Source organism: Mytilus trossulus, chromosome 5 (assembly GCF_036588685.1).
Source record: "Mytilus trossulus isolate FHL-02 chromosome 5, PNRI_Mtr1.1.1.hap1, whole genome shotgun sequence".
Taxonomy (NCBI): domain Eukaryota; kingdom Metazoa; phylum Mollusca; class Bivalvia; order Mytilida; family Mytilidae; genus Mytilus; species Mytilus trossulus.
The window spans coordinates 35612364-35756542 of record NC_086377.1 but is presented as its reverse complement, the minus strand read 5'-3'; the positions used below and the strand labels follow the sequence as shown (position 1 = coordinate 35756542).

At 32.1% G+C, this 144179-nt stretch overlaps 5 protein-coding genes and 1 long non-coding RNA gene across 8 annotated transcripts; 4 read left to right on the top strand and 2 right to left on the bottom strand.

Annotated features, from left to right (window-relative positions):
• The first annotated feature begins 2510 nt into the window (after positions 1–2510).
• LOC134718804 (very low-density lipoprotein receptor-like) lies at positions 2511–7683 on the top strand. Its single transcript, XM_063581534.1, has 5 exons — positions 2511–2554; positions 3491–3559; positions 5135–5245; positions 5983–6117; positions 6995–7683. The coding sequence occupies exons 2-5, from the start codon at positions 3514–3516 to the stop codon at positions 7177–7179; spliced, it is 477 nt and encodes a 158-aa protein (XP_063437604.1). The 5' UTR covers positions 2511–2554; positions 3491–3513; the 3' UTR covers positions 7180–7683.
• Positions 7684–19393: 11710 nt separating this feature from the next.
• LOC134718803 (LDL receptor repeat-containing protein egg-2-like) lies at positions 19394–25555 on the top strand. The gene is made up of 5 exons (XM_063581533.1): positions 19394–19420; positions 20645–20713; positions 22993–23103; positions 23840–23974; positions 24867–25555. Exons 2-5 carry the CDS (start codon positions 20668–20670, stop codon positions 25049–25051), a joined length of 477 nt encoding a protein of 158 aa, XP_063437603.1. The 5' UTR covers positions 19394–19420; positions 20645–20667; the 3' UTR covers positions 25052–25555.
• Positions 25556–37678: 12123 nt separating this feature from the next.
• Positions 37679–41018, top strand: LOC134717895 (uncharacterized). The gene has a single exon (XM_063580393.1). The coding sequence runs from the start codon at positions 37679–37681 to the stop codon at positions 38996–38998; it is 1320 nt and encodes a 439-aa protein (XP_063436463.1). The 3' UTR covers positions 38999–41018.
• Positions 41019–57268: 16250 nt separating this feature from the next.
• Positions 57269–87607, top strand: LOC134718801 (mucin-2-like). 3 transcript variants are annotated; one of them, XM_063581532.1, is made up of 10 exons: positions 57269–57651; positions 65120–65177; positions 68138–68278; positions 70852–71151; positions 71679–73526; positions 74424–74720; positions 77286–77363; positions 83343–83447; positions 84480–84570; positions 85798–87607. In XM_063581532.1, the coding sequence occupies exons 2-10, from the start codon at positions 65120–65122 to the stop codon at positions 86042–86044; spliced, it is 3165 nt and encodes a 1054-aa protein (XP_063437602.1). In that variant the 5' UTR covers positions 57269–57651; the 3' UTR covers positions 86045–87607. The 3 variants fall into 3 exon arrangements, with proteins under 3 accessions (XP_063437602.1, XP_063437601.1, XP_063437600.1); XM_063581531.1 differs by lacking the exons at positions 57269–57651; positions 65120–65177; positions 68138–68278; ... (2 more) ...; positions 74424–74720; positions 77286–77363 and adding an exon at positions 77981–81946 and having other exon boundaries at positions 85803–86062; XM_063581530.1 differs by lacking the exons at positions 57269–57651; positions 65120–65177; positions 68138–68278; ... (2 more) ...; positions 74424–74720; positions 77286–77363 and adding an exon at positions 77992–81946.
• Positions 87608–89287: 1680 nt separating this feature from the next.
• Positions 89288–102454, bottom strand: LOC134719613 (fibropellin-1-like). Its single transcript, XM_063582605.1, has 9 exons — positions 102174–102454; positions 101325–101585; positions 100655–101008; positions 99483–100244; positions 98029–98196; positions 97156–97465; positions 94655–94725; positions 91413–91489; positions 89288–89359 (listed from the first exon to the last, which is right to left on the bottom strand). Exons 1-8 carry the CDS (start codon positions 102361–102363, stop codon positions 91479–91481), a joined length of 2127 nt encoding a protein of 708 aa, XP_063438675.1. The 5' UTR covers positions 102364–102454; the 3' UTR covers positions 89288–89359; positions 91413–91478.
• Positions 102455–134672: 32218 nt separating this feature from the next.
• On the bottom strand, positions 134673–140376 carry LOC134718800 (uncharacterized). Its single transcript, XR_010107443.1, has 3 exons — positions 139690–140376; positions 138927–139024; positions 134673–138380 (listed from the first exon to the last, which is right to left on the bottom strand). It is a non-coding gene; the product is annotated as an uncharacterized LOC134718800 (long non-coding RNA).
• Between the last annotated feature and the right edge of the window lie 3803 nt (positions 140377–144179).

Here is a 144179-nt window from a genome sequence, read left to right as displayed (position 1 = left end):
TAAACTTTTTCGGTAAAGTACAAATAAGTACAGCATAAATACAAGGATAAACAAAAGGAAAACAGCATTTTTAAAACCTCATGCATCCTTATAAAATGAAATCACGCAATGTGTTTGTATAAAGATAAATATTCTATTGACTGCTTCACTTAAACTAGATCGGGTGATTGTATGGCGGTGAACTCTTCACTCGGACAGCATGGTTCAATATCTTCATCAATAATATCCTCGAATGTTTTGGAGCCTTGAATATTCTGCCTTTTTAAAACAAGACACAGAAGGTAATGTCAGACTCTGGCAGCTTAAAACCTTTTAAAATATAAAAATGTGTATTAAGCAAAAACCTGTGTAATAAGACCATTTATTTTAGATTTTTCTGTAGTGCATTTCATACAGATTGAACCTGTATTAAAAGACCACCTGTCTTATGAAACTACTTTTTTTTCCTCTCCCTTAAGTGAACTCTGAAAACAGGTTTCACTAAATTTGAATAAAAACCAAATTACTTCATCTAGTGTTACACCCACCCCTACTTTACCTGCCTTAATTCGTTTTTCTACCGATAGAATAAGAGAGAAATCAATATTTTATAATTATAGATGTGGATAAGAGTCTCTTATCTTGCCGGATACATTATCATAATTATGAACCAACTGTGCATATGTAAATTCCTTACCAATCTTAGCGAATTAAAAAAAAGGAGTTGAAATTGTGGTTTCTAATATTTGTTTTACAAGTGATATATGCATATTAAGGTGGTCTTACTGTGTCGATACACCGGTTCTGTCATGACAGTTTTATTTATTCCTATATGGGTTTTTTTCTGGAGTATTGACATTTAAATATGCAATAGTATGACTGTCTTGAGTAAGATACTGGTGACGTACAACATATCTGTCTTGACATTAACCCGTAAGCAATCAACGATCAATAAATTAGCATGGCTAGTTGTAAATCTTTTACTTTTAATCAAGAATAATAACGTTTTAATGTAACGATACATAAATCAGTGCATTTGTGCTGAGAGAAATATGCGATTTTGTTAATTAAAACAAAATACATATGCTTCAGATGAGGAATATTTAGACCTACATATTTTATATTATACATCTATGAGACATTTTAATTTCCACATAGTAATTAAACTGAAAGGAATATTCATGGTTTCTAATGTGAATATTAATGTACATGTATATAGTAAAATACAACTTTCTATTTCAAATACTGTTTTTCGAACACAAATAGAGAAGCAACTATGTATAGCTTTGAAATTAAACAACAAAGAAAAGTTAATAAAATTCCGTAGAAGGCTTTTCAGGTGATGTTGAGATCAACATGACTGTTAAAGACTAAACGTTAATTACTAGTGATATGTACGTCAAATATGATGCCTCATGTAGAGAGAATGCCATCGGTAGATCAGTAGTTGGCTTAATGCAATGCAAATTGTGTGTCCCTATACAACATGTACAATTTAACATTGATAGGCCAGTGGCAGTCCGACATTCTCGCAATCCATCCATGTCGTCTCACCTTGCGTAACATACATATTGTATGAATTGCTTATAGTTTCTTTTCTTGAATATAAAGGACTAACTACCATTTAGAAATAATTTGATAGTAGGTAATGCAATGCAGACATACCAGGACAAACGGCAGGATATTTTGACTGCCACTAGAAATGAGCTAGGATGACAAGCCAGAACATAAGTCTTGTATCAGGCCACCTACGGATACCTCAAAGGGGTATCGCAATGTTCTATAACATGTATAACGTGCATAGAACGTCATTACACGCTTAATTCCGACTGGACAACTACATTTCATATTTAACAAACTTGGTCAAAAAGTACAATCAAGATTACTTTCAATAGCCAACAAGATGGCTATAACAATTAATCTTAGTGACCAATATTTCTATGTAGGTGATACATTCATAAATCTATTCGAAACTTTACACCAAAAAACCTTATTAACTGTATAAACATTCTATTAAATCCCATCTTACACCTAGAATGACAATTTCCTAAACTGGTCTCTCCACGGAGAATGTAAAAGAGGATGACATCAATCATTATATAAGAGGTCTGATTCATGTAAGTTTTGAACAAAATTATTCTGAAAAAAACATGGATTTTTGTTTGCAATAATAGACTTCTCTACCAGGGATACAACTATTCACTCTTCTAATACTATTCATGATCAATCTCTTTTTGGTGATCCTGTATTGCTGAAAATGTGTCTGTTTAGTTCCGTATATTATATTTAGTCTGAAGATAGACAACATGAAATGTGCAAATAGGACAGGGTTAAATAATACACGTCCATTAACTTTAATTGACGTGTGTGCAATCCAGTTCATGTTTCTGAAAACAAATTTAATATAAAAAAAAAAGACAAATGTACATTCAGCAGTTTTTGGTTATTATTTAAATTTGTTAACTGCGACTTAAAAATGTGTCCAATCAAATTAAATCATAACCTGACTTTGGAACATTTAAAAGAAGAGGTTGCGTTAGTTGAGCAATAGTCTGGTTTACAAGGTGAAACAAATGTAAGTATTTGATTAAGATGATTTTGATTGTTGAAACAAACATTTTATTTGCAATGTTGTAATCGGTATTTAATTATATTAATATCTTCCGAAATCGTTCGTATAATTTAATTTCAATAAAGTTAAATATCATGTATGTATATATCATATAGATAATTCAGTGCTCACTGAACGTTCAAGAGACATATCAACAGTTAAAGATGGGCGCCCTCTAAGTATAGTCTAAGGACATTGTTAAATTTTAAATGTTGACTCCACAAATAATAGCTAATTACATCGGTAATTGACCATTGTTATACTGGGAAGTTTGGTTCTCCGGAAATTCTTGTTTTTACCTCAAACAAACTTTAACGAAATACACTTCGTGAGCTTGAACATGGACCGCACTTACACTGATTTTCCGTGAAAATGACATGAATTGTTTCACGTAAAATTCACGTGAATTCCAAAACATTTCGAAAAGCATCTTTATTTTCAAATTTAATTAAAACATGAACATTTTGGAGGATAATGTATAGATCTATCGATAAAAACTAATCACTCTTTACCATGTATGCATTGCTTGGCCATTCTCAAATTGATACACTATATAATAAGTCCTTATGAATTAAAATGTTAGTGGTCTCATATATCTTTTCAAAACTAAATCCTCTTTAAGATTTCTGCCAGTACTTCTTATAGCTAAATTACGTAGAGTATTACATGGTTGAAACCAAGTAAAACCCAGTTTTTCTCAGTATTTCCGAATGAGTATAACCCATTGCGTACATTTGAAAAGTATCTGTACAGGAATAAGTCAGGAATTCCACAGTCTCAAATTATTCCAAAAATTAATGTCTGAAGATATTTTATACTAACATTTACCAGTTGGACTTAATAAAGGTTTGTCCATTTAACTGTTAATCCTCATTTTAATATCATCAGTTCTCCCTTTAGTGTCCGGTATCGCAGAAACAACTATGAAGGTAGTACTAGCATTTGGACTGTTTTTGGGAACAGCTTTGTGTAAGTATATTAATTAATTCACATTTCTGTGTTATTCAAACTTTTTTTCATTTATTTTGCCTTAGTATTAGAATAGTTTATAATATTTATTTTGTCTATGTATCTTGTGTATTGTAGTTAGTTTAGTATCAACAGTTGAATTACTGTTGCTTAAACATTATTTTTATGTATAGTTATGAGTATTTAGTAATCACACGTTGAGTAACAGCTTGTATTATACTGTGAACAAAATGCTAACCTTATAAAAGTCTTTCAACCCAAAATTAGTTGTAGTCTATCATGGTCATGCATAAGCATTAAGGTACAGACCATTCATCTTTTATGAGAGATGGGAAAGTATTTTGAAGAAATATTTGTTTTGCATAGGCGTGATAAGGTCCCTGAGTTCTTGGATAAATATAGAAGTTAAACTATTAACATACTTTTCCTGCCACAACATGGATCTGAACTCACGTTTCGAGTGAACTAACACTATCATTGTACATATCTTAATTTATACATTTTCAATATCAAAATTGTTATCTTATAGAATCAACCAAAACAGATTTTTTTCCATGTTTAAAGAATTTCTAATAAACACATTTATTGAAGTACAGTACGTTGTATTTTATGTTTCATTTAGAATTAATATTTAAGTGTAATTTTACTGAACAATATTGTGATGGCTTCTAACTGAAGTCAAATCCACGACTTACATATTTCAGCCAGCTAAAACGTTAACTTAGAATGAGGCGCCATATTCAATATATGTGTCTCAAAAATATATAAAAACCCAACCTTCCATAAAAGCACTGTTTTATTACGAAATGCTATCTTAATTGTAAGCGTATATTAAAGTAACAAAATAACGCACAACGTAAAGTTTTGTTTTTTAAAAGTGGATACTATTGGAGAATAAGAGCAAACATCTATATTAACAAAGAAATGTTACTCCTTGAAATGTCGAGACGAATCAGCTGAACTAGATATTGAAAAGGTTGTTGGTTTGTTTCATTTTCAATTCAGAATTGCATGCGTATCACTATTAGATTTTCAAATATTAATCATGGCAAAGCGTTCTATGAGTTTTGGTAGTGTTCGTGCTAATCTTTAATTACCTGGCAATTTTCTTGTAGTCTGTTGTCTCTTAGCAATTTTGATTTAAGCCATGGTGTCTGTTTTTCTTCCACTTATGTTTTTTAATGGTACCTATTATCTTCTTTCCTTTTTTTAGTATGGGAATGTTTGACAATAATTCAAGTTTCATTAAATTAAATGCATATTCTGTGCATGTTGCAATAGAATATTACGAACATGAATTAGAATAAGAAATATAATAATTGTGATTATAAAGCTTACCGAATTATACATTTATATATTGTATATATTATTGAATTAACAGTATTTATCAGTCTCCCGAACATGTCACTAATTTGAAGAATGTGTATCATTAGATCAAAAGATTATAGTTTACTTAATATTTTTTTTAAAACGCACAATTTTGTAAAATACAGTCAATACTATTTTTTTATTTAATCAATAATGTTTTTATCTCTTTTTTTCAAGCAGTCATTAATCAATCAATTTTTTTTCCAGGCTGTACTGAAGATCAGTATGAATGTTTAGACGGACAATGTATTGACTCGAGTTATCAGTGTGATAGCTCGGTTGATTGCAGTAGAGGAGAAGACGACATGGGATGTTCTGGTAATAACAGCGAAACCTTTTCTATTTCAAAATTGCATGGTTTTTACTCTTAAAGATAGAATACAATTTTACTTTAGGTTTTTTACATCCATATATTCCAAAATGGTCTTTAAAAAGTAGATAAATATCAAAGGCACATTCGAATTCGGAAGTTCGAAAATGACAGAAACACAACCTACCATGAACAAAGTACAATTAATATCAAAATCATTTGCGCATGCCATAAGCTCTAAAATCGCCAAATAAGATTTACCTTAATCTAAAACCAAAAAATTGACCTGGTATTCTTAAAGGGTAAGTATATCTTGCGTAATTCATTAGGTTGCGATAGTTCACAATGAAAAACACACTTAATACGTTTCGTGGGTCCCTAGCGCTTTTCTTGATTTACCTTTAAAGAATTGGTTTTGTTACACTGTAGATAGAACATGTCGTATATGATTTAATACATAACATACCATCGGCTAGATTACAGATACATGTTAAAAGAATATATTAAATCATCTATACCATGTTCTTCTGATAAGGTTATGTGTAAAATGACTGAAGAAATTTTCTATCTGTAACAAATTGTGAACAACAGCCTTTCTATTGAATTGTAACTCATGTCAAAAGTAAGTTAAGTTATATATCCATTATTTATGTACTGTACATTTTCACATCTGGCATTTATGAAGCTGCAAAAGCGTCTTGAATTTTACAAATTTAGAAACTAAACATTTTGATAATATTTACAGGTTGTGAAAGTAATCAGTTTTCCTGCGCTAATGACAATTTCTGTATTTTATGGGATTGGGTATGCGATGGTATGGATGATTGTGGTGATGGCTCGGACGAACGTGGGTGCTACAATCTTTGTTGGAATATCTTTAGTAAGTAAAAGTATTTTCCTGATGGCAAATGGTTTTGAACTTTACATGTTCTTGTTAAAGCTGTCTGCCATTCGGGAAGATACATTTCACAATTGATTTCTTCTTAATAGGGCAAATGTATGGTTTAATTTATATTTTATAGCCTTGGACAAAACACATATCCTGGTTATTATTATACAATTGGAGAAAAACAACTTTTAATTTAGAGGCGACTTCATTAAGGATGCATAAGTTAATTTTAATGAAATTTATATGTCTGTACTTGCCATGCTTGTTGTATTAAACTTTGTGACTGAAAACGGAATGCACTTTACTGTGTTACGTGAAAGGGGGATACATATAACGTACAAATTTCCAGTAGTTGACTTCAAACATAGAAGACGATAACCGAAAACTAAAACAGAAAAATGTAGCAATTGTATACACTGAAAAAAAAGATTAGACATAACAGAGAGAAAATAGACCGATACAATCTACATTTAATTACATAGACATGCGTACAGCTGTCAATAAAATATAACGTCGTAGAAAAATTGGACAATTAAAATCAAGCGCTCCAGGAGAGTATATTCACATGTGTCGCATAAGTATGTTCATTTATTGGCCGTTTCCTAAAAGACCTTCTTTCTGAAAATAGTATTCCCTTATAGAACAATGAATTAAAGAAAAAAGGAACATAATCATATCCCTTCAATTATATACACTGCATGATATAAAAAATCGTATTATTGTAGCTAGTTTCACCTTTTTTTGGCCAGTAAACTGTTGAAGGGTTCGGCACCCCTCTCCCGCTTCCTATTCGATGCCATCATACCAAACAAGTTTTTCCTCTTTTTTTTTTACATTAACATAATATTGTATTTTTATTTCCATACAGACCAGAGCAGCAGACGCAATATTACAAGATCTTTTGCTGACAAAGTAGTATCCAGGGATCTCAACAAAGGAGGCAAAGTTAAAGCTACTGGAACAAATTTGTACAGAAAGAAAAACGAAGCAGACAAAAAAGCTTATAAACCTAAAAAGCTCAGGTTGCGCTGGAGGGAAATAACTGGAAAATAAAAATGGAAACGAACAGAAGACTATGCTCGCAAACAATTGGAATCGTCCATGGACTATGATATTAACGTGTTTTTTTTTAAACAATCATTATTAATATTCTTTAATGTTATATCATCATACATGTATCTCATTTAAACACTAAACTTTGTATTAATGTAGCATTTTAAGCTATAAATCATTTGATATTATCTTCCAAAGTTGTGGACATCAATTGATGACACTATATAAAAATAAGAAGCTGTGGTATGAATGCCAATTAGACAACTCTCCACAAGAGAATGTTCGTATTTTAGACTTTAAATCAAGATATAATATAAAAGGTAAAAATATGCTCTTTGTTCTTTGATATAACCAACATTGTATTAGAGATCCAAATATTAGGTTAGAGCCTTACTTGAAATACATGATAATCTGTAATATATAATCTGATGTTATTGCATTTAACATAAACATTGTTCATTTTAACCTCTATCTTTTCTGAATAAAATACTTCTTGCAAATGAATTATTCTTTTGAAATATAATTGATTACAACGTCGCAATTTAGAAGTTAACATTCAGCGGGTATTACATGAATAGCAATGTAGATAACATGATGATATCCGGACTCCGACTCTGAGCCGCATTTTCTTAATCCTTGCTCTTACAATAAGAGTTCAGAGAGAACACACTTCATCATGCATTATCGTACAATTGTCTCCTGGATAAACAATTTCAATTTTTTTCTTACAATATCTTCTAATAAATTGCGTGTCTAGCGCAAAAACAGTTAATGACAGTTTTTAACACACAACTTTAAAAAGCAACGACCCCCCGTATTTGGGATGATCATTTTTTGTACAACGAGAACACGAAGTTGACTCAAGTATATTTGAATAAGTATATATGAATTTGTGAGTTGATATAAGTATGATCATTTACATATATTTTTCTCGGTATCTTAAAACCAGAATATGTTTATACTACAAGATGTATCTAATTTTTTGAAACATACAATATACAAAAGCCATGGAAATTTAATAATTTTCAATTATATAGTCTCAAAATTTTTATGAGTCGAATATCTCTTAGCTATTCTAGCTTTCTAGATTTTGTCTGCGTTTAGAGTCTTATGATCCGTTGTCAACATCTTGCTCTTCAACGTTTGTATTATGTGGGTTATTTTTTCTCTTTTTTTTCTTTTTTAATTTGGCATCGAGCATAACTGACGAGACATTAATTGTCGAAATGAACACCAAGCGCAGTAAAGTTGGTACGTTATCACTATCAATGAATTGATGCCTCTGCTGTTGGACTAAATATACCAGGTTAATGATTTGGTATGCAAGACGCTCGTTTCGTCATCACCAGACTCATTAGAGATTGATGATACAAGCAAAATAGAAGGAGAAAAAAAGCAATTACATTGTTTAAGATCACTGCTGACTACCAAATATTCCAAAAAATAAACTGTGCCAAATCATTCTAAACCCACCTATGAATTGCGATAGAAAAATCTTCGTCCCGAATTATATCAAGATTAATGGACAGTCTACTTATTGAGAATGACAACAACTATGATATTTCATGTCAGTATAGAAGAGAGGGTTATTTTGCTAGTAATAATCTCCGGATGCAACGTTCAGTAGCAGTGGTCACGATACATTGTTTGTAAAAACTAATTAAAGAATTCGCGAAGGCACTGAAAGGACTGATACGAGTATACAGTTTAGTCTTGTGGAGGTTAATTAATTCATCGAGCATAGTGGCAGGAAAGAAGACAGCTTTGACATTAACATTCAATTATGTTGTTGTACTGTTAATCTACTAACTGCCTCTGGTGTTAAATGAACGCACCTTTAACCAGAAGATTAGATAATGCAAAAAGTCGTTTAAAAGTTGGAACTCTAACGTTGTCACTCCAAACGCGTGTTTTATCTACATACAACTCATCAATGAGATTTGAATCAAGCTATTTGAACAGGCAAATATTTAAAAGTTGAAGAGCAGTGAAAACAAAACATAAGCCCTCAAATTGTGAAAATGAAGGCCATCTCTGCATGTGGGTAGAAACACCTAAGTGTTTCTAATGATTTATTAAAGACCAAAAGTTTGATTACCTCACATATTTGTTAATGTTGTTACATTATTTTCTCTATTGAGTGATTAAGTTTGACGAATCTATCCCATCGAACTAAAAGATGCAACAAATACCGTTAAAAGTGCCTCATATCCCCACTTACATCTAGAAATTGACAATGAAGGTCGGTTGAGACCAAACTTTACGAAACAAGAGACGAGACAGCTTCCCAATTGCAAACTTTCCATTTCAATGTAGCAACTTTCAGCAGCGCCTGCATATTGATAATATGTTCCTGTGCTTGCATTACATATCATGATTTCCTTGCTAGAAGGTTACACCTTACACAGAAGCTATTGAACCAAGTATTCCAAGTGATGAAATTGAAATCATCCTTTCGAAAATGTTATGGACGCCCTCACGTGGTGGTTGACAATTACAGAATAATTGTTTCACAAATGACAACGGATATATTCTAGTTGTCGTAACCACCATCCCATCCTCTTTTCTTTTAATGTGATCTACATAATTAGACTTATCAACGGGATCAGCTGAGATCACCACCGTGTTTTAGCGGAAATTGTGTTGCATAGTGTTTAGTTTTGAATGTTGTGTTTTGTTAACTGTTGTTTGCCTTGATAATTTTTCATGTTTGGCCATGGCATTGTCAGTTTGTTTTCGACTTATAATTCTTATATCATTTGCATATCTATAAATACTTGAATTGGATTGGTCAATTAGAATTTTTCTCTTGGTTTACACTTCGATTAACCATATTTCCGAAACTACTTTCGTAATCTATTCATGTGCGATACACATTCTTGCAGGGATACTGGGATTTTTAGCAAGTTGAGATTATAAAACAATTGCATAACAGTTGTTTCTATTCTAATGCATATATAAAAAAAAAATAAAAAAATAAAAAAAATGCAATAAAGCTTCGAATAAGTATAAAAATTAAATTTAAATAAAATTCCGGGAAGTTTCACGTATGATTTGGCGAATTTACGTCATGGCAAAACACGTCGTCGTACGATTGAAAACTTTCAGACGGAAGATTATTTCGTTACTTGTACGCTTCAAATTCGGATAGCATCTAATAAAAATGAAGTTTTTGAGGTAGGTGGTATTTCATTTTAGATTCTGTTGCGTTTATCGGACATTTAAGTTTTTTAGAAAGTCAAGATGGCGGCGTACTCCCTAGTTACGACATGCCATTGTGTTTCTGATGGTACATATAGTAGCCATCAAAGTAAAAATGTAAATTAGTAATCGTGTATGTTTGGCTGAAGAATTATAAGGATTAAACACATTTTTTCTAGAGGTTATTGATGTCTTTCGGACTTTTATTCAGTGTGTGAGTTAATCACCCCGGTTTACACATCAATAACCTCTAGAAAAAATGGGGATCATCAGTAAAAATTCATCGGGTCAGCAACCTATCACAAAACTATAAATTTGAATAAAATGACTGATAACTGCGGCCAAAATATGAGTATCAGCATAATGTAGGACCGTAAATGCTTATATATAGAAATAGGAAGATGTAGTATGAGTGCCAGTGAGACAAATCTCCATCCAAGTCACAATGTGTAAAAAGTAAACAATTATAGGTCAAAATACGGCTTTCAACACGGTGCCTTGGCTTACACCAATAGCAACCTATAAAGGGCCCTAAAATGACGAGTGTAAAACAATTCAAACAGCAAAACCAACGGTATAATCTATATAAAAAACGAGAAACGAGAAACTATTATGAACTACATCTACAAATAACAACCACTGAACAACAGGTTCCTGACTTAGGACATGTGCAAACAAATGCAGCAGGTTTAAACGTTTTAACAGGCGCCAACATTTACCCTTACCTGAAACAGTAGTGTAATATTACAACATAGAAAGATGTATTACCTTTCGATACAACATACGGTGGTTAAATACTAGAAATTTTTCAATATCTTCATTTAAGACGACAGTCATTTATACAAACAAATGTAGTATTATTATAAGAGCGAACTACACAAAACAGAAAATTTTAGTTAGTTTCAAGCTTTGTTGATTTTACATTTTTTATGTCTATATGCCTAAGATTATAAAAAAAAGAGTTGTTTTTAAGTTCAACTTCAGATAAATGCAAAAAGTGGCATTTTGTTTTAAGATTTAACAGACACCATACACAAGTTATTATTTATTATTAATTAAATTTCTAAATTATCAGTAAGACTATTTCATCGTCGAATATACATATTGAAAGAAAGGTCATTCAGCGATTTTTCAAACAAACCACAAGACAAATTAAAGTACTAAAGTACTGTTTACTCGGATTACCATAAGCTTTGATGTCGACTAGAATGAACTTGCAATAGCTATCTCAAGTCGAGTGTCATATTTAAAACGATAACATACTACATGTAGTATTTAATATTTAGTCAATTAAACATGTATTGCGGGCAAAGGGTTCAAAGGGACAACTACAAACATTAAATGTGTATTACACTGTCCAAAGACTGGGTAATGCATTTAATGAATGTAAGCATCTCAATCAGACGTGATTGGGTATAAAACAAATTATCCTTCTCCAATACTAGACCGGAGAAGTTTGAGTGAATATAGGTCTATACTATTTGACCTTAACTCGTGTAAGACGAATCTGTTTGTTGTCTGTTTGCTCTAAACTTCAAAGCGGGCTTTTTTACCATTGTATTTTTTATTCTTTGAAAAAAATGTCAGCCACATATAACATTATAACATACTGCATGTTGTACTTAACATTTAATCAATATGCTAGGTATTGCGGCAAATTATGAGTATTTATTCAAAAATGTCCTTTACATATTATTTCGTTTTGTTCATTGACGTCCCTCTATGAATTTAAAAACACATTTAAAATTTATAATTTTATATCCAAATGACTTCCAAATAGAAAAACTTAACGCCGATTACAATAAGAAACATGTTAAAAAAATTGGAAAAAGTGTTCGATAATCATGATAATTAAATAGACACCCAAATCTTGACGCTATGAATGACAGAAAAAGAATCAGGATTACAGAGAAAGTGTGACATACCTCTTTCCTTATATCTCCTATTTAATTTTCAGAGAGTAATGCTAAAACATAACGTTTACGGACTTTGACGTAAATTAGCACCTCGATAGCAAAATGAATCGATAAAAAGCGTGAGATGGAGGAAAGTATGTAAGCGAGCGATCAACTATTTAACGCGGGATGTGGTGCAAAAGCACAACATAAAAACATACTGTAAAATTCAATTTAAATTGGCTTGACTCATCAGAACAACAATAAAAAACAAAACAAAAAATAATAATAGAAAGACAAAAGACACAAAGTACCGATACCAGCAAATTACAACTAATGAGTGAATCATGTTTTTCAGACTGTGTGTTGTGAATTCTTTTTCAAATTAAGATAATCAAGAAAATATTTTGGGCATTTTTGGCTAAAAAGGGCAAAACGGGAACATAGGTTGTTTTACAGTTTTCCCAATTAACGAACCTTAAACATACCGTAATGTAGCTTTTTAAAATAAACGTGCCGTGTTACAAATCGAATTTGAATGTAAAATACTGTTAGTCGTTGCTTTTTTAGTACAGACTAAACATTAAGTCTTTTCAACAAAAGCGTTTCATAGTTCAAAGTATGCAAGACTTTGATAAATCCCCATGTTATAGTAAATCATTATTTCCCCGTGGTTTGAAAAGATGCAGAGTTATATCTATGTCTGTATATACTACGATAATAGTTATAAAAGGTACCAGGTTTATAATTTGATACGCCAGACGCGCGTCTCGTCTACATAAGACTCATCAGTGACGCTCAGAAGTTAGAAAGCCAAGCAAGTATTAAGTTGAAGACCCAAATCTCCAAAAAGTTGTGCAAATGTATTTGTTTGACAAACTCTCAATAGTTATTTCAGTCTATTTTTAAAAATTTAGTTCCATAATCTAAATATTCCATTTCTTGTTAATCTGCATAATATTTGATACCCGGGAGCGTACATCTGCTGGAAGCCCAATCCCATCCCCAGTTCACAATCATTGTATGTTGGTTGTACTCCTTTTTCCAATCGATACCACCTTTGGGTTTTTTTTCTAAAGTCATCTTGAGACCAGACTTCTCAGTATATAGTTCTGAAATACAGAGGATACAACTAGACATTCTGGTAAACCATCTTAAATAAGATATTTGATGGTATTTGAGGAACTAGTAAAAGGCACTGAAAGATTAGTTGAAGAAACCTTGCAAGAGGCGGAGATGAAACGACATGTCGAATTTTCTGTAGAGAGCACAGACCTTAATGATCAGTATTTATAATTTAATTCTTAAGAACTTCTGTGTATTGTTTCCGTCATACCAACATCACATTATTGGTTTCTGTGTCGACTGGTACGACTACAATCTGCTTTAAAAGTAATTTAGCTGCGTTCCTTAATGTAGAAATAGGCCTGTTATATAACTTTTAAATACTTCTTAATCATTTTCAAAATGTGATATGCAAATATCAACAAAATTCAAACATTTATTTAAATGAAACACAAGATATTTTTTTTTTAGATATTCCTATTTACACCAAATTTGTACAATAGAATGAAAGATCGTCTATAATGACCAGACAGCAAGCATTCATTAATATTATAATGAACGTAAAAGGGACCAAACTATCGTCCACTATCTAATTTAGATGTATGACGATAATTTGGTCCAGTTCAAGTCCATTAAAATATCAATGAATTGATCATAAATGTTTTAGGAGTTACATTACATAAATTATATTGTAAATGAAACAGAGATACTGATAACACTACACATTAATGAACATTAATTGCATAGTAGAAATCAACCAAAACTTAACACTTGTAAATCAGAAACTGTTGTGGCAAGTGCATGCAATATTAATATTGTCTGAAAAAATTGAAAAAAAAACACAAGCACGACACACGTCTTCTTTAAGATATACATCATGGTTTCTAACATACTTATGTACTCTTATTATCGTATGTTTTTTTTCTTTTTTATTGTTCAGATTTCAAAAGAACTTGTATATCACCAGAATGAAATCATTGACTTATAAAATACGAATTTATGGCTTGTTAAAATTTACACGTTTCCGAAAAGCGACCATGAATTATATTCATTTTTGTTCACAATAAATCATTTCATACAAAATATTATGTAAGACATATACACGTTCGGCAAAGCGTGATATTGTAAATTTTGATGTCATTTAAAGTTAGATATATATCTAAATTGATTCATCATTCAATATTGAAAATCCTTGTTTTGTTATTTAACACGTAAAGACATGTTGACCTCATGCTACATCATGCATTGTATTACCAATCAAACATATGACGATACAGTTTAGAAAACCGGTGTGGAAAAATAAACAAAACGTGTAAAAACATATTTTCATTTTAAAAATATTAATGATATACAATCATAAACTTGTATATGCATCTGATACACATCAAGTATATTACAAAATATTTTTGAAAACAGGTGCGTTAACAACAAAGTTTGTCAATACATGTTTAACCATATCATCCTTGATCGACATTCTTAAAAGTAAAATATTTAAATTTAGATAAATTACCCCATATTCAGGATAGAACATGAATTCTGGATTTACATGCCAGACCAAGCCTACACGTGGAAAGATGGCGAACTTATGACTTATTACGCGATATGAAGGATGTTGTAAGACATTTTCAAGGACATCTTACTCTTTTTTTTACTTTTTATTAGCAATATCATTATTACTATTATTATTAGTAGTAGTAGTAGTAGTAGTAGTAGTAGTAGTAGTAGTAGTAGTAGTAGTAGTAGTAGTAATATTATGAATGTGATTATTTGTTTTTATTATTATTATTAAAGTATTGAATCTATAAATGTTACAGATCAATATTGGTTCAATTAAATTGTTAAACCCTGTAATAACTGTATAATACATTTGTGTTTGCTTTTAGTGTTTCCGTCTGAACAGTAATTATATAAGTTAACATCAAGAATTGGCCGATACATATATATACGTCAACCCACTAAGGATATGTCTTTGCTATCCTAGATCTTTAGATACCAGAGTAGTCGATTAATCTGTTATTTTAACGATTGTTTTATATTTCCGATTGTGCCATTTTGATGGGTTGTGGGTTCGCACGCGTTTGGTGCATGTATGGTAGACGACGCTTTTACTGCCATGCAACCGGTCTCGCGCCTTTTGGACTCCAAGCGATATCCCCATTTGAGTTTGTTACCTTGATTGATCTTTTTTATGAATTTTCACAAATGACAGCTATATCTATTATACCTTCTTTGTTATCCATTAATTTAAATCGGATCCATAAATGTCTTAATTTGAAACAGATAATTAACAAACGTAAGGAAATATCGATAAACAATTTCAATGGAATTTTGTCCAAATTGCTGACAACTAATGCATTTGACTTGTTTCATGGTTTACGTACCCATTTCCATTCTTTTTTCTAATAGTGTGAAAATACCTTTAGCTTACAATGTATTGTCGAATTCATAACGATTCGGACGCAGGAAAATTATTAAGTGTTGTTTTCATTTTTTATTCACTTAAATATGTTACGTCGGGAGATTTGATACTATGAATGTTGACATTGATTTAAAACCACATAAATAAAGAAACTATCCGTGCTTATTTAAATGTTGGTAAATTAATCCGAAAAAGTATAATTTACGGTGTAGACATAATAAAATAGGTTTATAAATTCTGATGACATGTACAAATCAGCCAGAAAAACTCACAAATGAGCAACACGAACTCTACCAACAACTGGGTTGGATCTCATGTGCTCCTGAAGGCTAAGTAGATACTACACTACCTATGGCACCCTCCATGGTGCTCATGTAAGTTCAAACTCAAAAAAACAGGAAATAGCACTTTCTATAAACTACAATATTTTCTGTATTCATAAATCCAAGATATGATTAGGTAGAAGGTGGTATATAACTTGATTGGGGCGTTAAATCGACAATGATGTTTATTTTAAATTGACAGTCATGTGGTGCAAAAGTTATTGTGACGTCAATGTCCCACTGGAAAAAAGTTTTTACAAAATACCGAACTCCAAGGTCAACTCAAAAAGGGGGAAGTCCATACAACATTACAAAATCGAATGTTAGACTATAAATATATGTTAACATTCGGACCAAATGGAATGTAACTGCATGCTGATTTGGTACAGGCATTTTCCAAGAAAATGGTGGTCTAAACTTGGTTGTATTGCTAACAACAAACCTTTTGTATGACAGTTGTCTAGTTTTGCGCTTTGTCGACTAATGTGAGTGAGCAAAAAAGACATAACAATAATTTTGATCCAGCAGCTAAAACCGAGTAAACAAATATAACAGACGTACAACACAATAGACAAAAAATTCAAACAAAAGACACCAATAAATCTGACAAAGGCCCCAAAAAACAAAAGTTTTTGTAGTTGATAGTACATACAGTATAAGAAATAAATCTCACAAAGACGCAAAAAAGGTGTTTTGGTTTTGGTAGTACAATAAAACATAATGCCATGCTAGTATAAACTTTTTCGGTAAAGTACAAATAAGTACAGCATAAATACAAGGATAAACAAAAGGAAAACAGCATTTTTAAAACCTCATGCATCCTTATAAAATGAAATCACGCAATGTGTTTGTATAAAGATAAATATTCTATTGACTGCTTCACTTAAACTAGATCGGGTGATTGTATGGCGGTGAACTCTTCACTCGGACAGCATGGTTCAATATCTTCATCAATAATATCCTCGAATGTTTTGGAGCCTTGAATATTCTGCCTTTTTAAAAACAAGACACAGAAGGTAATGTCAGACTCTGGCAGCTTAAAACCTTTTAAAATATAAAAATGTGTATTAAGCAAAAACCTGTGTAATAAGACCATTTATTTTAGATTTTTCTGTAGTGCATTTCATACAGATTGAACCTGTATTAAAAGACCACCTGTCTTATGAAACTACTTTTTTTTCCTCTCCCTTAAGTGAACTCTGAAAACAGGTTTCACTAAATTTGAATAAAAACCAAATTACTTCATCTAGTGTTACACCCACCCCTACTTTACCTGCCTTAATTCGTTTTTCTACCGATAGAATAAGAGAGAAATCAATATTTTATAATTATAGATGTGGATAAGAGTCTCTTTTCTTGCCGGATACATTATCATAATTATGAACCAACTGTGCGTATGTAAATTCCTTACCAATCTTAGTGAATTAAAAAAAAAGGAGTTGAAATTGTGGTTTCTAATATTTGTTTTACAAGTGATATATTCATATTAAGGTGGTCTTACTGTGTCGATACACCGGTTCTGTCATGACAGTTTTATTTATTCCTATATGGGTTTTTGTCTGGAGTATTGACATTTAAATATGCAATAGTATGACTGTCTTGAGTAAGATACTGGTCACGTACAACATATCTGTCTTGACATTAACCCGTAAGCAATCAACGATCAATAAATTATCATGGCTAGTTGTAAATCTTTTACTTTTAATCAAGAATAATAACGTTTTAATGTAACGATACATAAATCAGTGCATTTGTGCTGAGAGAAATATGCGATTTTGTTAATTAAAACAAAATACATATGCTTCAGATGAGGAATCTTTAGACCTACATATTTTATATTATACATCTATGAGACATTTTAATTTCCACATAGTAATTAAACTGAAAGGAATATTCATGGTTTCTAATGTGAATATTAATGTACATGTATATAGTAAAATACAACTTTCTATTTCAAATACTTTTTTCGCTTTTGATAACACAAATAGAGAAGCAACTATGTATAGCTTTGAATTTAAACAACAAAGAAAAGTTAATAAAATTCCGTAGAAGGCTTTTCAGGTGATGTTGCGATCAACATGACTGTTAAAGACTAAACGTTAATTACTAGTGATATGTACGTCAAATATGATGCCTCATGTAGATAGAATGCCATCGCTGTGCGCTGTGCACGTTAAAGGATCCTGAAAACAACTCTTCGGTAGATCAGTAGTTGGCTTAATGCAATGCAAATTGTGTGTCCCTATACAACATATACAATTTAACATTGATAGGCCAGTGGCAGTCCGACATTCTCGCAATCCATCCATGCGTAACATACATATTGTATGAATTGCTTATAGTTTCTTTTCTTGAATATAAAGGACTAACTACCATTTAGAAATAATTTGATAGTAGGTTATGCAATGCAGACATACCAGGACAAACGGCAGGATATTTTGACTGCCACTAGAAATGAGCTAGGATGACAAGGCAGAACATAAGTGTTGTATCAGGCCACCTACGGACACCTCAAAGGGCTATCGCAATGTTCTATAACATGTATAACGTGCATAGAACGTGGCACTGTCATTACACGCTTAATTCCGACTGGACAACTACATTTCATATTTAACAAACTTGGTCAAAAAGTACAATCAAGATTACTTTAAATAGCCAAACAAGATGGCTATAACAATTAATCTTAGTGACCAATATTTCTATGTAGGTGATACATTTATAAATCTATTCGAAACTTTACACCAAAAAACCTTATTAACTGTATAAACATTCTATTAAATCCCATCTTACACCTAGAATGACAATTTCCTAAACTGGTCTCTCCACGGAGAATGTAAAATAGGATGACATCAATCATTATATTAGAGGTCTGATTCCTGAAAGTTTTGAACAAAATTATTCTGAAAAAAACATGGATTTTTGTTTGCAATAATAGACTTCTCTACCAGGGATACAACTATTCACTCTTATAATACTATTCATGATCAATCTCTTTTTGGTGATCCGGTAGTGCTGAAAATGTGTCTGTTTAGTTCCGTATATTATATTTAGTCTGAAGATAGACAACATGAAATGTGCAAATAGGACAGGGTTAAATAATACACGTCCATTAACTTTAATTGACGTGTGTGCAATCCAGTTCATGTTTCTGAAAACAAATTTAATATAAAAAAAAAAGACAAATGTACATTCAGCAGTTTTTGGTTATTATTTAAATTTGTTAACTGCGACTTAAAAATGTGTCCAATCAAATTAAATCATAACCTGACTTTGGAACATTTAAAAGCAGAGGTTGCGTTAGTTGAGCAATAGTCTGGTTTACACTATAGACAACAAATGTAAGTATTTGATTAAATATGATTTTGATTGTTGAAACGAACATTTTATTTGCAATGTTGTAATCGGTATTTAATTATATTAATATCTTCCGAAATCGTTCGTATAATTTAATATCAATAAAGTTAAATATCATGTATGTATATATCATATAGATAATTCAGTGCTCACTAAACGTTCAAGAGACCTATCAACAGTTAAAGATGGGCGCCCTCTAAGTATAGTCTAAGGACATTGTTAAATTTTAAATGTTGACTCCACAAATAATAGCTAATTACATCGGTAATTGACCATTGTTATACTGGGAAGTTTGGTTCTCCGGAAATTCTTGTTTTTACCTCAAACAAACTTTAACGAAATACACTTCGTGAGCTTGAACGTGGACCGCACTTACACTGATTTTCCGTGAAAATCACATGAATTGTTTCACGCAAAATTCACGTGAATTTCAAAACATTTCGAAAAGCATCTTTATTTTCAAATTTAGTTAAAACATGAAAATTTTTGAGGATAATGTATAGATCTATCGACTAAAACTATTCACTCTTTACCATGTATGAATTACTTGACCATTCTCAAATTGATACACTATATAATAAGTCCTGATGAATTAATATGTTAGTGGTCTCACATATCTTTTTTAAAACTAAATCCTCTTAAAGATTTAGGCCAGTATTTCTTATTGTTAAATTACGCAGAGTATTACATGGTTGAAACCAAGTAAAACCCAGTATTTTCCAATTGAGTATAACCCATTGCGTACTTTTAAAAAGTATCTGTACAGGAATAATTCAGGAATTCCTCAGTCTCAAATTATACCAAAAATAAATGTCGGAATATTTTTTATACTAACATTTACCAGTTGGACTTAATAAAGGTTTGTCCATTTAACTGATAATCGGATATGTTTCTTATGTCGTAACTACAATACCCTTCCCTTTTCTTGAATGTGACTTACCGAATTAGACTATTTACCGGAGTTATAATTACATACGACGGGTGCCACATGTGGAGCAAGATCTGCTCACCCTTCCGGAGAACCTGAGGTCACCCCAAGTTTTTGGTGGGGTTCGTGTTGCTTAGTCTTTAGTTTTCTATGTTGTGTCTTTTTATTTTTAGCCATGGCGTTGTCAGTTTATTTTCAATCAATGAGTTTGACTATCCCTCTGGTATCTTTCGTCCCTCTTTTGTAATCCTCATTTTAATATCATCAGTTCTCTTTTTAGTGTCCTGTATCGCATAAACGACTATGAAGGTAGTACTAGCATTTGGACTGCTTTTGGGAACAGCTTTGTGTAAGTATATTAATTAAGAAAGCCTCTTTACAATTTTTTGGTAAAACAGTTGTCTTTTACAAACATACAACTCTATATTCATGGAGCGCGAAATACACCCTAGATATTGATATTTGTTTTTAATTTTCATAGACTGTTATCACGTCTCTTTGTTATTCAACATCTTTTCATTTATTTCGCCTTAGTATAAGAATAGTTTATAATATTTGTCTGTCTATGTATCTTGTGTATTGTAGTTAGATTAGTATCAATAGTTGTTTGATTCTCAAACAATTCAGTGTGTTGAATGCCTGTTGCTTAAACATTGTTTTTATGTGTATTTATGAGTAATTAGTAATCACACGTTGAGTTGTCAACGTATATTTGTTCCACCTAACAGAAGTTCCAGTGGAAACTTTATTATAAACAATGTCATAATACCTGTACCTGTTGGAACAAATATTCTATACTATTTATTCCGTTAGGAACATCTACTGTAATATTTATTCCTGTGGAAATAATATTCCAGAATAGTTTTTCCATTTCCAGCTTGCATTATACTGTGAACAAAATGCTTACCTTATAAAAGTCTTTCAACCCAAACTTAGTTGTAATCTATCATGGTCATGTTTAAGCATTTAGGTACAGACCATTCATCTTTTATGAGAGATGGGAAAGTATGTTGAAGAAATATTTGTTTTGCATAGGCGTGATAAGGTCCCTGAGTTGCTGGATAAATATAGAAGTTAAACTATCAATATCTTTTGGTTTGTTTGTTTTTTTGTGCCAGGACATGAATCTGAACTCACGTTTCGAGTGAACTAACACTATAATTGTATATATCTTAATTTATAAATGTTCAATGTCAAAATTGTATTCTTATAGAATCAACAAATACAGATTTTTTTCAATGTGACGTTTCGTCCCCGAGGGAATCACCAGCCCAGTAGTCAACACTTCGGTGTTGACATGAATATCAATAATGTGGTCATTTTTATAAATTTCCTGTAAAACAAAACTTTTAATTTTTTCCAAAAACTAAGGAATTTCTTATCCCAGGCATAGATTACCTTAGCCGTATTTGGCACAACTTTTTGGAATTTTGGATCTTCAATGCTCTTCAACTTTGTACTTGTTTGGCTTTATAAATATTTTGATATGAGCGTCACTGATGAGTCTTATGTAGACGAAACGCGCGTCTGGCGTACTAAATTATAATCCTGGTGCCTTTGATAACTATTAAAGAATTTCTAATAAACACATTTATTGATGTACAGTACGTTGTATTTTGTATTTCACTTAAAATTTGTATTTAAGTCTAATTTTTACTGAATAATATTGTGAGGGCTTCTAACTGAAGTCAAATCCACGACTTACATAATTCAGCCAGCTAAAGCGTAAGCTTAGAATGAGGCTTCATATTAAATATATGTGTCTCAAAAATATATAAAAAATAAAACCCAACCTTCCATAAAAGCATTGTTTTATTACGAAATGCTATCTAAATTTTAAGCGTATATTAAAGTAACAAAATAACGCACAACGTAAGTTCTGTTTTTGAAAAGTGGATACTATTGGAGATTTAGAGCAAAAAACTCTTATAACAAAGCAATGTTACTCCTTAAAATGTCGAGACGAATCAGCTGAACTAGATATTAAATATGTTTTTTGTTGGTTTCTTTTTTTATTCAGTATTGCATGTGTATCACTATTAAATTTTGAAACATTGATCATGTCAAAGCTTTCTATGAGTTTTGGTAGTGTTCGTGCTAATCTTTAATTAACTGGCAATTTTCTTGTAGACTGTTGTCTCTTAGCAATTTTGATTTAAGCCATGAGGTCTGTTTTTCTTCCACTTATGTTTTATTCTGGCACCTAGTCTCTTCTTTCCTTTTTTAGTATTGGGAATGTTTGACAATAGTTTAAGTTTCATTAAATTAAATGCATATTCTGTGCATGTTGCAATAAAATATTACTAACATGAATTAGAATAAGAAATATAATAATTGTGATTATTGAGCTTGCCGAATTTTACATTAATCATGTTAATATAGTATTGTATACATTATTGAATTAACAGTATTTATCAGTCTCCCTGTCATGACACTAATTTGTACAATGTATATCATTAGATCCAATGATTGCAGTTTACTTAATATTTTTTTTTAAAACGCACAATTTTGTAAAATACAGTGAAGTCTATTTTTTTATTTAATCAATAATGTTTTTATCACTTTCTTTCAAGCAGTGTTGTGCCCATGTTGTGTAAAGCAATCATCAATCAATCATTTTTTTTCCAGGCTGTTATGAAGATCAGTATGAATGTTTAGACGGACAATGTATTGACTCGAGTTATCAGTGTGATAGCTTGGTTGATTGCAGTAGAGGAGAAGACGACATGGGATGTTCTGGTAATAACAGCGAAACCTTTTCTATTTCAAAATTGCATGTTTTTTTTCTTTCTTTTAGATCGATTACAATTTTACTTTAGTTTTTTTACATCCATATATTCCAAAATGGTCTTTAAAAATAGATGAATATCAAAGGCACATTCAAATTCGGAAGTTCAAAAATGACGGAAACACAACCTACCATGAACAAAGTACAATTAATATCAAAATCATTTTCGCATGCCATACGCTCTAAAAAAAATCGCCAAATAAAAAATTTACCTTAATCTCAAACCAGAAAGTTGACCTGGTATTCTTAAAGGGTAAGTATATCTTGCGTAATTCATTAGGTTGTGATAGTTCACAATGAAAAACACACTTTATAAATTTCGTTGGTCCCTAGCGCTTTTCTTGATTTACCTGGTTTTATTACACTGTAGATAGAACATGTCGTATATGATTTAATACATAAAATACCATAGGCTAGATCAAAGACAACTGTTAAAAGAATATATTAAATCATCTATACAATGTTATTCTGATAAAGTTATGTATCAAATGACTGAAGAATTTTTTCTATATGTAACATATTGTGAACAATACCCTTTTTATTGAATTGTAACTCAGGTCAAAAGTAAGTTAAGTTATATATCCATTATTGATGTACTGTACATGTTCACATCTGGCATTATTGAAGCTGCAAAAGCGTTTTGAATTTTACAAATTTAGAAACTAAACATTTTGATAATATCTACAGGATGTGAAAGTAACCAGTTTGCCTGCGCTAATGATAATAACTGTATTTTCTGGTCTCGGGTATGCGATGGTACGGATGATTGTGGAGATGGCTCGGACGAACGTGGGTGCGACAATCTTTGTTGGAATATCTTTAGTAAGTAAAAGTATTTTCCTGATGGCAATCGGTTTTGAACTATACATGTTCTTGTTAAAGCTGTCTGCCATTCGGGAAGATACATTTCACAATTGATTTCTTCTTAATAGGGCAAATTAATGATTTAATTTATATTTTATAGCCTTTGACAAAACACATATCCTGGTTATTATTATACAATTTGAGAAAAACAGCTTTAAATTTAGAGACGACTTCATTAAGGATAAATAAGTAGTTTTAATGAAATTGTTATATGTCTGTACTTGCCATTAAAACTTTGTATTAAACTTTGTGACTGAAAACGGAATGCACTTTGCTGGGTTACGTGAAAGGGGAATACACTAAAAAAAATAGACTTAATAGAGAGAAAAAAGACCGATACAATTTACATTTAATTACACAGACATCCATACAGCTGCCAATAAATGACGTCCTAGAAAAATTGGACAATTAAAAGCAAGCGCTCCAGGAGAGTATATTCAAATGTGCCGCATAACTATGCTCATTTGTTGGCTGTTTCCTAAAGGACCTTCTTTATGGAAATGTTATTCGCTAATAGAACAATGAATTAAAGAAAAAAAGAACATAATCACATCCCTTCAATTATATACACTGCATAATAAAAAAAAAATGCGTTTTACTAATGCATCAAATCATAATTATATTGATGTTGAAACACTTCCTCTTGTCTTGAATGAAAATAAACCATTTTATGTTTGTGTTACCATTTTAATTCCTATTATTGTTGCTAGTTTCACCTTTTGTTTTTGGCCAGTAAACTGTTGAAGGGTTCGGCACCTTCTCTCCCGCTCCATATTCGATGAAATCATACAAAAAAAGTTGTTACTTTTTTTTTACATTAACATAATATTGTATTTTTATTTCCATACAGAACCAAGCAGCAGACGCAATATTACTAGATCTATTGCTGACAAAGTAGTATTCAGGGGTCTCAACAAAGGAGGCAAAGTTAAATCTGCTGGAACAAATCTGTACAGAAAGAAAAACGAGGCAGACAAAATAGCTAATAAACTTGAAAAGCTCAGGTTGCGCTTGAGGGGAAAAACTGGAAAATAAAAATGGAAACGAACAGAAGACTATGCTTGCAAACAATTGGAATCGTCCATGGACTTTGATATTAACGTGTTTTTTTTTCAACAATCATTATTAATATTCTTTAATGTTATATCATCATACATGTATCTCATTTAAACACTAAACTTTGTATTAATGTAGCATTTTAAGCTATAAATCATTTGATATTATCTTCCAAAGTTGTGGACATCAATTGATGACACTATATAAAAATAAGAAGCTGTGGTATGAATGCCAATTAGACAACTCTCCACAAGAGAATGTTCGTATTTTAGACTTTAAATCAAGATATAATATAAAAGGTAACTATATGCTCATTGTTCTTTGATATAACGACCATTGTATTAGAGATTCAAATATTAGGTTAGAGCCTTACTTGAAATACATGATAATCTGTAATATATAATCTGATGTTATTGCATTTAACATAAACATTGTTCATTCTAACTTCTATCTTTTCTGAATAAAATACTTCTTGCAAATGAATTATTCTTTTGAAATATAATTGATTACAACGTCGCAATTTAGAAGTTAACATTCAGCGGGTATTACATGAATAGCAATGTAGATAACATGATAATATCCAGACTCCGACACTGAGCCGCATTTTCTTAATCCTTGCTCTTACAATAAGAGTTCAGAGAGAACAAACTTCATCATGCATTATCGTACAATTGTCTCCTGGATAAACAATTTCATTTTTTTTCTTACAATATCTTCTAATAAATTCCGTGTCTAGCGCAAAAACAACAGTTAATGACAATTTTTAACATACAACTTTAAAAAGCAACGACCTCCCGTATTTGGGATGATCATTTTTTGTACAACGAGAACACGAAGTTGACTCAAGTATATTTGAATAAGTATATATGAATTTGTGAGTTGATATAAGTATGATCATTTACATATATTTTTCTCGGTATCTTAAAACCAGAATATGTTTATACTACAAGATGTATCTAATTTTTTGAAACATACAATATACAAAAGCCATGGAAATTTAATAATTTTCAATTATATAGTCTCAAAATTTTTATGAGTCGAATATCTCTTAGCTATTTTTTCTAGCTTTCTAGATTTTGTCTGCGTTTAGAGTCTTATGATCCGTTGTCAACATCTTGCTCTTCAACGTTTGTATTATGTGGGTTATTTTTTTAATTTGGCATCGAGCATAACTGACGAGACATTAATTGTCGAAATGAACATCAAGCGCAGTAAAGTTGGTACGTTATCACTATCAATGAATTGATGCCTCTGCTGTTGGACTAAATATACCAGGTTAATGATTTGGTATGCAAGACGCTCGTTTCGTCATCACCAGACTCATTAGAGAGTGGTGATAGAAGCAAAATAGTAGGAGAAAAAAAGCAATTACATTGTTTAAGATCACTGCTAACTACCAAATATTCCAAAAAATAAACTGTGCCAAATCATTCTAAACCCACCTATGAATTGCGATAGAAAAATCTTCGTCCCGAATTATATCAAGATTAATGGACAGTCTACTTATTGAGAATGACAACAACTATGATATTTCATGTCAGTATAGAAGAGAGGGTTATTTTGCTAGTAATAATCTCCGGATGCAACGTTCAGTAGCAGTGGTCACGATACATTGTTTGTAAAAACTAATTAAAGAATTCGCGAAGGCACTGAAAGGACTGATACGAGTATACAGTTTAGTCTTGTGGAGGATAATTAATTCATCGAGCATAGTGGCAGGAAAGAAGACAGCTTTGACATTAACATTCAATTATGTTGTTGTACTGTTAATCTACTAACTGCCTCTGGTGTTAAATGAACGCACCTTTAACCAGAAGATTAGATAACGCAAAAAGTCGTTTAAAAGTTGGAACTCTAACGTTGTCACTCCCAACGCGTGTTTTATCTACATACAACTCATCAATGAGATTTGAATCAAACTATTTGAACAGGCAAATATTTAAAAGTTGAAGAGCAGTGAAAACAAAACATAAGCCCTCAAATTGTGAAAATGAAGGCCATCTCTGCATGTGGGTAGAAACACCTAAGTGTTTCTAATGATTTATTAAAGACCAAAAGTTTGATTACCTCACATATTTGTTAATGTTGTTACATTATTTTCTCTATTGAGTGATTAAGTTTGACGAATCTATCCCATCGAACTAAAAGATGCAACAAATACCGTTAAAAGTGCCTCATATCCCCACTTACATCTAGAAATTGACAATGAAGGTCGGTTGAGACCAAACTTTACGAAACAAGAGACGAGACAGCTTCCCAATTGCGAACTTTCCATTTCAATGTAGCAACTTTCAGCAGCGCCTGCATATTGATAATATGTTCCTGTGCTTGCATTACATATCATGATTTCCTTGCTAGAAGGTTACACCTTACACAGAAGCTATTGAACCAAGTATTCCAAGTGATGAAATTGAAATCATCCTTTCGAAAATGTTATGGACGCCCTCACGTGGTGGTTGACAATTACAGAATAATTGTTTCACAAATGACAACGGATATATTCTTGTTGTCGTAACCACCATCCCATCCTCTTTTCTTTTAATGTGATCTACATAATTAGACTTATCAACGGGATCAGCTGAGATCACCACCGTGTTTTAGCGGAAATTGTGTTGCATAGTGTTTAGTTTTGAATGTTGTGTTTTGTTAACTGTTGTTTGCCTTTGATAGTTTTTCATGTTTGGCCATGGCATTGTCAGTTTGTTTTCGACTTATAATTCTTATATCATTTGCATATCTATAAATACTTGAATTGGATTGGTCAATTAGAATTTTTCTACACTTCGATTAACCATATTTCCGAAACTACTTTCGTAATCTATTCATGCGCGATACACATTCTTGCAAGGATACTGGGATTTTTAGCAAGTTGAGATTATAAAACAATTGCATAACAGTTGTTTCTATTCTAATGCATATATAAAAAAAAAAAAAAAAAAAAAAATAAATGAAATAAAGCTTCGAAAAAGTATAAAAATTAAATTTAAATAAAATTCCGGGAAGTTTCACGTATGATTTGGCGAATTTACGTCATGGCAAAACACGTCGTCATACGATTGAAAACTTTCAGACGGAAGATTATTTCGTTACTTGTACGCTTCAAATTCGGATAGCATCTAATAAAAATGAAGTTTTTGAGGTAGGTGGTATTTCATTTTAAATTCTGTTGCGTTTATCGGACATTTAAGTTTTTTAGAAAGTCAAGATGGCGGCGTACTCCCTAGTTACGACATGCCATTGTGTTTCTGATGGTACATATAGTAGCCATCAAAGTAAAAATGTAAATTAGTAATCGTGTATGTTTGGCTGAAGAATTATAAGGATTAAACACATTTTTTCTAGAGGTTATTGATGTCTTTCGGACTTTTATTCAGTGTGTGAGTTAATCACCCCGGTTTACACATCAATAACCTCTAGAAAAAATGTGCTTAATCCTATAATGAGTTTGAATATCACTTTGGTATCTATCGCCTCTCTTAGTGAATACAAATATACAATGTAGGAGGAACCTGTGAAATTGTGCAATGTAAGACTAGACAAGTCGGTCTTTTGTTTTCTATGTAGGTTTTGATGCTCGTCGTTTCGTCTTCACTTTTGGTCATTTTGACTTTTTCAAATTGTGACTTGGATGGTACTCATACCACATCTTCTTATATCTATTTAGATGGATTTTTATATTTATTTTTATGTACTTTTTGGTCATAAAGCTCTTCAACTGTTTTGGTCCTTATACATCCTTGGCTTTCAAATATTTGGCGTTGAGCGTTCTTGATGAAGGTAAATCTAGAAAAGCGCTTCGGAAGCATGTAATTAATAATGTGTTGTTTTCAACGAGACCTCTATCATAGCAAACACTGCTTATAATTAAAGCACTTTAAAAAAGTTTTCGTTGTTAACTTTATGAAATTTTAAACCTGAGAGCTGAAATGAAATCCTATCTAGGATTTAAATGTGCACTTTGGTCGTTTAAATTATAATGTAAAACCGTGTGAATAATGCAATTAATATTAAAATTGTAAATATGGCTTTGACTATATATTTCTACCATAAAAGTATAGTTCTATTTCAAAATGAATATTAGGTTTGTTTTATTGTAAATAATGGCCCATGAAGAATCGTGATTGAGAGAACATTTTGGAGTAAATATTCATATTTTCTTTAAGATTAATAAGTATGCATACACATTTCAATGTTACAAAATAATCTTGTGTAAGCATTTTAAATTATTCTAGCAAATTATAATTAACGAAAAAAAAATTTTTAACAGTGCAGCCAGGAGTCCGCATAAATCATATGAAGCAGATGAAACCATTCAACATGCCTCCATGTACAGATAAGTAATTGTAGATGTGTATAATACTTTTTTGAACTTTGAATACGTCTATACAGCAGATAATTTAGTCAACGCTTATATTCCGGAGTTCGACAATTTTAAGAAGTATGGTTTACTTCCCAAGGAAAAAAGCTTTATGTTATACATGCATACTCCCAATGATTTGACATATACACATATACACATATATACTTTGTTTGAGAAAGCATATTGGGATTTTGCTGTATTTATAAACATTTGTAGTTTATTACTTCGTTGTATAAGACAAATGTATAGTTATATCCAATAAAATTCTTGATTTGAATAGAATTGTCCTTCTTATTTATGTTTCGATATTTACTCAAAAGTTGATAATAGCTAACAAAAAAAGTCAAATAAAGACCATCAATAAGCTTGAATAGCAATTACATTGTTTAAATGTTTAGAAAGTACAAAAATAAAGTGAAATTTAGTTAAAATGAATTTCAATGACTTTTTTAAATTGCTTTTTATCGAAAAATTAACTTAAGGAAAAATCGACATAACCTCTTAAAAACTGATTTATAACAAGATACCTTTCTAGCTTCATACAATACTTGATACCTGATTATTGGTAAGAAAACTAACATAATAAAATGTAAGTCAGAAAACTGACAATCTTCTTTGTAACTTTTAAATTATATAATAACTCATGGTAAATAGTATCACATTTCAAAAAAGATGCAAAATAAGTGCGCCTTTGTAACTTGAACTTAAATCATTATCAATGTGACATTTTTATATGTATATTTACGTCACCTTTCTCATGTGGAAACGGTCGAATTTCATCCACATGCATGCTTTAAAAACTATTGATATTGTAAAGAGGTCTGCGTGTGGATGTCCTTGTTTTTTGGACTTTTTTTTCTTTAATTCTTTTAGGTCATTTTGATCTTAATTTATTTTACTTAATATTCTCTTTTCTTCATAATTTAACCGCTCGTTATTCTCTATTCTATAATGTTTTTCCTATTTTTGCTTCTTTTTTTTATTCTGCTTTTTTATCCTTTTTTTCTATATTCTGAAAACCCCAGCCAGATCCTCTTGATTCAGAACACGTAGCTTCACAATTACAAATCGAATATAACTCTCTTTGTATGTGTTTAATACATAAACATCCGACTTAAGAACCTCACGTGGGCGACAGAATTAAACTTAACAATTTCAAGTTTGTATGCACGTCATATCGTTTTCTTTTTAACATGTTGGTTCGAAACTGGTTAATAAATCTTAATTATGTTATTCTATCTGCCTTTATGTTGATATCGCTATTGGTACAATGAAGATAACATTTCGTCTCATTGTAATCGAAATTCGACCTATTAACAACTTACTTATGCAGCATTTCGTTACCCAAATTAGCCGGATATTTTCTGTAAATTGTTAAGTTTTACAAATCGTGCTACAGCGTCATTGTTCGATAATTTGTATTTACTTAGAGTAGCAGATACCTGTTATGGAGAGGGACAGAATAGAATTGAAAATGAAAATGGGGAATGTGTTAAAGAGACAACAATCCGACCAAAAAGCAGAAAACAGCCGAAGGCCACCAATGGGTCTTCAACGTAGCGAGAACATCCCACACCCCTAGGCGGGCTTCAACTGGCCCCTTAACAAACATGTGTACTATAGTTTAATGAAAATGGAAATAATACTAAACTCCAAAACATATAAATGAACTAAAATTATAACACATACAAGACTTACAGGTCAGAGGCTCCTGACTTGGGACAGGCGCAAAATGCAGCGGGGTAAAACATGTTTTGTGAGATCTAAAACTAAGTTATAGAGAAGTCCGAGTTCGATGACAGAATTGGTTACAAAGGAAACTAAGAAAAATGACAATGATACATACATTAACAAAAGACTACTAGCAGTTACTGACATGACAGTTCCATACCTCAATTAAACTGATTGAAAGATTATGTCTTCATCATATGTATGCCAGTTTATTGAAAACACTTTATCATTGTGTCATAATTTTCCCTTTATACTGAAATGAAACATAATTTGCACAAAAGTTTTCAGTAGAGGTACATGTAAAGGAAATTTGTTACTGTCCCGTTTTATAGAAACTTCACTTAATATAAACTCCATCTCATGTTTTTAAACTGGTCAATTCTATATCTGTTTTGATAATACATGTAAGTCCCGCAACACAACATTTACTCTATTATTCATTAATTTATCTATGTACGCACATGATTATTATAAACTGAATATTTGATCCAATTTATGTTTTTACCTGGTACCATCCTTATGTTCATACTGCTGAAGAATGTTTTTACCCCAGGAATATATTACCTTAGCTGTTAGAATTTATATTTCACTGATTTGATCATGTGCATGCAGAAATGAAAAAAAAGCGGTCAATCAATTTAAAGATCGGAAACATGTGAAAAATGTTTTGTTTTATAGTTAACCTTGAATAGCATTGCATTTAATAATTTAACGTAAAAACTACAAAATAAACCATTGGTTATTAGTGGTAAAGGGGGAAGGTTGAGATCTTTATAAAAGGTGTTCATCCCAGCTGATTTTGTTAGCATGTCTATGAGCCTATTCACATGTTTCAGATTTAAGTGCGCCACCCATTTTCAGCGAACTAGTATACATTTTACTTTAGGGGCAAGCTGAAGTTGGATTTCACCACTGTGTTGAAGACCTAATTGTAGCCTTGCGCTGTGTTTTTTTATTTGTTTTTGTTTTTGATTGGTTGTTTTCTCATGACATAGTCCCCTTTTCTAGCAATAAAAGCAATTTTAAATCCATCATTTAATATATTAGAAAATGCCTTAGACATTTTATGTTAGAAATATGTCATTCATTCGTTTGTATGTGAGCGTTTTATTTTTCCATTTGCTTTGAGTATACTTTTTAGAATTTCCCTTGGGGTTTGATATTTTTGTTATTTATTTTTTTTCCATGGTAATTTTTTTTTATCAAAGTTATATAGTTTGGAATAATATACACGTGTTTCACAAGAAAATGACGTGAGTATCGACAAGCGAAAGTTTAAAGTAAAAAATCTACCAAAAGTTATTTGGACAATCATAAGTTTAATGATAATCCTGTTTTATAAAAAAAAATCGAAAATAAAATTCAATTGCAACCATCTTAACATTTAAATCAGACGTGGTATTACTGCTGATTCGTGTGATTAGGAACTTATGCTGCTATTTTTTAGTTTATAAAAAAATGAAATTTATCAATAGTTTCTTTGTTATGTGAAAAAAATACACCCTTTTTTTTTTGTCTTACAGATATAAACAGAGATAGATTTCTAGCTAACATCAAAAAGGTTAATTTTCGTTTTCCGTTTCATTACGTGTTTTAGTGATTTACACCTACATGTACATATGTATGATGGGTAATTATAGATCGTATTGTTTGAATACAAACAAAATGATGTTTTCTCAGAATTAAAAGTCAACAATCTTTGTATAAGGAAGTTATATTCCAATCTTAATTTGATTTAAATTTTAAAAATCCGCGAGAGAGTGTTGATTAAATCGACTATGAATCCTAAATTATCTATCTGTAGAAAACCAAATACTATTTTCAATAAATTCAACTATATAAACTATACAACTGTAAAACATATTCAAATCAATTAAGTCCTATATATAATAGTCAACTTGTTTTAATATAAAGGCAAGCTGTCAGTTGCAGTGAACGTTTTTATTACTTCCATTTTCACTGAACTAGTGAACATTTTTTATTAGGGGCAATCTGAAATCCTCTTCCTTTTGAAAACGCATTGGTGGCATTTTGCTGTTTTTTTAACTCTTTCGTCGAGTTGTTGTCTCTTTGACACATTCCCCATTTCCATTTTATATTTTATAGAAAAAGAAAGACTGTATCAATGTTTATATATAACATTTCCTTTCATTGCTGAAGAAAAAACTAAACCATTGGTTTTCTCATTTGAACTTTTTCTTATTATGTAACATAGATCCCTTGATGGCTTACTATATTAAGTGTAGGTATGTTTTTTTCAAAATATTAAAAAAACTCTCAGGCACTAAACAATAAGAAATACTAAATGCATTGGACATGTTATCATATGACCATATGTATGTAATAAAAATCAAGTTTTCGAACTATGATTCACTAACGTGGTGTTTCAGATCAGTTTCCTTGTATAATTTTTTAAAGAAGTGGTTTAGACATCAGATAAGTGTCAACCCATCCTATTTTTTATCACAGATCAGATAGCCTCAGGAAAATGTTTACAATGCTTTACACCAGGAAGCTTCTCTCTCTTTGTTACAGTTTCCCTTCTTTCAAGCAGTCAAGTAATATTGTGAGGCAACACGTGTAAACCAGCGACCAAATGAAAAAGGTAAAATATAATTTGTGTAGAAAGCATACTAGGTTGAAAACGCTCTTTCTGTTGACTCACCGTGTGTTTACCTTCTGGAGTTCATCAGACAACTTTTCTCTCTATCTTTTAGTTTTCCTTCTTTAAATTGTGAGGAAACAAGTGTATATCACTTGTTGAAAGTTTGAATTCCGCACGAGGCATGTACACTCGACTCCAATCTCCATTGACTAGAATTGTCAGTTTGGCTACCGAAGGTCGATGATTCTCTCCTGAAACTCCGGCTTCCTCCACCAAAAAAAACTACTGTTACAAAAGTGTTGACAGTGGTGTTAAACATAAATTGATCAACTAATCAAATAATTCCCTCTGTGTGTTGTCTTGGTTAGTTTCTTCTTAATCGATTAATGAGATGTGAATATTGATAATTTAGTGTCAGCTTAATCTATCAGACACCAAATATTCATTCTTGTTGTCATCGAAAAAAAATGAAAAAATATTCAAACAAAATGAATATGTGTAATTAGCAATACAGTAGATGTAACATGTGACGTATTATTCACATATTATTCCCTATTATCAACAGCATATTTTGAAGCATACATATGGAGGCGACACTGGAGCCGACATTTAACGTTACTTAAGTAACATGAAGCTTACATTTATAAACCAAGCTGTAAATCTGGACTTATTTTATATAAACTGAAACTTAGTATATTATTTTATTCATTGACCTGTACCATGCGAGTTTAATATAATGCATAAGAATTGTCATCTCTAAATAAATTCAATGTTTTGAATCCCATCTTCCTTACAGGTAGCATGAATCAAAACGCTATTAACCAAGATGATCATGACGATGAAAGTTTATTTGCAATGAGAAAAGTCACCTACTGGGATATTTACGGTGTAAAACGTTTTCCATACCGCGGTAAGCGGAAATTTACACCATTACTTTCCCAATCTTTAGATGGAGCGATGAATATCTCAAATGATGTTTTCAGACTGACAATAGAACAGTTTGAGCGAATGTATAAAGCTTGTCTAGATCGAAGGAAAACACAAGAACCATGGATTACTAATCTCAGATATCCTGACAAATCTTCAAATGAATATTTGGAATACTTACAGAACTGTACAGACTGTAACACAGGTAATAGGCCGTTTCAAAATCTAAAGGACTATGTTGAATTGTATTATCCGTAATTCAAAATGAAAAAACGACGTCCTTTCATCGGTTGAATTGCAATAAGGTATTTGGTTTTAACCAATCACAAGGCTTTGGTGTCTCTTTTGAAAAGTATTACCCATAATGCATTAGACTCTGAAACGGCGAAATGTCATGGTAATTTGTAAAACTATCGGCAATGACAGTTGTATACTTGGTTTCGATGGAATCAAAATGTATAAACGGTCTATCATGAATTAAACTGTAATTATAAGCTATCCACAAGCAGAAAACGCCATAACCAAAAACTTCAACAACAAACAGAAAGCAACATGACCAAAAAGATCACGACAAACGATGAACACAATTTCCAAAAATAGACTATAAACGAACAAAAGTATGACCAAAGAGACATTAAACATATATACAAGGAAGTTTACACAATACGATATAACGATATAACGATCAGACTAAGAGACAAGGAAATGAGGACCGAATCCTTATATCGTTGATATGTCAAGTCAATACACTATTATTGTCTTTATATTGCAATCGAGAAACAAAATTAAATTGTTATGTCTCACCTACGATAGAAGAGGGGCATTATTTTTTCTGGTTTGTGCGTCTGTTCGGTCGTTCGTTCGTCCGTCCATCCGTTTGTCTATCTGTCCCGCTTCGGGAAAGTTTTGGTCATGGTAGTTTTGAAGAAGTTGAAATCCAATCAATTTAAAACTAAATACACATGTTCACTGTGATATGCTCTTTTTACTTGTAATGCAAAATTTTTATCCGAATTTCAAGGTCCATTGATCACAGAGAATGATAGTGTGAGTGGGTTGTCCGTTTACTATGGACACATTCTTGTTGTTCATTGTGGTATTTTTATTCATTTCATTTAAATTTTGGGAAATAAACCTTTAAAAGGCCTGATGTCTGGCCGATTAATATTATAGCACAAACCCAATTCGATGGTGAACGAATTCGTTTGAGCATGACTCAAAATATCACCAATAAGCAAAAACAATGATTTATCCGACGGATGCTACATGGGGAGCAGGATCTCCTTACCCTTCTGGTGCACCTGAGATCACCCATAGTTTTTGGTGGGGTTCGTGTTGCTTATTCTTTAGTTTCCCATGTTGTGTCATGTGTACTATTGTTTGCCTGTTTGTCTATTTCATTTTTAGCCAAGGCGTTGTCAGATTATTTTCAATTTATGAGTTTAAATGTCCCTCTGGTATTTTTTGCCCTCTTTTATACAAGAAAATATGTTTTTCGATCACTTGTTAAAGAATGCGTTCCACGCCTCGTTGTTTACTTTGGAAATCAAGACAGGTTGAAGATGTCGTGATGAATAAAGCTAGTATAGTTCCAGCTTCTACTATTTAAATATTCACGAGGGAAAGTAATATCTGGTCAATGCGTGTATATGACATAGAAATATACAGTCAATGCATTTTGACTGCTAGAAACGAGTGCAGTTTAAAAGTCTATATATGGTTATCGGCATATACACATCTATACTATTAAACGAGAATCCTCATTTTGGGTGTCGCTTCTCTTCCTTCCACAATAAATCAATCAGTATGCCTCTGTGTCCTATAGGTTACATGCATAGTCGCATTTGTCATCCATTCTTATAATTATTCAGATTGAGTTATTTTGGGAGAAAAATGCAAAAAATGGAGTCCGGAAATGATTCCGTCATCAGACTGACTTTTAGTCATAGATAAGACTTCCTGTTTGAAACATGCACAAATACACCAATCGTATGATAGATAACAAAAAAAAAGAAAAATAGATAAGCCAATCAGAGCGTTCTCCATGTCATGGTGTTTAGATCGCAAGAACCACAACTATTATACCTCTTTAGAGAGGACAATTATTTTTCGCGTTTATCTACATGTAAACTACGATTATACTTCTTTAATATATAGAGAATCTCTGTATTCTGTCTGCTGGTTTTTTTTTAATGTTATAACATTATACTATTCAAGGGGTCATACCAGTTGCATTTATATTAAAATAAGTAAAACATGTGACACAAGTACAACCAATCGTAGAGCATTCTCAATATCATGGTGTTAAGATCGCAAAAATCACCACTATTATATCCCTTAGAGAGGACAAATATTTTTTGCGTTTATCTACATGTAAACTATAATTATACTACTTTAATATATAGAGACTCTCTGTATTCTGTCAAGGAATTTCTATATATAATGTATTGTTAAAATGGAAAATAGTGATTTGGCAAAAATGAAAGTAAGGTAGAGATTAGAGGGAGGCAGGACCTTTTTCGGGGCGTCGGTCTCGGGTGTTTTTAAGCTCTGGATTTGGGGATTGATCCTTCCGGGATCCCGGGAAAATATTTTTCGATTTCGGGATATGAATTTCTTTAAAATCTGCATCTCGGGATTTCATAGTTTAAAGCCCGGGATTTTGCGTTCAGGACCCCTTCGATCGACAACCACTCAAATTAGCCTCAGTCAGTATTTGTCATTTAAACATGATTCAAATCCTACCATTGGCATGTTAATAAGGCTCTAAAAAAAGCACTGATGGATTGTCATAGAAGCATATTTTTTAGACTAATAATGGTCTATATTATATGTGGTCGTAGGCCAGAAACACGAATATAATTGAATTTAGCAGAAAGGAAACAAATAATGAACTTTGGAAAAAGGGAGTTACCTTTTATGTAATTCTCAATACATAATATCTTTTACAAAAAATCATTCTAGAACAGTTTATAAGCTGTATATGCCCGCGATTTCGGATGACGGTAGCTTATGGAGATTGTCATTTTCGGTGCAGGAAAAAATACTTGTACACTCCTTTAATTTCACTCAACTTTTGTGTTACGGTTTACTCAAATTATCCTTGAAGCATATTGTTAACACAAACCATGATGTCAAAGAGTTATTGTGTTCCTACTTTCTGAAAACGGCTTTATTCTGGGTCTCCGAAGAACAGGATATCAACATATTTCAATTACCTAAATTGTTTTATTGTTTTTCACTTTGTCTGAATAAATTAATATCATGGGTAAACATTTGCAATTGTCCAAACTATTTTATACCTGAAAACAATATGTTCCTTGGAAAGATAAATGAGAGTAATAATATGATTTTGCTAGGGATACTTGAGAGTATACAGTCTGAAGGGATTGGTGGATTGATAATGAGATTATTTCCGGCTGAAAATGAAAATCACAGTTTATTAAGTACAAATATCGGATCTTCGTCAACTATGTTAGACTTCCTATTTTACAGGATTATACACATCGATCAACCAGAAAGACACATTTTAGCGAATTTTAAAAAGCTTGCATTTACTGAATCTTTAATAAAGTCCGAATCATCGACATTTATTTTTGATGTATGCAAATTTAATCATGCTCAAATCAGTCAAATTATAGCACAACTACTGCCGCCACCAAACACAAAAAATACCAGGTACAACATACGCAAATGTTATCATAAACATTTACAATGCGGCACAAGGACAGATGCTGTTTCGGGTTGGTTGTTATACGCATCGTTTTATTATTTAACAGAACAGTTCCATATTGCACTAAGACTAACGGATTTTGTTCTTTCAAGATGTTCACCTGATATGGTGTTTAAATGCGATGAACCAAGCTGCAGACACAGAATCATGTACAGACAAAATGTACATTCTTCAATATCATTAAATAAAAGGATGAAAATGGCTATAATAGGAAATGTCAGGTACTATGAGAACTCATCATTTATACCAGAAGAACTACAGCTAGAGGTTGAAAAAGGAAGTATACACATACCGCCAGTTATAATGTCTTATTGCCTTAGATATCTATGTTATCATCATCTTGGTGATATTTTCAACAGACAAAAGTCTTTACGTGATTTATTTTCAACAGTGAAACGAAAATACTTAATTGAAATATCAGAATTATCTGATTCAATAACAATACTTGGAGTATGCTATGAGATATCAGGTGCTAAAGACAGAGCCTATCAGTGCTATGAGGAAGCTTTACAAGTTGATGATAAAATATCTAGAAGCGCAAAAATAAGAAAATCAAAATTGTTATTGTAAAATGTAACAGTTTTAATGTTATACCTGAGTTCACTATATTGTGAATTTCACTTTCTTTTATTTATATAACATTCGTATCGTAATGATACTGACAACAAAGAGTAGGCATTAATTATGTATGCCTAACTGACAATAGTTATAATCATGTTATGACAGTGAATGAATAATTGATTCATTGACATGCTTTTAGTAAATCAAAAGTATTATTATAGGTGAAAATGCGACATCGTTTGATATCAAATGAAGTTATCTAATTGCAATATATTATGCTAATACTGACTTCGGCGAGTTAATTATCATTATTTAAATTAAATCACGACACATGATATCAAGCGATATCCAATTTTCACCAGTTGTTAAACCTATTTCTCTTATGGTCAACTCTCTCAATGTGTAAATTTGATAATCCCGCGAAATGTTGATATAGTGGCTTTCACGTTCCAGTATGATGTCATACCGGTATGTATTTTTGCAGTGTCGAACTTCAACATCAGACATTTTAAGACTTGTGTACGCCTCAGTATGAACTACAATTTGACATAAAGAAGATTGTCAGGTGAAATGTGTGAGTATTTTGTCTACTATTAAAGAAATCACATTGATATTGCTTTGGACAACATGTACATCCGACTGATTCGTCTTAACCTTTGAAAGACAGTGATGATATTGACCTAACGAATAGCCAATGAAAATGCCATAACATCGTCTTGTAATACTTGATGAGCCAACCAAATTATAGCAAATTTTCGTATCAATTTTTCGTATCACACTCCGTTCAGTGTGATACAGGAAATATCTATTCTTGCAAGAAATAGAAAATAGATCACAACCATGGCTTATATCTTTTATATGTATTATAAAACAAGCACGCGGACCCTTCATTTATCATTTCTGCTTTTTTGTTTCTTTATTTATATACTTTTAATAAACATGATGAACTCATCATATATACCAGGATGGAAATTTCGTATTTGTGCCAGATGCGCATTTTTTTTTTTTTTTTTAGATTAGTAGCGAATATCCTTAAATATAATTTTAATATGGTAATGAACGGCTGGTTATGCATAGTAGCTGTTTCTGATAGACCTCAGCCTGATGTTCTTATTCATGTACATTTGTAAGACTGTGTTTGATTTTCTTGCATTCAAACATGGAATTAGAGATGAAGTTTGGTCTGTTGTGTAGGGTTCTCATATCAAATTAATTTTCAAGCAGTAAAAAATATTATCAATTCTTCATATGAAAGGTGTTGCTTTCTCTACACAGAGTACAGTGTTCAGTTAGTATTTTTTTGTAACTAGTTATCAAAGGTACCAGGATTATAATTTAGTACGCCGGACGTTGAAATATAACTTAAGGATGTTTGCTGCTCTACTTCGAAACAGCAACCTTTTAAAAAAGGCAATTATAAAATGAAAGAACATAAATAAAGAAAACAAAACAAAAACAAGAAATAAAATATAGGGTCTTTTGTGCTTGTTATCAAGATATAAGCCCTTGACAATTTAACGGGAAATGCTTACTATAATTATGCTTATGTTGAAGTACACTAAAGGAAATATACACATACCGCCAGTTATAATGTCTTATTGCCTTAGATATCTATGTTTTCCCCATCTTGGTGATATTTTCAACAGACAAAAGTCTCCTACGTGGTTTATTTTTAACAGTGAAACATGAACATTTAATTCAAAGATTACAATTATCTGATTCAATAACAATACTTGGAGTATGCTATGAGATATCAGGTGCTAAAGACAAAGCCTATCAGTGTTATGAGGAAGCTTTACAAGTTGATGGTACAATTTCTAGAAACGCAAAAATGAGAAAATCCAAATTGCTATTGTAAAATGTAACCATTTTAATGTTATACCTGAGTTCAATATATTTGGAATTTTACTTTCTTATCATTCATAACGTTAATACTCGTATCGTGATGACATTGAAAACAAACAGTAGGCATAAAGGATTAGAATTATACACAAGAAACTAAAATTAAAAATCATGCAAGACTAATAAAGGCCAGATGCTTTTGAATTGGGACATGCGCAATCATGCGGCGGGGTTAAACATGTTTGTGAGATCTCAACCCTCCCCCTATACCTCTAGCCAATATAGAAAAAAACTAACTCACAACAATACGCACAGTAAAACACAGTTTTAGAGAAGTCCGAGTCCGATGTCAGAAAATGTAACAAAAGACAATAATACATAAACTAACAAAAGACTACTTGCAGTTACTGACATGATAGCTCCAGACCTCAATTAAACTGATTGAAGATTATGTCTTCATCATATGAATATCAAGTACAGTCCCTCCTGTTAGGGGTTTAGTATTATACTATCATAAAATATATCAAAATAACATATTCATACCTGAGTCATGCCAACAACTGGTTTTAGAATAAAAGTGTTTAATTGTTGAGAATGTACTTCGATGATTTTTTTGTAAGTCAAAAAGAGCATTAGTCAAGGACCAAAGTAGGCTAAAAATACTAATAGCTTATGGAGCTAAAATTAATGCGGGAAAAGGCTGACCCAGATTATTTAGCAAATGATGTTTCAAGAATTGTTTTGACTAATTTTAAAGTAAATGACTTTATAATGTGAAGTTAATAGATTATTCTCATTAATAGAAAAGATGCAGTTTATACATGTATAACGACATAAGGTCATTTATCTGATTTGAAAGAATCCAATGTTACCAGTCACAGTTTTTACTTAACACCTTATATAGCTAGGTATCTGGTCAAATTACCTCCATATTAAGCTATAGTTGGTCTCATAATCGTATCAACGATCCTTTCTTTCGATATTGCAGTGTTTGGTACTCTATTTTGACTATCAGATTGAGGTATTTTTTTCTCCAAATTGTGTGAAAAAAAATCACAAAAATACTGCACTCTGTTGAAAATTCAAAACAGGAAGTCCCTCATCAAATGGCAACATCAAATGATAAAACACATCAAACGAATGGACAACAACTGTAAACAATGGTGGATTGAACCTGGGACTATTATAATAGTCCCAGATTGATACTGGTTTAATAGCGCTTAACCTCTCACTTGTATAACAGTCGCGTCAAATTTCATAATATTTACAATAGTCCAGCAGATAGGTGCAATATATGAAGGAATTGTGCACTTCGTGTTAAAAGCACCAAATTTTGCTCAAACAAACTTCTATCTATACTCTTCAATTTTAGATATGGAGGCAATCTGGAAATAAAGTTTACTTCCGGTAAAATTCAAAATGGCGGATGCATGTTTAAATTTCATCTTTTCTTAATTCTCTTTCAAATGTTTTAGTTTAAACTAAAAGAACTGATGTTTTTAACCATCTAAATCACAAACGATGGTTTTCATTGATGTTGAAGCAGCAATTTGGTGACCTTTGGTGAACTTCCGGTCAAAAATTCATGTTAAAATTCAAGGAATATGTCGTCTTTTAATTTGGAAAAAGTGAGAAAAAGGGTGTAATAGAATCATTAAAATTGAGAAAGGAAATGGTGAATGTGTCAAAACGACAACCACCCAACCATAGAGCAGACTACAGCCGAAGGCAGCCAATGGGTCTTCAATGTAGAGAGAATTCCAGCACCCGTAGGTGTCCTTCAGCTGGCCCCTAAAATATGCATACTAGTACAGTGATAATGGACGTCATACTAAACTCCGTATTATACACAAGAAACTAAAATTAAAAATCATACAAGACTAAAAAAAGGCCAGAGGCTCCTGACTTGGGACAGGCGCAAAATTGCGGCGAGGTAAAACATTTTTTAAATTTCTTTGGAGACTATTAAAATTCAATTGATATGGTGAACACTATTATTTCATTATTATATTTGAATGAAGATAGACATACACTTCGATAAATCAATAGTCTAAATAACAATTCAAAGATAAGCTCTTAAAGATTTAAACTTATTGAGACATCAGATGATCGAAGACCAGGTAGTTCTTCCTCAAATGTTGAAGAGGTTGACTGGACTTTAGTTCATTTAAATGTTTTGGAGATTAATGTGACATCCATTTACAGTGAATATTAGTACACAATTCTGTATAGGGCCCAGCTGAGAACCACATCCCGTTGCAGGAATTTCGTGCTTCATAGAACATCCATTGGTTGCATTCGGCTATTGTCTGCTCTTTGGTTAGTTTGTTGTCTCTTTAATATATTCCACATTTTCATTCTCAATGTCGAATGTATAATTTGTCAAAATATGACAGACGAATAGCTGCGATGCCCTACACCCACAAACGGTGTATCAATATTGGTGCCAGATATGTTACTTTGGAAGGAAATCTCGTACTACGTACAAAAACAATGGCATATGGCCTCAGACCAGCCATCTTAACACAGAGCTAAAGAGAGCTAAAATAAGACATGAAAAGGATACAGTTGATATGTAAAAAAAAAGGCAATTGGAGTTGGAAACTCTCCAGCACCAACTTATCATGACAAATAGCAATGGGAGAATGTGTTTGGTACTTTTGTTGTTCGTTTAAACAAGATGAAAACTGCCACGAAGAAACAACACGTACTGTTAATATCCCTATTCGTCGATGTGTACAAAATCTTCAATACACAACTTTATAAGAGAAGCTAAGTGCTTGGGACCTCATTGCACAAAAAACGAAATATGATGTCCAATGTATTGCTTATCTTTATCAGCAGGCATCAAAAGCCTCTAGTGAAGATGGGACTAAATATGGAAGACGCACGAATAAGCCATTGGATCGCAATAGCTGACATCATCAGCTACATTGAAGATTCCATATCCGAAGAAGATTGAGCACCAGTATTCAAGATGTCGGGTTTTTTCTTAGCGAATAAGGAATCTAGATGTTGACATTTAAGACAGAGTTCAAGGTTCAAGACAAAAGAATAGACTTCTTACATTTTACAATTATGTTTTTTTTCATGTGAGAGAGCTTTCACATGTTTGACTTGGATGGAGATTCGTCTCAATGGCACTCATACAACAACTTCTTATATCTAATGCTTGCTTATTTACCTGATATTTAGGAAATAAAAACAAGTAAAAGAGAATTAACTTGCTTGCAAAGATGATAAAGAACCCTCTTTTCAGGAAGAAGGTGATGATGACTTTGACTCAAACTAAATGCAGATTTATCAAGCAGTAACAATAATTTGCAGCGACATGTTTATTGTTACATTTGGGTTTGACAGTCGTTTTCCAGTAAACTGTGAGGAGAATTATGTTCCAAGATCTCTCGTACCTCTTGTTAGTATGTTGTTGTATGGACAAGATAGATATAACAACCGACTCTTATTCGCAGTAAACTTTAACGTTTGCTTAAATGTTAATATTCAATAGCTACACACGAATCCTTATCTCTCCAAAGATTCTTCATCATGCATCTAAAGAAACAACTTACATATGCACCTAGGAATAATGGTTCACCGTCTGACAGAACACATGAAATAAACATAATACAACGATGCGTGAACAAAACATACATAATAGGTAAAATTTTCAAAATAGAGGTATAGCAGTCATCACCTTGTGAATTGATGAAAGAAATAACTTTTTTTATTTTGAAATAAACAAAAAATCCACTATGAAGGGTTACGGTATTTTACTCGTCCGATTCAGTAAATTGTTTTAAAATGTAACTCCTCATTTCTGAACTTTACAAATCGGTGTAAACTGGCTGACTCATCAGATAGGCATTCAGCAAAAAAAAGCAATAACAAACAAACTAAAATAAAAGACACAAAGTGTCCTTTTAATACGGACTAAACACTAAGTGCTTCAGACCGCCTCGTTAGCGTGTTCGCCTTGAGTGCAGGAGGTCGTAAGTTCGAATCCAGGCCAAACCAAAGACTTTAAAGTTGGTATTTTGTGCTTCCTCGCTAACATGCGGCACTTAGGCGTAAGAACAAAGACTGGTCGACTCAGAGCAAGAAAAAGGTGTACCGGAAAGGTCTGCCTGCGGACTGTGTCCTTGTATACAATTACATTTAACAAATCGGCTCAGCATGTTGGTCTAGTAGAAAGCAGGATTAAATAAATATTCATATTACATGTACATTAACATGTTCTCATCCTGAATATTCATTTAAATGGCTGCTGGACGTTAGGCAGCCATGCATCATCATCATCATCTTAATCTAAGTGTTTCAAGGTTAAAAGAAAGCCAGATTTTTAAAGATCACAATAAGAAAGATAATCAAAAGTTTTGTTGGATTAAATGCAGAGTTACCTCTCTTTTCATCGACAAAAGTGCATGTGTTATTTGACTGTAAACGTATTATATACAAAATGTATATATAAGGTAATTTAAAAATTAATATTTGAATATACATTTATTAACAACTTGGATAGGAAGTGTGTCTCATCTTCAAACAAATTGCAACTCAAGGTTTGCTGTTTTCATTTATCAAAAATCATGTTTGGCTTTTAAGCAACCATTATCAAAAAGCATACATAGTAAAACATAAGCAAGATTTAAGCACAGTCTCAAAGGTTGTTTAACCATAATAGACGATATCAGTGACGTGACTGTGTAGAATATTAATTCTTTTACAACATTAACGAGGTAAACTATATTCAATCAAATTGTCATCCATGTTTGATTTTTAGGAATGGCTTGTCCTAAGTTAGTTTACTGCGGAAAAATAACATAATCTAAATATGAACTTTAAAAGAAAAAAGCAAATTGGTCTAAGGGGACGAACATTCGATATTCTGGGGGTGGTGGGTGGTGCAGGAGGATTTTTTTTAAAAATAACTCAGCCTTGATAATCACAAAAATAAATGGTTTGTTTTGTGGTAGTTTGAACATAAATTACCTGACTTGCAACATGTGCAATGTATTGAAAATAAATAACCAGCTCACCAGGACTTATCGAAAGTATGATATGGCACTAGATTCTTCATAAATTCATCTTTTTTCCACACAAAAAATCGGGAAACACTTCCCAAATCTTTTAATAATAAAAGTTTAAATATTATTTAAATATGCTTGAAATATATGAAAATTGGTTTCATTTAACTTGGAGTATTTTTTCTCATGAACACTTAACTCACTTTAATTACAGGGCCATAACTACATTGAGACAATGTCTCATGTAGGAAATTTCAAAACCAAACGCTTGTCTCCATATCAAATTGTGTTCATGGCGAGTGCCTTGCAAGAAGCAAGTTCTGTTCTCCCTCAGACGAAGCCCCTGATTTTTGGGGATCAATGTTTCTTATTTATTTATTGTTGCATTCCTTTTGTAATTTAGTTATTCTGTTATTAACTTGATCATGAGTATATAAAAAACATGCTTTATTATGCATATTTGTCTTTTGATGTTGTCCCTAGAAACTTAAGTCTACAAAATATTGTCAAAAATTATTAAAACAGACTTGCATTTTCAGACTAAGAAAGGGTCTGGGGAACACCCAGAAAGCATGATTTTGCATCATTTGATCTAAAGCTTTTTGGGCCCTCAATGGCTCCCAAAGCCTTCCAAAAATATTTTGCCTCGCTTCGCTCGGGGAATCAGGTTTCCCATTACCTTTAAAAAGGCTAGATGCAAACAACCTTAAAACTGTGTATGTATGCAATACATGTATATGCCGTTGGGAATATAGAAGATTCATTTCTGCAGAGAATGATCATGATGATGATTAGTTCTGATTAAATGGTCCATAATGACTTGACTATACATGTATTATTTATAATAAACAAATAATTTAAAAACTGTATGTTTTCGTATATTATAAATATAGTTGTGCAAATAAATATTCAGTCCCTTGCTTTCATGAAAATGAAAAATCTTGCTTCAATAGTGCAGAAAATAGATAACCTGTCCTCTTTGTTTATAAAAAATAAATAACAAACCAACCCCCTTGCCCCCCCCCCCCCCCTCCCCCAGAATACCGAATGGTCGTCCCCTTAGACAGAGATGGACCCAACTCAATAGTTATGACAAAACTCTTACATCGCTGTTTGAAAGCGTATTCAACATCGTCATTCATAGCTTTTATTTAATTTCAAATTCCGACCACTATAATAGAGAACCGATACACAAGGTAGGGTTCGTTCTCGGTTATAAATAGGCATGTAATATGCATGCTTGAAACGGGAATTGTGTATTGACGATTATGACTTTTATTGTTATTATACATTATTGTTAAGTAGTTGTCACTGGACGGTAAGCAAATAGCAATAAATCAAGCATATAGGATCAAGTAATGCTCCCAAATATTTGAATTATTTGAACTTCCTCATCCAGCTCTCCTTTTTAAACAAAATTGCTTTGACAGATGCAATATCTTCTAAAATTTCTTAAAATTGGACTTTTTAATTTATTCATTTCGTATACTTTTTTTACTTTCATTATATTTAACTAAAAGTGATCTTATATTGCAGAATTATGATTTGGAAATAAATAATTGAAAATTAAATCAGATTAAACTTCGGTATTAATTTTAAATAATTTTTGTTTGGTAAATAGGGTAATTCGTATTCGGTACGTTTTAGGATACGTGTTTTGCTCAATAAATCCCCAGATACCACATTCGTTACTTTTTCTGTAAATCAAAGAGATAGATTTAAGCTACCTGCAGACATCTCCTTGAGTTTTTATAGCGGTTATTTAACGTGCAGAAAGCGTGACACTCTCTATACTCTTGGCATGCAGCGCATTCGACAATCTCATTCCTACCGGACATGGTTGAGCATATATACAATGTCACATGTCCCACACCCAAACTGGTGTCCTAAATTTATTTGGAATTTACTGCCAGTTGGACTTAAAGTAAGATGTAGGGATACCAATTTATCAATACCCCAGTCATTCTTGGAGGTTGATATTTCGGCTATCGTTATGCTGACGTACATATCTCGATGTTTCCCTTACGTTCAGTGACGGATATTTCATGCATTGAAGGACGAGGGAAAATTCACCATCAATACTATAATTATGTTATAGAATCATTCTATATATACTTATCATACCTATCTCATTGATATCTTGTTAGACATGTGGCTTTACAATGACTTTTTCAAAAAAAAATATAAAGAATATGGTACATGTATCACAGGTTTACCTTTATCTGATATTTTTGCATTTTTCCTTGAAGGTGTACTCGCTGATTTTGTTGTTTATCTTGACAGTTTTTAGCTTTTATATAAACCAGTGACAAATATTACACAATATAAGAAAGACCAGTTAATAACAGCCACGGAACAGGATTTGATGTGGGGAAAACGGGGATGTTCTTGGATTAATGATATATGCTGACGCAAAAATTGACTGTTAATTCATCTTGTATACATTTTTCCGACGTAGTCGTTATAGTTTCGGTTTGTGCACTTTGAACTTAAGGACGCTTCACTATGGCAACAGACTACGCATGATCGAAAATCCTTTCTGTGATTGGACAAAATGCCGTCATGGTGAGTGATTTGGTTGTGTTTGAAAAAACGTCTCGAAAATTATTTCGTGATGGAAAGCAAGTGAAAAACTATAAATATTTGAACTAGATCTTACAAAGATTTATATTTTTATTAAAATAATTGTTTCTCCAATAGTTCTTTGCATCCACGAAAGCTGTTTATACGGGACAATTATATAATTATTTAATTTTTAATGTAAACTTTGTTGTACGAACGTACATGACTTGAAGAACGCACCTACGCATGTGATATTTCCGCGGGGTTTTGGTGAATGTAAACAGAAAGATACTACTTACATGTATACTACCAATAGTTTCTAGCTTTGTTAACCATTAAAATTAAGTTTAATGTAAACAGTAGTAAATGTATATTAGTTTCTGTTTATTTGCACTAGATTTTTTGACAAATAAATATTTTAGGTGTCATCACAATATTCTTTTATATTATTGCCTTAATATAATCAGACTTAGTAAAAACAATTATTGTAATAACATTCAGATGGAGATTTTATTAAACAGGTCCTGCATCATTAAGTCATTGTGCTTCTGAAGGTTATCGAAATGATATTTTTAAACATATACTCAAATCTAAAAACGTCGGATATCTTTTTTAAAGATAGTTCTTGTTTATGGATATGGTCATTCGCTCGTAGCGCCCCGCCTGAATCCGCACTTAAATTGATAACATTACAGTATTATTATAATCCATTTCACATGTTCAGTCGTGCCTCTGCCTTAATTATAATTGATAAACTTAGTATTCTCAAAAATATGAAATGCCAAAAAATTCTTGTCACCCTATCTTATAAGGTTATCATAAAGATATTTATAATCCAATAGTTATCTTTTTCTGTATAAAATAAGTACACAATATTTTTACTATTTTTAAAATTGCTAGCATTCATCTATTTGACTGAATATTGGTTTCCAACTATTGAACCTCGATGAAACTATTTGATCGCAAGCGTCATTATATTTCGCAGATCTTCAAATGCAGCTACGGGATTAGAGGATTTTTGAAAATACCGCGGGATATATGAGGTCACGTTATACCTATTGTATCTAGGCCGATAAAACTGTTTCTGAAAACTGATAACCTGAAGCGGAACAGACGGACAAACAAACGCACGGACCGAAAAGCATATTGCCCCGAAGTCGGCCTAAAAAGGTTAACCCAGCACACACACACACACACTTTTCACAGTTAAATAGCCTTTTCCTTAAGACATAAATTTGTAAATTTTGCAAAAAAAAGCATGAATTCTAATATGATCTTTCGTTCTGTTAATTATAACGGAACTGATCCATTTCATCTTTTTCCGTACCATGACACAATTTTACGATCACTTTCAACTTGCTATGTTGTCAAGTCTGTTGATATAAAACTGTTTCTTAAAACTGTTTACCTGAAGCGGAACAGACGGACGGCCGAACACAAGGACTGAAAACACAATGCCTCACAAAAGGGCATAAAAAAAACTTTTTCCGCATGATACGGTGCTTTTTTTTCGCAATTTGCTTTTTGTCCGCTTTTGCTTTTTGTCCGATAATTTTGCTTTTTGTCCGACACTTTTGCTCTTTGTCCGTTGCTTTTTGTCCGTTTTGCTTTTTCTCCGATAATTTTGCTTTTTGTCCGACACTTTTGCTTTTTGTCTGTTGCTTTTTGTCCGTTTCGCTTTTTGTCCGATAATTTTGCTTTTTGTCCGACACTTTTGCTTTTTGTCCGTTGCTTTTTGTCCATTTTGCTGATTTAGCTCACCTGGACAAGAGGACTAACTGAGATTTACTCATCACTAGGCATCCGTCATCGACGTTAATTTTTTAAAAATCATTCTTCTCTGAAACTACTGGCACAATCATCCTTAAGGTATCTAGTTTCAAAAAAAAATATTACATGACCCCGCTCAATAATCAAGATGGCCGCCATGTCTTAAAATAAAACTATGGGTAAAATTTAGATTTTGGCTCTGATCTCTGAAACCAAAGCATTCAGAGCCAACCTGACAAGGAATAAAAATGATTATCAAGTCAAGATTTATCTGCTGGAATTTTTTTCGACACATCGGATAACAGTTTTTATGGTTGATGCCCCTTAATTGGTAATTTTAAAGAAAATTAGCAGATTTTGGTTTTTATTTGAATGAAGTTTTATTTTTAAGTCGCTATAACGACTAAGCTTACTTGTTAAAACGATTTAGCTAATACCTTAGTCCCGCTAGGCCACGATCGCACAACGATCTGTGAAAAAATTGCCAATTTTGATGATCGTAGTACGATTGTGTAGATCGCAGTAAGGTCGTATCACGATCGTGGTGAGGTCTTCAAGGTCGTGATGAGCGTGGCCAACTTTGAACATGTTCAAAACAATCGTGGTGCGGTCGTTGTGAAATCATGTCGTAGTAGAAGCGTAGTGAGAGCACACTAAGGTCGTACGATCGCAAAGGTCGCTGTACCATCGCAGCGAGGGCGCAGCGAAAGCGTGATTCTATTCGAAGAGACAGCGCTATTATCTCACAGCGACGTTATTACGACCTCACTACGACCATCCTGTCCCCACACGACCCAACTTCAGACATACCACGTTTACACCATGCTGTTCAAGACCATAGTACGATTCAAGTACGCCCTTGTCGTCCTCAACACGCTCTTCTTACGACCCCACTACGTTCATCATTCTCATTGTCATTTTCTCATAAAATATATTAAATCTCTCCAGGTTTTATTTGTTGGTATGCAATTAGGACTTCTTTTTCTCTAACGGCTTAACCATGCTTCTCGTTTTTATATGCTAGTAGATTAGACCGTTGGTTTTCCCGTTTGAATGGTTTTACACTAGTAATTTTTGGGCCCTTTATAGCTTGCCTTTCGGTGTGAGCATTATTTTTAGATTAAGTTATTTTTGGATTAAGCATTAAGTTTCAGTGTAGAAGACCGTACCTTGACCTATATTGGTTTACTTTTATAGATTGTAACTTGGATGGAGAGTTGTCTCATTGACACTCATACTACATCTCCTATATCTATTGACACATCTGTGTCATCTCTGCTATCGTTCACTAAAATATCGTCATTTGAGCTTGATGGACCAGTGAAGAGGAAAAAAATAACAATAACTTTGAACGCCCTACAGACTTGACCAATTTTAAAAATAAACATTTTTGATGTATTTATTTCAAATATTTCTATTAAAAAAGTGTTTTGTATTTAGAAATGCACTATGTGTACATGAGATATTGTGCACATCTATTTCGTTAATTAAATGCTTTTTTAAAAGTAGTCTTTTTTTACTTTCCCCATCTCTTTTCGAGTTTGTCAAACAACAATTAAAAATTAATACTTGGCTGACAATGCTGTTGTGTTAACCAAAGTTTCCTTATTCCGTGAACAGCCGCAACCGTCTTAACGGTACGCCATTTTGAAATAGTTGCTAGACATTTTCAATATTGAAAGATTGATACAGGTTATCTCAATAAATAGCTACACATGTATTTCTTAAACTTTGCGATTGTGTTCCAAAAGTAACAGCATTGTTTGTTATATTTGTAATGTTTGTAGTGTTTAGAAAGAAATGAAGTTTTTTGAAAAATGACGAAATTATTACTGGACTTTAAAAAAGTTTTATTTTTAAACTAAAATGTTGCAAAATATTTTGGAGCGACGGACAGACGGTCGTTCCTATACCAGTGCAAATAGTGACTTAATATCACTTGCAGAAAGAAAAACTATGCGTGTAAGCTATATAATGTCGTAAATGTACGCACATCCATATGCAGGAAACTCTGACACCATTAACCATAATGCATGGTATTTAAACAATTCAAAGGAGAAAAAAAACAACGGCATGATTGATTTACAAACTGTATACGACAAACAAATATGATGTACAGAACCAAACAACAACTACGGTACTAAGGTACAGGTTACCTGACTTATTTGTACGATTTTCATTTAAAATGTTAAGCGCGGTAAAACATATTTAGAATTTAAATAACAAAACCATCACACATGGATTTTATCATTTGATCAATTCCTAACTATAATAAAGAAACATATTCGTCTTTACCTTCAGATATCCCATGCATTCTAAAAATTGGAGAAGGTACACCATTGCTAACACGTTTAAGGATGCCAGACTAACTTGCGACCAGAATGAATAAGCGTTTTTCTATATAACAATCTTAAATATTATATTCCTTGTTGTGTAAAACACATAAGAACGCCAATTCCACACGCGTACAAATATCTTCAATCTTGCCTTTTACTTCTCCTGTTTATGTCCCCTTATTTCTATTTATTCATGCTTTTTTCACCAACCTAATTATTAGGTATATTTCAATTCAACGGTGTATCCACATACATGTGTCTGAACGCTTACATATATATAATAGTTGTGATTTCATATATAAGAAAGAGGCGAAAGATACAAAAGGAACAATCACACTAAAAAAGGTAGAACCTAACCAACAAAGCCACAGCTAAAATGGAAATCAACAAGACACTCAATAGTCCAAACAACACAATATTGAAAAATAAAATCTGAACAACAAGAACCCTGTAAAAAACGTATAATGATCCTTTTTTAAAACAAAAAATGGTTAGGAAAATTTACCATTCAAATAATAGATCAATATCAAATAAGAATTTTTCATTTTCATTTTCGGCTACAATAGGTATATAATCGAATTATCATTCAATATATAGCCCTAACAGAGAATGTTTCTGTCATGTTGTGCAACGAAATCTCTTCAACGCATGGTAGTGATAACACTATAGATGTTTAATAGGATCCCGCGAAAAGCATGACTATGGTCCACAATGAAGCAAATTGTCTGTGACCAATCGCTGACGGCTTTTGGTCCACATGTATATATAATGGTTGTTGGTTATCAGATAAAAAAAAAATTACGCCGGACGGCCATAATAACATCACCAGGGAAAGATCGCTGTGCATTTTTTTTAAATTTCCACGCAAACTGATATAGCTCAGAAGGAGTAATCTCGGACTAGCCAAAAGTAAAACAAGAAAGTCATACTTGAGTTAGAAAACGTTCGAACTCGATTTGCATCCGTTCAAATAACCCGATGAACTTCACATCTGTTCCAAAAATTTATCAAGCGAAAAGAGTTTTTTTTTATTATTCGACATTTTTTTTATCCAACTATACATAATTCTAATGATAATAAACTAGAGGTTCGAAAGAGCCTTTGTGATCACTTTGGTCTATGTGTATATTCAACATTGTAAACAAGAATAGAATGCATGACAAAATCTGTTTTGTTGACCTGGTATTGTTCAGTGATGTGCTGTTTAGTTTCCTTTTATATTTGCTCAAAACACACTAGAGAAAGTACTCATTTAAAGGCAATAAGTCTTATAAAGAGTCACAGTCTACTACTTAACTATGTAGGCAAAATTTGACATGTTAGTTGATTGCTGATCATTTTTGCGATTTAAAGTGTATCTTTATCTATTATAATTTTCTATGATAAATGACAAAACGCAAAATAGGTGGTGAAAATCGTCTTTAAAGTGGTATGGGAGAATAGATTGCAAATGATTTTGCAACAAACTTAGTAATATTGTGAAATGTTCAAAAATATAATAAGGAAGAAAAGTAAACGAACATTTTCTCAAGATACAGGTTGTGACAAAATGACACATTTTGTATGGATTATACAGGAAAAAAACAGCATTATGTGATCAGAAGCTAAATTAAATGGTAGAATGGTAAACAAATGATAGAAGATAGCTTTTAGAAAAGAAAATGCTTTAAAAATATTAATAGATAAGAAAGGGTCACCGTGCTCAAATGTAAAATAGCATAAGATCATGTAGTAGTCTGTTGTTATTTATGTTTTATTGTCATTTCATTCATTTTCTTTTGTTACATCTTCTGACATCGGACTCGGACTTATCTTGAACTGAATGTTAATGTGCGTATTTTTATGCGTTTATTTTTCTACATTGGCTAGATGTATAGTAATTAATTAACGGTACCAATTTTCTTGCACAAGATGCGCATTTCGACATTACATATCTCTTCAGTGATACTCGTGGCCAAAATATTTGAAATCCAAAGCTTATATAAAAGAGGGTTGAGATCTCATATCCATGTTCAACCCCGCAGCAATTTTGCACCTGTCTCAAGTCAGGAGCCTCTGGCCTTTTTAGTCTGTCTTGTATGATTTTTTATTTTAGTTTCTTGTGTATAATTCGGAGTTTAGTATGACGTCCATTATCACTGTACTAGTATACATATTTTTTTAAGATGCCAGCTGAATGACACCGGCCTTTACGGGTGCGGGAGTTTCTCGCTATATTGAAGACCCATTGGTGGCCTTCGGCTGTTGTCTGCTCTATGGTCCTGTTGTTGTCGCTTTGACACAGTCCTCATTTCCTTTCTCAATTTTATCTTTCAGAAAATGCGCTTTTTATAGTTATCTCCCCTAAAATTACCAATTTAAAAACATTACTAATCAAACAAACAAAATCAAATTTTACTACCTTAATTACAAATTTGTCCTTGGGTTCTCTGTTATTTACAATTAAAAAAAAGCGGAACGACACTACATTAAAGGGCAATAACCTAAATAAGAAGTCGCCTTCATATTGTCTTATTTGTAGATTTAAGATAGGAGGCAAAAAACGCAAACAAAAAAATGGTCAAAATCATCATCAAAGGACATTTACTGTAATAAGGAGTATATTAATGATTTCGACAATGTTGTCTCACTTGTATAGAACTGATCTTACTGATCATCATAAAGTTTTTCTGTCTCCATGGTCTCTATTTAAATTTTCAAAATAGAAGACAAACACGAAAAGAAATGGTAAAAACCATTTAAGGGCAATACATCCAAATAAGTCCTTTGGACAAATTATTATAAACATTTTGTATAACTAAAGTTTTATAACATTTGCTTGAGACGAACTTAAGTTAGAAAACAAAAACGATAAAGTCAGCATTTTCCCTATTTATAAAGGGGCATAACTGGAAAAGTGATGCCACCAATTTGACCTGTGGTTTGTAGTTATACACATTACACATTCCATATCTTTTTTTAAGTAAAAGAACGGAAATAAAAAATCAACAGTTTTTGCAAATGGACATAACCCTAGAACAGTAAAAGTGACGCCACCAAAATTCAAACTTGTTCTGGGTTATGTGGTTATAAGCATTGTGTTCAAGTTTAATCGCATTGGTTTGAGGAAAACTACAGTGAGAGAATGGAAACCAATTTTGGGACATCATCTGAACGTTTTGACATGTATGGACAATCGGTAGAGCTCAAGATCCTGCTGTTGTCAGATTTCTACCTTTTTAGTGGTTTTCAAAATAAAAGACAAAACTTAAATTTTACCCCATATATTCTATTTCCGGCGTGTTCTTCATCTTGGTTGGTAGGCTAGTTAATTAGACCATGGAAGTAATATTTAAATATTTAAAACTTCCATGATTAGACATATTTTTTTAATCAGATACCCTAATGGTGAGTGTTGCCATGTTTGTTTAAATTTGGCCCAGTAACTTTAGAGAATTTTTTAGTAAAAGTAAACGGTCGACGAATACGACGGACGCCGGACGCTACGTGTTAAGAAAAGCCTATTTGGTCAATAGAGCCAGATGGGCTAAAAATAAATAAGTATGTTTTTTTTATGAAAAAAATAAAAGCATTGCATGTTTTATAGCATTCGGTTATAAATAATGTTATGTGCATAATTTGAAATTTGAGCTATGTAATACTTCTTACAAACTATCAAACACAAAACGCAAAAAATCATAAATATGCACGATACCACTAAAAATGTCTGCCTCTGTTGACAATATGCGCAATCACTTATATATGTTTACTTTTATAATTATAAAAAATGGCAGGGGGTTTTATGTTCAAAATGAAACCGGCAAAAAATATACACATTTTTAAATCGGACATAAAGCAAAATGAGCGGACAAAAAGCAAAACAGACAAAAAGCAACGGACAAAAAGCAAAAGTTTCGGACAAAAAGCATAATTATCGGACAAAAAGCGAAACGGACAAAAAGCAACGGACAAAAAGCAAAAGTGTCGGACAAAAAGCAAAATTATCGGACAAAAGCGAAACGGACAAAAAGCAACGGACAAAGAGCAAAAGTGTCGAACAAAAAGCAAAATTATTGGACAAAAAGCAAAAACGGACGGGCCGAAAATTGCGGACAAAAAGCACCGTATCATCCGCACACACACGCGCACCTTTTTACAATTATATGGCCTTTCCCTTTAGATATAAAATATGTTAAATTTGTTAATAAAAAAGTATGATTTCTTAAGTGATATTTCATTCTGTTCATTATCACGGAACTGATCCGTTGCATCATGTCCGTACCATGACACAATTTTACGATCACTTTCAACTTGCTATGTTGTCAAGTCTTGATGGCAAACTGTTTCTAACATCGGGATTCATGGCCGGACGGACGGACGGGCCGCAAAACATAATGCCCCACATAATGTTATACACGAACTACACCGGCACACACATACATACCTTTTTACAGTTAGATTGCCTTTTCCTCATCAAATAAAATTGTAAAATTTGCTACAAAAAGTATGATTTCTAAAGTGATCTTTCATTCTGTTAATTATCACGGAACTGATCCGTTTCATCATGTACGTACCATGACACAATTTTACGATCACATTCAACTTGCTATGTTGTCAAGTCTGTTGATATAAAACTGTCAATTGTTTTGAAGCGTGTAAAACAATCATTGCCTGTCACAGAACGTCTCAGGTTATGTATTACCATAATAACACAATCAAAGGGTTAAGACAATATTTATGGAAATGATCATTACCATACGCGTCAATTATACACAGTACACATACATACCCATGTGATCAGTCAGTGCTTGGTGGAATAATTGAACTGGTTGACTTGAAAAATATGGAAATTTGTATAATGTGAAATATGGAAATTATTTGTACTTTTTTTATGAAATAATTAGTTAATTTTTCTTGATTTTTTGTAAGATTTTTTAATATGGCAGTTTCTTGCGAAAAGGTTTTTCATTTAATATGACAGTTCTTGTGAAAAGGAATATTTACTTAGAAAATTGCAGTAGTGATAAAGAGTTGTTGAGATTTATGTAAATGCAATTAAACAGTGACAGTTCTTGTGAAAAGGAATATTTACTTAGAAATAGTTTAGCAATTACAAAGATTTGTTGAGATTTATGTAAATCCAAAAACAAAGGTACGTAGTGTTTGCTTTAATATTATAATTATATGTATATGAATGTATTCCATGCAAATAACGTGAAATAAGTAAGCAGTAATGTTTAATATTCTCGAAGTTAACATGGTGCAATGTAGAAACAAAACTTTATGTTAGCGCCGGTCAGAAAATTCTAAATTGTACAGCAAAAAGTATTTGTAACAGTTATACAAATTTCGTCTATTTACTTTATGTGGGGTATAATACAAATAAACTGATAAATAAGAGCTGTATGTATTAAATTTACGTTTTATTCGGCTGGTAAAACGAATTAATTTTTTAGTTTACCTCTTTTTGTGTGTGATTTTGCATTTTTCTTCTTTCTTACACTATTGATATATATCTTGTTATACGTTTTATTTCAAAACTTAGTCTACCGAGTAAATACAAGAATAATAAATGTGATTGTTTAACATCCTTATTGAACGTTCAATGCCTCTCAAGTTTGCTTACTTCTTAAATTTACTGATAATGTGTTAGAAAAAATAGTTTTCATATTGTAATAAACTCATACATATGTTCAAAAAAAGTATAAACACGTATTTCAACCTTTGTTCATAAGATCTAAATACATTTAAATAATGCAGTGCTTAAAAGTTCATATGCGTGGACATTTTTTTCAACTGCAGTTGTTAGTTAGTTTTCTCTTTCGTCATTGCAATGCGTATTTTGCATTGTTTAATTCCCCGCCTGGACATTGAACTGTCAGCATAAGTATTTCAAATTTACAACTGCTACAGTAAATTTAATAAAAAAAATCATTTTTTTGTTAATTCAGTCGTTATTTCTTTTCTCATTTATCACTGCAAGTCAGCAAAGATATCCTCTAATGTAATTATTTCGAATTCAAAAAGTGCTTTATTTTGCTTAGTATAATATTAATATATATTTAAAATATTTTTTCTGGAAAACTAGTGTATCTTTGTTTTCTCTTTTGTCATTGCAGTTTGATAAGGATATTGCATATTTTGCCTTTCTGTACATTTAAATCAAACATATTTTTTTTCTTTAAACATATTTCTTTTAAGTAGATTAAAATATCTTTTTCAAACCCATGCAGATCCAGAATATTTCTTTTTTCTCTTTCGTCATTGTAATGCGACAATGCTATCACCTGCTTCGCCGTCTGTACATAAATCTGTCAGGATATCGACAACGTGTTTATCGTTTATTGTTGTTTTATTATCCCCCACTCCCTAAGCGATTGACATATAAATTACATGTATTTGTGTAGTGTATTGATACATGATTGATAGTCATTTGTGTAATTAACAAGGCAATGATTGTTATAAGTAGTATCTACCCTTGTACAACATAAGTATACAGAACTATAATCCATATACATACATATAACGTATGTTTATGTTTGTAATATGATGTTAGGATAAGAACTGACATATTTTTGGTCCCTGGGCCTGTTATTTTTTTATTCTCTTAATTGCCATTTTTCTCCTGATTTAAACACCTCGTTACTTTCTCTTCTTTTTTTATTTCTCTATACAATGTAATTTTGTTCTTCATTGTGTATAAGTATTGCCCATTATTCCCCATTCTGTAAACCCAAGTGAAACACCTTTATATCACTAAAGAAGAAATTGATATATTGGGTATTGCCAGTTCGTAAGAAAACATCTTAACGGCTTAGTTTCTTTGACTGATACATGTATGCATTTTCTATCCCCTAGACATGATTCAATGTTAATGAATTTATGTATGTCAATCTAGAAACTTTAATTCTATTTTGATTTGTTTTAGCATTCCAAGTTTGACGTGACGAAATAATATGTCAAACTGCTGCGTCTAATTATACTAAAAACAACATCTCCTATGGGGTTATTACTATAACTACATGTATAAAATTCAATGAAATGATGTAGGTATTCAGATTCTAAAAAACAGTGTGCAATTTGTGCCAGTTGAAAGTGCATCATGTTTATTAGTAATACATTCTATCCTTCTTTAAAAAAAACAATTATCAAATGTACTTTTGTAGAAATTTGTCTATTACTAACATGCAGGATTCATTTTACACTTAACTGATAGAAACAAGCTCACGGTGGTGGATCGAGTCACTGTTGTATTTGTTTAGCAAGTCGTCTTTTGTTAGTCGGGTTCTCTTTAGTGTCGTAGGGTTACTTTCTCTATTACGTATTACTTTATTTTTCTGTTATTCCAGTTATCGATCAACTTAAACAGCCTCATAATTGGCTGTATGTATGAAAATCCGGTGACAGATACGGAGGGAAAATGTTAATTTTCTCAACCTTGCATTGACCTTTCGAGAGATAAAAAAAAGTCTACGCACTAATCATGTATGAAATATTTTCTTAAACCCGTTTCAAAATCCTAGAGGAAACTATCCGTCACGATTAAATGTTTCTTTAGCTTGCCCGGACAGAAATTTTATGCTGATAACAAAATGCGTGTTGTCTCTTCAACGTTTCTAGACGCGATCGTATTGCAATCTTGCCCTAATGCACATGTTAAGGCAGTTTTACAATCAAACACATGGTTGATGACCGTCTATTGACCTCAGTGTAAGCCTTCATTAACATTACAAGACATTAAACTTCATTGTTAGTAATCAGTTCATGGTTAAGACTAGGTGATTGATCTGATTTATGTTATGGTTAGCGAGTATTAGGGCTAGCGTTGAAGATTTAAAAAAAAACAGCGGTGTGCGGGGGTCGGGACATTTTTAAATGTCAATGCTTTTAAATAGGGACATATGGCTAAAATCCTCCTTTTATCCTTGGTAGTACCTCCCTCTTTTTAAAATATATCCGCCATATTGTAGTGTAAGCGTTTGCTTATGCATGTAAAATGGGTTAAGTTAAAACGTTTCTTTAGATAAGCCTTATATGAGGTTGGTCCTTTGAAAGATTGGATGCTCATTTTTTAGTTGTTTTTTGGTTGTTGTTTTTTTCTTTCGATTTTGTGGTTCTCTCTTGTTTATTTAAATATAGTTTTAAGCATTGTTTGTGGTTTACAAATTTATATTAAAAAATAAAAGACTCATCCTACCATAATGTTAGAAAGCAAAAAAAAATTTACTCAGCTATGTCTGACTGTAAACTATATAGATAGATGAAAATTGGTAATGTGTACCAATAAAACAACTTTCCATCCAAGTAACAATTTATAAAAGTAAACCATTATAGGTCAATGTACGGCCATCACCACTTAGTCTTTGCCCACACCGAACAGCAGGCTTTAAAGAGACCAAACTTTACAAGTGTTTAACCATTCAAACGGGTAAACCAACGGTCTAATCTATATAAAAACGAGAAACGAGAAACACTTATAAACCATATAAACTGACGACAACCACTAAACATCAGATTCCTGACTTAGGACAGGTGTACACAATTGCAGCGGGAATAAACGTTTTAATGTTCCATACCTTATGTTTACTCAAATACAATAAACTGATTGACAGGAAGTCGCCGAATGTATCACTACCCCATTAAGCAGTACCTTGGTTCTGACTCGAAAATACCGACATTGACCACAGGCACTTGTTTTTGTCAATAAGGGGTTTACTATCCACACCATACGAAAAGTGATTTTTGTGTACGGGTGTGGATAATAGACCCCACATTGACAAAAACAAGTGCCTGTGACATTGATTGATTAAACTAGTTTTTTTTTTAATTTGGAAAACTTTAAGTTAACATATTTTCATCCTCGAGTTCTAATTTCTTGTCCGGATTTGACATGTACTTTCGTTTCTTTTTGGTTTTAATATTTCTATGATACAGTGTAAGTTGCTAAATGTTTTGGCCTCGGGCATCATTCAAGAGACATTAATTGTCGAAATACGCATGTGATGCAACACTATTGATTCTGTTAAGGTTGTTTGAAAAGTGCAGATCCGTATGAATTGAAGCAACCTTTGCAATAGTAACTTTTAAAAACGTATAAACGAACTCAAAGGTACATTTTTAATTCTTGCCAAACATACCTTTATTCTGTTTCCAGTTTTAGTTCAATCTCCCACCCATATAATCTTTAAGGTATAACCTATCTATTGAATGTATTGAACAACTGCATGATCATGACATATTTGTCCCTGGTCGTTTATTGAACAAACAAAGAATTGATAATTAAATTACTCAACATCTCATTCATTCAAATACACCAAAGAAGATAATAATCGACGTTTGATATGATAAAATGCTTTTATAGCAAATACAGGCTGTCGGTTATTCTCTATTAAATCTTCTTTTTTTTTAACTCGTGACATGTTATGTTAAGGCTTGCATGTACTTCAGTGCATAGTTTTGCTTAAATTCGAAATCTTAATAGTGACATATATTGTCGTCTGTTGGTCTCAAATAGATATTTATCTAATTCGGTATCATTTGTTATCTTATTTTCAATTTAAAGATAAGAAGAAAATAAATCTGTCAGCTTGCTTTGTTCTGTTACAAAAAACGGCAATGTGATTCAAAAACAACTTTGCTTACAGTTCAATCTGAAATCTGTTCTTGTTATTATTTCATCAGCCAACGGCATTCATGTCTCTGAAGTTGTGTGCCATTACGACAAAACTAGAGGATTCCGAAAGGTCTATAAAACAGAAAGTAAAACTGACCACATTTTTTACAGAGAATCGCCGAGAAAGGATTCATATTTTAATGAGATTGAAATAATGGTTGACCTGTTACTTTTAACTTAGTTTTGGTACCTAATGTATTGCTCGGCTTCTCAATGGTGTTCCACGCTGCATAAATTACAACATAGGAAATGAATCGTTGAAGACCTTTGAACTCGTTTGTCATGCTTTCGTGATTTCTTGTTTTATAAGTGATAATTGATGTAGGGTGTGTCGTTATTTATTGTAACAGAACGAGAAAAATCAGATTTTTTATTTCATAATCGTCTTTTAATGTGTAAAAACCAACAAACATTGATATATTATGATACATTATAAATAATGTTACATATTTTTATATCTATCAAACGTGTCTTGTAAATTTAAAACACTGAATCATACTGCAAGAAAATAAATCTCTAAATAGTTTGTAGTTGTCCACAGTTTTACATTTATTTAGATATAAAACATACGGATGGTTTTTTTCTGAGTATCTTTATGTGTTATTCTTCCGAACGAGTATTTTTTTATACTAGACTTATCAAAATCTTACTAGATGATTTTTTTGTTGTTGATGTATTAACCATGCTCCACAAAAAACATGTATGAAAATATCTTAATAAAATAGAGCTTTAATAACCAGTAAAGAAGAAACTTGGAACTGACATTAAATTTCAGAAGGCGGAATAAGTTTTTAATCATTGTTTAATATTTGCACATTTAATTATACATTTGTTGTAACTTGATAATTCGAGGTAAAAACAAAGCCCAATCTTTGGTGGTCTTTCACAATCTTTGAGGACTTTGTGTAGTGTAGACTGTAAAGCCACTTGTTGTTGTTTTCCGATTTTAAAGGGGGAGGGGTCTAAAATTTCAAGAGTAGAGAATTGAATTGTGCAAATTGTATAAAGAATGATAGAAAAAATGAATAAAAATGTTTAACAATACAGAATTGAAGGACCTCGTCCAGACAAGCATACACCAGAATGATAAATTGTCTTTAGAAAATTTTGGGTTGATTTTTCAATGTCAGAAAATAGCTACATTGTACGTGGCAACTAGTGTCGCATTTAGGAGAATGTTCTTTAGTGAACTTTTCGGTAACAGGTATTTGACAGTCATTTCATTTTTTTGTTATTCGCACTGCCATTGTCATTTTGTGTATAGTTTTAAATTGTGTCATTTATATCTATTTTGAATAAATTTAATAAGTATGAGACCGACAACTCGAATCCTTGTTCATGTCAGTTTTGTATAATTCAATTTGTTAGTCATTTATTTGATTTTTTTTACTAAAAGACTTTAAAAGATATAGTATGTTCGCACTTTATATAATAAACTTGAATCATTTGGTATTCTTTGACATTTATTATTCTATAAAGTGATTTTTTTTTCATCTATTATGATAAGGTTATTAACATTTATTGATTTTGTGCCCTCTTGTAATTTCTTTACAATGTAATTCTGTTTATATCAAAAACATGTAAGAAATACAAAAATATGTAAGACTTGTTTTGAATTATCAGTTTTTTTCGTCATTGTTGAAGGCCGTACGTCGACTTGTATATATTTTTTTCAATCTTCTATGTCGTTTTGTTTCTGGTGGAGAGTTGTCTCGTTGGAAATCTTATCATCTTCTTGTTTTTATATATCTATAGTACAGATCTGGCTAAAGGTCCAAAACATGTGTCATTGAAAAGACATGTTCCAAGCCCAAATGTGTACATTGAATTTGGGACGATGTACTTTGTGAAACATAATACATCTTATGTTCTATCAAAACTCAATGAGAACTTTAAATGTATTTTACGTCGTTAAGGTAGGTTTAGCAAATTTCTCATTACGTTTTTCATTATATTACAAATAAACGCAATTAGTTACTGTAATATTCGCCACTGTACAAAGAAAGGAAATGGAATATTGAAGTCGTATTTTTAACTGTACATAAATAGTTCGAAATGTTAAAGGGAATCTCGAATTGTACAATCTCTGTAAATTAAATATTAAACCAATAACTTTTTATTAAATGTTTTCGAAAAAAAGGTTATACATCCACAGCATCCGATCCCCTAACACTTGCAAATCGTTAGATTCAAATTTTAATTATAATACATTGTACATAGGGCTACGCAGATTTTTGGCTATTGAACGAGTAGCTAGCCTAGCTGCTGCAAAGATACATGTATTGATAGCAGATATGCTAGCTACTCGTTCAAAATTCATCAATCTACGTAGCCCTATGTAGCCGCTCCGATATTGAACGCAACCCAGTAACTAAAACGTTGTGTTTGTTGAACTCATTTGTTTCATAACCAATGTAAACAAAGCCAATGATTTATTAGTATCTAAAAAAGGAAGGTCGGTACAGTATTAAGTTATTATATATCGATTTACTGGTTGTGATTTTGATTTGAAGATAGAAGTAAAAAGACATAAGATTGCGTCCTAAATGGAACAAAAAAATCACTTTTTGTTTGACATGGAATTTAACCGAGAAATATATCGCGTTCTGGTTGTGAATTTGATTTCTTTATGGGAGTAAAAAGATATTAGATTTACAAGTCCTCAATTGGAGAAAAATCACTTTTTGTTTGACATTGAATTTAATCAAGAAACATATTGATTTTCTGGTTGTGATTTGGATTTCGTTATGGAAGTAAAACATATATTAGATTAACAAGTCCTAAATAGGACAAGGATCACTTATTGATTGACTTTGAATAAACTAATGGTAAGCATAAATAATGGACGAATTTTGTCGATATCATACAGTGAGTATACACCTTCGTGGACAGATAAGATGGATTGTCCATGCATTGTCAACAATTAATGTTTATCTTTTTTTTTCAGATGCAAGAAATCCAGTTGTTTATCTCCCTTTATTTTATTATCGTCAAAATTGTATTAGGTAAGTGTATGTAAACAGTATATGACTATTGGTAATTAACTCAAATAAATAAATCACTCTTCGTGTACTTATTTCTCACACGTGAGGTTAATGCAGCGGAATCATTCGTCTCAACTGGGCCGATTCCGTACCCTCATCTTAGCGGACACTACCGAGGATTGCCGAATGGCAGCGGCATATAACGACTGAATTATTTGGGTTAATTGCTAATAGAAAAGATAGCGAACTAACTTTATTAATGATTTATTGTTGGAGTTAACACGACTTTCAGCACTCTAGGCCATATTACATTGATTGTTATTGCTGGAGTCTCCGGAGGGAACCACTAGCCTTCCTCAGAAAAAATGGCAAATCTTGTATAGGAAATAAAGATTGAATGGGACTTGCCATTAGGTAGGTTGGACGAACATTCCACAAAACGGGTTCGAAAGCACATGCCACAAAACGGGTTCGAACGCACATGCCACAAAACGGGCTCGACGCACATGCCACAAAACGGGTTCGAACGCACATGCACCAAAACGGGTTCGAACTTACATGCCCCAAAACGGATTCGAACGCACAAGTCATGCAATAAAACGGGTTCGAACGCACATGCCACAAAACGGGTTCGAACGCACATGCCACAAAGCGGGCTCAAATGCAAATGCAACAAAACGGGTTTGAACGCACATGCCACGTAACGGACTCGAACTCACATGCCACAAAACGGGCTCGAACTCACAATCTCGTTCTTAATAGGCTAATGATAACTGAAGAGAACTACATGTACATAGACCATTTGGACACCGATTCCAAGTGTCAAACTATCGTATTAAAATATAAAATTTAAATTCGATATTCCCCAAATCCCTCAAGATGTACATAACGTTTGGGTGTAGATTTTATTCTGTAACTCCAAGTTGCTACAATCTTTAATAATATCAATTAGACTGTTCTTGTTATATGCTACAACAAAATTAAATGGGAAGAAATAAGAAAAAAACACGAATAAATGTCATAAATAAGTCTTTCCGGATGTCTGAGGCTTTTTTCTTCTATTTCATTGTTTTCATTTTTATTACTTTCTAATATTTATTATGTCATTTTAATACCTTCTTGTCATATGATTTTTCTCACATATATACATGGAAAATTCCGATCATTCATGTTAATTTATTGACATTCTCATACATGCCAACTCATCATTTCAATATGAAATACATTTTTTTACCACAATACCACCTCAATGGAAATAAATTTAGAATATGTATTAAAAAGAGTAATCAAAGTCAAGGAGGTCTAAGTTGTAATTATGAACGTTTTAAATTTATGACCCGGGATACAAGGAAATAGCCAAGATTCAAGATTCTTTATTTCTTAAACACCATAAAGATACAATGGTACAAAGAAGTTCATCAAAAGTCATATAACATAACACAAACACACATGACAAGATGAGATGAAAATATCAAATAATACATAACAAACAGTATAGTAAAGAAGAGTGGTGATTAACCAGGAAGACTCACTTGAAAAGTTATAACCCTGATAAATTTGCACAGCTTTTTCAACTTATTTTTAATTTTTAACTGAAATAGTTTTTCAAATTTTAGTATGTTACATCTGTGCAAGAAAAAAGTATCCAAATATTGTGCTCGAAAATTTGCCAAAGAACTACACTGCAAAGTGTAATGAAATTCATCACCAATCTCGTTACAATGACATAAGTTACAATATCTAAGGTTTCGCTCAATCTTATTCCATCTACCAGTTTCGATGGGTAACGTATGGTTACCCGTACGAAATCTACAATATGTTATTCTATCTTTATCATTTAAAATATTCAGATATTCCTCAAATTCAAAATTTTGTTTATACAATTTGTAGGCCAAACCTTTTGGCGAACAGTCAATATCAGCTCTCCATTTCTGTTGAAACTGATCAAATAACTTTTGTTTTAAACTAATACCCAACCACTTAGAATTAAAATTTCCTTGTGACAACCATATATTGCTGTATCCACATTTATCTAATATATCTTTAATGCATTTCAACCAATCTGACCTAAATTGATTGTCCGAATTTTTCAAGAACACGTATTTGTATAGTATTTTAGCAATCCTGTTATCATCCCCATTAACCATTTTTGACCAAAAATTAACCATACGCAGCTGTATATATAAAGACATGGGATAAATACCAAGTTCCCCATAAATCATAAAATTGGGTGTCGACTTCTTAAGGTTTAATAATAATTTACAAAATTTTAGGTGCACTTTTCTATAATATCAGTATTACTGAAACCCCAAATCTCACACCCATACAGGAGAATTGGCTTCACAATTTTATCAAAAAGATCATATTGTGAATGTAATTATCAAATCAGAAAACTTTTTAAAAATTGTGTCATTGAGTAGCTGTCTCACAAACGTAAACTTCAGAATTCTTTTTTTCCATTTTCTCGTTTGAATTGTTTTGAATACATTTGTCGTGATTTCAGGGCCTTTTATAGTTGATTAAGCGTTATGGGGTTTTCTCATTGTTGAATATCGTTAATTTTCTATGTCATTTTGTGATGAGTTGTCTTATTGGCAATCATACACATCTTATTTTTAGCATTTTTCTTATGTTATATTGGTATAAAATGACCATTTCACCAATTCTGTAAACCCCATCCACAGCCTTCTGAATATAGATTAGTATTTTTATCGCAGTATTATTCTTGTATATAATATAATCTTTACTTTAAAATTACACTACAGGGTCAAGCAATAAAAACAAACAACGAAACAATACAATACAATACAATGCAATACAATACAATGCAATGAAATACAATACAATACAATACAATACAATACAATGCAATACAATACAACAATTATCAAATTTTTGTCTGAACCCCTCAGGAAGAGTAGCACTGCTTTATAAAGACACAAATATGACCAGCAAGTTCATGTAATATCTACCTTTTTCAGGTTTAAATTTATATGAAAGGTGTACAGACAATACTCAATGTCCCACAAGTTCTGCCTGCCGTCCATACGATTGTCAAGGATATACTTGTCTCTGTGATGAAGGATTTGTCGCCACTGATGACAAAACAAAATGTTTGAAAGGTATGTTAAAAACCTCGCTGTAACTCGAATAATTGTGCGCCCTCTAGCGTCGAATAATGTACTATCGGAGATTCGACGGAGATTGGCGGAATATAACGACTGACATTATTCGGGTTAACCTCGTTGAGGAATATTTTTCAAAGTTTATAAAACTTATATATTTTTTCTGTTCTGTCTTTTGTAGTTGGATGTAGAAGAACCTTCCACGTCAACTTTTTTTTTGTTAGATATATTTCTATTTGAATCCATCTTACTGATGACCTAATCATTTTTCATCTGATTTTTATATTTTTTACTTACATGTATAGTGAACTGTTACACCACTGTCCAAGAGTAGGAGAGGGTTGGCGCCTTCAAACTATTTTAACCGCGCCACATTATGTATGTGACTGTCCTAAGTCGGGAGCCTTTTGTTCATTCGTTTTCCGTTGTTGCTGATTTTTATATTTGTTTTTTAGTTCCTTAAATGTTTTAAATTTGTGATTTTTTGGCATCGGTATACTCGACTATGCAATATGGGCTTTGTTCATTGGTAAGGGCCATGCGGTGACTTATATTTGTTTATTTCTATGTCATTTTGTCTAATGTGGAGAGTTGTCTCATTCGCACATTATATGTTTCATAGCGGATTGTAGTTGTAGTAGTTGTGGTGTTTTATAAACTTCTATTTTTAGGCAAACTTGACCTGTCGTTGTATCTAAGTAAACCATGAATTTTCTGTTGTATGTGTTTAAAGTAAAGTTTTCTATTGATTGCATAAGATACAAACAAAAATATTTCAACATTGATACTTTATAAAACAAACGACTATCACTGCATGAATTAAAGGCTCCTGACTTGGGACAGGCACATACATACAGAATGTGGCGGGGTTCTAAAAAATACTACTACTAGAAGTATGTACACATGTGGCAATTTATTGAACGTGACCTTCGCAACTGGCATCTACCTTTTGATGACAGAGAAATATATGCAAATATTTATGTAAATTGATAAGTTATTCATTATGGTCATAAACAAAGGTAACACGAACATCAAGGACAAATAAGCGTTTGATTTCTTATGATATATTGAATTTTAACGTGACTAATACATTACTATACAAAGATATGTTTTACTTGTACGATGTATATATAAAATATTCTAAATAGTTGTTTGGGTAAGGGAGATAACTGACATGACGTTGAGATGGTCATATGTTTTAAAAGATTTTGACTTAATATTGTGTTTAGATCTTTCCTACAGTTTTGATCCCAGCGCCATCGATGAGTTTCATGATGAAAAGAAAAACGCAAGTGTGGCGGCAAAATTATAAGCCTGGTTTATTGAATCATGTTTTTTATGAATTGTTTAAATGTTACAATCATTGATCAAGGTTAATTTTGTTTGAAACCTATCTCAGTTTTGTTTTATCTGCGTTTTTAATTTTTTTCTTAGCCATGTTGTTCATTCGGTAAACCTCGGGTGACTCCGCTTTTATTCGGAATCGTTCGAGTTATAAACAATGGTGTTGCCGACCTTTTCTCTCGACTTCTGTTTTTTAATATCTCCTTGATATATACTGTACCCTTTTTCAAATAATCTTTAAATGAATCATCTGTATATATGAGGGTGTAGATAGGGTTTACAGAATATATAAGAATGAACAAACACGCAGAACAAAGGCTCCAAGAGATAAAAACAGAGAACACTAGGCCAAAATAATCAAGATTTATAATGTGTAAAATAGAAAGGAAAGAGAATAATGAAATTGAAAAAAAAAGAAATAGAAAAAAAAGCATAAGCAAATACTAATACAGAAATGAGGACTCCCAATCCTGAATCTTGTTTTTCATTGATTGTTCTTTTAAATATTTTTAGTCATATTAGGAGTATCATTTTATTATAACTTTTCAAGTGAATCTTTAGTTGATGACATTTTAAGAATTTTTACTCAAATATATAAAGGGAAAATAATCTAGATTAGTTCAACGCTAATAGTATATAATTTAATTTTGGATGTAACGCGTCTTCTGATTGGCTGACGTTATTTTGTTATGAGCCCATACACATAATCAAGTCATGTAACTGTGGCGTCATCAACGTTTTTTCATAGTTTTCTACGGTTTAAAATGGAATTTAGAATCAAATTATGAGAAGTGACTGTAATATTTTTTCCTTCTTTTCGAAATAACATAAAAAGTGTGGTGCACACTGTTAAATAACCCGCTACACGCTTTTTTCAGTGTGCACCATTTTTTTTTTATGTTATTTCTTCATAGACAGAAAAAAATTTACAGTCATTCCTTAAATAAATTTGAGCTGCAGTTCCGCACTTTTCTTCCTGATTCAAGATCCATGACTCGGAAATTCTGAAAAAGTGTTTTATTAATCTGTAATAAATAAACTGTATCAAAATCAAACACTTTAATATTCAAAATTCTGAGTAAGAAGTGTGACTGTGTCAATATAGTTTTATTTTAATTTCTAACCAACATGTGGTTCCTACTTCATCAATGTGCTGTTTAAATTAAAACATAAAACCACGGTAAATACAAGTTCGACTTATACTAAGTATTTGTTTTATTTTTTAGGACGACTTATTGGAGATAAATGTAGCTTTACCGACAGCATTTGCATGTCTCCCTTTGCCTTCTGTCTCGGTCATTGTGAATGCATGGGTGTTTTCCAGCCTACAGAAGACGGTCGATGTAAGCTTCCAGGAATGGGATTTACAGGTGACAAATGTGACGAGTTGTCTCCCTGTCATCCACCGGCTGCGTGCACAAACAACAAATGTGTCTGTGAATATCCATACCGTCCATTGACTAACTTTGAATATTGGGTTGACCCTATGCATCCACGGCAATGTGTACCAGAATCATACTCTCCAGGTAGGAGCACACAATTTTAATACAATGTATTGTAGACCCATTGATTGCCTTCGGCTGTTGTCGGGTTGTTGTCTCTTTGACACGTTCTCAATTTTCATTCTTAATTTTATGTCTAAAAACATGAGCATCACATTAAGTGAATTCCATACTTTCGTATCGTTAGTTTTCAATTCAATTATATATTAAGCCGGAGTAAAATATCTCGTCCAATCCGGCAATTTGATTGGTTACATTGACCCATTTATATCAAGATAACCAATGCACAGATTTGAACGGTTATTAATGTTGCAATGTAGACACTTTCGACTTTTCAGGGGGGATGTTAGCTAATATAATACATATCAAATACCTCTGTCCTATATCCCCTTCTCCTAATGGCTCAGGAAATATGAAACAGAATCACGGAATATGAGACCATATCCCTCATAGAATAATCCATGATGTCTCTTTACTTATAAACGAGATTAAAGGAGTATACATCACGAAGATTGTAATTGAAATGCATGTTCAACTTTATTATTATTCAGGAAAATGTAATGGAACAGACATAACAATACCTCCTGCATTGCAGCCGACCACATCAACCACGTCAACAACAACCACTACAACAACTACTACTATAGTACCACCAACAACAACTAGGGAAGCTACTACAACTACGACGACGACAAAACCTACCACTACAACTGAACCACCACCACCACCATCACCACCAACAACAACAACTTTGGCTACAACAACTACAAAGGCAACTACAACAACAACCACTACACATCCCACAACAACGACTAAAAGGCCAACAACGACAAAAAGGCCAACAACCACGCACAGGCCAACAACGACGAAAAGGCCAACAACGACGGAAATGCCAACAACGACGAAAATGCCAACAACCACGCATAGGCCAACAACGACAAAAAGGCCAACAACAACGAAAAGGCCAACAACAACGAAAAGGCCAACAACAACCAGGCAAAGGCCAACTACGACGAAAAGGCCAACAACAACCACACAAAGGCAAACAACGACGAAAAGGCAAATAACGACAAAAATGCCAGCAACGACACAAAGACCAACAACGACAAAAAGGCAAAAAACAACCACGCAAAGGGCAACAACAACGTCGAAAAGGCCAACAACAATGACGACTTATCCAACCACAACGACAACATATACTAGTACTACCGAATTTAAATCAACGAGAACAGATCCAAAAACAATTATAACAGAAATAACTACTGTCTCTGAACCTATCCCTATATATACCAAACAAAACCAAACAGCGAATCTTTCTATGGCAGTTAATAGTAATTTGTCTGAAATTGAAGATAATAGACACAAAAATAAAAGCAATTTTAACGGTACTTTGCATATATACAAACAAAATTTTTCTAACAATAGAGATATGTCATCTACTAAATTCAACAATTCCGATCAACTATTAGGTAGCTCTATACTTTTATCTAGTTCGCCTGTGCAGTCGAGTTTACCGACAGGTGTTTACAACGTAAAGCCAGAATCAAATGAATATATAATGCCTTCCCTGTCATATAGGTCGATACCAACATCAGCTATGTCTGATGACATTGCACCAACATTGACATCAAGTACTGATGTTCTGTCCGATACAAGAACGAAAACAGAAACATGGCGTGAATTAACTTTGCCTTCGAGCACACCGTTGATGAGTCAAGGACAAACACATAGCAATATTGTATCTACTATTGCTTCAACTGAAGTAATCTCTATGCATAACTCATCTTTGCCATATGAGACAATCATCCACACAACGTCTCTCCCAGATGTTGTAAGTGTTGAAAATATCCACACGGACAAATCAATAGAAAATAAAAAAAATCCAAACAGTGATTCTAATTTTCCTACCGTTCCTATATTCCATATATTCTCACGAACTAATGATAATAAGAAGATCATAAAAAGTGAAAATTTACTTATTCTGAAGGAGACACCCGCCATGGAAAAAACTAAATTCCTAATGAGTGGTAACACTAAATCCGATAGTGTTTCTGAAGAACAGAAAACAACTCCAGTAAACAGATTTAGTGTAAATGTTGTTACGTCAGTACTCACGTCTGAATTTCAGCCAATCACAACACCACACACAACGACAACATTTCAACCAATCACCACCAAGAAAACAAAACCATTTCCACCCCACTTATTCGTACCTATGAGACCAATAGTACCTATTGCTGTAACGCTGTTTGATATTGGACGTGAGCTGTACTCAAGTTGTACACAACATTCGCAATGTCCAGAGCATGCGCAGTGTAGACCAAATACGTGTCAAGGTTACATGTGTCTGTGTGAAGAAGGGTATATTGCAAGTGAAGATCGTAAATTCTGTCTGAGAGGTAAGTACGCAATAAAAAAAAGCAAAGAGGGTAATGCTGAAAATGTTTACCACGGGAAAAAATAGTCAACCGAGGCGGAGCCGAAAATTACTATGTTTTTTAATTAGTTTTAAAATATTTATTTATAGTGGATTGGGAAACAAGTTTTGCAACTTATAGTAATCCCTTTCAACTTTGCGGGTGCGAGTGCTGCCTTGTAGCGGCATATGCCTACTCTTTTTTCGAAATCTACAAGTGTGTCTTTAACGTTCAAGAGATATGGCTCTCTCTTAACACGGGTCAGCCATTTATCGTCCCCATTGTTGATTTTTACTTTGCGACTTATTGATTATTACAAGACGATAGCGTTTTAAAAAACAATTTAAATGAGTGCAAGTGAATAAGTAGTACCTTTATCATGGGCGCAAGCCACAAGACATACACAGAGTTCTCGTAACATGACACCTGCTTGGGGTGTAAATCTTACATATACTGAATAATTCCTCATTGTAGTAATTACTCAGTCTATTGTGTCAACAGTGATTTTTTTCGCTTTGGGTTTAACTTGAATGTACTTGCAAGCAAAATACAGATAAAAGAATAAAACAAGACAGTTAATTTTGTCTATAAATAAGGCCGTTAGTTTTCTCGTTTTAATTGTTTTGCATTGTCTTATCGGGGCTTTTTATAGCTGACTATGCGGTATGGGCTTTGCGAATGTTGAAGGCCGTACGGTGACCTATAGTTGTTAATGTCTGTGTCATTTTTGTCTCTTGTTGACAGTCTCATTGACAATCATACCAAATCTTCTTTTTATAGTATATGATAAGATTGAAATGTGAATTAAAGAAATAAACTTTGCTGCATCAAAACAAAACAAAAAAAATATTAAAACAAAAACGTATATTTATTTTGAAGCTATCCGGAATGGCGAAAGATGTGATCCAAGGACAGACAAATGTTTGTCTAAATTTTCCATGTGTGCTGGTGTATGTAAATGCTTGGAATTTTTCGAGCATACACGAGATGGTCGATGTAAGCTTCCGAATGCTGGGTATCTTGGTGATGACTGCTCAAAACGAGGCTGCCAGTATCCATCTAAATGTGTAGACGGTAGATGTCGCTGTGTACCTCCTTTCCGGGAGTTATCAGCAGAGGAGTTCTGGATATCTCCACAGTCAACGTTACAATGTAGAATGCATGATTACTCGCTTGGTAAGTATTGTTTTGAAAATATATACCAAGCTCCTTGTTATTGCTTGAATTCTGCACAAAAGTCCTATCTAAAACAGTGATGCATTATGGGAATGTATTTTTCTTGACGTTCTGATAGGTACAAACCAAGAACACTGCAAATTCGTAACAAAAACGGTTAGGCTTGCATCTGCACTTTGATTGTTTTGTCATCCTTCTATAAATTAGTATGGATTTAAACTCTCACCAAAATGTCTGATATTCTAAAAAGGATGTTTTCTTTGAATCCATTCGTTTGATGTGTTTGAGCTTTTGATTTTGATCATTCGATTATGCACTTTTCATTTTTAGTTTTTCTCAGAATTCAGTATTTTTGTGATTTTAATTTTTACTGTCGTGTTATAGAAGTGTAATGTTGTTTACATAAAAAAAATGTACGTACTGTTTATGTGACCATTAACACTTTAATAATTCATTCATCTATTAGTTATGTAAAAAAATGTACATGTATCAGTTCTTGTATTTGCATTATACATTTTATTTGTCATTATGATAATGGGCATTATTAAAACTGTGTTTAAAATATTCCAAAATTGAGTACATATGTAAAATTTTAAGAAAGAATTTGTCTTTGCGGTTAATTGTCTTAATTCAAGTCCATTGAGTTAATTATTATGATTAAATTATATAGAATTTGCCGTTTTAGAACCTTATGCACTGAATAATATTTTCAAAAGCGTAAACCCATACGTTGCGACTGGTTTAAAACGTTCTAAACAATGATAATTCAACAAAGGACGCAACGTTATTTTCTTTTTTGTGTACCAGTATTGGGAGTACCCATATTTAATTACATTCTATAAAGACGAATTTCAAATAACTGATAGGTGTTCTAAAACTAAGATGCATGCAACTGTTGAATAAGTGCATGATTTGAAAAAAAGTGCCCATTAACCATAAAAGAGCAGAGAAAAAACTTTGGTCGCTCGTTACTTGGAATATCTTGATTAAACCATTTGTAGTATCACCGTTAACCAATGCTATGATAGTTCTTATATGATGAAAATATCAAGAAACAGTTTTGAGTTTTTTTCCCCTTTATTTACACTTCCATAGATCATGTTTTTGAAGTTTGTTTGGTGACATTAGTTAACACTGTCGTTTCTGTTAAAATCTTAGAAAATATGGTGCTTATTCACAAACTCAACAAAGACAAAACTGAAGGGAATTTATCGTCGCAAATAACCACCCCATTGCGTCACTGATGAGTATTTTGTAGACGAAACGCGCGTCTTGCGTAACTGCAAAATTTGATTCTGGTATCTATGATGAGTTTATTTACCCTAGCCCTAGAAAAAAATGTTACATCCTAATGATTTTCATTACTTACGAGCAATTACTCAAAATAAGGAGTGTTTTTTTCTTCTTCTTTAGTTTGCCTTTAGTTTGCAATGTTATAGTAACTTCATGTTGTTGTTATTTTCAAAAAGAGACAGATATTAATTTCATCATTTTTAGTTAGTTAAATACAATTCATTCTATTTACTGCTCTTCTAACTTTACATTTGATGTGACCTTACAAACTGATGTATTTTATGTAGAAAACAGTACTTTACTTTATAAATCAAATTCGGTTTTGATTCTAGTGCCATTTTTAGTTTTACATATAAAAGGATTTTCACAAATATGCTGATCTCGATGCTAGTAGTACAATACCAATTGTATTATTACACGCAGTGTAACACATTAAACATAAGATCAAATGACTTTACAAGCTAAATGTATGTTTTAACATTGATAAATCTGCATAATCATAAAAAAGTGAGTAATAATTATATGTATACATATTTAGCACATCAAAGACACGTGTCACAGTAATAGATATACTTGTCTTTGTTTAATCATTGTTACTTTGATTATTCTTGCAAATAATATTGTTTTGGTTAAATTGTTATGTTTAAATTATTTTGTTATTTTGAGCAATTGTTGTTGACAGATTTTTAAAAGTTTCTTTTTGTGAAATGAATATATAACTTTTGAAGACTCGAGACGATCGAGAGAATGCTATATTGTATCTCTTGTATAGTTTTAATCATGTTCTCGAACACAATATAATGAGAAAGGAAATGGGGAATGTTTCAAAGCGACAACAACCTGACCATAGAGCAGAAAACAGCCGAAGGCCACCAATGGGTCTTCAACGTAGCGAGAAACTCCCGCACCCGTAGGCGTCCTTCAGCTGGTCCCTTAAAATATGTATACTAGTACAGTGATATTGGACATCATACTAAACTATACACCAGATACTAAAATTAATAATCATGTTTCATACTGGTTATTGTCTTCGTTTTGTTAATGTTGTGATTATTATGTTTCATCATTATATATCCCATATCTTCTTCCATACTTTGGACTTATATTTCAGAATGATATATATAAAACTAACACTTTAAAATTTGGTAACTATTCGCAATCGAAGAAAATGATAAGAATGATGATATGTATAAAATTATACATAATAATTGTATTCCTCGTTCACAATACCTTATTATTATAAATACGTGAAATTTTGACTTTACTTTACAGATAAATGCAATGGTTCGTACATTCAAGTTCCACGTGATCTCCGGCCAAATATTACTACGCCTCCACAGGAACCAACAGGTAGGTTAAATGTCAAATAGTGTCAATATTAGATACTTTGTCATTATCGACGTATCAGTTTTCAACTCATAGCATATTTAATATGTAATACACTAACATGTTAATATTAAGCGCATCAGCTCGTGAAATGTCTCTAGAATTGCATGATGATACCTCAAAATTTCTAGTTTCAAAGTGTTCATAGAAATAGGTTGTCTTTTATATCAATGTGTATGTGTTTCAACTTGCAAATGACACGTTTTCTTACTTAAACACTAATGCATCAATTATTGTGCGCATCGCTTGTAAAATATTACTAGAATATAGTATACGTCAATACAAGAAATGCTCACTTTTCAAGATAGCAGGTTTCATTTGAATTGCAAACGGTGTCAACTGTTCCCTTTTTATACTTTTACTTAAGTCATCAGCATCTGCAGGTTCGGTATTCATTTATTCAAATTATAGTTGAAGTTCAAGACTCAAATAATTTATCCTATCATGTAAATTCCCAAATTATTACGAGCATATATCATAACGATTTTTATAATACCAACCGCATTTTGCGTTTTCATGACAAGCTGCATATTGTGTTAGGTATCTAAACGCAATATTTTATTATTAATTGTGTGATACACAACCAGTTCTCATATTTGCATGAATAAAACAATGCAAACTTAACAGGATAAGCTCTTAAAATGAAACAGAAATACTGCATTCATGTTCACCAAATTTCTTTTTTCCTTTCACAGATACTGCCTTGGAAGCTTTGTCGTATTCATCTTTTATTGTCGATATTTCGTCAAAAATTGGCGCCTTCTTAACAAATTCGAACATGGCTTTGAGCACTGCAACTTCAATCATTTCTACTGCGCCTGCAAACTATTCTACAAGCAAAAAGCTACAATTTCTTTTCTTTTCATACTCTACTGCGTCTGCGGCTGCGGCTGCGCTATCTTCTCTTTCTTCGCCTTATTTGAATCTAGAAATAGCAGACTCTAGAATGAGCACTTTACCAATTCCAGACAATGTTAAATTATATACGGTTAGTTTACCTGAGCAAAATAATGTTTTAGAAACATTTTCTATGAAGCCGTCATACACTACAACATCATTAGTCCCTCTTTTTAATTTAATGCGTTCTGTTTTGCTTAGTCCGAAAAACTCAGGACCTTACGATATCGATGTAAAAACAGAAATGTTTGACAAGCAAGGAAATACTCGATTCACAACTTCTGTATCAACTACAGGTGTCTCTAATTTTATTCAATTTGAAAATAATAGTATCAATACAAGGTCAGAACATCATTCAGTTGAGCCCAGTCTCATGTTTTCGTCCATTACTCCAGTATTCTCCCTTCAAGGATCGTCTGAGCAAAAACACCCAGACAGTAGAAAACACAGTCGGATAACAGACACAAATGATTCACAACCAATAACATTAAAAGGATACGCCGAAAAAGAAAGTTCGCTAAAATCTAACGTGAATTCAGTGTTACTGAGCATCAACAACAGAGATAATTTGTCTTCGAAATACAAACCAAGACCAACTACAGAAGAATACGGACTCCAATCCTCTTTTTCATCAGAATATATAGTTAATGTAGAAACTATACAGACGCAAGCCACATTGGGTGAATCAACTTATGATAATATAAAAAATAATAATGGTGGCTTTGAATCCGCTGTTGTGTATTCATCTAGTTTGTATAAATCAATTACAACTGATGGTTTTGCTGCAAATGAATATAGTTTTCGTCAACTATCATCCAACATATTAGATCAATTTGGAAATTCATCAAGAAATAATATCGATATTACAAAAACATTGAACGATGTAATAGAAACTTCTGATCTACAATATATATTCACCAAGTACTCAATGAAAGACAATATGGCCAGTTCATTCGAAAAATACTCTAATGTTACTACAAATATTCCAACTATGAACCATAGCAATGAGACCAGATTTGATATTCACAATTATATAACCGGATCTTCAGTGTATAAAGTGCGTTCCAATGAAGTGTTAGACACTATATCAAAACATGGGGTTTCAATTGTAAACGAAGGCCGTACTACTTATTCAATCATTAGAACTACAATAGATATGAGTCAGGTTTCATCAGCAAATGAAACGTTCACAGACATAAACGAATTAACAAATAATGGAAATCTGACAAGATATACAAGAAGTGTATCTTTAAACAGGATGAAACAGTCTATTAACCTTAAAAGAAAGGAGATTTTGTCTACAAAATCCGTTTTGTACATGGATGGATCACTGAAAAATAACATCGCTGAATTTACAAACCAAGATACCACCAATACAAGGGATGTATATATTGGAAGTATTAACACTCAGAATGCAGACCAATCGAATGATAAAATATCGGTGTATAAGCTTTCGGATGATGACATTGAAGTTACAACTTTAAGCACAATTTTGGAAAATACGAAAACTCACACGAGCCTCATTGGGGATGTGGATCTTAATTTCGATTCACCTCGAGTAGTTGATAATGAGGAACTTCGTATTTCTCTTTCAAAAACGTCAGTAAATTTGTATCACACTCTTTCGAAAGATTCGTCACCAGTTGTTAATGTGGTTACGAATATACACAGTTTTCAAATTGATCGTACTACACCGCTAGTACTAAACAACACTGATGATAAATCCTTATCAATCAACGCAACTTCAACACATCAGTATTTGCATTTTGAAACTTTGAATATGACACATAATGTGTTGAACTCTATGTCAATTGAACAAAATATTAATCCTAATTCTTCGTACTTGACCAGTTTAAGGTTATCCAATAGTAATACCAGCGGCACTGGAAACCTCTTTTTAAAATATACAAATGTACAGAGTAGGAGTCTGAGAACTCAAACTCAGAAAGACAATTTCTCAAATATTTCAAACGATTTAACGCATCAATTAAATATTTCTACTTTAACAAACAAATTATCACATGGTGAAGCATTTTCATCTGAGTTGCGTTCCCTCTTTCTACATCCATCTTTTGCCAAATTAAAAGACATTGTCAACACCGATAATACCATTCAACTTCACAGAACACCTAATAAAGCCTTTGACGAAAAATTAATAAATCATACCTTTAAATCTATTATAAAATTACCAAAATCGAACATTGTCAATACGACGAACAATAGCTTCAATCAAACGGCAGAAATAAAGCCTAACGTTACTTACAGTCAAAAAATATTTACAAAGTTGTCTAAAGAGAGTTATAATTTTAGTCCTAATTCTAATATTACAGTAGAAAGGTATACCGATACAATAAATGTATCGTCGCTGTCAACCACAATGACAAAACTATCACAAAACGCGCTACCGGAAGTCAACTCTACTGCTTCAGGCAAAAATATGCTCACCGAAGCAATTCTCGAATCTGCATCTACCAACATCAGTATGGTTCCAATGGAAAACACCAATGAACCAACATTGCTAACAACTACATTTGAAACCATAGGGACGACTTTTACATCGGCTACTGATTTTGACTCAAGAATGAATAATTCAACAGAGGGTTTTGCATTTCAGAATACAATAACAACAGATTTACTACCTATATCCAAAAGCGAAATCAGGAATAATACTTATAAAGTCTCATCACAATTTGAATCTCAAAATGAAGAAGCAGAGACATTAGTTGATGCTTTGAAAATCCCGTCAAACCAATTGTATGTGTCAATATTTGATAACATGGTGATGAAAACTGCACCAATATTTAATTTTGATGATACCATAACTATGGAAACGATGGTATTAACATATGAAAACAAACTACTTAAATTTACAATGCCCTCTGTATACGAGGATACTCTACTAGAAACAAGTCACATAATCAATATAAAGGACAACCATACGGACATCATATTGAAACATGAATTTAGGACATTCACGACGGAGGCACAACCCACCTCTAGATTTGAGAACAATGAAGTAGATTATTCAAGTAGCTCTTTATTTGAGACCAAAGATGATGAAGCTGTACCAATATCTCCAATTGCTTATACTGAGCTTGGCGCTACGGGAAATCTTGATTCACATAAGATGCGGATGAATAATAAGTTATCATCTTCCTTTTTAGATACGTTTATGAGAGCTAAGGAAACATCTGCAACTACAACTAGGCTACCGGAATTAAAGGCTCCATTTCAAACACAGATACCAGATAATTTCATTACAAACGAACCAAATGATGCCACATTTCAGCTTAGTTCAATGTTCAATCAACTGACCGATATAGCACATCACCTTACAACATCGATTATAAACGAATTGCCAAGTTCAAATTTGAACTCTGAAGAATATTTAAGCAAGAATATTGATCAAAATCCGTATGCATCGCATCATTTATTATATCCAAGTCTAATAGACAATGGCATCATCAGTAATCATATGTCAAAAGAAGAACTTACAAACCCGTCTGAGATAGTTAATGTGAAAACATATATTCATAGATTACTCAAGGAACCAATTATAAAACATTTGAACGCCGATTTATTTGTAAGCTTGGTACCAACGACAACACTATTTATGAACCGTCAAGATGAGGACAAAATGACACGTTTCGGTAAGTACTTAAACATTTATTAATGAATCTATACATATAATGTTGTTGTAAAAAAGGTATATTAAGATCTTTAGATGGTGATAAATATTTATTTTAATCAGAAATTGTATCTCTAGGTTTTCGCATTTTCATTTGACGTGAATATTTTTTGAATAACTCTTTACTACTTTGCAGCGGAAGAGTTCATGACAATATCATGTGTTTTAACAACTTTCTACCTTTTTGTGTACTTCTTTATATAGAAGAAAACTAGAAAAACAAACACGATTCGTCAATAGACTTTGTTTAAATTACCAATTTTTTTTTTACATCGGATTATATACCCTTTCGACAAGTTGCCTTATCTGTGGTTCGCAATTTCAATATCTAGTCAAATGAGATCAACTTAAAGAAGTATAATCAAACTTAAAATCGTTATAGTTTAAGGGAGTGGAATTAAATGATTTATGTGAAACGAAATCATTGGAAAATTGTAACTTTCCCCAAAAACATTGCGTATATGTTTAATTTTACTCTTACATGACAGAGTACTTCGATGTATTTTTTAACACGTATTCAATGATGGGGAAAACATTTAACGAACATGACAACAAAAGCAGTAAACTAAATACAATTCACATCCTTAACAATTAATCTACGTAATATATAATGTAATTTGAATTATAATTGTTTCGTTACAGGGGCCCCGAAGCTTTGCTGCAGCTACTGATACAAGAATATTTGCTTTGCTTAGGATTTGGTTATAATTGGCTTGGCAGACTGCTTTAGATGCTTATAAATTTATGTGTGATTGTTTAGAATAAAGACTTATTCATGAGTTTTAATCATTGTAATATATATTATATCTCTTATACTTTGTCTTACTTCCAGAAGGATGTGCATTGGCTTATTCGTGCAATTCTTTAATGCAAAATATCTCTATTCTTGACATTTTTTGACATTGTTCTCTACTTCCTATATTTTAAGACCCCACTATTCTTTTTCCCCCTTTTTCTACGTATTTCGCTTATTCTATATTCTGTAAATAAACTCATCATAGATACCAGGACTAAATTTCTGTAAACCACATGTACGCCTGAATGAATAAAACTATTGTCAATTTACGGATACAAACTATATTTTTTTAATAATTTTCTAACATTGAATTGGTATAAAAGTAATATGTTTTTTTACAGATTATTACTGGTATTTTATAGTCTTTTTGAGGTGAAGTTTATTAATTATTTTATTAAGTTGCAAAGACAATGTTTACGTTGCTATATAGTGTATTTGGAAATGTGTGGTTGGACATTTCTATTACAAAATTGTTCAACTCGATTACCTACACTGAAATCTCTGACTGCTTTAGAAAAGTGCAAACTTAATGGCGACTTCAATCATTTTTTATGTTATTCAGAATCAAGAATGACAACAAATATCCCAAATGTAACACCAATGTTACCGGAAGCTGACTTCCCAGGAGAGAAACCCGATAAACCTGAGGTTATTAGAAGCGGCGTCGGTAAGTGTTTTTTGTATTGTTTTTTTGTATTTTTGTATTAATCCTGCACATGTTTTCTCAACTATTCCATTTTAAAGCCAAGAGTGCACGTGTAACGCAAATATAGAAATGCTTATTCTATAATTTGAAACTTTTAAGTAATGGTCAATGTTTAAAAACAAACGTACGTTTTTAAGAGTTGGAATGATTTTTTTTTATTCAGTAACTATTATGGCCTACACAAATTAGACAGTAGATAGTATTTTATTAAATTGATTGTATATGGTATTGCTTGAAATTGATTGCACATGGTTTTGTTTGTAATTGATTGTACATTGTATTTTTCTGGAGAAAAAAATGGCAAATTGTATTTTAGGGAAATGATTTTATAATATAGTTACTAGTTTATCCTAATATTTATAGTTCATACTTTTTCAAGATTTTTCCTAAAATTGACTATACATAATAGAGTTTAAAGTTGATTGTGAATTGGATTTTCTGAAATGACTGTACGTGTTATTTTTGTACAATAATGATTAAACATGTCACTTCCAGAAATTCATTACACATGAAATTTTTGAAAATGATTGTATGATATAGTTATTTCCATAAATTATAATTCATAGTATTTTTTGGAAAATGATTGTTCATAGTGTTTTCTATAAATGATTGTACAATCAATGTTTTCTATAAATGATTGTACAATCAATGTTTTCTGAAAATACTTGTACAACATATTTGTTTTCTGAAAATAATTGTATAACATAGTTGTTTTCTGACATACTTATCACATGATATTTTCTGAAATGATTGGTTATAGTATTTTCTATTATTTATTGTGCATGGTATTTATTGAAATTTCTGAACATTAAATTTTCTCAAAATAATTGTACAAATTAGTTTTTTTTTAAATAAACAATGCTTCATGGAAATCTCTAAAAATGATTGTACATGGGTATTTTTCTGAAAATAAATTAACGCGGTAATTTCTGAATATGATTGTTCATGTGTATTTCTGAAAATGATTGTTCCGAGTATTTTCTTATGTTTTAGATCAGCTCATCTTACCAATATCTATAGTTGGCGTTTTTCTTGTGAACGTCATTGCTGCAATCATTGTATTAGTGTGTAGACGTAAACGGCGGTAAGTTCATATTATACAGTCATGTAACTTTCTGGTTTTTTCTTGTTTTGTAAAATTCATAAACATTGACTTTAAGGTACAGTTGTTTCTCTTAGATAAAGTAACCTTTCCCTTGTTTGTTCCTCAGAATCAATGTAATTGTGTCAAATAGCCTGTTAATCGGCAATACAGAGATTCTTTAGACAGTCTATATCTAAACAAAATATTTAAAAAGTAAATGGAAACATTACACCCAATCCTTCCTCTCTTTCAAAACATACATTGTGTTTCTATTCATTTAAATACATGTCATTTGGTCTATGGAGGACAGTCGTCTAATTGGGAGATATAACCATATGTTTTATCTCTGCACAATGTTATAAGCCTATACAACTTAATCAGGCGATATTAATGTATGTCGTTTGACAAGCTTATTAGCACATTGAATTTTGAAAAATAGTAAAACTATTTATAAAAAATCATACACAAATCCTCTTGATTCAATCTGTGTTATATTACCTTAACACAATGTCACACTGATATGAAGTCTATATCGCAATAATACATTTTGATTTTAAATCTATGTTTTGTACTTAATGACAAGTCTGAGAATAACTAAGGAGAATCTCTTGACCTTTCTGTTATAAGATTCTATATTTTTATGCTACGATCAGGTTTATGAAATATGTTCTCATTCAGTTGATCGTTTTGCTTTTTTCTAATGTTGATATTGTATGAACATACTAAACGTGACATCTTATCCTTAAAAAGGGGAAAAAATACCAGACGGACATTGAAACTCAGTAATCGAAAATAAATTGACAACGCCATGGCTAAATAAAAAAAGACAAACAATAGTACACAAAACACAACATAGAAAATTAAACATTAAGCAACAGGAAAACTACCGAAAACTGGTGTGATATCAGGTTCTCTGGAAGGGTTGGCAGACCCTGCTCCATATGTGGGTGGCTCCGTCGTAATCCTCATGTTAGTACAAACTCGTCAGCAAGTCTAATTCGGTAGGTCACATTAAAAAAAAGTCCTGGTTGTTTGCAGTAAAAGCTAGATTATATATCTGTTACATAGTCACTTTAGTTCAGTGAGAAGAGTATATGGTACTTATATTCACTATTATAAATAATACTTGGAATCGACATAGCCCAACTGCACGGGACAATAATCAAAACCGGAGATGTATTTTATAAATGTGTAAATTAATAAACTTATAAGCTTTTTTTTCTACAGTTCAGATCGAGCACGAAACCTCGATGAAGCAAAGAAAAGGAAACTAGCAGAAGAGCAGAAACAGAAACACAGGTTTAAGATACCACGCCCTAATGTCCACCCTCCAGAATACTCAAATATCGTTGACAATTCTAGCAGTGATAGCTCGACATATTACAACTATCTAAATACGGGGTTCTCTAGTTTTCACGAGGAAACTGACACGTACGAGGAAATCGACAAAAAGGTCTTAAAAGGAAGTTTGTAGTAAACGAAAGATCACAGGGCGTAACATGAATGTGTTTCCTGCAATACTACCAATTCAGTATTAGCTAAAAGTACACGAGAGTGTCGTTTGAAAGGTCACGTGTAACAAGGTGACGATAATAATTCAAGAACAATATAAAGTGTTTATATATAGAGCAAAAGACACATGGAAGTGTGAAATTGGATGTAAATATGCAATATGATTGATGGGCTATATGAATATATGTAATAATTATGTAAATACGTAAAATTATGTGCGTTGTTTGTGGCGGAATGTTTCAAAGCGTAAGTCAGAAACTATGATCATCCGAACAATGAAAGGTTGAAAGTTTAAATGAAAAGTGCAAATCCGAAACTAGGCTCATCCCAAATATGAAAAGTTGTATGTTGAGGGAAGAGGTGACAATCCGAAACTATCATCATCCAAAACAATTGAAAGGTATATGACCTGTGAATGATGCAAATGTATTTGATGGTAAAAAACAGAATATGGTTAATAATACACGACATGTGGCGTACAAATGTACATGACGATGCATTGTGTTAACTGTACATTTATTGTGTCCTACGTTCAGTGACCAACTACCCAATATAATGTCTGTGCTTTTACATAGATTGTTATTTGATAGACAATGTATATCATGTGTCTAAGCTAACTAACTAACGAGAATATGTGTAGTTGAATATATAACCCGATAATGTATTTATCGTATGCTGAGTTTTTTTTATGTAATTCTGTATGTCATCAAATATATGAATTTTATGTTTCAAAGTTTGATTATCAGCTTGTTTTAAAATAACTCTAAAAGCAAAATGCTAACGCATTTTTATAACTTTTATAAAGTTAAAGTACAGTGTATTTGACTATTGAAGTCAGTAACCTGAAAAAGCGAAATGTTTACACTTTTATCATAAATGAGTTTGTTCAGTAAGACCCCTTTTTGGCCCCAAAATATAGCAGTTTTAGAAAATTGTGAAAATGTTATCTTTAAGCTATATATTGGAAAGTGAAACGTTTCTGCTACACATATATATGAGCTGTTTTTGACAATATAATGCACACATACCGCGTTCTAGCATTATTAAGTCATGCTAAATTACTGAAATCTTTAAAATTTTAGCATTTTGGTTAATTTTTAGACGGTTTCCGTCTAAAATGAAAGTGGCCGCATTCGTGTTCATTCATAATATTGAAATGTAAGTTGTATTTGATGATAATACAAAACATATATAAAGGTTGAGGATGAACACGGGTGCGGCCACTTTCATTTTCCCCAAAAAACATCTGAAAAGTGACGTTTTTTGGCATATTTAATAGATTTTTCATATTTAGGCTTGAATCAGAGCGTTTTTAATGACTAAATCAGTTAAAAAAATTCACATACACTAATCGAATCATTTGAAATATACACTTAAGTGTTTAAAAAGTGTCCAAAAACCTTTTTAGATGAACCTGAAATGTGAGGCCAAAATCGGCCTTACCGGACCTACTCCTTTTATTAAGCTAATGTACATTTGATGACTAATCTAAGTACGTTATATCAAAATATATTGACGTAAATGACACGTGTATATCTTAATGACTTAATACTCGAGGGAATTGTATGTTTCAGAATCTAAAGCATCATGGGTAATTTCATTGTTCGTACCCCTAAATGAAAATAACGTCACGTCATTGGTTAAATTTCCATTGTTTATGACATTTTAACCAATCATGACGTTTTGTTGTACTCTTTTGGAAATATTACCCAGGATACATTAGATTCCGAAACGGCGAGTTTTATGTTGGTAGCAGATCTCTGATAGTCTCTGATATTTATTCTTATTTCGTCTATTCCTATTAGAATTTTTTCTTCCCTTTCTAAACAAGTAATTTCCTTTCGGTTTGTGATGTTCTATCTCTTTGTGGTCTTTAATATGTTGGGTTTTTTTACACAAAATATCCTTGAGGTTTAGTTTAAACTTATCTATTTATAGTGGTTTGGGAAACAAGTTTTGCAACTTATATCAATCCCTTTCCAATTTGCGGGTGCGAGTGCTTCCTTGTAGCGGCATTAGCCTACTCTTTTTTTCAAAATCTACAAGGGTGTCTTTTACGGGCAAGATATATGGCTTTCTCTCAACACGGGTTAGCCATTAATTAGCCCCTTACGACGGACTTTCATCGTTTCCTCAAGACCATTCTCGCCAATGAGCCTAAAATTTAGTCCCGGAACGGGAATCAAACCAGAAACCTTTGTGTTAGTAGTCCGATGCACTAACCACTACACCAGGTCTCTAAGGTATACAAGGTGATTCGGTGCCCAAGTGGTCTGCTATTCGAACTATTGTATCAATAATGGGTTTAAATCTCGAAATTGACAAGTGCAGTCGACTCCAATCTTAATTGTCTAGGATTGTTATTGTTCCTGTCAATGCTCGGTGGTCCTCTCCGTGCACTACGTCTTCCTCAACCAATACAAAATAATCTACTAAAAAATATGATGGGTTGGTCTGTGAAAAAATAAGGGTCAAAATTCTAGATAATAAAATAGATACAGCCAATCATACAGCAGATGCCAAAGGACATGAAAAACTTAAAAGTTGAAGAGAAACTGACAATACCAAGGCAAAAGAGAAAGATGACGATAACACAAACCAGTTGACTACACTAAACAAACAGAAGACTGAGCTACAAGAATCCTATTTAAGTTATCTCAGATAATTCGAAAGGGTAATTAAATCATCCTCTAAAAGTGAAACCCGTCGGAGTACCAACATATACTAAGTTTGTTTTGTATATTAAAAGAGGCAATTTTATGCCGTTCTGCAACTGTGATTTGTTTTATTGGACAATGAGTTTTTTTTCTTTTGATATTTGTTCCTTCTTTCCGTGCTAAATTGGCCGTTGTTACAGATCTATAGTCTTGCGACAACATTAAAGGTTTTTGATGATGGTCTGAATGGGGTTGAGAACAAAGAATAGTGTACAAAACGGACAGAAGAACGAAGGACGATGATATTAATGTAGTTAAAGAAACCGCATTGGACGAGAGATGATGATGGATGTTTTTAACGACCCTGTCAGACCATAGTGCCCTCGAGTGGGCGGTCACATACTGAACGAAAGGAAAGTGTAACATATGTAGTGCATAGTAACTACCATGAAAAAAGACGACTAAATAAGTAATAAGAGGTTACAATCAATGTCAACTGAGAGCTCGAGAAAGATCGAAGTTATCAAAAAAAAAACTCCTATTCACATATTCAATATCATATTCATAGTTTGATATAATACATATTTATTTTATCCTCGCTTTTTCTGACACTTGTTTATCTGTAAGAGAAAAAAAGTTTGTTTATTTATTCTGAACATTTATTAGCAATTAACGTTTTGAATCTTAAATGTAATAGTTTAGTCATAAACATATGAATACACTTAAATGAAACCGCAAAGAAAAAAATATTGGTTTAAAATACAATGCGTCAATCTTAGTGCATATGTTATATCCATGCAGTTCCATTTCCGTCACGCTATCATAAACATAACGTGAAGTATTGCGAAGAATATGAGGAATGCATATGAAATCTGCGCCGGTGGTTGCTTTGTCTTTTACCATATTATAAACAGTCAGAACTGTATTTCAAATACCAATGAACATGCATGTTCTGCATACATACCATTGCAAAAATCCAAATAATTATATTTCTTTTCGTTTGTGTCGGAAAACGTTTCTTTAAACTTTGTGTTGGACTACAAAAGTCCAAAAACAAAAAAAAACGAATTATAAGTAATGTAGGTATTTTTTTCTTTGAACTTTCGAGCAATTTCATATAAAATATAAAAAAATTAAGTTTCAAAAGGGGGGAGGGGGCTAGAACGAAATTTGAAAAAAGCAAGACAGGAGTCGAGTAGAAATCAGACAGGATGAGCAACTTGGTTAAACATAAAATGTAAGATGACAAAATAAATGATAAACCTATATAAAAAAAATACAGGACTGAATAGAGTGAAAAATAAAAAAGACAGAACAGATATCTTGTTTTAATTGTTAGCGTACAATGACTTATGTATGGAAAGTTCAATGTAAACATTTTCGTATCCTTTGCTCGTTGGTGGTCCCTAAAATGATGTTATAAAACTACTTTTTTAAGTGCACACTGGTTTACATTTCACAATCGTGACAAAGAAAGCAATAGATCAGTTTTGTTACAATCTATAACACAGAGCTGTTTTATGATGGGAAGTAAAGTGACATACTTGTAGTGTTGTGATATGTGTCAAGAACTAGAAACAACTCAATGCCGTGAAATCGTTTAGTTTGCTTTTTTTAATTTCAAAACATTGAACAGGTCAGAGTAATTGAAAGAATTATAGCCCTCTTTAGCTTGTTGTTCGATGAGATCAAGTGTTATATATCAGTATGTATGGGCAGGAAAATGTTTCTGTATGTAAGAGAGAGTTACTGTTCGCCGGCGACAAGCATAAAGAATGTATACAGTCCCGTAAAATACAATAAACAGTATAAATTATGTCCTACATTTCCGGTAACCAGAAATACCAAATAGACGTTTATAACACGAGGCCCTGTGTAGAAGGCTGGACTTTGGCCTATAAAGGTTTACTTTTACAAATTGTGACTTTGACGGAAAGTTCTCTCATTGGCACTCATACCACATTTTTCTTATATCTATATTTGTTTTCTTTGATTTTGCTTCACTCACCACAACCCTGACCTAGGGATCGTTCTGAATATAAAGTTGAGTGACAGTGTAGACACAAGTAAAAGAGAAAATTCAAAAAAAATCTTGTTCTTGTATGTTATTAAAAAATGTTTGTTTTATCCAAGTCGACGAAATTGTTATGCCAATAGAATAAAATAAGTCCAAAAATATATCATTGCGGGAAATATTAGATGCTATCACTTTGACACTGTTAGATGTGTTATATATGCGCTCCAATGACATATTTTCATATTCCGTATAATGATTTCTACAGCTTATAAATATATTTGTAATGAACCATTGTGTGTTTAACTTATATTAATAAAATTATTTAGGGGGAATAACGTACATAAAACGGCTTTGAGTAGAATACACATCCAGGGATAACCTAATAGTCCTATCATCAACACAAGAAAGTTTAAAATTTGAATTTCCATTGACTGGACATTTAAGTGTATCAGACTAACATTTGTTAAGAAATTATGGGGGAGGGGCTGCATAATGCCATTCCAATAAGGAGCTACATACTTGTATATGCTCGTCGCATAGACTTCTTACATGTTCTATTACTTACGTGGCATATTTTCTCCCTCTCCCCTTTTCAAATCATGGATGCGCCTCTTGGACAATAATAAGAATAAAGCTTTTTAAAAAATTAAACTAACCCGATCGAAGAGTCTAGGGATTGTCGTTTTGCTCTTTCCGATCTTGAAGTGTTATGACATGTTTTTCTAATCTAAAACTAAAAATAGCTTAATTTGAGGACACTACAAACAAATTGTAACATATAAACAATCTTAGTCTATCAACCTATAAAGCATATAAAATCAATGACTTCACTACCTCATAATATATGATGGAAGGTAATATCGGTGCAATCGAAAGTAACAGAGAGTCAGCTGGATACAGTTCTGAATTCTGAATTCTATTCACTCTAAGTCAGAAACCTGTTGTTCAGTTGTGTGTTAATGTTGTTCATCAGTGTTTCTCGTTTTTTTTTGTTTATCGTTAAGACCGTTGGTTTTCCTGTATGAATGGTTTTACATTTGTCACTTTTGGAACTCTTTAATGCTTGCTGTTCTGTGTTAACAAGGTTCCGTGTTGAAGGCCATACTTTTACCTACACTGGTTTAATTTTTACGAATTATGATATGGATGGAGAGTGTATTGGCATTAATACAAAATAGTCTTATTTCTAAAAGCCTCATGTTATTGTACCATGCTATATTAAACTCAATAATTTAGTATATATTTGTCATTCTGGATTGTTAGCTAATCATTTCCAATTGTGTGCACACTACCACAAACTATACTATCCAAACGCACAAGTAAAAGGACTGGTCAATTGTTAGTAAGATGCGCCTGCGAAGGTAGTCGAAATAGGATATTTTGAAAGGCTATTTTTTTTTATTTTTTTTTTTTTGCAGTGACGTATTTCTGCAACGTTGTAGGAAGCGTCAAAGCAAGAAAAAGACAAGCCTCTCAAAACATCATAATTATTTTGACTACTATTGTGGATGATTCCTGTTTACATCATTGGAAAGTGAACACGCAAGAAACAATGTTTTGCCAGGATTGTTATTTGTTTATCAAAATATAACTAAATGTTATCTGCGTTAATTGTTCGATTCCATTTTATTACATGATTGATTAAAATTAAAATAACTGTTCGCAATACATGGTTCCCAATGGGATCTGAGCGTGACGCGAGATTGGCCGGGGTTTATTTTTAGCGTGACACATGAAAAGTCGAATAATAAAGAGAAAAACGTGAAACGGAGTCTGGCAGGACACAGGAAAATACATGCGCTAGTATGGCAACGGGAAGCCGGATAATACAGGATTCTCACTAAACAATAAGCGGGATTAAGGATCCGACCGCCCCCCCCCCCCCCCCCCCCCCCAACAAAAATCCCCTACAAAAACGTTGTGCTGATTCTTCACAAATGTTTTACGTACATTTTTTTACCTATTGACACTCGACTTAACATACATGTACCTTTGATATACTTGTAGATCGTCAGAGTCCGGTTGTAGTACATTATCATGGTAATAAATAAAAATATACATTTTAATAAGTTATACATTTTAATAAGGTATACATACTTAACAAGAATTACAATGTTATAATATTTGGAGACAAAAAAATGAGATCGTTCTTCGATATTTTTTTTGTTTTTCGTTGTTAGAAAAAAAGCTGTATTTCAGGTATTCATATTTTTTTTTTAAAGAAATGCTGCTGCTCATCTGTGTGTGCGGTATATATATATATATTTAAATGTTTCTGGTTGGGACGGGGGAAAAAAATATCATTTCTGGTAAAATTTTGTAAAAGGGCCGTTGGGAGGGGGTAAATTAAAATCCCGGAAAAATGTTGCAGATTATCGTGAATCCCAAATTCCAACGAAAATAAAGGCCTATTCCCAAATTCTTGCAAAATTTAAGGCCCTATCACGACTTTTAGAATATGATTGTTCTGTCCTCTTGTAATCTTGATGTTTTGACAATATAAAAATTCATGTTATTTTGTAATTCAATTAAAAGCTTTTATTAGTTAATAAGATGGATACTGAAATTTCTTTACTCTTAATAGTTAATTTTACATTGATTAATACTTACATTAAGTGTAGTTTTTCTGATCACAAAGTCAAAGAAAATCAACCAATAAACAAAGGAATGAAATAAACATAATCATAAAATAATATTTTATGGTTACAATATAAACAAAAATAATAAAAGAAAACATAAAAATGCGATTTTGTGTGTGTTTGTGTATGAATTAGTATGCACTTTTAATGAATGCATTACTTAGAATAACATTAATATCAACGCTATTGTGTCAATTCAAGGTGGTACCCAACACTTTCACTAAAATTAATTTTGCTCGTTTAATTTTCATAAAATTTTTACACAGTATTTACTTTGACCCTTTAACACAAAAAAAAAATCTAAAATTTTGAACCAACCATTGTATTAGAAAAATTACGCTGGTTATATAGCAGTTAGTTAAAAACCAATTTTAATCACTGAGAAGCTTAATACTCCGTTTACAACACAATGTAATTGAAACGTTTAGCTGATTTTACAGAGTTATCTCCCTGTAGTGTTAGGTACCACCTTAATAGTTTAAACAATATCAAATTTATGAATATCAATAATTAATATTTATAAATATAAATAAATAAATAAATAATTATAGAACGTACTATCAAATATAAAAATATGATAAAATTTTGCACTTACCTTTTAAAAATTCGCGCGCGAATAATTTGTCAATGAAATGTTTAAAATGACAATATGAATGAATTCAATGATTCATGATTTATGATAATGAAAACGAGTGCAATTGACATCATAAATAAACAATATAAATCGAATAAATAAAAAGGAAAATACGTCTTAATCAAATTACTTAAATCATTTTTAATTAAAATTCATTGATTGAAACAGAATTAAACAAATCACCGGAATCACCGGAAAATAAGTTCAAATCTATCAATAAAAAAGTTTCATAATTTGAACGATCATTTATCCACAGGCAAAACATAAATGAGGGTTTGAATGGGGTTAACAGCATAGTCAACATATACCGCAGAAAAATGGAGAAAATAATAAGAAACAAAATATTTAAGAATAAAGAATGGAGAAAGTAGTTAAAAAAAACGATAAATAGCCAAAAAAAATGTTTAATTTTTTTTTTAAATGCGCTGCTTCATGTAACAAATTAAAAAAAAAATTGACAGGCAAGATTTAGATAGACAGAGAAAAAAATACTTAGAAATGAAGGAATAAAAAATGGAAGGTTCCCCTCCAAACCCTCATTAATGACACATTTCTATCAAGGTGTTTATGAAATTGACATCTGTTTGTCATGTACACAATTATTACATATATATATGATACTTACTATTGTTAGGTGGTATAATTACTGAAGTAATTGTGACATTATTATGGCCTGTCAACGTGTACAAAACACATCTAAAATATATGGACAAAAATATATATCTGTAGACAGAAGTTATAATGATTATTTGTTGACGGGTACTTTTTATACTAATTATTTTAAGGGCAATAAGCATACTAAAAAATAGAAGTTACAACACAGATAGACACACAATCATTAAAAAAATAAAACAGCAGTACTAAGTAAAAATCTGCACAAAACAAACAGCTGAGAAACAGGAACTGTATGTACTTAAACCTGTACTCGACAAGGCCGATTTAAGCCGAGTGGCCCTTCTTCACTGGGAACATTTGCCGTGTTGCGCATTCTCGTGTTTTGTTCAAATTCGATAATACAGTTGCACCCGCGTGTGTCGTATACGAAGATATTAACATACCGAGTTGTCCAATTTATTACAATTTAAATTTGCATATTCTCTCTCTCTAAAGCCTCGGTCACACCTTACCGGATAGCTCGAACGAACGCCTAACGGATAACTACCGGACGGTTAACGAATAAAACGGATGTTGAACGGATGAGAAACAAACTTCTACCGGACGTATAACGGATAAAACAGATGATGAACGGATCTGAAACAGATAAATGCCAACTGAAAATTTTGCGCCAGAAATGCCCATTATTGATATGTCAGATTTCTTAAGGTTTATGAATTCATATTATTCATAATCGATCTTAGAGTATAAGCACGTCTTCACAATCCAGCAGCTCTTATGCAGACCAGACACTGCCCTTTGGCGGAATTTTGAAGACTAATTCAAAACCAGTTACACAGAAACATTTTGAATATTTATGCGATTTACAAGTATTATTATTGTCGCCTTTGATTTTTCTGTTTATCTTGGTCATCAGTTTTATCCGGTACGCTTCCGTTAGGTGTCCGTTTTATGCGGTACTCGTCCGGTTGATGTACGTTCGACATCCGTTCTGTCCGGGACGTTTCCGTTTCTCGTACGTTGCATATCCGGTGTGTGTCCGTTAAACATCCGTTACAAGTCCGTTTTATTCGTTCAGTACATCAACGGACACCCAACGGATAACAATTTTGTCAACGAACAACTTTTATTTTCATCTGTTAGGCGTCCGTTTGTGCTATCCGGTAAGGTGTGACCGAGGCTTTACGAAATTGTCTTGCTTTAAAGTTTGTATCTTTATTAGACAGTTGGTATTCCCGTTTGAATTGTTTTACACTAGTAATTTTGGGGCCCTTTATAACTTGTTGTTCAGTGTGAACCAAGGCTCCGTGTTGAAGGCCGTACATTGACCTATAATGGTTTACTTTTTTTTAAATTGTTATTTGGATGGAGAGTTGTCTCATTGGCACTCACTACATCTTCCAATATCTATTATAGTAATTGTAATGAATAAGTAATGAATTCGTGTGATTTAAAATAAAAATATTAATACGAAACGATCGCCTTCATTCTCGGACCGATCTAGGAACCACATTGCTATTTTCACACAAAACTTTGAAATTGAACAGGCTATATCGTACTATCATTCGGCAATCCTCGGTAGAATCCGCTACTCTCCTTGATGAGGGTACGGAATCGGCCGAGTTGAGACGAATGATCGTACTATATCAACTTTGGATATAAAGTTGAAACATTGGTTGAGGTAAATTGAACTTATTTGTTAGCTGAAATTTTACAAGCGCAGCAATTTTTTTTAATTAAATAGCATACAACAAAACAAAGACACGTTTCTTTGTCCTATTATTGCTTATGAATATCATAACTATCTTACATTATGAATATATTAACGTACACCGGAGCTTAAGGAGGCTCGCGGGTATAAGATTTTCAGAAAAAAATAAAATATTATTTTTTTATTACAAATTTTATTCTTTACTTTAAGTAGTTGTTACTTTATCACATGGTACAAAAATCATTCCAAAAAAACAATTAGTTTTGGCTTTTAAAATGTATATATCATTGAAGAAGTTCCAAACTACATGTATCTCCTTTTGGTGCAAAATTGTCATTTTTGGCATTAAAATTGAAATATCTTTGTTAACTCATCGGTGACCTATATTTTTTATTGTTGTTTTCGAATAAGCTGTACATAAACTAAATAATTGTAAAATTTAAGCGATTTCTGTAATTTAGTTCTTTTTTTAATTTCGATATTACCGCTATTTCTCATATAAGTTCAACAGAAAAAAAGGTCATTATTGAAAATGTATGCTTCTTTCGTAGGCAGATTGTGAGCGTAAATGAACGGTGACCCCATTTTTTATTTTATTTTTTCTATGAAGTATTAGATAAAAATATAGAGAAATCCTATACTAAAAAATTATGAATCGCGAGCCCCCTTGAACAGAGTATCGTCCTGAATATGCATGAAATATTTGTTTATGGACGTTAATCAACCAAAAATCAATCAAATCAAACTATTAAACAAAACAAAACACAAAATACTGTAATCTTACACAAATTTCTATTTACCTATATCCGTATGCATTGTTGGATTCTTGACAGATACCAGTTTTACATGGGTTACTAATGCAAGGAGACATTACTCTGTCACAAACTTGACCGACAATTCCAGTTGGGCAAATACACACATGTCCCAACCTTGTATCCACACACGTTGCATTTGCGAGACACGGGAGAAAGCTACAATCTTTTAATTTCCGTTCACAGAAAGTTCCACTAAAGGGAGCCTTACAACTGCATATGGCCTTTCCATTTAAATCTTTACATTTGCCACTGTTAAAACATTGCACTTGATCACAAGGTCTGGACTTAGTGTGGACTGAAAAAAGAAGACATATATCCTACTGCATCTAAGATATTTGTAAGGTATTTGATGAAATTTCAAAAAGCAATTTTATTGAAACATTGAAATCCGTACCTTTATAGAGCATGCTATATGTCTACACTTAACAAAAATAAGTCGTGGATCAAGGATATCAAAAAATGAAACCACTAGACATTTTAATCATTTAACTTATTATTTTAGTACAGTGGACAAAGAACGTTCATCTGTCTATATTCTACATTTATCTGTACTTTATAACAAGAAAGTAAAAGTTCTAAACAAAGTTTTTGCTCAGTTCTTATTATTTTTCTCCTTGGGGTCTATTTAGTTGTATTTTGAGGGGCCAACAGAAGGAAGTAATTTACTTTTTAAGGAATTTTTGTAAAAAATTAATGTTTACCAAAGACATATTTCAACGAGAAAACCTTCCTTGTCCTATGTGCAATAATTAAGGCACAACAACGACTTTATATTCTAAGTAAGTAATAACATGTACCACATCATAGGAACATCAACATTTCGTTAATAATGAAAACGAGGTTCACTAAAACACTTACACTTGTCTGCATTGGTAACACCACGTGACTGACAGTTTTTCCCATGGTAACCATTTGGACACAGACAACGGTACTCCATTCGGCTACCATGAAGAGCCTCACATATGCCAATTCCACACTGCGCTTTATCGCATGGATCAATAGCTATATCAGTTTCACAAGTGGGACCTGCATGATAAAAGGAATAGTGTTTAATCGCTTTTATTACTGGGAGGTTTCCGATTTATCAGGGGATTGTGTGTTTTATATTAATTGGGGCTTATTTGATTTTGTCCCCGGCATCTTTTATATAAGTCTTTTCCGCGTGCTTACATTATCTGGAAACGTTTTCTTGTATGTTCTTAAATACGTGTGTGGAGATTTTGTTTGTTTTTAGCTGCAACTTAAGATTTTTCAGTGATCGAGCTGGATGGTAGAATATACAAGAAAAACAAGATTAATCCTCATTTGCGTAAGTAAATATTTGTTTGTGATTGTTATTTTTTTTTTATTGAAATCGTTTCTTGGTGATATTTTCCTAAAAATCTAGATTCAGGACATTCAACATTTGTATTTGTCGCAATGACTTATCTTTTCTTATTAAAAACTGAATTATAATGTCTTTATATATGACAATTATCTTTCAAACGTAGGTTCCTGGAGTCGGTTTCACAAAATACTTAGGACTAAGATCTGTCGTAACTATACTGAATTGTTCATGACTTAAGAACAATCTTAGTCGTACGTTTTATCGTGAAACCGACTCCTGCTTGCTATCTAATTATGGCCACCCTACATATCATAAAAATCATATGAACAAATGTGTTTATATCACAGCCTTTAACTATCTTAAATGGTATAATAGGGCAAAAACACATTGTAAAAAAATTATTAAAACTTCTTCAAATCCCATTATAGGGACATGATTAAACGATAAGTTTAGCACCCTAATTTCGAAACTTTGAATGGGATCAGGCATTATATCATTATATATACTTTAGAAAAATAAAATAAATTGGACCCGAAAAATTTAAAAAATATCGGTAACTTTAAACTTATGTTATAGCCAAAAAAAATCTTTCATATTTACTTAATATCGTACGAGGCTTTTGAGTTAAACAAAGTTTACCACAAAACAAGGTTCTACATTTTATAAGTGTTCTTGGTCCGATAATTCAATTAATTACAATGTGTTGAAAAATCACCATTGATAGTTCATGATCAACACGCTAATAATTTAGTAGTGTTCGTTTTTACTCGTTTTAGCAAAAATTGAAACGAATTTCTAATTCTAAGTAGTTAATATACAGATAATATACTGAATCAAATAAAATCAAACGAATCGAACAAATCACCTGCAGCAAATAGAGACCATTGTTCATTTTTAATCTTTAAAGAGAGTCTATTGTTCGTCATTTATAAATATTTCATTAAGTTTATTTTCAATGACATTTTTAAACTAAGTACACTAATACCTGTCCATCCTTCTTTGCATTCACATGAGTATGTATTGTTATTGGTGATGCATTTTCCATGAAAACAGTTGACATTTGCACACTGATTTATCAAGACATCACACCTACTTCCGGTGAATCCATATTCGCATTCGCATTTCAGCGTATTATTCAGATTAATACATTTACCATGTGGACAATTCACATTGGCACATTTATCAATAATATCGCAATTCCTGCCGGAAAATCCTTTTGTGCATGCGCAGTGATAAATTGCGTTAACTGATGAACAAACGCCATTTGCACATGGGCGATATTTGCATGGGTTTTCGGGAATGTTACAATTTTGACCTGTGTAACCGTTTTTGCATTGGCACAAATAATACCCAAACGTTTCCAAACAAGAACCATGCACACAAGGATTCGGACTACAATATTGCTGTTTATGATCACAGTTTTTCCCAATATAATCTTTCTCGCATTTGCATGTGTAATTATATCGAGAGGTCACGTGGCAAACGCCATGTACACATGGATTTTCTGCGCACTTTCCAAGGAACTTTTCACATCGATTTCCGGAAAATTCGTTTGAACACTGACAATGGTAGCCATTTAATTCGTCGACGCAACTTCCTCCAAAAAGACAAGGTTCATTTACGCAGTCGTCAATGTTTGCCTCGCAGAATCTTCCAGACCAACCATGTGGACAATGACAGACATATGACCTGTTTGTCACATTACATATTGCACCATTTTGACATTTGTGATTTTCACACGGGTTCACTATAAATGACCAAAAAAAAATTAATTGAAAATTATATTACGATTGTTTACTCACAAGAGGACAACATAACATAAAAAGAAAATTAAAATGGTCAGGATAAATCTAATTGCAATACAAATTAGTTGAGCTATCATTGTTAACTTGTCCAGTGGCAAATTTATATATAAAAAACAGGCATGTTAGGGACGAAACCAAATTAAAAATGTATAAATGAATAAAGCAAACAGGCACTGTGAATTTGAGGTCTCGTTTGGTGATATAAATTCAATTTAAAACAAATGAATTATGGTTTAGTTTAAAAATTAACTAGCCAGTTATATTTTTCGCGTTCTCTGTGCATAGATACGTGGTTTAATCTGGTTGAAATAAAACGTTTATATTAATTTCGTATATAGTAAATGTGTCTTACCAAATTGGTATACGGCTTTGAATGCCATTGGGACGGATCCAGTTTTGTATGTAACGAAGAGCGAGTTAGCTGTAGATTTTCTTATTTTTAAAGCACTTCCGGTTCTCTCACAGAAACGACCAATCACGGGAGCTGCCACTGTTTCACCATCATGCAGTGTAATACCATCCCCATTGTGAGAACAAACGTCTTTACCAAAATATACCGTGGAAAAAGTTATCTCAATTTTGTGTCCAGGTGGAGCTTCCAACTTTAAGTTACACTGTATATTTCGGACAGCTTGGTACGGAAATCTAACAGAAGCTATGGCCGTAGGAGTGTAGTTCATTGGTAAAATTGCATTACAAGGCCAGGCTGTTAAAATAAGTGTTAAGAAAAATATAAAGAAAGTCTGAATAGGGGTCACTTATTTCTCTTTTCTATTACTTAGTATATCATTTTTCTTTAGAACTATTACTTGTATCTTTTGCATAATATTCCCTATTCTTGATATTTAAAAAAAAAATATTTCAAATTTCTCTATTCTTTTTTTTGTCCGTGTATGCTGGTATGGAATTAAAATAGAAAAAAATATATACTGCGCTTAAAAAATGTTAAAACTTACGTTAAAAGTTTCATTTCAAACATTTCATAGTTGAATTCTGAAAATATACAACTATGATATACGTACAAGTAAAAAACTGGTAGTGATCGTACAAAGGTGTTGCCATTATTGGAGCAGACGATTTTGCATTGTTGCTATGGTACATGTTGCTAAGGCCGCATGCTGTCAGTTGTTTGCTATAGGAAAATGATAGACATCCGGTCTGCGCACTAAGAAGACACATATGAGCACATTGTTCTACAGTTACATTTCTTTTAATATCGAAATAGCTTCCTTGGTCCTTCAGTGCGGTATTAGGTTGTTCATGAAACAGATTCTTGAAACTACCTGTACATAAATATATTTGTAAGTGCCAAAATACTTAATTTAAAAAAATGCGCCTATTGGCCTTCAACTTAGTAACAGTTTTTTATTTAAGTAAATTTCAGAATTAAGATCTTTGGAAATCCACAAAAATGTTTGAGACAACAAATTACATTTTATTTAAACTGATGGCAAGTATTAATTTCCTCAGTTATCTATATTTTAAAATATTTAATATATTATATTTCTTTTGACGATATTTCAAAAACAAATTGAACAATAACTATTCTAGAAGCAGTGTACCTTTTTGTCGTGATTTTGTTATGCGTTAGTTTTCAAAAATACCATCTGAAAGTTAGGAAACATTATAACAACACCCGTTATCTATTTTTTGTTTTTTTGTAAACACATTTAATCCCCACCTCCCCATTTTCCTTCTCGAAATTTTCCTCTGAATCTTACCATTTTAGCTTACTTCGAGATTTTGATTTGCGTGAGTTAAAAAATAGTACCGTAAGAAAGAAAAAAATATAATAAACACCCGTAATACAAATTTCTCGTATAGTTTGAACACCCAACTTTTTTTCTCGAAAATATGCCTCTGGTTCTCACCTTTTGGTCTCTCGTAGTAATGAACTGCTTCGTTCTGTTTCAAGCTGAGATAACCAGCATTTAGCATTAACGTTGTAATATTGGTATAAATACACATATTACTACCGGGTGTGTATTCAAAGGCGTAGCATGGAAAATTTCCACTCCGGAATAATAAGGTACACTTTGCAGCACATAGATTGACACTCATTCGGTCCGGACTTGTGTTGTCTTTTAGAATGGAGTTAGCAGGAATAGGCGCTATATATCTTGCTGGCACATGGACGTATTCGCTAAGTGGATCTTCTGAAAACAAATTTTTATTAGTTTTTTTGAATGGTTGTATAGAGGACATTCGCTACACGCCATTTTAAGCCCATATAATAAAATTATAAGCCTTTTCTGATGTTTTGCAGCAAACCTCGTTGTCTACTGTAAATCAAAATCACAAATGAAAAGTAATTTATTTCTCATACATTGTCCTAGCCGATAAAATTTGCAACATAATAATTTGATTTCTTTAGTAATTCATTTACGGAAAGTTCTCACAATTTTAAATGGACCTATTTTCTTCCAACTTCTTTTATTTTTCTGCATTAAATGTGAAAAGTTTTTGTTTCAATCAATTATTGTCATCTAAATTTCTTTAAATAGCGGGTACATGTCAGATGGAGAGCGTAAACAGTTTGCAGAACACACGGCAGAATTCAAATATGGCAAAAACAAGCAAGGGTTTGTTAATCTTAAAGGTTACTTTTTTTTACAAATTTAATCCTAATAAAATCAAGGATTTGAAATTGTATAGTAAGACGGATTAGAATCTCGCGGACTTTTTGGAATAGCCTCTATTATAATGTGTTGTGTGGCACCTGATTTTGTGTAATTACCCATCGTGCATTTTGATGATGCTCGTGAAGCATGCCTTGAATAATAACTATACAAATCATTGGTCTACTAAATAAAAGGTAATATTTTGGTAAACACACAAATCATAAAAACTTCTTACCTTCCGCAAACAAGGGACCAAGAAAAGTAACAATTAAAATCAATAGATTAAACGCCATGTTGAAATAAAGAGAAAGGGTCCTAGTCGTATGTAATTATCTACTTTATATATACAAATACTATCTTTACGGCAGGTGCATGATTACTCCCACGAAACGTTAAATCTATTATAATGTGAATATCAGAAAGCATGTATCTCTTGTCAGCTGAAGTTGAACTGTTATCTCCCATGATAAAAAAAAAAACAAGGGTAGCTAGGGAAGGTAGTAAGAGGAGGACAATTGTTTGTTTTATAATCTCATGTATTCTGGGTAATTCCATTGCTCGTACCGAAAAATGAAAACATCGTGATTGAATTTTAATTGTTTGCGACGTTGTTAGTCAATTACAGTCTTTTGGACTATGCCTTTGAAAATATTATCCATAACGCATTCTATTCTGAAACGTAAAATTGTTCCCAATAACGGACACCGATAAAGTTAAAAATCCAGTCTGCAAGCGTCACTAAAAGGAAATTTACCTTTGAAAATAATCACAATGCATTGTACCATGGTTACACTAAATTTTATCACCCCGAAATTTATTTGTTTTTATGTAATTGTGAAAAGACAACTTAGAACTTGAGAAGAGAGTTTGTGCAGCACACTTTTAAAGGCGCAATGTTATGTTGGTAATCTCAGTGAAGTCATACACGAAATTAGTTTTGCTTTCAGTGTAATCCTGGAATCACAAATATCATCGAAAACTGGACGAGCACAGATGATTGTTTAATTTCTCTAACCCAATAGATAGCCTTACCATAACGTTATCGTACTGCCATTTCCTATAGACTTTACTAGTACAAGATGACAAGTAGTAGTACTTAGTTTATCCGAGAAAAGAATCACAGTAACGTATACAACTTTCTATTGAAGTCAAGAGTTGCAAAAACAAAAGGCAAACGTAAAGAGTTGAGGGGCAAATGATCATACATTTATTTCGGGATATATACTTCTCGAGTAGTTTTTTAGTGGTTGGTTTTATTGTGTTGTTGGAATGTTGATTTCACTGACGTAACGGTATACCCTATATCTTTATTTAATCATATATGAGGGTCGGGCTCAGGTTTATAGAAATGTGAATAATTGTCCAAAACATACAGAATAAAGAGTTAGAACATAAAACATAGAGATTGATTGGTTGCTAAAATAGAACATAAAACAGAGATTGATTGGTTGCTAAAATAATTTAAAAAAAATCATATGATGGACAAAATAATGAAGGAAAGAAAAACACAGAAAAAATTCCAAAGTATGAAAGAAATGTTTTACACACCAAATTACACACACTATTCGTAAATTCAAAGCAAGAAACAGCCAATATGAAGTATGTTCTCCTGAATGATTTACTGCTTCAAAGGCTAATTAATAAGCTGTGTTTTCTGTTTTATGTATAAGTTCTTTCCCCGTACATACGATGTTATTTGCTTTCCTGTATTTTCGATAGAAGAAATGTATTTAATTGAAATTATTTAAACGCTACCTAGCACATTTATTATCATTTAAACTCAAGCTCATTTAACTACTTTTACTGACTCGCTAGCTCGTATTCGCACTTTCTCATTTACGATCTCGTTCACACTCTCACACTCGTTCATACTCTCTCTCGATCACACTATCACCCTTTATTTTTGCACACTCACTCATTCACTGTTTACTTACAGAGAAAGAAGTGCACGAGAGTGTGGATAGAATGCGAGAGAAAATAAAGAGTGTGTAAAACGGTACGTGTAACTTTTTCTCTGAAAAGAAAGCATGCACGTTGTGGTATTTCTAATCTAAATTCTAATATGACGTGCTTCTTTCGCTTTATGAATAAACCCATGCTCTAAATCCCATATTTTTTTTCTGCACATGCGTACATATTGACTGCTGCAAAATAATGAATTTTATCAAATTGGCATGCATTTAATATCGTTCATTAACTTAAAACACTTCCAAACTCTTAAATGATGCACATGTTGTTACTAATTCATTTATTATTACTGTCTTACTGTAATGTGTTGCATTCCGAAATTGACATAATTGACCTAGATACGACAACTGTTCATGCTGGCTGTTCAAAAACTCTTTCCTCTGGAAAATCACAGTGCCAGCTAGCTGTTTGCTTCTTTACAAACAAAAAAATGAGGTTCATGGAAGAGCCAATGCAATCGCTTTACCCTTATACACATCTGACATAGAAATTACCTTAATTGTCCTAATCAGAATCGAAATAATTGATTCAAGCTATACTTTTTTGGTTGTTTTAACATGGGTAGGCATTATATTCGTGTTATTTTTGCCCGAGCGATAGTGAAGGCTAAAATAACACGAATATAATGCCTACCCATGTTAAAACAACCAATAAAGTATAGCTTGCATCAATTATTTCTTAAATAAACTAATGAGGATTTTCATTCCAATGAACGAATTATTAGGCAATCACATCTACCAAACATTATTTAATACAAACAAATATACAAAATTTGAAACTACCACCCTTGAACCTTTGAATTAAAAAAAAAAATAAGAATTATTAAAAAAATAAAAATTATAAATTCATTCATCGATGAGTCAATGAGGTGAAAGGCTGTGTTAAAGTCTATATCTGAGATAAGGAATACCAATATTTTGTCAGTAGATGCAACTTTGATAGTCACGAGTTTCAAAATAAAGTCTTGAAAATGAATTAAATTATATTTCATTTTGTCAACTGCACTAAAATGATATTTGATTTCATCAAGTGCGCAATTTAGTTATAGTTTATATCATTAATGGAATAGAACAGTTCTGACAATTATTATTAAAATCAATTCAATATACAGATTGTTTAAATAAGCATTTTGCAATTGTTTTAAACTAAAAAAACTCCTTATGTGTGGCCAAAAAACTTGGTGCGTGCACCAATTAACTCTCTTGTTAAACTTTTTTTAAGCATGTATCTTTAATGTGAGTGTGGTGTTTCTTAAAACTGTTTTAAGCAAGCCTTCCTACAAATCTTCACCATGGAAATTTTATTCATGTTCAGTATCTAGCAGATTTACACATGATACAACCATTTGACTTATTTATTGGCATTGAAAAACTATGGAATAAAGTATCATATGTTGATACAAAAAACGAGCAGAGAATATAAAAAAATGAAATAAAGAATTGAGAACATATGCCTCTTAAGAATAAAGGATACAGAAATTAACAAAAACTGCCCCTCCGCTGTTGTCTATATTGATCACATTGGTTGTATAGTAACATCGGGAAGATACGTTTTGAAAATTTAAACTTTCAATGACATTTGTTTCTGTTGCTAATCAGATGCCATTTATGTCATTGTAAACTTTGGATTTGTCAGACAATGAACAAATATGTTGACACTCTCAAAAACAGCAGTAGGATAAAATTGTAATAGTTTAATGTTTTAAATGTTAGATTTGACACTAAGTTATGCAACTGAGTTATAAGTATTCCGGCAGAGCGATTTACATTCTAGTCATGAAGAAGATGTGTTCTGTTTTTGTCTTTTTGATTTTTGCAACGTGTAGAGTTTCCAGTGCTGGACACCAATCAACCATGCATGATCACGGTAGATATCCAGAGCGGACCATAACATACAAGTATGGTAATGTTTATTCTCCACAGGAGACGACAACATACATGTATGACCATGTTGTATATCCAGAGGAATCCACACCAAAGTCCTATGACTATGGTATGATATCAGAGCCAGCTAAAACTAGTGAGTACTTAACAAATTTCTTTAAAGGTTTACAGCTGGATCTGTTTAAACGCCAATTTTATTGTTGTTGGTAATATTGGTTTATTTTGTCTAGTTATGTTTTAAAGGGGGATCTAACACTTGAAATATATATATAAAGACAGTTTAAACCCTGTCCCTAAACGAAGGCTTTTTTTTTATTATTAAAAGAGGGTTCCAAGCCTAGGAAAATCTCCGGAATTCGCCAGTGATTAGTGACCTACAGAAATGTCTTTAACATTGTTGGTTTTTGTTTCAAATGACAAATTTTAAAACTGACACGTCGATCTAAAAAGTAAAATCTCAAAAATACTGAACTCCGAGAAAAATTCATAACGAAAAGTATATCAAATTGCAAAATCAAATGATAAAACGCATCAAACGAATGGACAACAACTGTAATTTTCCTGACTTGGTACAGGCATTTTCAAATGTATAAAATGGTGGATTAAACCTGGTTTTTTGAAGCGTTAAACCTCTCACTCATATGACAGTCGCATCTAATTCCATTATATTTACAACGATGCGTGAACAAAATAGACATAATAGGCCGTACATTAGCCTATAATGGTTTACTTTTTTAAAATTGTTATTTGGATAAAGAGTTGTCTCATTGGCACTCACACCACATCTTCCTATATCTATAATAGATATAAAAAAAAATCGAATAAAACTGAAGCACCAAACAATCAAGTAAAAGCTAGGAAAAGTTTTTTAATTTCAAGCAAGGTAACAGACTTCCTAAGGTTTGGATTGTGTTTACAGAATAGAGAATAATGGACCACCACAAAAAATAAGTAGAAAACTGTTATAAGTTATAGATATACTGTAATTATTCCATTCACGCATCAGGATGAAAACGACACACACATATACTTAAAATACGAAAATGAATAATTTGTAATGATAGTGTATATTCTTTCCATTGCAAACACATACAAACACATTATACCCCACCCCAAATTATCGTAGATTTATAAAACATTGTGCACAACCTATTTGCTTTATTAAACTGTTGTAGTCATAATGATGCAATCCTTCAATTCACAAATAAGGATGAGAAAGACCCAAAAATGTATTTATTATATTGTGTTTGATTTATATCCAATATCTCAATCGTTCCGCTTGAATTAGCTTAGACATGAGACAAATGCTGAAAATATTTTCTGGACATTTGCTATAATTTAGACAGATTAGTTTTGACATTTGAATACAATCTATTAATTGATATAATACCAATAAAGTGTAACGCAAGGCTTTTATAAGAGATTATCGTTGATCAACGACCAATGATAATCTATTTCTCGCTATTTTACCTATGACGACGTTGTCAATTTCTTGTTATTTTCATTAGTAACGACACATGCCTCTATAGTTTCTGGCGATGAATTTCCATCTCAAGCAAGTAGCATGACATGAAAAATTATCACAAAAAAGATAAAAAAAAAATGCACAAAATAGCGATAAAGTGTGTTATTTCTGCAGTACAACCGATGTTAAATACGAGGAAATAATTGTCGCGTTCAGGTGATAAGAAAATATGGTCAGTCTTTTGCCAGGATATTTTTGTAATTGATTGAGTTTCTTGCTTTATGTATCCATCATACAGGTATGATACTAATGTACTTTTAGGGCTTACAAAACCGTACAGGTATAACCATCGTGAATATCCAGAGTGGACCACAACGAACACTTATGGTTATGGTTTTCATCAAGGTTTGACCACAACTTCAAGATATGACTACAGTATGTATCCAGAGGAGAGGACCAAAACTTCCAAGAATGGATATGGTCTATATTATGAGGGAAAAATCACAACTTTGATCAAAGGCAATGATGAACATCCTGATTGGACCAAAACATCAAAGAATGATATAGATAATTATCTTGAGATGACCACAGCATATCTATATGACGATGGACAAACTGCTGAGGGGAAAGCCTGTAAGTATTTAAAATAAAATTATGTCTTTTCTGGTTTAATCCTCTTTTTCTAAGGAATACCTGTACCATGTCAGCAATGTCAACAAAACAAATATTTCTATTCAACAAGTGTTTATCATGTTTATGTGTCTGCTTTTGCCATTTGAAAAGGTACTTTACTATTTGAATTTTCCTGTGAGATTGGTCATTTGGTACCCTTAATTACAGAAAGTCTAATTAAATGCATGTTGTAGGCTAGTATAGTATTTTTTCCGCTCCAAATTGTCTGTCAAAATATTGGTAATGAAATCTGCAATATCCAAATTCTTTAACATATTGAAATAAATCTTTTTGTGACAATGCTTATGGTCCATTTCTACACCTTTGAGTGTAGATTATTACTAATTACATGAACATGACATGGTGAACATTTGAAAAATTTTCAGACGTAATCGTTTATTACAATTGATAATTTTATCATGATATCCATTCGTGTGAATTACCTGGTAAACATTTAAAAAAAGAAAAATAATCAACATCCAGTCCTCTTTCTATATTATTTTGAAATTAAATAAGATAATGATTATATTACATGTGAAATAATAAATTTCTTCAAGACGATGTCCGTTCTGTGTTTTAGGAATTTTTCACTTGTAACATAATCAGGTCTAATGTTTGTGATGTGTTGTGATGGATCAAACTCTATTTCAGTTGATGAGAGCAATAATTGCTCTCGCCTCATACCAGAACCAATTGGATTGTTTAATAAATCATATTTACAAGGTCTTCAAGACTGCGTAAAAGGAACAGTTGTCCGGAAGTTATTATGCAGCCATTCAGTGACGTATAATATAAGTTTTGTAAATGACGTAGTTCCGTACTTTTCTGATTTACAAATATATTTTGCCGATGGAATTAACAATTGTACGAACCGTTTTAATAAATTCATAGAATCGAAACATAATATATTAACAAATCTCGAAATCTTTCATTTTCTAACTCGTAGTTCAACTTGCTGGGAATATACTTTCTTCACTTACCAGTTATGCGTCAATTTTAAATTAAACACCGATAATAAAAGACTTTCATTGAATGTACGAACGTTTCCATACGAATCGATCCACCTCACTCTTAAGCACCAATCATGCAGAAACGAATTTATCCAACACGTTTATGAGAATGGTTTACATATGAGCTCAAACGACACGTACATTCTAAATATCGATAAGATAAATAATTTTAGTAAGGAAAACAATTGTTTGGACATTCACTTTCCATGCCCATGGCCGGCGTTCACAGATTTTTCTTTAAAGGTGCCAGAGTCTACAACTACAGTGTATATGCAATTAGTAATAGCAGTCGAAGTGATATTGGTAAATAGTGTTGTTGTTTTTGTTTTTTTGCAACTAGAAAACAGAACTCCTGTCACCATTCTTCTGTCAGCTTTGGCTGTATCTGATTCTTCTGCTGCAGTCCTTATGACTTTTCCAATATTTACCGCCCATCAAATATATGGTAACCGCATATATGAGCATTCGTTATTATATATTTTAGGTTTTCCAGATTGTGTTTATAATTTTCTGTATATTATCTTACGAGACGTGTTCCATATGACATCAGTCCTAATAACGACTCTATTATGTCTCGAGAAAACTGCAGCTCTTCTATTTCCATTTTGGACAAAACAACATATAAACAACAGAATAAATATCGTATGTTCTCTTTTAATGTTTATCATGAGTATGTCCTTATTTTCTCGATTTGTCTATGAAGAATCTCTAGTCATTTACAATTTAAACGGCAGATGTTGTCTTTCATCTCAAAATATTGATTACCAGGCAATATCATACCATTATATTATAGTTAACGCGTTTATCCTGCTGGCATGTTTGGTGGTATTTTTATGTACAGTGTACATGATATGCAAGTTAACAATCTTGAGAAGGAACCTACCGTGGACCGATAGTCCAGTTGTGCAGAAAAGAAACCGAATTTCCGCTATAACGGTTGTGTTCATTTGCATCATATTTTTGTTGTCAGAGTTGCCTTTTATTTACACCTCTTTTATCTACATGATAATTCACGTTAATTTCAGCTCTTTAACTAGATCTGCATTAGATGATTATGTTACATTCTTTGAATACAAAGACCTCGGTTTAATCATTGGATTCTCTCTGAACTTTCTAGTTTATATTATAATGAGTAAACAGATACTCAATAAATTATGGATTAGCGTTATGAAGTTTGCAGGGCGTTGTAAATGTTGGTGACATACAACAAAATGTATCCTCAAGATCAAGAGAGAGAGATATATATATATATATAGAGAGAGAGAGAGAGAGAGAGAACCAATTCTTATTTACCAATAAGTGTGCCGGATCAATGATACATATATATAGTGCTATAACATGTACATCCACATACATAGGCAGTAGCTGTGTTATGGTGCGTGTGTGTGTCGAAACGCACGTCTGGCGTAAATAATAAAATTTAATCCTGGTATCTATGATGAGTTTATTTATAATCTTACAAGCATACTAATGTCAGTTAATATCTCCTTACGTAATTCAATTGTTAAGTTTCTGATGTCGTTACATTCACACACATATTTAGGGTATTGCAAATGTTAGCTTATATCAAAGTAATATATTTAGTGTCATTGATTGTATTTTGAATATATGATTTTTTTAATTTTTTTTTATAATAGCTTGTATTAGTAATTTATGAAAAATTCCTGATTTCCTTTACTTAAAAATTGATATTATATATTAAACAATTAAATTAGAATTATTCATGTTATGTACTATATTAAACAATTTTTTTATTTTTAGATTATTTTCGAAATTATAATGTAATTATTCTTCTCATTTTGATCACTGTGATTTTCAAATAAAATATTTAAAATATTTGTTTGTTTTGTATTAGAAATAGGCTAATAAATTGATGAAAGATGTGTAACATCATATCAACGATTTGTTTGTTCAATTGTTAGGTATTTTATATTAACGATAACATTTACGTCGAAATAATGTGATTTATAAGATGATTTTGATGATTGACAGGGCAAAGAAGGGACATGACACTGTATATGCGTCCGAAGCATGTTTTTTTTAATCTAACTTCACAAGGAACGTTCAACGCTAATCGTATAATTGTAACTAAAACTGTTACAATTTAAAAGTAATTTAGTGAAGATGATAATAGCAGACGGTTGAAGGACGCCAACTGAATGCTGTAGCTTATTCAAACAAATTCAAACAAACTGAGCATAGAACTACACAATAGCTGTAAACATGTATTCGCAATTTGTTTGTTCTTCCCTCGCCAGCTCTACACTTATAAAGCTTTTGGTGACCTCGTGTTACCTTTCCTTGTCAGTATTAATCTAACGTCGATGTCGTAACACATATATACAGTACATGATACATTAGGCATACAGATGGCATTGTTACAGATCGGCTGAATTATCTATTAAAAATCATCCTGCATTCTAATGTAAGAGCAGTAACAATCAAAACCAAGGAGTAAACAAAGACTCACAAAACCAAAGGACATTTACATCAACAGTTATAAATAATGATTAAGAGACAACACGAACTCCACTAAAAACCGGGAGTGAAATCAGGTGCTACGGAAGGGTAAGCATTTCCTGCATCATATACGGGACCCGTCGTGTTATTTCTTTGTTCAGTTCGGTAATGATGGAAGGTAATTATGACTGAGAAAGAATATAGTCACATAAATAATTGTATTATAAGTACTATATGTATATATATATATACAGAAAAAAATATGGTGGTCAACTAGAAGTCATCAATGGAATATAGACCGATAAGGAAGAATGCACCACGTCAAAAGTAAAAGACTCATGAATACACAATAACTGTAAAAATATTTAAAAAAAAAAGAAAATATTTAAGCTTGAACATTACACAGATAAAAGAAGGTGTAGTATTTTTAAGATTGAGACAACCTTCCACCCAAGTCCAAATTTGTAAAAAGGAAACCTTTATAGGTCAAAGTACGGCATCAACACGGAGCCGTGTCTCACACCGAACAGTAAGTTATAAAGCCTCAAATATGACTAGTGGAAAGCCATTCAAATAAGAAAACAACCGCTTTTTCTGTATAAAAACGATAAACGAGAAACACACGTATGCACCTTAATAACAAAGGACAAACACTAAACATCAGGTTCCGAACTGAGTGTAGGTGCAAACAAATGCAGACTATTTAAACGTTTACACCGACGCTAACCTTCATTCTAAGCTGAACATCACACCATAGAAAGACACATTTCAACATATAAACTGTAATGGTTTAACACAATCAAAAGATTAATTAACAATAACAAGTAAACTTACACTGAACCAAGACATTTGATGTATGACACAATTTAAATACAATATCAATGAAAAAGAAGAGATACGAAAAACAATATCGGAAAGACAACAAAAACCTTGGTCAAAATGACATTTAATAAAATAGCCTACACGGGTAATTATAAAACAATGTAATTTTGGAGTAAGGAGTATATGGAGTACGAAAATATTTGAATACAAATAAATAAAAGTAGTAAATGGAAGAAAGGCCGAAATGCAATCCTCATGGCAAAGGTAGATAACATACAAACAGTCCAAACAACATGAAACAACAATAATAAATAGGAGCGCACACGCTGAAATGGCTTGCATTCTTTACTAACCATTGATATTATGTTGACAGTCCTAAATACAATGAAATAAACAGCTTTACTACAACCTTTACATAAACTTGACATGATCCAAGAAAATGAGGTCAAAGTCATAAAAAATAGTGTTGTCAACGGTTAACCGGTTAACCGGTTAATCGGTCGAACGACCGAATACCGAATACCAAAAACGTTAACCGGTTAACCGGACTTTTTTCAATTTTGACAGATTTGATATAAATTTGTATTGAAATCATAAAATAGTTAGGTTTTATTTAAAAATTGTCGTCGTGGTAAATAATTTGACAGATCAATTGTCCAGTAAATTGATTGCTATTGTTAATAATAATCCTATACACATAAAATTAATTAGAACTTGTCTCTCAGCTCGGGGCAGGACCTTAAAGAAACATAATTAGTATACATGTCTTTTTAACAGTAACTTTAAATCAGTAAGCGATTAAATTTTCCGATTTACTTCATTATTTCGTTTCTGATCTAATATTGTGTAAACCTTCACCTAAATGTACAACCTCCGTCGCGCAAGGCTTAGTCTTACTTTAAACGAAATGCTAACTAAAAAATTGTGAAATGCAAACCAATGTGAATGTACTCAATGTATACGTGATAGTACGAGTAACATGCAAACAAAGTAAAGAAACGGTGACCTATAGTTGTGAGTTTCTGTGTCATTTTTATCTCTTGTGGAGAATTGTCTCATTGGCAATCATCTTCTTTTTTATAGTTAATCATTTAAATTGAAATACTCCACATCATTTTCGGAGTCATTAAGTGAAAAGGAAAGAATAATCGGTTTCGGACATATTCAATTCTTCGAGATCAAGAAGGTTTTTCTATTTTTCAATCTTAAGTTGATACAAACGCTATAGTTGATACGGTGTAGTTGATTATTAAAAGTCAAACTTCGCCAGGAATCCTTACAGACAAGCCTTATAACAAAGAGGACAAGATTCAATTCTAAAAGCGTAAATTTATGACTTGGATAAAAGGTTGCCAAATTGACACTCATACCACATGTTATATCTATGTGTAGGGTACTATTGATAAGGCTTTCAAACACCAACTCAAACTACCGGTTAACCAGTTAATCGGTCGAACGATTATCCGAGTAACCGGTTAGGCAAAAGTTTACGATTTGACAACACTAATAAAAAACTAAACGAGAAATACATGTACAACTTACCATCTCTAAGAACACATAGTTACCACCAGAGCCATGAACACAATTGAAAATCGATTTATTTCAAGGTACAACGTATAACATACGTATTAAACGCGAATAAGGAACGTATAAGTAACAGGGTATTAACAGAGCGCTAGAACGGGTATACACGCGCTTATAAGGTTATAACTCCTCTTCGAACCTAACTCTACCACCATAGACATGAAAACAATTGAAAATATTTTTTAAAAGGTGCAACGTATAACAAACGTAGTATAAGCGAATTAGTAACGAATAAGTAATGTGGTAACAGTCGAGCATTGAAACGGGTACATACGCTCTTATAGGGTTATTTCTACCCAAGAACACATAGCTACCACCAAAGACACGAAAATATTTCTTTTTAAAAGTACAACGTATAACACACGTATTATAAGCGAATAAGGAACGAATAAGTAATAGCTAAGGGTATCAGGCAGGCGCTGAAACGGGTGCATACGCGCTAAAAGTGTTATTCCACCTCTAAGAACACATAGATACCACCAGATCCATGTACACAATCGAAAATCGATTTATTCCAAGGTGCACGCGTATTAAAAGCGAACAAGGAACGAATACGTAACAGGGTATTAACAAAGCGCTGGAACGGGTTCATAAGTTCTTATAGGGTTATTTCACCTCTAAGAACACATAGTTACCACCAGAGACATGAAAACAATTGAAAATCGATTTATACAAAAGGTGCAACGCATACCACGCGTATTAAAAGCGAATAAGTAACAAACATTATAAATGAATTTAAAGATCAGGAGGGACGTTATCTATTAATTAATGTTGAACTAGGAGATAATGTCTATTCTCTTATAAATATATATGCACCAAATATAGCAAAAAAAAGAAATGCTTTCTTTAAAAAAGTAAAAGACTGGACTCAAGAACATAGCTTAGGCCAAATTATAATGGGAGGAGATTTTAATGACATTCTAAAAATTAATGATACAAAAAATAAAAAAACAAAAAACAAATTTGACAAACCAGTTCACGGGCTTAAACGCTCATAAAATATTTCAAATTTATAGATATATGGAGAGATAAAAACCCAACACAAATTCAATATACATGGCGTAGAAAATCAGGATTAGAAGCAACTCGAATCGACTTCTTCCTTGTAAGTAAGGAATGTAAAGCACAAATAGTCAAAGCAGATATAAGGCCTATTATATTAAAATCAACAGACCATAACGGTATTTCATTAAAAATCAGAACTCAAAAAGTAAACAGAGGAAAAGGATACTGGAAATTAAACTCATCAATACTGAACGATAGAGACTACTGTTGTAATATAGAAAAACTAATAAAATATTACAAAAACAAGGAAAAAACGACAGAACGACAGAAAATATAGGTATACTGTGGGATAACTTTAAATCTGAAGTAAGGGACATTAGTCTAGATTTGTACAAAAGAAAAGCAAAACAAAAAAGAGATAAAATTCAAACTTTTGAAAACGACCTTAATAAGCTAAATATTAAATTAGACCAAAGTGAAAGTACTAATAATTCTGTATTAATTTCTAAGATAAATAATGTATCTGAACAATTAGATCAATTATACCTTGAAAAAACTAAAGGAGCTCAAATAAGGTCAAGAGCAAAATGGATAGAAGAAGGTGAAAAAAATACTGCTTTTTTCTTGAATTTAGAAAAATCAAGACAAATAAATAAAAGTATAATAGAATTATATGACGATAAAGGCAATACTATAACAGACCAAACAGAAATTTTAAAAGAGGAAGTAAAATATTATGAAAAACTATATAAATCATCAATTCCAGATAAATTACATACTAAAGAGTATATTCAAAATACTAAAATAGAAAAAAAAACTCTCAGATAAAGACAGTAATAGCTTAGAAGGGCTTGTGACATCAGAAGAAATTACAGAAGCAGTGTTTAAAATGAAACTTAATAAAGCACCAGGTTTAGATGGACTTAATGTAGAATTCTATAGAAAATTTTGGACCCAAATTCAAAAGATATTAACCAAAGTATATAATGAGTCATATAAAAAGAAAAGTTTAACAAATTCGCAAAAAAAGGGGGCAATTTCATTGTTATTTAAAAAGAACGATCCAAAATCTCTGGATAACTATAGGCCAATAACTTTACTAAATGTAGATGTTAAAATTCTTGCTTATGCACTTGCACAAAGACTAAAAAAAGTTTTACCCAATATAATTAATGCAGACCAGAAAGGCTATGTAAAAAATAGATACATTGGTTTTAATATAAGACAAATACAAGATGTTATTGACTATGCTGAAAACTTCAATGTTGAAGGAGCAATTTTATTTCTAGATTTTTCAAAAGCTTTTGATTCAATTGAATGGTTTTTTATGATACAAACATTACAAAAATTTGGATTTAAAAAAGATTTTATACACTGGGTTGAGACTTTATACAATGGTATATCAGGGTGCATTGTAAATAATGGGTGGATATCAAACCCCTTTCAGATCTGTCGTGGAATTCGACAAGGATGTCCGTTGTCCGCTTTGATTTTTGTACTAGCGGTGGAGGTATTAGCATGCAGAATTAGATCTGAGAAAAATATCAAAGGGTTCCAAATTAAATTAAATGGAAAAGACTGTAGTATAAAAATATGTCAACTGGCTGACGACACAACCTTATTTTTAAAATCCAAAAAGGAAATATCTTTAGTCATGAACTTAATAGAAACATTTGGCTCATTCTCAGGATTAAAATTAAATAGAACTAAAACAGAAGGAATTTGGCTAGGCAGACTTAAACATACTAAAGATAAATTCGAAAGAATCAATTGGACGAAAGAACCTATAAAAAGTTTGGGCATTTATTTTGGCTATAATAAAGAAAACTGTAAAAAACTTAATTGTCAAAAACAAGCTGATAAAATTGAAAAAATTATAAACATGTGGTCAAAAAGAAAGCTAAGTATGCTAGGAAGAATAACTGTAGTCAAGTCTCTAATACTGCCAAATATAACATATATAGCAAGCAACATGATATTACCAAAAGATTTTATACAAAACATCAAAACTATGATATATAACTATATATGGAATGGGAAAAGAGATATGATTAAAAGAGATAATTTGTCGCAAAATTATACGGAAGGGGGATTAAAAATGATTTGTATAGATACCTATATTTCAACAATTCAACTAAAATGGATAAAACAATTATTGTTTGAAGAAAATGATGAGCAACATTGGAAGATAATTCCAAAATATTTTTTGAATAAGTTAGGAGATAATTTTTTAATATTCAAGATGAATATAGCCAATATAAATATTATTGAAAAAAATATTATAAAACAAATCCCAGAGTTTTATATGCAGTTAATAAAGACCTGGATAAAAGTAAAAGAAAAAACTATACAAAAGCCTACATTGTTTTGGGAAATAAGGAAACAAATAATATGGGGCAATACATATATTAAAATCAACAATAAATGTTTACTGTTTAAAAACTGGATACAAAGCAACATTCTGGTTATAAACGACTTATTAGATAAAGATGGAAATATATCCTCAGATATCATACTAAGTAAACTAAAAAATAAGGAAAACTGGATAGCTGAGCTCACAAAACTGAAGAAAGCTATTCCAAAACAGTGGACCAATATCATCAAAAATTCACCTTCTAAACATACACAAGTCAATATAAATATAAAAGAAAATCTGAACATCATAAACAAAAAGCCTATTCAAACCCTAAATAACCATGATATTTATAACTTCTTACTAGAAACAAAGGAAATGCAAACACCTATTGGCTTTTTAAAATGGAAATCATACTTTACACTAGAAAATACTAATCTAGCATATGAAACATTAAAATTTATCTTTACATTTTTAGATGATAATAGATATAAAATATTTAGATGGAAACTACTTCATTATATACTTCCCTGTAATCAACTATTAAAACAATGGCATATAGTAGAAACAGACACCTGCTTACACTGTAAACAAATAGAGAATTATGAACACTTCTTCCTCAAATGTTCATATTTTGAATTATTCTGGGAAAAAGTACAACAAATTCTTAAGAAACTAAATATTGGAAGACATGTTATCAATCTAAAAAGCATAGCTTTTGGATATAAAATACATGATAAAGAGTACTATGGACTCAATTTACTTTTAACTATTATTAGTTACACAATATATAAAGTATACTATATGTCTGACAAAAAAATAAAAGTTATACAACCACTCAAAATATTAAGACAAGAGATCAGAACTTTTATTGAAATAAGAAACTTTTTAGGATATAAAATTGACAGACTATTAAAGCAATTTAATGAACTGAATGTCTGACTCATTCACCCAAATACAGAGATTATACTGTAATTTTCTTCAAACATGGCAAAGGTATAATTACCTGTTTATGTTTATGTATATACATGTAAATATTTGATTTGAAATATTGAGATTATACTGTAATTTTTCTTCAAGCACAGCACATGTATAACTAACTACCTGGTTATGTATGTGCATGCACATTATAGTGTTTATAAATTGTGAGTTTAGATTTGACTGTATTTTCATACAACAGTCAGCTGTTGTTTTTATATGTATTTGTTATGTTTTCATGGTTATTACTTGTACTATATATTATTCGTCTCTTTTTGTTGTTGTCCACTCATATTTTTCCCCCACCAGTTTAATGTTATCCAAGACATAACGTTATAATCTATAATCTGACATAAATGACAATTACCTTCAATTGATAAAATAGCATCCGATTTTACTGTAGTCATATTTGGCAAAATGCATTTGCATATCAATCGAATATTCACAACAGAAAAAGATAACGGCATATCAATAATCCTTTCAAAACAAATATTTTGGAAACATTTCCTTGAATAAAAAGCACTTATTAGTTTATATTCCATATATATATGCACTGCACGTGTTATCTACCTTCTTTGTAAACAAAGATACTAGTTTAGAAAATCATTCAGGCAAAGACATGAATTATATCCGGATTTAAGAAAATTTGTGTACTAACATAATTAACCATAATTTTAGATGTATTATACTAATGTTAACGAGGCCGGGATAAGGTACCGGTATTTGATGTATATATTAACAAATGTAAATATGTTAATAAAACTTAGTTTTAATGAAAAAAAAATGAAAACAACCGAATAAGTAACAGGGTATCAACCGAGCGCTAAAACGGGTTCATGAGTTTTAATAGGGTTATTTCATCTCTAAGAATCCCAAGTTACCACCAGGGACACGAAAATAATTTTTTTTAAAAGTACAACGTTTAACAAACGTAATATAAGCGAATAACGAACGAATAAGTAATAGTGTATCAATCGAGCGCTGGAACGGGTACATACGCGCTAATAGGGGTATTTCACCTCAAAGAACACATAGTTACCACCAGAGACATGTACACAATTGCGAATCGATTTATTTCAAGGTGCGATGTATACCACGCGTTTTTAAATCGAAAAAGGAACGAATAAGTAACAGGGTTTCAACCGAGCGCTGGAATGGGTACATACGCGCTAATATGGGTATTTCACCTCTAAGAACACATTGTTACCACCAGAGATGTGAAAATCTATTTATATCAAGGTGCAAGGTACATCACGCGTATTAAAAGCGAATAAGGAACGAATAAGTAGTAGGGTATCAACCGAGTGGTGAAACTGGTACATTAGTTCTAATAGGGTAATTCACCTCGAAAAATCCAAAGTTACCACCAGGGACACGAAAATATTAATTTTTAAAAGTGCAAAGTATAACAAACGTATTATAAGCGAGTAAGGAACGAATGAGTAACAGGGTATCAATCGAGCGCTGGAACGGGTACATACGCGCTAATATGGGTATTTTACCTCTAAGAACACATAGTTACCACCAGAGACATGAAAATAATTGAAAATCGATTTATATCAAGGTGCTGTTTACGTTTCTTCATTTTCTATTAAGCACATGTATTTTGAAATATATGAAAATAAATACCTTTTCAGTGTATTTGAATTAGGCCTTTTCGACATCCTGTCAGGTTTATATAGTGATATAATTTGATACAAAGATATAGCATGTTTCTATTTACTAGTCTATAACTATTATTGAACAATCACATCCTCAAACTTGATATTTGCCACTGGACATTAAGAATTAAAAATCCATCAATCACTTAAACAATTTGTCTCTCAATATCTAAGTGACTTTAGAAAGAATAAATAGAAGCTCAATAACTAAGTTGAACTTTGAAATTGTAAATTAAACAGAAACTAGATTTGTAACCGTTATTCAATGATTAACAGTTATTTAGTGTCGAGAAAACATCATCGATAAATTTACATTTAGAACTTCAATAATTTGGATTCGAACTGCGAGTATTATTACACACAAGAAGTAGATAAATCAATGCGACTAAAGATTATTTAAAGTCGAGTGCAATGCATCATTTTATTTGTTACTACGTTAAAGTAAATCATGCATGTGTGGAGGTCCATTGAGAAAACATAAAAAGTTTATATATTCTGTAAACAAATCATAGACCGCAAATTATGCAAAATTACAGAAACATGTTTCTTAAAACACTGTAAAATCTGTTAGAAATATAACAACGGAAGATTAACGATCGAGTCCCTTATAAAAACTGATAACTTTGACAATCATTATAATTTAGATCTCACTACTTAGGAGATAACTGTATTGTATTTTAAGCTCCGACGGCATCAATTGGGAATTTGATGGTCGCAAATTAAGTTTACTGGCGACGCGTACATCCCATAGCATCAATTGTCAATTGATGTCATGTAAAGAAGTGACGTTATCCAATCAAAATCAACGTTACAAAAGTTGTTGCATTAGAATAAAGAATAATGGGTGGCAGTCAATTAATTGTAACAAAAAAACATTTATACATTATTTTTCTATTCTTTTTAATAGCACACGCTCATGGAGAACGAAACGCATTTTGTAAATAAGTTAACCTATATAATTGTTATTTGGGAAAATCTGTAGTCCAGCATAAATTGATCGGGGGCAATTTCTTCACTAAAGTCTAGTTAAATTGGAAACTATTTAAATGCGTATTATGTGCATACTTCTACATATGTGTTCTATATTTCTATAAGAAAAAAATCATAAAATCATGCTTTTGCCTAAGTTAACGCAAGATAAAACTTATAAGTATTTATTAAAATGAGATACACCAGTTAAAAACAGAGACTAGGGATGATTTCCCTTCAAAGCAATCCTGCCTCGGGATATCACGTATCACGTATTGATGACTTCTGACCAGACTGGATATTGATCTCTATTAAATTGATGTTTCAAGCTACTTTCACTACCAGAACAGAACTACTGGTGATTTATCATAAAAGATCAGAAAAAGATCGGAAAAAGAATCAGTACTGTATTAGGAGGGGGAGGGGGTGATGGGGATGTCATTTTCTGTCGATTACGGGTAGAATATGGAATCATTTGTATCCGATACTTTGGTAAAGGGTTTGTTAAATTAAATGATTTTCATATTTGATTTTATTCATTCTAACTTAAGTTACAGAATTTTATTATTCGCAGTCAGTTCAGATAAAAATAACAATTTGAAAAAAAGTATTCCAACAAGAAGAGGAAAAAAAAACGACGAAAGCGTTTGAACAAGGGACCCATATACATGTGTATTTTATTCGTTCTTCATTTGTAAATTGGCGGTTCGGCAAAACAAATTGCGTGAACATTTGTGTAGAAAATAGTCGCATGATATTAATCATATTGTAATTTAAAATGTAAATATAGATAATTTGGAATACTATTTCCTTTGGTCACATCTGTGTTTGTTGATAATTCTATCGGCAGGCACCTGTTGGGAGAGATGTATTTCCTGATTATTTAACAAAATCCATGCATAACCTAACCCCTGACACGTGTATATATGCTAGCTGCGGTTCTATAAAGTAGTGTATTATACTATACTGGAATAGGAAAAACTTAAAGAGAAATAAGACTTGCAAACATACATGATCTGATTAAAATGATTCATATATTTTATTTTTATTTGGAATGTTAATTTAATACCGTGCGTTTTTCTTAATGACAATTTGTCATTTACAATGGTTATAAGTGTTTTTATATAGTTTGCAGATTCAGATTCAATATATTTTTGAAGTCTCCCCGCTTGTACAAAATATTCAAACACACGTTTAATCATTTGTTTTATCGATATCTTTTTTGTTACGTAGGAGATGCACTCACTTGATAAATGGTGAATAGGGAGATAACTCTTACAAAGGCAATTGTTCGGTTAAGAATGGATGAAAATAAAAAGCACATAAACTGTATGATATTATATACATGATATAAGAAATATCTAAGCGACATATTGCGAAACAAAAATTTTACGCGACAACAAAATTTGGCGGAAGAAAAAAAAAAAATAATAATAATAATAATCAGAACAAATACAATAGGTCTTTCCACAGAAAAGTGGAAAGACCTAATAATAATAATCAGAAGAAGAAATACAGTAAGGTCTTTCCTTATAGAAAAAGGAAAGACCTTAATAAAGAATTGAGAAGTATGCCTCTTAAGAATAAAGAATACAAAAATTAACAAAAAGTGCCCTTCCGCTATTCTAAAAATAAAAATTGAAAAATTGTCTATATTGGTCACATCGTTTGTATAGTAACATCGGGAAGATAAGTTTTGAAAATTTAAACTTTCAATGACATTTGTTTCTAGTGCTAATCAGATGCCATTTGTATAATTGTAAACTCGGGATTTGTCAAAGGATGAACAAATATGTTGACACTCTAAACAATAGTATTAAGATAAAATTGATAAAAAAAGATAAAAATATTTTAATGTAGCATTGTTTTAAATGTTAGATTTGACACTAAGTTATGCAACTGAGTTAAAAGTATTCCGGCAGAGCGATTTTCAATCTAGTCATGAAGAAGATATGTTCTGTTTTAGTCTTTTTGATTTTTGCAACGTGTAGTGTTTCTAGTGCTGGACACCAATCAACCATGCATGATCACGGTATATATCCAGGGCGGACAACAACATACAAGAATGGTAATGTTTATCATCCACAGGAGATGACAACAATCTCCTATGACTATGGTATGATTCCAGAGCCAGCCAAAACAAATGAGTAACAAATAAATGTTATCTAAGGTTTACAGCTGGATATTTTTAAACGTCAATTTTATTGTTGTTAGTAATACTGGTATTTTTGTCTTTGTATCCAGAACATACTAGTTCCAATATGATTTGTTTACTATTCACAAGCACGGATCTAGTCATGTTATAAAGGGGATTCCAACACTTGGAATATATATAAAAAGACAGTTCAAGCCTGAGAAAATATCCTAGATTCGCCAGTTATTAATCATCTGCAGAAATGTCTTTAATATTAATGGGTTTTTTTTTCAAATGCAAAATTTCAAAATTGACACGTCGACCTAAAAAGTAAAATGACAAAAATACTGAATTCCGAGAAAAATTCAAAATGGAAAGTCCCTAATCAAATTGTAAAACAACTGTCATATTCCTTACTTGGTACAGGCATTTTCAAATGTTAAAAATGGTGGATTGAATCTGGTTTTATAGCGCTAAACCTCTCACTTGTATGACAGTCGCATCAAGTTCCATTATATTAACAACTTTGCGTGAACAAACAGACATAACAGGTAAAAAATAGAATAAAACATAAGCACAAAGCAATCAAGTAAAAGCAATATGACGTTTCTTAACTTCAAGCAAGGTAGCATACTTACTAAGGTTCGGATTGTGTTTATAGAATAGAGAATAAACTCAACATAGATACCAGGACTAAATTTTGTATATACGCCAGACGCGCGTTTCGTCTACAAAAGACTCATCAGTGACGCTCGAATCCAAAAAAGATAAAAAGGCCAAATAACGTACGAAGTTGAAGAGCATTGAGGACCGAAATTCCAACCAAAACAAATAAGAAGACAACTGTTATAAGTTATAGATATACTGTAATCCTTTCATTCACGCATCATGATGAAAACGATACAACATTTACTCAAAATACGAAAATGCAAAATGTGTAATGGTAGTCTTTCCATTGCAAACACATACAAACGCATCATACCCCCACCCCAAATCATCATAGATTTATAAAAAATTGTGCACAACATGCACAATATAGCTATCAAAGGTACCAAGATTATAATTTAGTACGCCAGACGCGCGTTTTGTCCACATAGGACTCATCAGTGACGCTCATATCGAAATATTTATAAAGCATTTTGAAACATTCAAAGTTTTGTAAACAGGAAATTTATAAAAATGACCACATTATTGATATTCATGTCAAAACCGAAATGTTGACTACTGGGCTGGTGATACCCTCGGGGACGAAACGTTCACCAGCAGTGGCATCGACCCAGTGGTTTAAATAGTTATCAAAGGTGCCAGGATTATAATGTAGTACGCCATACGCGCGTTTCGTCTACATAGGACTCATCAGTGACGCTCATATCGAAATATTTATAAAGCCAAACAAGTACAATGTTGAAGAGCATTGAGGATCCAAAATTCCAAAAAGTTGTGTCAAATACGGCTCAGGTAATCTATGCCTGGAATAAAAAAATCCTTAGTTTTTTTAAACATTCAAAGTTTTGTAAACAGGAAATTTATAAAAATGACCACATTATTGATATTCACGTCAACACCGAAATGTTGACTACTGGGCTGGTGATACCCTCGGGTACGAAACGCAACCTATGTGCTTTATTAAACATTTAAACTGGTGTAGTCATAATGATGCAATCCTTCAGTTCACAAAGCAGGATGAGTTATATCCAATCTCAATACGTTCAGTACGAATTAGCCTGAACATGAGATGAATGCTGAAAATGTTATCTGGACATTTGCTTTTGTTTAGACAGATTAGTTTTGACATTTGGATACAATCTATTAATTGATATAATACCAATAAAGTGTAACGCAAGGCTGTTATTATAGATTATTGTTGATCAATGACCAATGATTATCTGTTTATCACTATTTTACTTGTCATTTTCATTAATAACGCCACGTGCCTTTATAGTTTCTCGCGATTATTTTCCATCTCAAGCGATTAGTATGATATGAAAAATTATCACAAAAAAAGATCAAAGGAAAAATGCACAAAATAGCGATAAAGTGTGTTATTTCTGCAGCACAACCGATGTTAAATATGAGGAAATAATTGGTTTTGCCAGGATAATTTTGTAATTGATTGAGTTTCTTGCTTTTGGTATCAATCATACAGGTATGACAATATTGTATTTTCAGGGCAAACATTACCGTATACGTATAACCATCGTTCATATCCAGAGCGGACCACAACGTACACTTATGATTATGGTTTTCATCAAGAGGTGGTCACAGCTTCCAGATATGACCATAGTATGTATCCAGAGGAGAGGACCAAAACTTCCAAGAATGGATATGGTATATATCATGAGGGGGAAATCACAACTTTGATCAATGGCAATGATGTTCATCAAGATTCGACCAAAATATCAAAGAATGATCTAGATAATTATCTTGAGATGACCACAGCATATATGTATGACGATGAACAAGCTACCAGTGTATATCATGAGGGGGGAGCCTGTAAGTTTTTATAATAAAATTATCACCTTCTACTGGTTTAATCTGCTATTTTCTTGGGAATACCTGTACCATGGCAGCAACAGTAACGAAACAAATGTTTTCATTTGTATGAAGTGTTTAAGTTTCTGATTTTGCTTTTTGAAAATGGACTTTACGATTTGAATGCTCCTGTGAGTTTAGTATTTTGGTACCTTTTATTACAGAGAGTTAAATGAAATGCATATTGAGGTCTAGTTTGTGTATTATTGTTTGTCTGTTTGTCTTTTTTATTTTTAGCCATGGCGTTGTCAGTTTGTTTTAGATTTATGAGTTTGACTGTCCCTTTTGGTATCTTTTGTCCCTCTTTTAGTATTGTTTTCGGATCAAATTGTCTGTCCAAATATTGATAATAAAATCTGCAATATTCAAATACTTTAACATGTTGAAATAAATCAATATTTAACAATTGTTTTAATTCATTTTACCACTTTTGAGTGGGCTAAGTATATGTATATTACATGGTGAACATTTAAAATTAATTCAGACAAAATGGTTTATTATTAATTTTTAATTGCATTTCCATTATAATTGATCAATTTTGTGATGATATCTTATCGAATGAATTACCTGGTACACCTTTTAAAAAAGAAAACGTAACCAACATCCAGTCCTCTTTCAAAAAGGATACTCGATATTATTTTGAAATTTGAAAAAAAGAACATATACCATGCGAAATAATTTACTTGTTGCGTTCTTCGGTTTAGGAAATTTTAAAATTAAATTTTAATAATTGAAACTATATTTCAGTTGATGAAAGCAATAATTGCTCTAGCTTCAAACCAGACCAAATTGGATTGTGTAATGCAACATATGAACAAGGTCTTAAAGACTGCCTAAATGGAACAGTTATCCGGAAGTTATTATGCAGCCCTTCCATGACATACAATATCAGTTTTGTAAATGACGTAGTTGCGTATTTTTCCGATGTAAGAATTCATTTTGATGATGGAATTAACAACTGTACAAACCGTTTCAATAGATTCATAGAATCGAAAAATAATATGTTAACAAATCTTGACATCTATCATTTTCTAACTCGTAGTTCAACATGTTAGGAATATGCGTTTTTCACCAACCAGTTAAAATTATGCGTCGATGTTAAATTAAACTTAGGTAATACCCGTCTATCATTGAATGTACGAACATTTCCATATAGGTCAATTCATTTCACTTTAAAGCACCTATCATGCAGGGAAGAATTTATTCGATACGTTTATCAGAATGGTTTACATATGAACTCAAACGATACGTTCATACTCAATATCGATAATATAAATAACTTTACTTTGGAAAACGGTTGTTTGGATATTCACTTGCCATGCCCTTGGCCGTTGTTTGGCGATGTGACAATAAGGATCCCAGCATCAACAACAGTGTATCTACAATTAGCAATAACATGGGAAGTGATATTGGTAAATACTGTTGTTGTTCTTGTATTTTTGCAACGAAAAAATAGAACTCCTGTCACCATTCTTCTGTCAGCTTTGGCAGTATCTGATTCTTCTGCTGCAGTCCTTATGACCGTTCCAATATTTACGGCTTATCAAATATATGGTAACCGCATATATGAGCATTCGTTATTATATATTTTAGAATTTCCAGATTGTGTTTATAATTTTCTGTATATTATCTTTCAAGACGTGTTACATATGACATCTGTCCTAATAACAACACTTATGTCTCGAGAAAACAGCAGCTCTTCTATTTCCAATGTGGACTAAACAACATGTAACCAACAGAATCAATATAATATGTTCGGTTTTAATGTTAATCATAAGTATTTCATTATTTTCTCGAATTGTCTATGAAGAATCTATAGGCATTTACAATTTTAAGGGCAGATGTTGTGTTTCATCTCAAAATATTGATAACCAGGCACACTTTTACCATCATACTATAGTTAACGTGTTAATCCTGCTGGCATGTTTGGTGGTGGATTTATGTACAGTGTACATGACATGCAAGTTGACAATCTTGAGAAGAAACCTACCGTGGACTGATAGTCCTGCTATTCAGAATAGAAACAGAATTTCCGCTATCATAGTTGTGTTCATTTGCTTGATATTTTTGTTATCAGAGTTGCCTTTTATTTACACCTCTTTTATCTACATGATGTATTCCATTAATCGTAGATCTTTAACTAGATCTGTATTTGATACTTATGTTACATTCTTTGAATACAAAAACCTCAGTTTAATCATTGGGTTCTCTCTGAACTTTCTAGTTTATATTATAATGGGTAAACAGATACGCCATGAATTATGGATTGGCGTTATGAAGATTGCAAGGCGTTGTAAATGTTGGTGACATAAACAAAATGTAACCTCAAGATCGAGAGAGAGAGAGAGAGAGAGAGAGAGAGAGAGAAAATTGATATTTACCAATAAGTGTGTCGGACCAATGATGCATATAGTGCTATTACATGTACATCCACATACATAGGCAGTAGCTATGTTATGGTGTGTGTGTCGAAACGCGCGTCTAGCGTAAATAATAAAATGTAATCCTGGTATCTATGATGAGTTTATTTATAATCTAACAATCATACTTATGTCAGTTAATATCTCCTTACTTTATTCAATTGTTAAGTTTCTGATGTCGTTATATTCACACACAAATTTAGGGTATTGCAAATGTTAGCCTATATCAAAGTAATATATTTAGTGTCATTGATTGTATTTTTATGCCCCACCTACGATAGTAGAGGGGCATTATGTTTTCTGGTCTGTGCCTCCGTTCGTCCGTTCGTCCGTTCGTCCGTTCGTCCGTTCGTCCGTGCGTCCGTTCGTCCGTTCGTCCGTCTGTGCGTCCGTCCGTTCGCTCCAGGTTAAAGTTTTTGGTCAAGGTAGTTTTTGAAGAAGTTGAAGTCCAATCAACTTGAAACTTAGTACACATGTTCCCCATGATATGATCTTTCTAATTTTAATGCCAAATTATAGTTTTGACCCCAATTTCATGGTTCACTGAACATAGAAAATAATAGTGCGAAGTTCAGGTTAAAGTTTTTGGTCAAGGTAGTTTTTGATGAAGTTAAAGTTACATCAACTTGAAACTTAGTATACATGTTCCCTATGATATGATCTTTCTAATTATAATTCCAAATTATAATTTTGACCCCAATTTCACGGTCCACTGAACACAGAAAATGATAGTGCGAGTGGGGCATCCGTGTACTATGGACACATTCTTGTTAACATATGATACTGTTTGTTTTTTACTTCTTTTTTTTTTATCTTAATAGCTTGTATTTGTATTTTATGAAAATTTACTGATTTCCTTTACTTAAAAATTGATATTATACATTAAACAATTAAATTAGAATTATTCATGTTATGTACTATATTAAACAATTAGATTATTAGTTTATTTTTAGATTATATTTGAAATTATAGTGTAATTATTCTTCTCATTTTGATCACCGTGATTTTCAAATAAAATATTTAAAATATATGTTTGTTTTGTATCAGAAATAGGCTAATAAATTCACGAAAGGTGTGTAACATCATGCAAACGATGTGTTTGTTTACGTGTTAGTTGTTTCATATCAACGATAACGTTTACGTCGAAATAATGTGATGTATAAGATGATTCCTGTTGATTGACAGGGCGAAGAAAGGAAATGACATTGTATATACGTCCAAAGCATATTTTTGCAATCTAACTTCACAAGGAACGCTCAACGCTAATCGTATAATTGTGACTGAAACTGCTCCAATTCAAAAGTAATTTAGAGAAGGTGATAATAGCCGACGGTTGAAGGACGCCAACTGAATGATGAAGCTCATTCAAACAAATTCAATCAAATTGAGCATCGATGCATGGAACTTCACAAAAACAGTAAATATATATTCGCAATGTTTTGTTCTTCCTTGACCAGCTCTACAATCATAAAGCTTTTGGTGACCTTGTGTTACCTTTCCTCGTCAGTTTTAATCTATCTATACATTAGGCATACAGATGGAATTGTTACAGATCGGTTGAATTATCTATTGAAAAGGTTCCTGCATTCTAATGTAAGATACAGTCAAAGAAATAATTGTATTATAAGTACTATATGTATATATATACAGAAAAATATAAGATGGGTAACTAAAAGTCATCAATGGAATATAGACCGATAAGGAATAATGCACCACGTCAAAAGTAAAGGACTCATACATACACAATAACTGTAAAAGCTTGGACATTACACAGATATAACATTATAAGAAGATGTCTGCAATTTAGACAACTCTCCATCCAAGTCCCAATTTGTAAAAAGTAAGCCATTATAGGTCAAAGTACGGAATCAATACGGAGCCTTGTCTCACACCAAACAGCTAGTTATAAAGGGCCCAAAATATGACTAGTGCGAAGCCATTCAAATAGGAAACCAACCGCCTTATCTGTATAAAAACGATAAATGAGAAACACTTATGACTTAGTAACAAAGGACAAACACTGAACATGAGGTTCCGGACTGAGGGTAGGTGCAAACAAATGCAGACTATTTAAACGTTTACACAGGCGCTAACCTTCATCCTGAGCTGTACGTTACAACATAGAAAGACACACTTTAACTGTGATGGTTTAACTCAATCAAAAGATAAATTAACAAACACCAGTAAACTTACACTGAACTAAGACATTTGATATATGACACAATCTAAATACAATATCAATGAAAAAGAAGAGATAGGAAAAACAATATCAGAAAGACAATAATAACCTTCGACAAAATGACATTTAGTAAGATAGCCTACACGGGCAATTATAATACAATGCAATTTGGGAGTAAGGAGTATATGGAGTATGGAAATATTTTTTATACAAATAAATAAAAGTAGTAAATGGAAGAAAGGCCGAAATGCAATCCTCATGGCAAAGGTAGAGAACATACAAACAGTCCAAACAACATGAAACAACAATAATAAATAGGAGCGCACACGCTGAAATGGCTTGCCTTCCTTTACTTACCTTTGATATTATGTTGATAGTCCTAAATACATTGAAATATACAGCTTTACTACAACTATTACATAAACTTGACATGATCCAAGAAAATGCGGTCAAAGTCATATAAACTAAACGAGAAATACATATACACCTTACCATCATTTAATACACTATATGGGCGTTTTTCAATAAAAGTGTTCCTTTCAGACCTAAAAAAAAAAATGGAAAATCAACTAGTTTAAAATTCATTTTCAAGAGTTATTTTGAATACCTCTATTATAAACTTGTTTGTAAACAAAAAGTGCAATCTTAAATACTCTTTAAAATTATATTATTTTCATAATTTGTGTACTGTTTCCTAGGGGACTTTTGTCCCCTACGAAACTGCTTCTAAACACACATATTTTTGCAATTTTAAATGTTTCCTATAGACATTCCAGTTTGTTTACTTTATATACTAGAAAATCTCATTTTTTTCTGAATTGGAGAACCATTTTTTATCGATAAAGATTAGACAGTACTTCACATATGAAGGTACAACTCATGTTACGTAGTGGACATTTTGATGCGTTTCGTAGTTGACAAAACCGTTTCGTAGTGGACAAAAAGTTTCGTAGTTGACATCAACCCTATTCTATGTTAATAAAAACATAATAAAAATTACATGAAACTAACCTTTGTTATTTGCTTTGCACGAATATAATTGAAAAAAGAGTAAAAAAAGACTGCATGGTAGTGGTAGTGTCCACTACGAAACGTTTTTCTCCCAAACTTATTTCGTAGGGGACCGTTTCGTAGGGGACGTATTCACATGTTTAATTTTTTTCTCACAACCCCAATATTGCAATAGTAAAAGGACTGACTGTATTCATCAAAGCGTTATTAAGCTGTACACTGATATTTTTTTCATAATTTTAAAACCAGTTACTGAAGGAGATTTGACCCGTTTCGTAGTGGACATTTACAAAAATACGGTATCACTCTGGTCCATTTGATGTGCTCAATTTTTCTTACCAACAGTTTAATTGCCGTTATAAAAGCATCACTTCTTTTGTAAGACCCTAATGTTTATATCTCTTGCAAACAAAAAATTACATTGATTTTATCAAACTGTTTATAAGCAAGTTTTAATGACTTTTTCTGTCTTATTGTTCCATAAAAATTCATATATGATTTTTTTAAATTTGTCCAAGTATTCTTTGCTTAAGGTTGACACTGTAGCCAAATAAGTGATTATAGGAATAATTAAAGATTTAATAACTGTTATTCTTCCTATCATGGTTAAGTTTCTTTTTTTCCAGTTTGATATAATTTTTACAGTCTTTTCTAGCTGTTTATCAAAATTTAGTTTTTGACACTCTTTTTCATTATGCCCAAAATATATCCCGAGACTCTTAATTGGTTTTTCTGTAAAGTTAATATTTTCATATTTTTCTTTACAATGTTTTTGCTTCCCTAGCCAAATACCCTCTGTTTTAGATCTGTTAAGTTTTAATCCTGAAAGTGATCCAAATTTTTCAATCATGTTAAGAGCTTTTGAAATATCTTGTTTTGATTTGAGAAAAAGAGTAGTGTCATCTGCTAATTGACTTATTTTTAAAGTGTGGGTTTTTCCATCTATCTTGATTTCAAATCCTTTTAGGTTATGGTCTTGCCTAATTTTACAAGCAAGAATCTCAACAGCAATAACAAAAATTATCGCACTGCAAGGGCAGCCTTGACGTAAACCACGATATATACTCATGGGTTTAGAGTTCCACCCATTGTTTAAAACTGAACTTTTTATGTCAGTGTATAAAAGTTATATCCATCTCATCATAGAATTTTTAAATCCAAATTTTTGTAAAGCAAAGAACATAAAGTCCCATTCTAATGAATCAAATGCTTTCGAAAAATCTAAAAAATATTGTCAGTATTGCAATAGTTTATGTATTTTACAGAGCTCCTTGTACTTCAATTGTTTGATAGATGTTTTTTTTTCAATGAGTTTTGAAAGTGAAAGTACAAATGTACTTTTTCCTTAAATCTATATACTGTAACTTTATATTATACATAAGATATGCAAATTATGCTTAATACATTATGAGAACAAGATTCTTGTGTAAACCTACCTTCCGTGGCTAATTCATTTAAATTTGGCAAGCACGTGGTGAAAGTAATTAATCCACACAAAAAATAACAAATGAATTTACCGTTATACCGGACAACAGAGAAATACATTAAACCACAAATCAAATTCGGAACACGCTTAAATAACCCGTGATTCTGTTTTTATCCCCAACATCTATCAGATAGTTACAATATATATATATATAAAGTTCATATTCAAAGTTATAATTGTAGAATTAATGTATTTAATGATAAACAATGTATAATGACAAATAATATATAAACTAACAAAATTATAAAAATACTACCTGAAGATACCCTGGTCTTAAGGTACTAACAAACAGGGATCTTTACTGAAATAGCTGTACCAGTGAAGAAATCTGTTAACAGCATGTGATATATTGTTGTTGAATAAAAAAAAAAAAAAAAAGTTTTAATGACTTCGTTTCGTAGTGGACATTGTGTTAGGGACACACCTTCTAAAATAAAAAATCCTATGTTAAAAGCTGTTTATTAAAATATGTTGGCTCTAAACATACTTTTGAATTATTAAAAAACTTATATTAAGAGCCAATCTGCCAGAAAACCATGCAAAACCGTCCGAATGCCAATTTTGCCAAATGAGTTCATACTTGGCACATTGGTGCACCTTATTGATGAAATTAACCACACAAAATTTTTTTGGGAAATTTTGAACCGATCTTGATTTTTTTGAGGCGCCATCTTTAAACAGCTGAAATTGCTCGAAAACGTCAAAAATAAGCCTTTTTTTGCATATTTTGGTGGTTTAAATAAAAAAACATGGCAATATTTATAAATTTTTGATAGTTGTTCCTAGTAATACATCACTTTAAGTGTAAGAATGCATAGAAATAACAATGCTGTCTATAAAGTGTATGTATAATCTAACCGTTTCAATATGTCCTATTTAGCTTCAAGTCCAAAATGGCTGATTTTGGTCATTTTTAAGAGCCAAAATACTCCAAGACCCATTTATTATTGTAAAACAACATATCTACGTGCAAAGTATAACTATATATACTCAATCAAAAAAAATATTAAGCTCGGCAAATAACGTTGGTGTCTAGTATATGCCACAACAAAATGGGATAGCCTGCATATTCAAATTTTCTCAATTTTGCCGTCTAGTTTTTAAAATCTGACATATTGTAAGATCTGGATTTATAAATAAGTATAACAACAAAAGGAAAAGAATAATTAATGTTTCATTTAATACATTAAGAAAAAAATCATATACAAATACAATTGATTCATCACAAATCTAGAGGCTCCCAGGAGCCGAAATAGCTTGAATTGACAAATTGTGCACCTCAAAACGATAAAAAACACATAATTCAAAAGCAATGAATTTAAAATAATTCAGAATAAGTTCAGACTGTAAAAATAAGTTTTTCTGAACACTTTTGCAATATTTTCTTATATCATATTGATATATAGCTGTCAGATTTTAGCAGAAAACTCTGAAAATTTGTAAATTTTCACACTTCAGGGACAATAGCTCATAGATGTTACGTCCCAATTTTTCAGAAAAATTTTGGGTAGTAAAAGATCTTGACATTTTGATAGTTTTTACAATAAATATATATATATATACATATATGTATGATACTTCTTCTAAAGTTTTTAAAATAATGGTTTAAAAAGAGAAAACTGTAAACAGTTGCAATATAGAGATGATTTTAACAGACACTAAGAGATGGACTTTTTTATGGCCCTTTGAGCCTAGTATGCTAACAAGGTAATATTTGCCAGGTACCTATATATCTATGTTGCTGCAATGTGGTCAATAAAAACATGAAAATCATAAATGCATCTACTGTAATGTAGTCAATACAAAAATGATAATCATAAATGTATCTTAAACTAGATGTGTCAAAGCAAAACGAAAGGCTACGTCCCAAAAATTTCAAAATCTGCAATTTCAATAACACATGTGGATACAAACATGATGGTTGTCTCACATATAAAAAGTCAGCTCTAAATCTGGAGGCATATAGAAAAATGTCCATATAAATATGATTTTTGAACAATTTTCAAAGTTTAAAACCCTTAATTCTGGAAAAAATTACACAGCGGAACGAAACTTAAACTTGATATGTAACTCATCATGGTTAGCTCACATACCAAAAATCAGCCCAATATCTGAAAGCATTTTAATAGAAGAAAGGTCCATATAACTTTGATTTTCCAAAATTTTTCAAAGTCCAAAGCCTGAAATTACAGCAAATATTAGGGTATTGACGAAACTTAAACTTGATCTGTAACTCACATACCAAAAATGAGCCCAATATCTGAAAGCGTTTAGGAAAAAAGTGCATATAACTGTGATTTTCAACAATTTATAGAGGGTAATTTCAACAGAAATTAGGGGAGTGGAACAAAACTTATAATTGATCTGTAACTCATCATAGTTAACTTACATACCAAAAATCAGGCCAGTATCTATGGCGTTTAGAAAAAAACACTGTAAAGTTTATTTCGGAATTACTGAATTATGGAATTACGGAAAATAGGAATTTTAGTACAAGGAAGAAACTTAGGCACCGGCTACTTTGTTACTGGCCATAAAAATCCCATAACTAAACGAAAAACAAATTACTTCAGTTTATATTTACTAGTGCCAAATTTTCAAAGAATTTTGAATGAAATTGAATAGCTGTTTAGATTACTGTCATGACTGTACCTCTACATGACATCCTGAGAAATAACAAAATAAAACAAGAGGCTCTCAAGAGCCTGAATCGCTCACCTTAATTCTTTTGGTTAAATCTCTCATCAATGATTATTTTGACTTTTCAATTTATTAAAATGTTTTTTGGATCGTCCTATTTTCTTCAAAAGCAAAAAAAAAAATCAGTTTCTCCTATGTTCTATTTTAGCCATAGGAGCTATGTTTCTTGACATACAAGGACATAAAATATAAAATTTATACTAGATACTCTGAAACTCATTTTGCCTTAAGTTTGGCTGAAATTGATACAGCAGTTTCAAAGGAGAAGATTTTTTAAAGTAAGTCAACATGATGAACAAATTGTGAAAAAAAGTCTTTAAAGGGCAATAACTCCTTAAGGGGTCAATTGACAATTTTGGTCATATTGACTTATTTGTAGATCTTACTTTGCTTAACATTTTTGCTGTTTACAGTTTATTTCTATCTATAATTATATTCATGATAATAAACAAAAACAGCAAAATTTCCTTAAAATTATCAATTCAGGGGCAGCAACCCAACAACAGGTTGTCTGATTCATCTGAAAATTTTAGGGCAGATAGATCTTGACCTGATAAACAATATTTCCCACGTCAGATTTGCTCTAAATGCTTTGGTTTTTGAGTTATAAGCCAAAAACTGCATTTGACCCCTATGTTCTATTTTTAGCAATGGCGACCATGTTTGTTGATAGATCAAAACTTTAGATACAATTTACTAACTAGATACCATAAGGAACATTCAGTTAAAGTTTGGAATTATTTGGCCCAGTAGCTTCAGAGGAGAAGATTTTTGTAAAAGATTACTAAGATTTACGAAAAATGGTTAAAAATTGACTATAAAGGGCAATAACTCCTAAAGGGGTCAACTGACCATTTCCGTCCAGTTGACTTATTTGTAAATCTTACTTTGCTGAACATTATTCCTGTTTACAGTTTATCTCTATCTATAATAATATTCAAGATAATAACCAAAAACAGCAAAATTTCGTTAAAATTACCAATTCAGGGGCAGCAACCCAACAACGGGTTGTCTGATTCATCTGAAAATTTCAGGGCAGATAGATCTTGACCTGATAAACAATAATACCCTTGTCAGATTTGCTCTAAATGCTTTGGTTTTTGAGTTATAAGCCAAAAACTGCATTTGACCCCTATGTTCTATTTTTAGCAATGGCGACCATGTTTGTTGATAGATCACAACTTCGGATACAATTTACAAACTAGATACCCTAAGGAACATTCAGTCAAAGCTTGGAAGTATTTGGCCCAGTAGTTTCAGAGGAGAAGATTTTTGTAAAAGATAACTAAGATTTACGAAAAATGGTTAAAAATTGACTATAAAGGGCAATAACTCCTAAAGGGGTCAACTGACCATTTCCGTCATGTTGACTTATTTGTAAATCTGACTTTGCTGAACATTATTCCTGTTTACAGTTTATCTCTATCTATAATAATATTGAAGATAATAACCAAAAACAGCAAAATTTCGTTAAAATTACCAATTCAGGGGCAGCAACCCAACAACGGGTTGTCTGATTCATCTGAAAATTTCAGGGCAGATAGATCTTCACCTGATAAACAAAGTTACCCCATGTCAGATTTGCTCTAAATGCTTTGGTTTTTGAGTTATAAGCCAAAAACTGCATTTGACCCCTATGTTCTATTTTTAGCAATGGCGACCATGTTTGTTGATAGATCAAAACTTCATATACAATTTATAAATAAGATACCCTAAGGAACATTCAGTTAAAGTTTGAAAGTATTTGGCCCAGTAGTTTCAGAGGAGAAGATTCTTGAAATAGTTTACGACGACAGACGACGACGGACGCCAAGTGATGGCATAAGCTCACTTGTCCCTTCGGGACAGGTGAGCTAAAAAAGTCATATGAATCTTCAAATTTCAATAAAGTATTGTTTTTTTGATACTTGAACAGCAAGGTTTTACTATAAAAACAAGTGTACATTAACTTTCTTGTAAAAGAAAATCCATAACATAAAAATCTTCATTAATGATGAACTGTTATTTTTTGGAACATCATCCCATGGAAGAGGTAAGTAGTGTTTTAAAGATGCAAAGTTTCGGTTACTTGTTTGGTTGGTTGAAATTGTTTCTGTCAGAAGCATTATCAGTCTTCCAATCTGATGTTGACTGCTGTAAAAGTTCAGTTAGCTGTGAGTCTAGATCTGAAAATCACAAAACATACATGTACATATATAGATCAGGCTGTTAGCTTTCATATTTTTTCATTTTCTAATTTTTTGGCCTTTTATGGATGAATAGATATGCAGTATTGGTCTTGTGCATTGTTGAAGGCCATATATGGCATATGAAGACCTATAGCTTACATATAAGTTGTATGTCATTTATTCTAATTGGCAATCATACCACTTTTTTTCATATTTTTCATTTACATGTTTACCACTGACAGGAAATAAAGATGACAACTTTTTTTTTGCCATCCTTGGTGGCCATCTCGAAAATGTAATAGTTGTTGAATGCAAAACATAGGAGCCGCCCTACATATGTACGAATGTACTACATGTATTCCTACTACAAATTGATTTGTATAAAAGTGTTTTTTCAATGGGAAAACCAAGTTAACAAAGACATGTTCAATAAAACTGATGTATAATTATTATAAAGGTGATGACGTATATACTTTGTATGTCATGATAACCATATTTTCCAAACAGTTTTAAAAATTAATATATAAGTTAATAATATCTTACCAGTATCTTGTTCTTTACATGTATTTAGTTTGACCTGGCTATTGTCACTTTCACAAAAATCATCAGCATTGCCTGCATCTATTATCATGATAATAGTCCTACAAATGAAAAGTGTTAAACTATAAAATAATTCTTCAATTTTGTATTTTGTGATATTCAGAAATATCCTGTTTGATTCATATAAAAAATACTCAAAATGTGAGTTTTAATTAAATTGCAATTACAAAAAAAAATGTTTTACATGATTACCCTTTCACATTCTAGCAATAATAAAAACGTTACAATAATTTCTCAATTTACAGTATATTATTTGTTTGCACTTGGCTATAGCATTTGGAAATAGATAAGATGTCCTAGAAACAGGTCAGGTGTAAAAGAATATTCACATGCCCTTTCAACTCCCTCCGTTCCTTTTTTCATCTGGCTATTGTATCAAATGTTGGTCCCCTAATTTCAGATTGACTATATAGTGGGTCTCATTAGGGTCTAAGCGTGATGCGGGATTGCCAATTTTTCCTAAGCGTGACAGTCAAATTATTGTGCCGTGAAAACAGGAATTAAGGTCTAGCGGGACAAGGGAAATTACAAAAAAATGAGAATTGCTTAGGTGCATAGTAAAGCCAGGATACTGGAATCTAACAAAACAATAAGCGGTGTTCCGGGAACAGAACTCCCCTCCCCCCCAAATGAGACCCCCTTAAACGGCCTTTATACATGTATAAGGAACTAATGAAAATTGATTGTTGAGAGTTGTACAATGTACCTGATCCTAGTGGAATGACTCGTCCTGTATACACCCTGTCAGGAAATGATGAAGATCCTAAGTCAGCTTTCAAATTGGCTTTACTGGAAGATGGTTGGACGGGATGTTGACATCTTGCTTGACTATGATGTCAATGAATTCCATAAAAGTCCCTGTACTTCAACCATATTCTAACATGTCTAAGACGAGATGATATAACAACCATAGGAAAATAAACCACTCCTCGTCTTATATAAAACAAGGAATCCTGTTGGAAATTCTACACCATAGTTTTCATCATGTTTATTCACTAAGTTATGATTATTGTCTGGTAATTTATTGTCATGATTGGCAGATTCTTGCATTGGCAGTAATAACTAATTATTCTTTTGGGAAATGATAATTTGGTCTTTAGTGCATTCAGATATCTTAAATAGTTTGTAATATGTAGATGCATAATGCTGGGATAGCCCAAATACTCCTCCTAGATTATTAAAGTTGCAAACTTCACTGTAAACTTTGTCTGCCAAGTCCATCACTGGGAGCTGACATGTTGCCCAAGGGAGATAAGTCAATGGAAGAGCATAAAAGATGTACTCCCTGGTTTCAGCCAATTTATTGATTTTTGCACTTGCAGTACAAAAACGTATCATTTAAATTTTAAGACATATCTATTTTACTTTTTTTAAATGATTTTATTAGCTATTTTATTACAATTGTATTTATAATTAAATCAAAATCAAAATCAAAATGTGCAAATTCGGGACTAAAATCACCATTCTTCCAAGGCAAAATTTAACATGTATTAGTCATTTGCCAAGCTTAATATTTTAATCTATAATAAAAAATACACCATAATTAAAACTAATATAAGTTGCAAACATATACGGAATAGGTCTTGCAAGTTAGAAGCAAGTAAAAGTCATGTAAATTCATGTATTTAAAAACCGGCCTTTGCGTCCGTGCTCCTGGCAATGTGCCAAATAGTTTAAATTTTCATTTGTATTGACCAGAACATGGTAAAATGAATGGGTTCTAGCTGACATTACTCTAAAAACTCAACTCCCCCATTTAATATGCTTCTGGGTCGTTCTTAAAAGGCATTTAAAGTTGGATTTTTCCTTGGTTTTCTAATGAATTTACATAATTATGCAAATGAGGCTGTTACTAAAAATAGATACAATTCTGGCAAAAATTAAGTAGCCAATTTTTTTTATTTTATGTCAAGGATTGAGATAATATATTAAAATTTGTCAAGTTTTGATTGTCGATTTGGACGATTTTCTGAATATTGCATGGTTTTCTGGCGGATTGGCTCTTAAGTAAAATTAATATTTATTTCTACATTTTTTTACGATATTTGAGAGTATGAATGTTGAACAGGCGGTCTAGGGACATGCCATTTTGGTTGTTTTGGACCATTCAGGAATCAATATCTTATCAATCCCTCTAAAAAATAAACTGTTTCTTTGCTTAAAAATGTTATATCTAATTCAATGTACTGACTGCACAAAAAATTACTTTCAAAGATCAAACACATTTTTTTTAAAGTGGCTGGGACAAGAAAGTACGTTTTTATTGAAAAACGCCCATATATGGTTGACTTATTGTTTATATTTTCTGAGAAACAGACTTAACTAAGAAAACTTAACATTGCTCAATGAATTAACCATGAAAATGAGGTCAACGTCAGATGAACCATGCCAGGCACACATGTACAGCTAACAATCCGTCCATGGATCAAACATAGTTGAACTATTGTCTATAGTTTAACAAAAAACAGACCAAAACACATAAAATTAACACTGAGCAATGACCCGTGAAAATCAAATCAAGGTTAAATAAAAAAAAAAAAAACTTGCGACACTAACACGTAAATCATTACATTTTTCCATAAGTCAAATATATAGTTGACCTTTTGCATATAGTAATGTAAAAAGACTAAAACTGAAAAACTTAATATTGACCAAAGAACCATGCAAATTAGGTCACGGTCAGATGAACCATACCAAGCAGACAAAAAATAAACGCTTTGCATTGAACCGTGAAAATGAGGTGAAGGTCAAATAGAAAATGAGATAAATGTCTGACGGGCATTATAACCTTGCAAGGTACACAGATACCATATATAGTTATCCTATTATTCATAATAAGAGAGAAATTGACATTACAAAAATTTTTTACTTAACCATGAAAAAGAGGTCAAGGACAATGGGTATGTCACAGACAGAAAACTACATAACATAAGGCATCTATATACAACGTATGAAGTATCCAAGTGGTCAACCTTCTAAAATATAAAGCTTTTAAGAAGTAATCTAACACCACTGCCACCACCAGATCACTATCCATATGTCGAGCTTTCTTCGACAACAGTCTCAGGCTCGACAAAAACCACATCAGCTAAAAGATTGTCTTGTCTTTAATTGTCTCTTGATGGCATTAATAATAGCATATCTCTTTCTTTTATAACAATAAAGGAAATAAAAATATAGTCACTCAGCGCCCCGACACGGAATTAAAAAAACAAAAATTTATATTTTAAGAATAACTTTACATGATAAAATATTGACACGTGGTATTTGTGCTAATTTTTGGCATCGGTTTAATATATATCTGATGAATCCCATTGGTGCAATCTCAACGTCTTATACATGCTGCATTCAAATCGAAACACATTAACAGTTGTTGGCTCAGTAGAATACTAAGATAGCATTTAGATAAATTGTGTCTGAAGAACTGTTTGGGATTTACCTTCATTCAGCCGGTTTAGAGTTAACATTGGACATCTACAGATGCAGAAGTACTGGAAAATAAACATCAAAGTAACAAGAGAAGACTATGAGAACGCCAACTATCATACCAAGTTCATGTTTTGTAAATCAATTTTAAATTCTATTTTTTAATGAAGAAATCACAAAAAAAACGGCGATGACGTCACGTTCACATGACAAAATTATATCTATGAGTTGATAGAAAAAAAACTTTCAGCAAATCAGACGATTTGATACCTACCCTTAGCTGTATTTGGCAAAACTTTTAGGAATTTTTGTTCCTCAATGCTCTTCAACTTCGTACTTTATTTTGCCTTTTTAACTCTTTTTTTGAGACTCACTGATGAGTCTATTGTAGACGAAACGCTCTTCTGGAGCAAATACAAAATTTCAATCCTGGTATCTTTGATGAGTTTATTTACATACAAAACTAAATTATCATGTATTATTCTGAAATGGCGTTGTCAGATTCTCTTAGAGTTATCCAGGTTTTGAATGTTCTTCTTTGTCTCTTCTGACAAATAGGAAATAGGATCATTCATAGAAATTGAAGTTCTGCTTTAAATCCAATTTTCTGGAAAATATGTAAATTTTCAAATCCCTGGGGCTTATTTGGTATATATTGAGGCAAATATATGCGAATTGTTGTCATGGATACACATCACGAAATTGAATTTACAATTATAAATCAATATACTTCATTCATATTCATATCTATTTCCTAATTCATGATATAATTTATAGTTTAAATGAACTATCAATTACCAATTGATGGGAGCTAACTCTTTAATTTGCAATCATTATTACCAATGTTACATGTATGACACTTACATTTGAGTGTGAATTCACATTACTATAAGACGTGTCACGGTACTTTTCTATCCCAAATTCATGTATTTGGTTTTGATGTTATATTTTTTATTCTCATCGAATTTTGTCGATTGCTTAGTCCGTTTCTGTGTGTTACATTTTAATGTTGTGTCGTTGTTCTCTTCTTATATTTAATGCGTTTCCCTCAGTTTTAGTTCGTTACCCCGATTTGGTTTTTTGTCCATCGATTTACGAGTTTTGAACACCGGTATACTGCTGTTGCTTTTCTTTATACATCAACTAACTCTTAGCTGAAAGGTTAATTTGTTAAAAGCATGAAAAAAGATACTGTAAATTCAGAAATCATTGCGATTTTGTTAATGGGAATAATATGACTGAATGAGGATCGCAATAATAAGCAACTCTCATTCTTATATCTGATTCATATTATTGTATGCCCATTTTCCTGTAATCTCATTAATAAGTCTATTCATGTAAGGCCATTCTACAACGTTCACAATAATAAACAATGCTAAATGCACGTATAATTTCTGTATTTACAGTATTTAAAACTTATGATGGTCATTTTTTGTTTTCCTTAGAATAAAGAATGAAAACCAGGAATGGTCTTTGTTAGTTTTGTATTACTCATATAGCGTATCTCTTAAAGATACAATAACACTACAAAAGAGTTTTAAACAGCCCAAGGTCACCAATGGGTCTTAAACACAGCTAGAAAATCCGCAAAAGGAGACAGGCTTCAGCTGGCCTCGAAACAAATATGTGTATTATTTCAGTGAAAATAGACTTCAAACTCCAAAACATAGAAATGAACCAAAATATAAAACAAGAGTGCACACGCTGAAATGTCTCTCCTTCTATACTAATCATTGATATTATGTTGATAGTCCTAAGTATAAACAGTCA

What these genes read in the sequence shown, in the direction of transcription:
- LOC134718804 (XM_063581534.1), top strand. Translation starts at nt 3,514, where the DNA reads ATGAAGGTAGTACTAGCATTTGGACTGTTTTTGGGAACAGCTTTGT. An exon ending in GTTTTTGGGAACAGCTTTGT is followed by an intron (nt 3,560 to 5,134) that starts GTAAGTATATTA and finishes TTTTTTTTCCAG; the next exon opens with GCTGTACTGAAGATCAGTAT. An exon ending in TCTTTGTTGGAATATCTTTA is followed by an intron (nt 6,118 to 6,994) that starts GTAAGTAAAAGT and finishes ATTTCCATACAG; the next exon opens with ACCAGAGCAGCAGACGCAAT.
- LOC134718803 (XM_063581533.1), top strand. Translation starts at nt 20,668, where the DNA reads ATGAAGGTAGTACTAGCATTTGGACTGCTTTTGGGAACAGCTTTGT. An exon ending in GCTTTTGGGAACAGCTTTGT is followed by an intron (nt 20,714 to 22,992) that starts GTAAGTATATTA and finishes TTTTTTTTCCAG; the next exon opens with GCTGTTATGAAGATCAGTAT. An exon ending in AGACGACATGGGATGTTCTG is followed by an intron (nt 23,104 to 23,839) that starts GTAATAACAGCG and finishes TAATATCTACAG; the next exon opens with GATGTGAAAGTAACCAGTTT.
- LOC134717895 (XM_063580393.1), top strand. Translation starts at nt 37,679, where the DNA reads ATGCCCGCGATTTCGGATGACGGTAGCTTATGGAGATTGTCATTTTCG.
- LOC134718801 (XM_063581530.1), top strand. Translation starts at nt 78,178, where the DNA reads ATGGCTTTGAGCACTGCAACTTCAATCATTTCTACTGCGCCTGCAAAC. An exon ending in GGACAAAATGACACGTTTCG is followed by an intron (nt 81,947 to 83,342) that starts GTAAGTACTTAA and finishes TATGTTATTCAG; the next exon opens with AATCAAGAATGACAACAAAT. An exon ending in GTGTGTAGACGTAAACGGCG is followed by an intron (nt 84,571 to 85,797) that starts GTAAGTTCATAT and finishes TTTTTTCTACAG; the next exon opens with TTCAGATCGAGCACGAAACC.
- LOC134719613 (XM_063582605.1), bottom strand. Translation starts at nt 102,363, where the DNA reads ATGAGTGTCAATCTATGTGCTGCAAAGTGTACCTTATTATTCCGGAGT. An exon ending in TTACTACGAGAGACCAAAAG is followed by an intron (nt 101,586 to 102,173) that starts GTGAGAACCAGA and finishes ATTTATGTACAG; the next exon opens with GTAGTTTCAAGAATCTGTTT. An exon ending in TCACTACCAGTTTTTTACTT is followed by an intron (nt 101,009 to 101,324) that starts GTACGTATATCA and finishes TTATTTTAACAG; the next exon opens with CCTGGCCTTGTAATGCAATT.